Source organism: Coregonus clupeaformis, chromosome 9 (genome assembly GCF_020615455.1).
Source record: "Coregonus clupeaformis isolate EN_2021a chromosome 9, ASM2061545v1, whole genome shotgun sequence".
Classification (NCBI taxonomy): domain Eukaryota; kingdom Metazoa; phylum Chordata; class Actinopteri; order Salmoniformes; family Salmonidae; genus Coregonus; species Coregonus clupeaformis.
This window is the reverse complement of record NC_059200.1, coordinates 52,786,326-52,930,504: the sequence shown is the minus strand read 5'-3', so window position 1 is coordinate 52,930,504 and position 144,179 is coordinate 52,786,326. Positions and strand designations below refer to the sequence as shown.

At 43.9% G+C, this 144,179-nt stretch overlaps 2 protein-coding genes across 5 annotated transcripts; both read right to left on the bottom strand.

Annotated features, from left to right (window-relative positions):
* Nucleotides 1–45,581: 45,581 nt before the first annotated feature.
* On the bottom strand, nt 45,582–98,540 carry zzef1 (zinc finger, ZZ-type with EF hand domain 1). 3 transcript variants are annotated; one of them, XM_041886676.2, is made up of 56 exons: nt 98,020–98,540; nt 96,979–97,123; nt 96,560–96,754; nt 96,116–96,299; nt 95,180–95,379; nt 94,320–94,530; nt 93,753–93,869; nt 92,615–92,793; nt 91,913–92,014; nt 91,705–91,796; nt 91,390–91,535; nt 91,046–91,151; nt 90,467–90,694; nt 87,400–87,491; nt 86,868–87,115; nt 86,540–86,673; nt 86,344–86,414; nt 86,096–86,210; nt 84,088–84,256; nt 83,152–83,273; nt 82,768–82,890; nt 79,787–79,956; nt 79,392–79,473; nt 77,831–78,032; nt 77,510–77,628; nt 77,078–77,327; nt 75,343–75,422; nt 74,318–74,408; nt 73,608–74,172; nt 73,236–73,400; nt 72,947–73,066; nt 72,592–72,753; nt 72,110–72,242; nt 71,360–71,498; nt 71,017–71,182; nt 70,650–70,783; nt 70,367–70,495; nt 69,705–69,874; nt 69,313–69,502; nt 68,798–68,991; nt 68,222–68,508; nt 67,390–67,564; nt 61,860–61,992; nt 61,423–61,670; nt 60,819–61,133; nt 60,463–60,563; nt 60,081–60,216; nt 59,806–59,991; nt 59,358–59,531; nt 59,042–59,185; nt 58,425–58,593; nt 57,906–58,004; nt 57,223–57,388; nt 56,115–56,265; nt 50,646–50,717; nt 45,582–47,378 (listed from the first exon to the last, which is right to left on the bottom strand). In XM_041886676.2, exons 1-56 carry the CDS (start codon nt 98,431–98,433, stop codon nt 47,298–47,300), a joined length of 9,291 nt encoding a protein of 3,096 aa, XP_041742610.1. In that variant the 5' UTR covers nt 98,434–98,540; the 3' UTR covers nt 45,582–47,297. The 3 variants fall into 3 exon arrangements, with proteins under 3 accessions (XP_041742610.1, XP_041742611.1, XP_041742612.1); XM_041886677.2 differs by having other exon boundaries at nt 87,400–87,470; XM_041886678.2 differs by having other exon boundaries at nt 87,400–87,470; nt 90,476–90,694.
* Nucleotides 98,541–102,533: 3,993 nt separating this feature from the next.
* On the bottom strand, nt 102,534–141,735 carry LOC121574084 (rabankyrin-5). Of its 2 annotated transcripts, XM_041886673.2 has the most exons (25): nt 141,568–141,732; nt 138,797–139,013; nt 137,989–138,107; nt 137,572–137,707; nt 137,185–137,308; nt 132,933–133,082; nt 131,477–131,642; nt 130,971–131,175; nt 130,666–130,734; nt 130,217–130,422; nt 129,923–130,020; nt 129,482–129,689; nt 129,252–129,350; nt 127,930–128,083; nt 127,467–127,635; nt 127,075–127,193; nt 124,030–124,186; nt 123,350–123,550; nt 119,774–119,950; nt 119,137–119,284; nt 116,830–116,920; nt 113,671–113,795; nt 109,444–109,590; nt 105,904–105,994; nt 102,534–105,469 (listed from the first exon to the last, which is right to left on the bottom strand). In XM_041886673.2, the coding sequence occupies exons 1-25, from the start codon at nt 141,575–141,577 to the stop codon at nt 105,337–105,339; spliced, it is 3,519 nt and encodes a 1,172-aa protein (XP_041742607.1). In that variant the 5' UTR covers nt 141,578–141,732; the 3' UTR covers nt 102,534–105,336. The 2 variants fall into 2 exon arrangements, with proteins under 2 accessions (XP_041742607.1, XP_041742609.1); XM_041886675.2 differs by lacking the exon at nt 109,444–109,590 and having other exon boundaries at nt 141,568–141,735.
* Between the last annotated feature and the right edge of the window lie 2,444 nt (nt 141,736–144,179).

Genomic DNA, 144,179 nt, shown 5'->3' with positions numbered 1-144,179 from the left:
AACTTGCACAATTGATGGCTGACTAAATACTTTTTTCCCCCACTGTACATATATATACATACATATATACAGTGGGGGAAAAAAGTATTTAGTCAGCCACCAATTGTGCAAGTTCTCCCACTTAAAAAGATGAGAGAGGCCTGTAATTTTCATCATAGGTACACGTCAACTATGACAGACAAAATGAGAAGAAAAAAATCCAGAAAATCACATTGTAGGATTTGTAATGAATTTATTTGCAAATTATGGTGGAAAATAAGTATTTGGTCAATAACAAAAGTTTCTCAATACTTTGTTATATACCCTTTGTTGGCAATGACACAGGTCAAACGTTTTCTGTAAGTCTTCACAAGGTTTTCACACACTGTTGCTGGTATTTTGGCCCATTCCTCCATGCAGATCTCCTCTAGAGCAGTGATGTTTTGGGGCTGTCGCTGGGCAACACAGACTTTCAACTCCCTCCAAAGATTTTCTATGGGGTTGAGATCTGGAGACTGGCTAGGCCACTCCAGGACCTTGAAATGCTTCTTACGAAGCCACTCCTTCGTTGCCCGGGCGGTGTGTTTGGGATCATTGTCATGCTGAAAGACCCAGCCACGTTTCATCTTTAATGCCCTTGCTGATGGAAGGAGGTTTTCACTCAAAATCTCACGACATATGGCCCCATTCATTATTTCCTTTACACGGATCAGTCGTCCTGGTCCCTTTGCAGAAAAACAGCCCCAAAGCATGATGTTTCCACCCCCATGCTTCACAGTAGGTATGGTGTTCTTTGGATGCAACTCAGCATTCTTTGTCCTCCAAACACGACGAGTTGAGTTTTTACCAAAAAGTTCTATTTTGGTTTCATCTGACCATATGACATTCTCCCAATCCTCTTCTGGATCATCCAAATGCACTCTAGCAAACTTCAGACGGGCCTGGACATGTACTGGCTTAAGCAGGGGGACACGTCTTGCACTGCAGGATTTGAGTCCCTGGCGGCATAGTGTGTTACTGATGGTAGGCTTTGTTACTTTGGTCCCAGCTCTCTGCAGGTCATTCACTAGGTCCCCCCGTGTGGTTCTGGGATTTTTGCTCACCGTTCTTGTGATCATTTTGACCCCACGGGGTGAGATCTTGCGTGGAGCCCCAGATCGAGGGAGATTATCAGTGGTCTTGTATGTCTTCCATTTCCTAATAATTGCTCCCACAGTTGATTTCTTCAAACCAAGCTTCTTACCTATTGCAGATTCAGTCTTCCCAGCCTGGTGCAGGTCTACAATTTTGTTTCTGGTGTCCTTTGACAGCTCTTTGGTCTTGGCCATAGTGGAGTTTGGAGTGTGACTGTTTGAGGTTGTGGACAGGTGTCTTTTATACTGATAACAAGTTCAAACAGGTGCCATTAATACAGGTAACGAGTGGAGGACAGAGGAGCCTCTTAAAGAAGAAGTTACAGGTCTGTGAGAGCCAGAAATCTTGCTTGTTTGTAGGTGACCAAATACTTATTTTCCACCATAATTTGCAAATAAATTCATTAAAAATCCTACAATGTGATTTTCTGGATTTTTTTTCTCATTTTGTCTGTCATAGTTGACGTGTACCTATGATGAAAATTACAGGCCTCTCTCATCTTTTTAAGTGGGAGAACTTGCACAATTGGTGGCTGACTAAATACTTTTTTCCCCCACTGTATATGTTTGTAAATTTACCCATAAAAAATACCATAGTGATTGAGTGTCCATATAGATGTACCATGATATTTGCATTGCTACTAAGTAACCCTCCAATTGTTCTCCACTAATTCCCCCGCTAAAGCCCCTCCCCATCCCAAGTTGGGCCGTCATCCCAGTGATCGGCATACCACCCCCGTCCCTCTGGATCCCTAGGTCCCCGAGAGGCCAGGACCCATCCATCGAAAACAGCACACTATGCCACCCACTCCAATATATTAAAGTATTATCTGAGTTGGCAATACAGTACAAACAGATCTGGGAGCAGGCTATGTCCGGACCGGTGACCCCTTCATCCTTGTGTCATAAACACTTGTGGATCTCCATCTAGACTAAAGAGATCAGTGTAAAGCAGTGTAGTACAGTCTGGCGTTAATTAATGTTGGTGTCAGAAAGCATGCAGGGTTCTGAATGGACTCCAGTCTCACCGTCATTACTCTCTCTGTGGTTGACATAGTGTGTATGTTACGGCGAGGACAAGTCAAGTAAACACCTCTGTACCCGACCGACGCACCAACCCTCTGTCATACAGTACCATTAGTGCACTATGTTCCCCTGCCAGACAACAGCTTACAGGTATAAGAAATAAACAGTCTTTATTGCACTGCATTTGAGAGTGCAATTGTTGAAACCCTTGAGAGATTGTATACAAGAAGAACAGTGGTATGGACGTTGGTTATGTAAGAATTGTCTTTTCAAAAATGAAAATGAATGTAGTTTTACAATATATTGTACATCTAAATGAACAGGCACAAACGAAGGCATTGAAACAGTCATCCTCTAGTCTACAATCATGAATACAAATAGGACACACACAAAAAGTCACACATCTAACACACACACACACACACACAAACACACAAAAACATTCCCCTGAGCACCGTCCACCACACACGCTACAGATGTAGGATCTTTATTTGAGCCAGTTTGCTACAGCAGGAAAATAATCCTGCAGCAACAGGAATGTGAATTATTATATTTGTAGGGGTTGATACATTTTTCATAAGGGAAAATCAAGTCTGAAATGTCAAGGTGGAAATTACAAACTTCGGAAGCCTTTTAAAACCTTAATACACTACAAGTTGTCCTGCAAAAGGGTGATCAAATTAAGATCCTACATCTGTACAGGAACAGTCTGAGCCCGCATCTTGTTTGTGGGTGGGTCCAGATGAGTGAGCAGAGCTGAGCTGGGTTTAGGTTTGACTCACGGCTCTCTGGTAGCACTGTGGGATGGGAACAGCTAGACAGGTGTCTCCTCTTCTCTTTTTTTCTCCTCTCCCAGCTCTAATACAGCTCACACTTACACCCAGAGTTATGCAGAATGAGCTCTGAGAGAGAGGGAATAGAATAGAGAGAAATAGTCATGGCGTCTTTTTGTAGGCACTAACTCCGCCATGGTTCATTGGACAAAGCCTATGGGGAAATGAATAGTGTTAACTGACAGATATTATCTCATAGAAGAAAATGTATAAGATCTCCTAAACCTGTGTTAACCTCAGACCTTATTTTTGTCTTTTATCCCAAAAACCTAATCTTTCCCCATTAATTTTCCCCATAGGAATGGCTGAACGAACCAGGGGTAACTCATTTCCGGTTTTTAGGACTACAAGCTGGCGAGCTCTATAATAATGTTGTTTCCTTTATCTCAGCTAGACAGAGATCCTCAGACAGTAACTGTCATGGGAGAGTCTGAATGACATTCATAGACACAGTTGAGGGCCTGCATACAGTACCAACACACGGCAGCCCGCAAACATAAAGGCTTTATAATACTACAGCTACATTGCATTCGGAAAGTATTCAGACCACTTGACACACAATACCCCATAATGAAAAAGCAAAAACAGGTTTTTAGACATTTTAGCAAAGTTATTAACAATAAAAAGCTGAAATATAACATTTACATAAGTATTCAGACCCTTTACTCAGTACTTTGTTGAAACACCTTTGGCAGCGATTACAGCCTCGTGTCTTCTTGGGTATGACGCTACAAGCTTGGCACACCTGTATATGGGGAGTTTCTCCCATTCTTCTCTGCAGATCTTCTCAAGCTCTGTCGTTGGATGGGGAGTGTCGCTGACAGCTATTTTCAGGTCTCTCCAGAGATGTTCGATCGGGTTCAATTCCGGGCTCTGGCTGGGACATTCAAGGACATTCAGAGACTTGTCCCGAAGCCACTCCTGCGTTGTCTTGGCTGTGTGCTTATGGTCGTTGTCCTGTTGGAAGGTGACCTTCGCCCCAGTCTGAGGTCCTCAGCGCTCTGGAGCAGGTTTTCATCAAGGATCTCTTTGTACTTTACTCCGTTCATCTTTCCCTCGATCCTGACTAGCATTCAGGCCATTGAGTTCAATCTTGGTTTCATCAGACCAGATAATCTTGTTTCTCATGGTCTGAGAGTCTTTTGGTGCCTTTTGGCAAACTCCAAGCAGGCTGTCATGTGCCTTTACTGAGGAGTGGCTTCCGTCTGGCCACTCTACCATAAAGGCCTGATTGGTGGAGTGCTGCAGAGATGGTTGTCCTTCTGGAAGATTCTCCCATCTACACATCGGGAACTCTGGAGCTCCTTCAGAGTGACCATTGGGTTCTTGGCCACCTCCCTGACCAAGGCCCTTCTCCCCAGATTGCTCAGTTTGGCTGGGTGGCCAGCTCTAGGAAGAGTCTTGGTGGTTCCAAAATTCTTCCACTGTGTTCTTGGGGACCTTCAATGCTGCAGACATTTTTCAGAAAAACATTTTTCGCTTTGTCATTATAGGTTATTGTGTGTAGATTGAGGAGATAAAATATTTAATCAATTTTAGAATAAGGCTGTATCACAACAAATGTGGAAAAAGTGAAGGGGTCTGAATACTTTCCGAATGTACTGTATGTGTATATATGGTAACAATCTCTTCTTGTGTATTTGCGACTAGCTCTTTGGAAACTTTGTGGTATATATTTTTTAATGTATTTTTTTTTGCATTATTAGCTCAGAAAGTGTTTTGTATCATCACATACAGCCGGGAAAAACTATTGGATATCAGAGCGTCGGTAACTCACCAGCATTATGACCAGGAATAAGACTTTCCCGAAGCAGATCCTTTGTTTGCTCTCCCCAGGGCAATTTAACTGATTCCAGCGGCCGACCCAAAACATCGTCGGCGGAGGAGAGGCACTCGGAACGGGCTGCTGGTTCGACTTAGGGGCCGTGCACACCACCCACCGCTTCCAAGAATATTACTCGCTAATGTTCAGTCTTTGGATAACAAAGTTGACGAGCTCAGGGCAAGGATTTCTTTCCAGAGAGACATCAGGGCCTGTAACATACTTTGTTTCACGGAATCATGGCTCTCTCAGGATATTCTGTCGAAATCGGTCCAGCCAGATGGGTTCTCAGTTCATCGCGCAGACAGAAATAAATATCTCTCCGGGAAGCAGAAGAGAGGAGGTGTGTGTTTAATGATTAACGACTCATGGTGTAATTGTAGTAACATACAGGAACTCAAGTCCCTTTGTTCACCCGACCTAGAATACCTCACAATCAAATGCCGAACTTATTATCTCCCAAGATAAGTTTCTTCGGTTATAGTCACAGCCGTGTATATCCTCCCTCAAGCCGATACCACGACGGCCCTCAAAGAACTTCACTGGACTTTATGCAAACTGGAAACCACATATCCTGAGGCTGCGTTTATTGTACCTGGGGATTTTAACAAAGCAAATTTGAAGACTAGGCTGCCGAAGTTCTATCAACATATCGACTGTTGTACTCGGGCTACTAAAATTCTCAACCATTGCTATTCGAACTTCCGGGATGGTTATAAGGCCCTACCCCGCCCTCCTTTCGGCAAATCTGACCATGACTCCATTTTACTCCTCGCTTCCTATAGGCAGAAACTCAAACAGGAAGTACCCGTGCTAAGGACTATTCAACGCTGGTCTGACCAATCGGAATCCACACTTCAAGATTGTTTTGATCACGTGGACTGGGATATGTTCCGGGTAGCTTAGACGAATACACTGAAACGGTGACTGAGTGTATCAGGAAGTGTATAGGAGATGTTGTGCCCACTGTGACTAGTAAAACCTACCCTAACCAGAAACCATGGATAGATGGCAGCATTCGCGCAAAACTGAAAGTGCAAACCACCGCATTTAACCATGGCAAGGTGACTGGGAATATGGCAGAATACAAACAGTGTAGGTACTCACTCAGCATGGCAATTAAAAAGGCAAAACATCAGTATAGAGACAAAATGGAGTCGCAATTCAACGGCTCAGACACGAGACGTATGTGGAAAGGTCTACAGACTATCACGGACTACAAAAGGAAAACCAGCCATGTCGCCGACACCGACGTCTTGCTTCCGGACAAGCTAAACACCTTCTTCGCCCACTTTGAGGATAACACAGTGCCATCGACGTGGCCCACTACCAAGGACTGTGGACTCCTTCTCCATTTAAGCATGTCTTACTGACTTACATCCCTAGCCGCATCCTCAGAGCATGCGCAGACCAGCTGGCTGGTGTGTTTACGGACATATTCTCCCTATCCTCGTCTGCTGTCCCGACATGCTTCAAGATGGCCACGATTGTTCCTGTCCCCGTAGCACTCATCTCTGTCATCATTAAGTGCTTTGAGAGACTAGTCAAGGATCATATCACCTCTACCTTACCTGTCACCCTAGACCCACTTCAATTTGCTTACCGCCCCAATAGATCCACAGACGATGCAATCGCCATCACACTGCACAATTCCATCTGGACAAGAGGAGTACCTATGTAAGAATGCTGTTAATTGACTATAGCTCAGCATTCAACACCATAGTACCCTCCAAGCTCGTCATTAAGCTCAAGGCCCTGGGTCTGAACCCTGCCCTGTGCAACTGGGTCCTGGACTTCCTGACGGGCCACCCCCAGGTGGTGAATGTAGGAAACAATCTCCACTTCGCTGATCCTCAACACTGGGGCCCCACAACGGTGCGTGCTCAGCCCCCTCCTGTACTCCCTGTTCACCCATGACTGCGTGGCCAAGCACGCCTCCAACTCAATCATCAAGTTTGCAGACAACACAACAGTAGTAGGCTTGATTATCAACAGTGATGAGACAGCCTACAGGGAGGAGGTGAGGGCTCTGGGAGTGTGGTGCCAGGAAAATAACCTCTCACTCAACGTCAACAAAACAAAGGAGATGATCGTGGACTTCAGGAAACAGCAGAGGGTGCACCCCCCTATCCACATTGATGTGACCGCAGTGGAGAAGGTGGAAAGCTTCAAGTTCCTTGGCGTACACATCATTGACAAACTGAAATGGTCCACCCACGCAGACAGTGTGGTGAAGAAGGCGCAACAGAGCCTCTTCAACCTCAGGAAGCTGAAGAAATTTGGCTTGGCACTTAAAACCCTCACAAACTTTTAGAGATGCACAATTGAGAGCATCCTGTCAGCTTGGAAAATTCCAGAAAATGATGTCATGGCTTTAGAAGCTTCTGATAGGCTAATTGACATCATTTGTGTCAATTGGAGGTGTACCTGTGGATGTATTTCAAGGCCTACCTTCAAACTCAGTGCCTCTTTGCTTGACATCATGGGAAAATCAAAATAAATCAGCCAAGATCTCAGAAAATAAATTGTAGACCTCCACAAGTCTGGTTCATCTTTGGGAGCAATTTCCAAATGCCTGAAGGTACCACGTTCATCTGTACAAACAATAGTACGCAAGTATAAACACCATGGGACCATGCAGCCGTCATAACGCTCAGGAAGGAGACGCATTCTGTCTCCTAGAGATGAACGTACTTGGTGCGAAAAGTGCAAATCAATCCCAGAACAACAGCAAAGGACATTGTGAAGATGCTGGAGGAAACAGGTACAAAAATATCTATATCCACAGTAAAAATGAGTCCTATATCGACATAACCTGAAAGGCCGCTCAGCAAGGAAGAAGCCACTGCTCCAAAACCGCTACAAAAAAGCTAGACTACGGTTTGCAACTGCACATGGGGACAAAGATTTTACTTTTTGTAGAAATGTCTTCTGGTCTGATGAAACAAAAATAGAACTGTTTGACCATAATAACCATCGTTATGTTTGGAGGAAAAAGGGGGTAACTTGCAAGACAAAGAACACCATCCCAACCGTGAAGCACAGGGGTGGCAGCATCATGCTGTGGGGGTGCTTTGCTGCAGGAGGGACTGGTGCACTTCACAAAATAGATGGCATCATGAGGAAGGAAAATTATGTGGATATATTGAAGCAACATCTCAAGACATCAGTCAGGAAGTTAAAGCTTGGTTGAAAATGGGTCTTGCAAATGGACTATGACTCCAAGCATACTTCCAAAGTTGTGGCAAAATGGCTTAAGGACAACAAAGTCAAGATACTGGAGTGGCCATCACAAAGCCCTGACCTCAATCCTATAGAAAGTCTGTGGGCAGAACAGAAAAAGCATGTGCGAGCAAGGAGGCCTACAAACCTGACTCAGTTACACCAGCTTTGTCAGGAGGAATGGACCAAAATTCACCCAACTTATTGTGGGAAGCTTGTAGAAGGCTACCCAAAACGTTTGACCCAAGTTAAACAATTTAATGGCAATGCTACCAAATACTAATTGAGTGTATGTAAACTTCTGACCCACTGGGAATGTGATGAAATAAATAAAAGCTGAAATAAATCATTCTCTCTACTATTATTCTGACATTTCACATTCTTAAAATAAAGTGGTGATCCTAACTGACCTAAGACAGGGAATGTTTACTAGGATTAAATGTCAGGAATTGTGAAAAACTGAGTTTAAATGTATTTGGCTAAGGTGTATGTAAACTTCCGACTTCAACTGTATATACTGTATTCTATAATATTCCACTGTATCTTAGTCCACGCCACTCTGTCATTGCTCGTCCATATATGTATATATTCTTAATTCCATTCCTTACTTAGATTTGTGTGTATTGGGTATATGTTGTGAAATTGTTAGATATTACTTGTTAGATATTACTACACTGTCGGAGCTAGAAACACAAGCATTTCGCTACACCCGCAATATCTGCTAAACACGTGTATGTGACAAATACAATTTGATTTGATTTGATTTACATAGTATGGGTGGATAGGTACGTTACTGTTTCTATTGTAATGCAAAGGACATAAGTATTTAATATATATATATATATATATATATATATATACACATGTTATGTATGGGAACAGAAGGGACTAGATTATGGATAAAAAGCTAGGAACAGTGATACATTTCTGACACAGTACCTCACAACTTTTCAAGACAGCAGAGAGAATAATCTAATTTGAACATTAGTCTTGGAGAATACAAGTATGTTGCCAGAGGCGAGCAAGTTGTTTAGGTACACCTAACACAGTCCAAGTGGATATCATGTTCAACACAAGAGCTCAGTCAATTATTCAACACAGTGTCCCCTGCACACAACCTGAGGGATCACTGCCTATGCGGATGTCTCCCTACACAAACAGGATTCTTTATGGAAAGGCAAACAAAACACAGCATGCAAAGTAGCCTAGCCTCAGACGGCCTACCTAACCTGTGCTCTTTCGTATCTTTCTGTCACCAGGCTCATCTTTTTTGCACACAGATACACACACACACACACACCCAGTAGGTAAAATTGTCTGCAATTACTTTATTTTGGTTATGAGGTCATAGTCAGATGGCAAACAGGTTGTACAATTTTTTTTTTTAGGGTTGTTTTCAATTACTGCCATGCAGAGGGAGGAATTTGCAGCAATGTTCAAGCAAGGTCTTATCCAATGCCGACAAGTACAGTTGAAGTCGGAAGTTTACATACACCTTAGCCAAATACATTTAAACTTAGTTTTTCACAATTCCTGACATTTAATCCTAGTAAAAATTCCCTGTCTTAGGTCAGTTAGGATCACCACTTTATTTTAAGAATGTGAAATGTCAGAATAATAGTAGAGAGAATGGTTTATTTCAGCTTTTATTTCTTTCATCACATTCCCAGTGGGTCAGAAGTTTACATACACTCAATTAGTATTTGGTAGCATTGCCTTTAAATTGTTTAACTTGGGTCAAACATTTCGGGTAGCCTTCCACAAGCTTCCCACAATAAGTTGGGTGAATTTTGGCCCATTCCTCCTGACAGAGCTGGTGTAACTGAGTCAGGTTGGTAGGCCTCCTTGCTCGCACATGCTTTTTCTGTTCTGCCCAAAAAAATTATATAGGATTGAGGTCAGGGCTTTGTGATGGCAAAGCAACCCCACAACATCCTGCAGCAAAGCACCCCCACAACATGATGCTGCCACCCCCGTGCTTCAACGGTTGGGATGGTGTTCTTTGGCTTGCAAGTTACCCCCTTTTTCCTCCAAACATAACGATGGTTATTATGGCCAAACAGTTCTATTTTTGTTTCATCAGACCAGAGGACATTTCTCCAAAAAGTAAGATATTCATCCCCATGTGCAGTTGCAAACCGTAGTCTAGCTTTTTATGGCGGTTTTGGAGCAGTGGCTTCTTCCTTGCTGAGCGGCTTTTCAGGTTATGTCGATATAGGACTGGTTTTACTGTGGATATAGATACTTTTGTACCTGTTTCCTCCAGCATCTTCACAAGGTCCTTTGCTGTTGTTCTGGGATTGATTTGCACTTTTCGCACCAAAGTACGTTAATCTCTAGGAGACAGAATGCGTCTCCTTCCTGAGCATTATGACAGCTGTGTGGTCCCATGATGATTATACTTGCGTACTATTTGTTTGTACAGATGAACGTGGTACCTTCAGGCATTTGGAAATTGCTCCCAAGGATGAACCAGACTTGTGGAGGTCTACATTTTCTTTTCTGAGGTCTTGGCTGATTTCTTTTGATTTTCCCATGATGTCAAGCAAAGAGGCACTGAGTTTGAAGATAGGCCTTGAAATACATCCACAGGTACACCTCAAATTGACTCAAATGATGTCAATTATCCTATCAGAAGCTTCTAAAGCCATGACATAATTTTCTGGAATTTTCCAAGCTGTTTAAAGGCACAGTCAACTTAGTGTATGTAAACTTCTAACCCACTGGAATTGTGATACAGTGAATTATAAGTGAAATAATCTGTCTGTAAACAATTGTTGGAAAAATTACTTGTGTCATGCACAAAGTAGATGTCCTAACCGACTTGCCAAAACTATAGTTTGTTAACTAGAAATTTGTGGAGTGGTTGAAAAACAAGTTTTAATGACTCCAACCTAAGTGTATGTAAACTTCCAACTTCAACTGTATGCAACAGTTCACCAATGACCAAGAAGAGGATAATGTTGCTGGAATTTCTCCAAAGGCGGTTGGTTGATTGGTTTATAAAAATCCAGTTGGAGGGAGGGTGGCTGCTGACAGACTTTTGACATGTTGACACGTTGGCTGGTTCTCTGTTGATGTGTTGGAGAGCAGAGGCTGGTTCTGTGGTTCTAACTGTGATACATATATTTTTGCAAAAGCATAAAGAAGTTACAAATAAACTGATACCAGGCTGGCTCTGGAGCGTTATAGAGAGGGCTGTTGACACTCTTGAGGGGAAGTACAGCAGGAAGCAATCAGGTGTCTGATTAACTGGAGCTCAGTGATACTCAGGGTTGATCTACTCATCAGAGCTCATCAGGGGTCCTGACAGTCCGCTGGTACAGGCCAAGGCCAGTTATTATACTGCAATATGACAACTGCATTGACATCCAACTACAATAGTTTCTGATCACAAAGCTTTCACATCAGAAGATCATCTTTCAAGTCCGAAGTCCAACACCCACGGGATGGCTGTGTTCGCTGGTGATTAGGTTGGACCATTAGTTGAACTGTTGATTGGATCAATGGAAAGACTTGCAGAGAGAAAATCTTGTGAAAAGCAGAAACCCAAGGATCTTGTCCTTTTCCACCACAATGTGTAGTACACTGACACACAGACATTATACATGTGACGCAACAGAGTGCTGGCTGGAGGCAATCCCATCTCAGAGAAGTGGATTATGAGACAAATTAATGTTCTCCATCTCTTCATGATGCGTCCCACAGTTATCAAGACACTACCTCCTTCAGGCTCTTTCTGTTGTGTGAAGGCAGGGCCTGTAACTTACAACACACACAAACACACACAGTTGCAAAACCTGCCTAAAATGCCAATCTATCTCCATTATCAAATCATCCTGCCAGAGCCCCTCTTCTTTTTCGTCCAGTCCTCCCTTACACATCCCTACCTTGCTCCATCACTCCCTCCATTCCGCCATCCTTCCCTCAAAGACTCTATCACATCCCTCCCTCCCTCCACCTGTGCATAGTGTCTGGCGGGGATCTCTGGGGTTGTTTTGTGTTGTTGTTTTACAGTGGCTAGGTGGGTGGGCCTTCCCTCTCTTCTGGAGGGTCCATTATCGATTAGGGGCCAGTGATTCACAGAGCTGCCAGCATCACACAGATAGCACACACACACACACACACACACACACACACACACACACACACACACACACACACAAACGCGCATGTATGCACACATGCATGAGCACACATCCATACTTGCACACACATTCACACATACTCACAAGCTATGAGCACATTAACAAATAAAGTCACTGACTCTGTACACACCCACAAATATTTACTCCAACACGTTTTCATAACTGCATTTATATGCAAACATAGACAAAGTACAGTAGATGTCTTTCTCTTTATTCAACCCCAAATCACTCAGGATATTCAGGCTACAGCTCAGGCAAGGATAGCAGCTCACTGCTCTTTCCCTCTCTTCCTTTCTCTTTCCTTCTCTCTCTTTTTCACTCAGGCACACGCACAGTCATCTGACAGTAGGCAGGGTGATGCTGATATGATGAGTAAAGGGTTTTGCAGTAACAGTTAGTAATCGTACAGGATGCCTGAGTAGGTTTTTATCCAAGAGTCAGCCAAAACGACAGCTTGGGAGAGGAGGACAGACTGTTTACCTACGTGCTGCTGAGATGTTTATGTATGTAATGGTTATGAAACCAATATATGTATGAGATCTAAATATGGATCATAACTGATCTGGCCATGCTACTATACTAAAGGGGTTGGAGTGAATGGCACTGAATGTTTTGATGAAACACGAAAAGAGATCGTAAACTATGATCATTCTGTGGTGGAGAAATAAAGATGCAGAAACACTGAAAAGCAAAGCAACGCAAATCCCAGCCCTGAACACAACAGCTCTGATTACATCAGGCCCAAAGTTAGCAGAGAGAAAAGGGCTGAGGTGGTGAAAGTGCTCAGTGAGTTTTATAAGGTCTCTGTCGTCACCTCTATAAGGGCTGTGCAGTGAAGCCTTGAAGCCCCAAAGGACTGCCGCCCACGATAGGAGACTTTAAATAAAGCACTGGCCTGATTACAGTCTTACAGACACACGCACACACAAACACACACGCAGGCACTACAGGCAGGCTGGCCTGAATTCACCACAGCCCAGCTATCCACAGGTGCTCTAGCTAGCACAACGCGGAGAGGGAGACAGAGAGAGGGTAATATAAAGGTTGTGGTGGTGGTAATGGTTGTTCATGTGGGCTGGGGGTTGTGGTGGGAGTAGGGTGGCTGGTATTGTTATAATCATGTTATATGTAATCAGGGTAAGAAGGACCAAAGTCTCACCTTTGCTCGTTGAACAGACTCTTGTAGCTCTACATCAACAGGTGACCTTTCTATGACCTTGCTTGGTTGGTGGTTAAAAAACAACAACAACACTGCTGTTGGCAATCACCTTGACAGCCAACCTGTGAGAATAAGAGCAAACAACCTGGTCTCAGAACATTTCGTATTATTCTGTACGTAAATCCGAGAGACTCTGTTTAGTATGATATGTTACGTTTTGTATGGTATGTTACGTTTCATATGGTATGTATTCATTTGTGGATGTCCGTCACCAATTTCATATTATATGTTACAAATTTACAAAATGTATGATATGTTATGGATGTTAGCTAGGTGCCTAACTTTATCTAGCTGGCTAATGTTAGCTAGGTTAGGGTTAGGTTAAAAGGGTTAGGGGAAGGGTTAGCTGAAAGGGTTAAGGTTAGGGTTAGGGGACGGGTTAAGTTTAGAGGAATGGTTAGCTAACATGCTAAGTCGTTGCAAAGTAGCTAATAAGTAGTAAGTAGTTAAAAAGTTGCTAATTAGCTCAAATGCTAAAGTTGTCCATGATGAGATTCAAACTAGCAACCTTTGGGTTTGCCTTAAGTAACCATCTGTCTTATTTAACCATACCAAACATAACATATCATACTAATTTGAGTTTCCCAGATGTACATTTACTATGTAAATGAGTATGTCTATGAGACCAGGCTGGAGCAAAGGGTGAATCATCATTCTAGAGCAGACTGACTGCCTGGGTAACAGGGGGTGAGGGGAAGGTTGACTTGTCAGATCGATGCATAATATTTGCCTGGCAAACGATGGCAGACTGGGAGGGCCATGCAAAAGAGGAGAGGGAGCAATGAGAGTGGTTGGTGAAAGGTTGCCTGGAACCCAAAGTGAATATTGCTCCATTTCACTAATGTGTGCTAGGACCAACCTCTCCCTGCCAGAGATAAGACAGGAGGCACTAGCCACTAATAATGCAGAGAGAGAGAGAGAGAGAGAGAGAGAGAGAGAGAGAGAGAGAGAGAGAGAGAGAGAGAGAGAGAGAGAGAGAGAGAGAGAGAGAGAGAGAGAGAGTGTGTGTGGAAGGTCAAGAAGGTTAACTCATCTAACAGCTAACTGTACATCTTTGTTGTCTCAATACAGAAAAGCAGAACAAATACACCCTCAGATCCTACATTGAGGCAAAGCAGTGCCAATTGTTACTGAGTGGACTATCATGGTTAAATAAATAACATAAAAAAGGCTATCTGTCTTGTATTCAAGAGCATGGCCAAGTTAATGATATACAGTAACTAATTACTTTGATTATGTGATTAGCACCAAATTGTAAGGCAGAGGTATTGACGTTTGGCCACTTGCTATTGTCTGTCAGAGATAATTCTTCTTGGCAAAAGACCACTAGTTATTATAGCAGGCACTTTCATCTTTGCTCTCTCCATAGACAAGATTCATCTTTCCCATTATGGAGAGTCCATAACAGGGATTCTGTAGGTACAGGGAATGAAAGGATTCAGAGCTCTCTGTGTGTGTGTCTGACTCCTTTCCTTCCCTGTGTGTGTGTGTGTGTGTGTGTGTGTGTGTGTGTGTGTGTGTGTGTGTGTGTGTGTGTGTGTGTGTGGGACAGCAGACCCTTGAGCAGAGGGATAGACTAGCTGTCTGTGACAGCGCATTAACCAGTTAAATGTAACTAAATGTAATTGAAAATCGAATCTACATAATCCCCAAAAGTAATTATTTATCATGAGAGGGCCATAAACATTAACTAGTAATGCTGCTACTCCAAGAAAGGTTAAAATCTCACCTTTCTGGTAAAAATAGTTATACATTGCTGAGTTCTAGTCACTTTTGAGGACACAAGCTCAAGTACAGTACAGATATGATACAAATATGAAAATATGAAATATTTTATATTATGTATTTCCTATTCAACAAAACTGTATGAATAAGGCTTGAAATGACTTATATGCTTTCCAAATATAGTAAAATCAAATTATAAAATGACAAACTATAAGGTTTCACCTTCCTTATAACTGTAAAATATATATTTGTATGTTTAGTGTTAGAGAACATTTGCATATTTTCCAAAGGTCTCTCTTGATCAAAACATCTGCCCCATCCCTGTGAACACACAGCTCTAGCATGGCTTCCTGAACTCTTTAGGAACTCGCCTTTCATCTCATATTAATCTTGTTAGTCTATGACACTGTTTTTTGTTTAAAATATATGAATTATTTTAGATGAATGGCTATAAATTGATCTCTGAATGTGCTATAGGGGTGAAACCACTCTCTCCTGCTGCGCTACAATGTAAGGATTGCAGGCATGTGCTTTGTCAGTGGCTGTGACATAGGGTTCAGCCAGGAGTTGATAGACAGTCGGAAGAGCGAATGAAATGGTAGGAGGGACATCCCAGCTTCAAGTGGTTTCAGATTTCACATCCTATGTCACACAGGCTCAGAAAATAGACTACTGTGTCCATGGAAACCAGGGCTATCACTCAATACAAGCCATTTCGATCTACAGTGTCCACAGATCGATTTATAAGCTAAAATGGTCAGAACCAGTACCAGAACCATGCAAGTCCCCTAAACAGGAGACTTTACATCTAAGAGGTTTTAAGCAGAAAGCTGCCATCCACATCCGCTAACACCCCTTCGACTAGACTCGTCTTTTTTTGGTTTTACACATTCATGTGCATAAACACACACAGCTTTCACATGTGAAATTACCACGTTTTTCATGTAACATTTTGTTTCACATGTGACATTTCAAATGTGAAATCATGTGAAACCATGTGGTTTTGGAACATTTCACATGTGATGATATTTCACATAAAGTTTCACATGTGGATAAAATATTTCACGGGAATATTTTTCACATGAGATTTCCCTGCAAACAAAAATGAGTTGTTAGGATGTCAACTTACATTTTTGACATACATGATTACATTGTGTATGTTTATTTATACAGTAATTATTATTCAACATGTCCTCACCTGGGATTTGAACTCACAACCTCTTGGTTCACAGCATTCCGATCTTCCTGCTATGCCACCGTGTCTGTGTCAATGACTGATTTCACCTGTATTCCTACACTTTGGATTTCAAAGTAAATCTCAGTTTTGTTAAAAATACATTCAAGAAAAATTATTATATTTATCATAGTGATTCAGGAGTAACATTAAAACAGAATAATATGCCCCATCAACATTAGACAACTATACAGAAAATCCTCAAATTACTGAAATAAGTACATTAAATCAATAAGAGAATAGTCAGATTAAATGATAACTAAAATAGCAGCGAAGATGCTACTCTTTTGTACATAGAGGTATTATAGGTAATGAATGTGTAGAGGACTTCTGAGAATGCTACAGACTTTGTAGCACAGCAGAAAGATCAGCATATTCCAAATCCAGAGGGTGTGAGTTCAAATCCCAGTTGTTCATGTTGAAAAGTCAGTACTAAGTGATTATATAAAAAGTAATCATATTGTCATTGATTAAAGATTTTTACACTATTTTAGCTGAACAGCGTACCACTTACCGTAAAACCCCCATACCATTTAATTACGTCCCTTACAAAAAAAACACGTGAAATGTGCAGTTTCACATGTGAAATAGCTTTTTTCACATGTTCAGCTGAAATGTTCATGTGAAAACAAGAGACACATGAGGTCAGTTGTTCACATTTAGAGTTCACATGTTACTACCTTTTCACATGTGAGGAGAATAACATGTTTTCACCTCACATGTGAGTTGCAGATTCACATGTGAAATGTGCAGATTCACAGTTGAAATGTGCAGTTTCACATGTGAAAATGCAAATTCGACTGCAAATTTCACCTGAGTCTGCACATTTCACATGTGAAAACCTAACTCTCATGTGGAATTGCATTTTCACATGTGAAAATGCATTTTGCAGTTTTACTTTCAAATGTTGACAGAGGTGTAGTTTCATGGAATCACATGTTGACATTTTGCATCCCCATGTTGTCACATTTATTTCGCATGAGATCATGTTTTCACATGTGCTCAAATGTTTTTACATGTGCTCAAATGTTTTCACATGTGTAGTTTCATGTTATCAAATGTTGCTTTTACATGTTATCACATTAACTTCACATAAGATTACTTGTGATCACGTAAGACTTGTGTGTTTTTTCCGTAAGGGACATGCACACACGCACACACACACAACCACGGAACCATGCATGAGAGCACCAGCTGTTCCGGATGACTGTGTGACCACGCTCTTCGTAGCCGATGTGAGTAAGACCTTTAAACAGGTTAACATTCACAAGGCCGCAGGGCCAGACGGATTACCAGGACATGTACTCAGAGCATGCTCTGACCAGCTGGTAAGTGTATTCACTGACATATTCAATCTCTCCCTGACCCAGTCTGTAATACCTACATGTCTCAAGCAGACCACCATAGTCCCTGTGGCCAAGAACTCCTAAGTAACCTGTCTAAATGACTATCGCCATGCAGCACTCACATCTGTAGCCATGAAATGCTTTGAAAGGCTGGACAGGGCACACATCAACACCATCATCCCAGACACCCTAGACCCACTCCAATTCGCATACCGCCCTAACAAATCCACAGATGACAATCTCTATTGCACTCCACACTGCCCTTTCCTGTTTATTATCTATCCTGTTGCCTAGTAACTTTATCCCTACCTATATGTACATGCTCCCTCAATTACCTCGTACCCCTGCACATCGACTCAGTACTGATACTTCATGTGTATATAGTCAAGTTATCGTTACTCATTGTGTATTTATTCAGAGTGTTATAATTTTTCTATTATTTATATTTTTCTCTCTGCATTGTTGGGATAGGCCCGTAAGCAAGCATTTCCCTGTTATTCTACACCTGTTGTTTATGAAGCATGTGACAAATCAAATTTGGTTTGATTTTGACTTCATTGACTACAGCTCAGCGTTCAACACCATAGTCAGTGGTGCAAAGTACTTAAGTAAAAATACTTTAAAGTACTACTTAAGTCGTTTTTTTGGGTATCTATACTTTACTATTTATATTTTTGACTACTTTTACTTCACTACATTCCTAAAGAAAATAATGTACTTTTTACTCCATACATTTTCCCTGATACCCAAAAGTACTCGTTACATTTTGACAGGAAAATGGTCCAATTCACGTACTTATCAAGAGAACATCCCTGGTCATCCCTACCGAGTCTGATCTGGTAGACTCACTAAACACACATGCTTCATTTGTATATTATGTCTAAGTGTTGGAGTGTGCCCTTGGCTATCCGTAAATAAAAACAAAACAAGAAAATGGTGCCGTCTGGTTTGCTTAATATAAGGAATTTGAAATGATTTATACTTTTACTTTTGATACTTAAGTATATTTTAGCAATTACATTTACTTTTGATACTTAAGTATATTTAAAACCAAATACTTTTAGACTTTTACTCAGGTAGTATTTTACTGGGTGACACTTGGGTCCTTTTTCCACCACTGAGCCATTAAGGGTCATTAAGTATTAACCAGCTCCAGTTCAACAGTGTAACAGCTGCATTGTCTCCCAAGTCCTGATGAATGAAAACAACACTGATAGCTGTACGGCCTGGAAAAAATACCAAATTAAAATCTCTGTGTCGTCTTTCCTCCAGCTTCTTGTTTCCAGTGGCCTGACCTTGTCCATCATATTGTGTGTATTTGGTCTGTCTGTTGTCTGTCTGTGGTATGTACCAAGAAAGACTATTAGATGACTATACTACAGCACAGACACAGAGCCACAAGCTGACATCTGATATTGTTACAATGTGTCTGAAATGGCACCCTATTCCCTATAGAGTACACCATTTTTGACCAGGGCCCATATACCCTATTCCCTATATAGTGCACTACAGGGCACTATAGGGCTCTGGTCAAAAGCAGTGAACTATATAGGGAATAGGGTGCCATCTGATAGAGTTACACTGTGTCTCATGACGATAAAGTATATTTCTCTAGCTACGTACCTCCATGATAAAGTATTGTACAGCACCGCTGCTCTGCAGCACATTTCTGTTCTGCTCAGCCAAGTGTGACCTGAATCCAGCGAGGGAATGTAGAACAAGTGGAAAGGGAGATTAGAAAGAAGAAGACAAATCACCCACAGCAGTTCAGCCTTGTAGTCATGTTTTATGGAATGACTATTGAAAAATGTTTTTAAAAATATATATATATTTTCTGTGACAAACCGCATCCATGATATTCAAGATAACAATACTGCAATATGGACATCTACACTGAGTGTACGAAACATTAAGAACACCTGCTCTTGCCATTACAGACTGACGAGGTGAATCCAGGTGAAAGCTATGAACCCTTATTGATGTCACTTGTTAAGATTGTTACAGTAAAAAGCTAAATCCTTCACACTCCAACACGCTTCAATAACAGATAGATACAATTTTTTACAATTTAAATAAAAAGCCTACAAACAGACAGCTTATTATGACTGAATGGCCACAGACGGTGAATGGGCAAGACAAAAGATTGAAGTGCCTTTGAACGGGGTATGGTAGTAGGTGCCAGATTCGCCAGATTCATACAGTCACAGTGCCGATATCAGATGGGGGAAACTTAAATGAAGTAAAGCATCTGTATCTGCAGTTTCCAGCTTTATACTGTGATTCCCCTGCAATGCAGCTCTCGGCTGCGGTCATACAGACCGACAGAGACAGTCTATGTTTTTATTAAATTTTTAATTTTCCCTTTATTTAACTAGACAAGTCAATGAAGAACAAATTATTATTTACAGTGCATTCGGAAAGTATTCAGACCCCTTGACTTTTTCCACATTTTGTTACGTTACCGCCTTATTATTGTTTTTTTCCCTCATCAATCTACACACAATACCCCATAATGACAAAGCAAAAACATTTTTGGTTTGTTTGTTTGATTATACTGAAATATCACATTGACATATGTATTCAGACCCTTTACTCAGTACTTTGTTGAAGAACCTTTGGCAGCGATTACAGCCTTGAGTCTTTTTGGGTATGATGCTACAAGTTTGGAACACCTCTATTTGGGGAGTTTCTCCCATTCTTCTCTGCAGATCCTCTCAAGCTCTGTCAGGTTGGATGGGAGCGTCGCTGCACAGCTATTTTCAGGTCTCTCCAGAGATGTTCGATCGGGTTCAAGTCCGGGCTCTGGCTGGGCCACTCAAGGACATTCAGAGACTTGTCCCGAAGCTACTCCTGCGTTGTCTTGGCTGTGTGCTTAGGGTCATTGTCCTGTTGGAAGGTGAACCTTCACCCAAGTCTGAGGTCCTGAGTGCTCTGGAGCAGGTTTTCATCAAGGATCTCTCTGTACTTTGCTCCGTTCATCTTTCCCTCGATCCTGACTAGTCTCCCAGTCCCTGCCACTGAAAAACATCCCCGCAGCATAATGCTGCCACCACCATGCTTCACCGTAGGGATGGTGCCAGGTTTCCTCCAGACGTGATGCTTCGCATTCAGGCCAAAGAGTTCAATCTTGGTTTCATCAGACCAGATAATCTTGTTTCTCATGGTCTGAGAGTCTTTAGGTGCCTTTGGCAAACTCCAAGCGGGCTGTCATGTGCCTTTTACTGAGGAATGGCTTTAGTCTGGCCACTCTACTATAAAGGCCTGATTGGTGGAGTGCTGCAGAGATGGTTGTCCTTCTGGAAGGTTCTCCCATCTCCACAGAGGAACTCTGGAGCTCTCTCAGAGTGACCATAGGGTTCTTGGTCACCTCCCTGACCAAGGCCCTTCTCCCCCGATTGCTCAGTTTGGCCGGGCGGCCAGCTCTAGGAAGAGTCTTGGTGGTTCCAAACTTCCTCCATTTAAGAATGATGGAGGCCACTGTGTTCTTAGAATAAGGCTTTAACGTAACAACATGTAGAAAAAGTCAAGTCTGAATACTTTCAGAATGCACTGTATGTATGACAGTCTGTTGTGTGTCTGTGGTACGTATGACGACAGCACAGAGCCGAGACACAGTCAAGGTCAGGGATGCCACCAAGCACAACCAATTACCCTAATTAGAATCATGACTTGTACTCTAAGTTGCACATCCTAACACTAGGAAGGTCTTACGCAACCTCCATATCTAGTTGGCCAAAATTAAATCTCAAAAGAGATTTTATCTTTGGAATTTTTTTAAATAAAATGCTGCATCTTTATCTGTGCCTGTCTTTGTCACTCTTTTCCTCTCCTCCCTCTCTTTCTCTCCAACTGTGCCATAGGAGCTTAGTGTTGGAGGTGTGCATTTCTTTGTAGTCTCTTTCACTTTGCAGTCTTTCAATCCATCTCTGTCCCTCCTCGCTCTACCTCTGGTATCTCTACCTCTGGTATCTCTACCTCTGGTATCTCTACCTCTGGTATCTCTACCTCTGGTATCTCTACCTCTGGTATCTCTACCTCTGGTATCTCTACCTCTGGTATCTCTATCTCTGGTATCTCTACCTCTGCCAATGGAGTTCACTGTTGGAGCTGTGTGTATGTGTGCGTGCGTGCCTGCATGTATGCGTTCGTGTGTAGTCTCTCAGTCAGGTGTTGGCATAGGGACCTGACTGCAGTAGTTCCTGTATTCAGAACAGAACAGCGGTAACCTTGCAGGTCCGACGCTTTCCTGGCCGGGATGGGACAATGCATCACGCATCATGCGTATTCCTCTCATCCATCCCCCTTTCATCACCTGTCTCCTTTTCTCCCCTCTTCACTACCTCTTTGTTTCTACTCTCCTCCTCTCTGTCTTATCTTCATCCTGATAAGGGCCGGTGCATGGTGTGTGGTTGGTTAGTTGGTGGGCTCTCAGCCAAACCCCTGTGTCTCTGACGAACACACCCCTAATTGAGGGATTTCTCCCTGAGAGAATCCTGACATTTAACTCCCCCTCCCACCCCTCTCCCCCAATCTCTCTCTCGCCCTCCCTCTTTCCAAATCATCATGAGTTCTGTTCACATAGGCCCCATCCCACAACCCAGCGATGGTCCAGTAATTGTAAAATAGAGGACATGGTGCAGCTGGGCAGCATAATGTCATTTATGGAGGTGTGCGTATTCGGACCATAATGAATTAAGGCACTTAAACTAGGCTCACATTATTACACCATTTGACTCATAAATGTTCACTTGATGTCCCTCTTTAACTCCTGCATCTCCCCAGTAAGATCGATAATCCTATCATGTCCTAGACCTAGATTGTGTGTGTGTGTGTGCATGCATGCATGCGTGTGTGCAGATATGTGTGTGTTCATAGTACATGTGTGTGGCCTACAATAGAATCCTTATTCATCCTGATTAGGTATGATTAGGACACACAGTAGGAGCGCATAGCTAGTAATGTAATAAGACTGAGATAAATAGACAAATTGATTTAATAAGACACCTATGACCTTATTCAAGCTAAACCACTAAGCAGCCGGGCCTCGTCTGAACACAGAATTAAATCAAATGTTTTTTTTCCCATCACTTATCTTATGCAACCTTATCTGCTGGTTCATCTGGTGGCGGCTGTTCAGAGATTAAAGAGACAGAAAAAGGGTAAAAGAGGGAAAGAGAAAAAGAAGCGAGGGAAGGGAAGAGATAGAAAGAGAGAGAAAAAAGAGGGGGGAGAGCGAAAGAGAACTAAAGAGAAGAGGGAGAATGGGAAAAAAGAGAGAAAGGAGAGAAAGAGGAATACAGAAAGAGAAAGAAAGGAAAACAATTTCAGAAAAAGAGAGAGAGGGGAAGAGAGAGTAGGATCCTCCAGGCTCACCTGCAGCCCCAGTCCATTAGTGACCCGTGGGCAGCTGGAGCGGCAGCAGTGAGGGGAGAGGAGAGCCACAGACTGAGCCACGCAGCTGGGACTGATGGGAGTTTTACGACTTCTCTCTCGCTTCGCCTGTCTCCTGGCTCCCGTCTGCCTCCTACAAGAAAAAGCAACACAACACAGACTCCCTCCCTGCGCCCCGGAAGACAGGATAAATCAAAAGAGAGAGAGGGATAGGGAGGGATGGAAAAGAGAGAAGGAGTGGGAGAGACTCGCTGCCTGAGGATAGGAGGAAGAGAAGAGAATAGAAAAACCTCTACCTCTCTTTTAACCTTGGCTGAGTTTGAACCAAACGCTGCCTATAGATGTTTTCCACGACCAACATCAACTTGAGTAAGGAGGATGCATAATAAAAGTATGAAATAAAGTAAACTTTGTTGAAATTCAAGATAATTATCTGTCTATTGCCTCAGTAGGCTACACCATCATTAGCATTGAGTGCAAACAAAAAGGAATCAATCTCAGAAAATGTCCTGCTGATCATAGCTTGCAGCATTTATCTGCCACCAAAACACCCCTCAAATTCAAATCTGGACCTCGAAGCCAGTTCCACTATTCTTTTTAATAGACCTGGGACACCAGGTGGGTGCAATTAATTATCAGGTAAAACAGAAAAACAGCAGTGTAACGGAAGATTTCAATTCCCCTGCCCTACAGACTACCTCATGTCTAGTATCTAATATCTGTCACAGAAAAGCCTACAGTAACCCTCACATATCTGTCACAGAGAAGCCTAACCCACATCCATTTCCTGTCAATGACACGGCTCTATGGAGAACAGTCTTGGCCCTGACTCAATATCTCTATGTCCTATTCTGAAGTGAAAGCCAGCCAGCCCTGTTTTATCTCTATGGGGCCAGCCAGATGCGGTCTGTGCAGTCTGAAGTGAGAAAAGAGAAAGAGAAGAGAGAGAGAAGAACGAGAAAAGAGATGGAGAGAGAGAGAGAGAGAGACAGAGACAGAGAGAGAGAGAGAGAGAGAGAGAGAGAGAGAGAGAGAGAGAGAGAGAGAGAGAGAGAGAGAGAGAGCTGTCAGTGCTCAGTGTTGCCACACTCCCAAGTCTTGTTCATCACTGGGCTGTGAGAAGGAAGCCTGGAATCGAGGCTAGCCTCGACCTGATACCACAGGTGGGTCCTGCTGGTCTGGCAGAAAAGTCTCTAGCCTAGAATGAAATGAGAGAAGAGAAATTACATCAAAAACATGGCCTGTTTCTCTCCCCATGCAATCAGAGACAATAGCTGGTGGTGTGATCTGAAGTAGCAGCTAAATATGGGTGGGGTGATATCTCTATGGGTCGAGTTCAATATGTGTGTCTGATTCCTGCCAGGTTATTTAAAATACTCAATTACACACGATGCTGGTGGGAGGTGACCCACCACTGCCCTTCCTGTCTCCAGTGGGCACCATGAAGTAGGTCTCATTATGACGACCAATCAGGCTGCCTGGGAACGGAGGAAGAAGTTGTGGAGGCAAGGGCAGCGGAGACAATGACATCACATCATCCTACCACAGGCTTGACCATCTGTTTCTTATAGATGCTGCAAAGCCCTGTGTTATTAGCCTGGTCTTAGATCTGTTTGTGCTGTCTTGCCAACTCTTATGGTCATTGTCATGCCAACAATGATCATAGGAGTTAGCAAGAGAGCACAAACAGATCTGGGACCAGGCTATTGCTAGATGCCATAAACTTTGACTGGGTCAAAGTACAAGTGCTTGTCGTGAAGACTTGAAAACATGAGCATAGATTCTGTTGAGACAGCATAATAAAGGATTCCATGGCATCAGCCCAGTTACTTATTTTTCATCCAATGAACCGAAAAACAAACACACGCACCCGAAATACTGAAAGAGAGGGAGAACTGTAAACTTATACTGTATATAGGCCACTGACATTTCATGGTATGTTTTCGAAATGATACAACTATAACTATGGCATACATCTGCATAGTTTGAGTTGGGAATAGCACCACAATAAATAAAGAAATAGAGCGGGAGATGAATCCAGCTTTGATGATGCCAATTTAGTGACCTTTATAAATTGAGTCAGTTTGATCTAATAGAAAGTCACACAAAAACATGGCTTGTGACACAAGTAATGTTTCAATGGGGGTTTACGAAGGGAGGGTGGCAGTGGCATACTTCCAGTGACGTCACTGAAGGAGCCACTAATCTTCAGCATTGGACAAGATTGCTCATTCCTCAGATGTATGCGTTTGTAATGTGATACTCTTACACACAGTCTAAAGAAGTAACATTATGTCTACACTACCAGTCAAAAGTTTGGACACACCTACTCATTCAAGGGTTTTTCTTTATTTTTACTATTTTCTACATTGTAGAATAATAGTGAAGACATCAAAACTATGAAATAATACATATGGAATCATGTAGTAACCAAAAAAATGTTAAACAAATCAATTATATATTTAATATTTGAGATTCTTCAAAGTAGCCACCCTTTGCCTTGATGACAGCTTTGCACACTCTCGGCATTCTCAAAAACCCTTGAATGAGTAGGTGTGTCCAAACTTTTGACTGGTACTGTATATGGGCCAACATAGTTCTGTAAGATCTTGGAAAGACAACAAAGTCCTGGAAAGTGCATGTGGGGTTATAAAATCAAATTTCCCCAAATTGAATTAAAGCTAATCGCATTTAGTGGGAGTCCCACCATACAAGATTGAATTGGATCTCTCCCAGTGATGTCATGCCAACTGTGAACTGGCATCCAGCTCAGACCAGCCAGACCAGGTAGGTAGACCATGGCTTGATTGTTCCTGGAAAATAATATTAAGCCCTCAATCTTCTCTGCAGCCCCCTCTTCTCTTCTTACCTCAGTCTAAATGAACCATTGTTCTAGTGTTTTCACGGTGGTGCGGTGCTGATATCTGGCGTGCGTAGTCATCTGTAATGGGCTATTTATATGCCCACAGACGGCAGGATGTGTCCCCATGTGATGACATCACCATCATCTCTCTCCCCCTATTCTCCTTCCTAAATCTCTCTCTTGGACGAACAGTGGGTGAGAGGGTTGGGATGAGGAGGAGGGAGATGGAGGCAGAGCACTGATTCACCCCAGTGTGGGGGCTATATTGTGTGTGTGTTTTGCAAAAGGGCAGTGAATCACCCCTCTGGAACCATTATTGAATATTTCCTCCATTTGATGTCATTATCACCCGGACGATCAGCATTCCCATCATCACCGGTGTCCCTGAGATTGGGAATCCTGCAGACAGAAGCGAAAGAGAGGCAGAGAGAGGAAGAGAGAGAGAGGTAGAGGAAGGGAGAGAGAGGTAGAGAGATATATAGAAAGAGAGAGAGAGAGAGAGAGAGAGAGAGAGAGAGAGAGAGAGAGAGAGAGAGAGAGGGGAGCAGCTAAGGTAATACTGAACTAGGTAATGACCTTCTTCCTTCACTTCACAGGCTGAGAAATTAGTTGAATTAATGTTAGGAAGCTGCATGTCCTGCCAAGACAGAAAGAAAATGGACAGCAGATTTATATAATAATAATAATAATATGCCATTTAGCAGACGCTTTTATCCAAAGCGACTTACTTATAGAAATGGAATGGCAAGATAGGGCTCCAGATTCCAGAAACAATCAAATAAAGAATGGTCATGCTTTTTCAATTTCAGTCAGGGGGAGGGTTTAGTATTTTTTTAATCTAGTCCAGGGGAGGGTCACGTACAGTGGGGAAAAAAGTATTTAGTCAGCCACCAATTGTGCAAGTTCTCCCACTTAAAAAGATGAGAGAGGCCTGTAATTTTCATCATAGGTATTTTTTTTCTCCAGAAAATCACATTGTAGGATTTTTAATGAATTTATTTGCAAATTATGTTGGAAAATAAGTATTTGGTCAATAACAAAAGTTTCTCAATACTTTGTTATATACCCTTTGTTGGCAATGACACAGGTCAAACGTTTTCTGTAAGTCTTCACAAGGTTTTCACACACTGTTGCTGGTATTTTGGCCCATTCCTCCATGCAGATCTCCTCTAGAGCAGTGATGTTTTGGGGCTGTCGCTGGGCAACACGGACTTTCAACTCCCTCCAAAGATTTTCTATGGGGTTGAGATCTGGAGACTGGCTAGGCCACTCCAGGACCTTGAAATGCTTCTTACAAAGCCACTCCTTCGTTGCCCGGGCGGTGTGTTTGGGATCATTGTCATGCTGAAAGACCCAGCCACGTTTCATCTTCAATGCCCTTGCTGATGGAAGGAGGTTTTCACTCAAAATCTCACGATACATGGCCCCATTCATTCTTTCCTTTACACGGATCAGTCGTCCTGGTCCCTTTGCAGAAAAACAGCCCCAAAGCATGATGTTTCCACCCCCATGCTTCACAGTAGGTATGGTGTTCTTTGGATTCTTTGTTCTCCAAACACGACGAGTTGGTTTCATCTGACCATATGACATTCTCCCAATCCTCTTCTGGATCATCCAAATGCACTCTAGCAAACTTCAGACGGGCCTGGACATGTACTGGCTTAAGCAGGGGGACACGTCTGGCACTGCAGGATTTGAGTCCCTGGCGGCGTAGTGTGTTACTGATGGTAGGCTTTGTTACTTTGGTCCCAGCTCTCTACAGGTCATTCACTAGGTCCCCCCGTGTGGTTCTGGGATTTTTGCTCACCGTTCTTGTGATCATTTTGACCCCACGGGGTGAGATCTTGCGTGGAGCCCCAGATCGAGGGAGATTATCAGTGGTCTTGTATGTCTTCCATTTCCTAATAATTGCTCCCACAGTTGATTTCTTCAAACCAAGCTGCTTAACTATTGCAGATTCAGTCTTCCCAGCCTGGTGCAGGTCTACAATTTTGTTTCTGGTGTCCTTTGACAGCTCTTTGGTCTTGGCCATAGTGGAGTTTGGAGTGTGACTGTTTGAGGTTGTGGACAGGTGTCTTTTATACTGATAACAAGTTCAAACAGGTGCCATTAATACAGGTAACGAGTGGAGGACAGAGGAGCCTCTTAAAGAAGAAGTTACAGGTCTGTGAGAGCCAGAAATCTTGCTTGTTTGTAGGTGACCAAATACTTATTTTCCACCATAATTTGCAAATAAATTCATTAAAAATCCTACAATGTGATTTTCTGGAAAGAAAATTCTCAATTTGTCTGTCATAGTTGATGTGTATCTATGATGAAAATTACAGGCCTCTCTCATCTTTTTAAGTGGGAGAACTTGCACAATTGGTGGCTGACTAAATACTTTTTTCCCCCACTCTAATTTGTAAATGATGAAATATATATATTTATCAGTGTTTTAGAATTAGTTGCTTATTAGGCTATATATCGATGTGTGCCTGATGCCACCACTCATCTCTGATTCTCCGCTGGGTGCGCAATATCAGGTGCGCCTATAGGCTATTTAGTGTGGTTTCAATCCAATGATCCATAGCCTATAGGCTATAGGCTACAAAGTGCATGCTCGGAGAAGCACAGAGCAAAGTTATATTCTAAGATTGCTAATTGGATGGTGTAAATAAAACTAGGCTGCATTACACACTGCAATGGATATTCCAACCCTGAGCCACAGCCTGTTCTGCTCTTGCTGATCAAAAAAAAATGTGTGTGCTGCCTAACCAATGGCTGTGCTGTGTAGGCCTACGGTGGCAGATCAGGAGGAGAGTCAAATGTTGCGCGGACTAGCCTATAGCCTATGTTCTGTTAAGTTTGAGAAGGAGAGTGCGAAGATGAGAAGGGGGACCGGAGGTCAACTTTGATAGCTTGCTACTACTATGCTTCTTGCCCATGATGTATTTATCAGAGTTATTGGCCTCACAATAAGCCAGATTCGAGTAACTTACATTGTGGTGCTGAAACTTGAAGCAGCAGCTGCGGCACAATCAATTGGAAATGGACAGCTCATGGTGCAAATTCGAGTAGACATAATTCATTTAAACCGTCTTCATTTTAATTAGACTTTAACAACAAGAGGGCGTTGTGTTGGAGCCTATTTCTTCCTATTTAAGAAATAAGAGGTAGGTCTACCTGTTTGACTGACGGAATTAGGCTATAGGCTGCTATCCATAGATTTGTCGGTCAATTCCTCCACCCACCATGCACCCTTTAAATAGCCTACCTCTGTGTCAGTGAAGGGCGGTTAAGTTAAAACCAAGACTAGAATTGAGGGGGTATGAGAGGATATGCCATAGGCCTACATTTTATTAAAGAAAATGGGAAAAAGCACAGGCCTACCCCTTGTTAGCTTAAGAGTGAAGAAAATAAAATGGATCCGATCATATAAAGTGATCTATAACAGTGCTTTGGTCTGCTTTATACTAGAAACAAGCTGTAAAATACTTGGGAAAGACTCCGATGCAAATGGGGATATCATTGTTTCGTTACTTAAACATTCAGAGGCTGAGCTACAACCTTCTATAGCCGAGGAGGCCAAAAATGTACTTTGCTTGGTAAGTCATCTAATTATGTCACTATCAATTGATTGAGCTATTCACTTTCTGTACAATAGAATATGTTTAAACCCAGACAGCTTTTAGAGAAACACTTGTGACCATCTCTTGTTGGGTTAAGCCACGAAAGAAGAGTAGCCAGCAGTTAATGTTTAAATTTTTCTGCATTGGTAGGCCTACTCTGTCTGGGGTGGAAAGTACCATGCTCAGAAATGTTCATTGCAAACAAGACACACTTATTTGACATTGGAGAAATATGATAGGCCTATTTTGCTGAAGGGAGGGCCATCCATTTTCATTTCAGAGCGGTACGATTTTCTTAGTGGACAATGACCATTGTAGTTGGCAAGACAGCACAGACATTTCTGGGGCGTTTATAAGGGGGGTTGAGCAAGAATAGCACAAGAACTATGCAGTAACGTAATGCAGCATCCGACCTGACTGACCCTTATTTGAACAGCCTCCATCATATCTTATCCAAAAATAATACTCATCCGAATGTATCCGTCAATTTACAATTGTTAAGCACATTTTAGGGGACAATGTTTTCATATTAAAGCGTTTATCTTATCTAGTTTTGATCTTGAATGTTTAATGTTGAATATTTGTATTAGGCCTATATCATAGCGATTGCAATACATATGAAACATATGGAGTATCCAATACTTTACCTTGAATTCGGTACAAATCACATTTTTGTGGAACCACCCCCTTTAAGTGTATGAATTAGGCTGTTTGAGAAGGTTTTAATCCTAAACAACCTGCCTACACATAGTTTGAAGTACATTACCAACAAAGCTACTGTAGTAGGTCAAAGCTGTGTGCTGGAAAACCTTGGTAGCGCATGGGTGAAGTAGGCATTTTGGTGCTAGTGAATTTCCTTTCTTTTTCGGCTTCAGACCAATGCCTATTCTCACATAAAACATAGTTTTTTGTTTTTAATTGTATATACAGTGCATTCTGAAAGTATTCAGACCCCTTGACTTTTTCCACATTTAGTTACATTACAGACTTATTCTAAAATATAATAAGTATTTTTCCCTCATCAATCTACACACAATACCCATAATGACAAAGCAAAAACAGGTTCGTAATTTTTGCAAGTTTATTAAAAATATAAAAAACGGAAATATTCCATTTACATAACTATTCACACCCTTTACTCAGTACTTTGTTGAAGCGCCTTTGGCAGCAATTACAGTCTCAAGTCGTTTTGGGCTTGAAGCTACAAGCTTGGCACACCTGTATTTGCGGCGTTTCTCCCATTCTTCTCTGCAGATCCTCTCAAGCTCTGTCAGGTTGGATGGGGAGCGTTGCTGCACAACTATTTTCAGGTCTCTCCAGAGATGTTCGATCGGGTTCAAGTCTGGGCTCTGGCTTGGCCACTCAAGGACATTCAGAGTCTTGTCCCGAAGCCACTTATGCGTTGTCTTTGCTATGTGCTTAGGGTTATTGTCCTGTTGGAAGGTGAACCTTCGCTCTGGAGCAGGTTTTCATCAAGGATATCTCTGTACTTTACTCTGTTCATCTTTGCTTTGATCCTGACTAGTCTCCCAGTCCCTGCTGCTGAAAAACACCCCCACAGCATGATGCTGCCACCACCATGATTCACAGTAGGGATGGTGCCAGGTTTCCTCCAGACGTGATGCTTGGCATTCAGGCCAAAGAGTTTAATCTTGGTTTCATCAGACCATAGAATATTGTTTCTCATGATCTGAGAGTCTTTAGGTGCCTTTTGGCAAACACCAAGTGGGCTGTCATGTGCCTTTTATTGAGGAGTGGCTTCTGTCTGGGCACTCTACGATAAAGGCCTGATTGGTGGAGTGCTGCAGAGATGGTTGTCCTTCTGGAAGGTTCTCCCATCTCAACAGTGGAACTCTGGAGCTCTGTTAGGGTGACCATCGAGTTCTTGGTCACCTCCCTGACCAAGGCCCTTCTCCCCCGATTGCTCAGTTTGGCCGGGCGGCCAGCTCTAGGAAGAGTCTTGGTGGTTCCAAACTTCTTCCATTTAAGAATAATGGAGGCCACTGTGTTCTTGGGGACCTTCAATGCTGCAGAAATGTTTTGGTACCCTTCACCAGATCTGTGCCTCGACACAATCCTGTCTCGGAGCTCTACGGACAATTCCTTTTGACCTCATGGCTTGGTTTTTGCTCTGACATGCACTGTCAACTGTGGGACCTTATATAGACAGGTGTGTTCCTTTCCAAATCATGTCCAATCAATTGAATATACCACAGGTGGACTCCAATCAAGTTGTAGAAACATCTCAAGGATGATCAATGGAAACAGGATGCACCTGAGCTCAATTTCGAGTCTTATAGCAAAGCGTCTGAATACTTATGTAAATAAGGTATTTCTTTTTTTTATATATATATACATTTGCTAAATTCTGTAAAAACCTGTTTTCGCATTGTCATTATGGGGATTTTTTTTCAAAATCCAGTTTAGAATAAGGCTTTAACATAAAAAAATGTGGAAAAAGTCAAGGGGTCTGAATACTTTCCGAAGGCACTGTATGTAGGTCTATTTGGATTGCAGGGCTGGGCATTCAATCTGGCCCGTGGGAGGTTTGAGCGAAAAAAATGTATAAAGAAAATGTTGAGGAGGAAATTGTCACGCCCTGGCTCTAGGGACTCTTTTATGTTGAGCCAGGGTGTGTAGAGTCTATGTTTTGTGTTCATTGTTTCAGTTTCTAGTTCATGTGTTTCTATGTTGGCCGTGGTGGTTCTCAATCAGAGGCAACGTGAATCAGCTGTTGCTTGTTGTCTCTGATTGGGAACCATACTTAGGCAGCCGTTTGGCACTTGTGTTTTGTGGGATCTTGTTCCGTGTTGGTTTGTGTATGTACCCAAGGACTTCACGTATCGTTTTGTTGTTTTTGTTCGTGTGGTAAAATAATAATAAAAGATGTTCGCATTCCACGCTGCGCATTGGTCCACTCCTTTTGACGATCGTGACAGAAGATACCAACATAACAGGACCAAGCAGCGTGTCCAGGAGCAGACAGCCTGGACTTGGGAGGAGATATTGGACGGGAAAGGGTCCTGGACTTGGGAGGAGATCCAGGCTGGTATGGATCGCCGTCCGTGGGAGGAGACGGTGGAGGCGCGCCGTAGAGAGGAGCAGCGGCGCCAACCGGGCCGACGTCGGACACGCAAGAGGCAACCCCAAGAAATGTTTAGGGGGGGGGGGGGCACACGGCATGGACGACGGGGCTGCTGGAGGCAGCTACAGGGCGAGTTTGGGGATTAGGAGAGGAGGCCACCGGGTTTGGGGGGCCGGAAGGGAGGTTTGGCGGCGCCTAGAGGTAGAGCAGAGCCAACTCCCCGTACTCAGGCTAGGCAGCGTGAGACTGGGCAGGTTCCGAGATATGCGGAGCTGCGTACTGTGCCGCGAGTGGTCCGGCACAGTCCGGTACGTCCTGTGCGAGCACCACGCACGTGTCGTGCTAAGGTGGGCATGCAGCCAGGACGGAGTGTGCCGGCTCAACGCTCGTGGCCTCCAGTACCCCTCCTCAGTCCCGGATATCCTGCGCCAGTGTCACGTGCTGTTGTGCCAGTACGTGTACACAGCCCTGTACGTCCTGTGCTGATGCCTCACACAGAGTGTGTTAAGATAGGCATTCAGCCAGGACGGGTTGTGTCAGCTCTTCGCTCCAGACCTCCAGTCAGTCTCCACAGCCCGGTCCGGCCTGTTCCTGCCCCTCGCACCAAGCCAATGGTGCGCGTCGCCAGCCCGGTCCAGCCTGTTCCTGCCCCTCGCACCAAGCCATTGGTGTGCGTCGCCAGCCCGGCCCGGCCTGTTCCTGCTCCCCGCACCAAGCCAATGGTGCGCGTTGCCAGCCCGGCCCGGCCTGTTCCTGCCCCTCGCACCAAGCCAATGGTGCGCATCGCCAGCCCAGTCCGGCCTGTTCCTGCCCCTTGCACCAAGCCAATGGTGCGCGTCGCCAGCCCGGCCTGTTCCTGCTCCCCGCACCAAGCCAATGGTGCGCGTTGCCAGGCCGGCCCGGCCTGTTCCTGCCCCTCGCACCAAGCCTATGGTGCGTGTTGCCAGCCCGGTCCGGCCTGTTCCTGCTCCCCGCACCAAGCCTATGGTGTGCGTCGCCAGCCCGGCCCGGCCCGTTCCTGCTCCCCGCACCAAGCCAGTGGTGCGCTTCGTCAGCCCGGCCCGGCCCGTTCCTGCTCCCCGCACCAAGCCTGTGGTGCGCATCGTCAGCCCGGCCGGCCCGTTCCTGCTCCCCGCACCAAGCCAGGGGTACGCGTCGTCAGCCCGGTCCGGCCCATTCCTGCTCCCCGCACCAACCCTGTGGTGTGCGTCGTCAGTCCGGCACAGCCCGTGCCCGTTTCACCGGTGCCTGGTAAGGTACCGGTCAGTTGCTCCACACCGGAGCCTAAGCAATCCGCTCCACCGATGTCCAGTCCAGCTCCAGCCAGCGGGACCAGACCAGGGGCACTACGGGGGGGTTATTAGAGGGTGGTGGTCACGCCCGGAGCCGGATCCGCCTCCGAGGAAGAATGCCCACCCGGCCCTCCCCTGTTCGGTTTATGTTGGCGCAGTCGCAGTCCGCACCTTTGGGGGAGGGTACTGTCACGCCCTGGCTCTAGGGACTCTTTTATGTTGAGCCAGGGTGTGTAGAGTCTATGTTTTGTGTTCATTTTTTCAGTTTCTAGTTCATGTGTTTCTATGTTGGCCGGGGTGGTTCTCAATCAGAGGCAACGTGAATCAGCTGTTGCTTGTTGTCTCTGATTGGGAACCATACTTAGGCAGCCGTTTGGCACTTGTGTTTTGTGGGATCTTGTTCCGTGTTGGTTTGTGTATGTACCCAAGGACTTCACGTATCGTTTTATTGTTTTTGTTCGTGTGGTAAAATAATAATAAAAGATGTTCGCATTCCACGCTGCGCATTGGTCCACTCCTTTTGACGATCGTGACAGAAATTATTATTTTGGGTTAAAAAACCCTCCAGGCCACCCTTGAACTTCTAAAACTAGATAGAAAGAATATAAAAAATGATAATGGGCGTTAATACGTTTTATAATACATTTTCAAATAACTGCCTGGCCCGCAAATTGCTTTGATAAAAATAAATTGGTCCGAAAATTTGTCTGTGCGGCCCTCCACTGAATTTTGAAATCCCTAACCAAAATCCTCAAACCAAAATTATTGCCCACATCTTGTATATTATATGTATTTCATCAATTTAATTGTCTGTAAACTGCCTTTAGAGAGCCCAGTCTTGCCTGAGCTGTGCATTTGTTTGCCCATCTGATGAGGACCACAATGGAAGTAATTCTGTTGACTTTGTTTTTTTACCCTTTTAATGTTTTTGCAATTTGCCAAATAAATAAACAAATTAGGCCAATTCCTTAATTCAGGTGGAGACGACACTTCATTTTGGGATAACGTAGGTTTTCCACCACTTCCGAATTCGCAAGATGAAGTGCCGCCCCCATTCAATTTCAACGGCAATGCGCAGGGGATTGTGGGAAGGTGAGTGGTGCGAACCCTGCTAGTGGAGCGATAGAAAAAGTTAAGCTCTGCTCTACTTCATGCAAATTGCACACAGCCACCGCTGCCATTATCCAATCAGTTGAAGAGCAGACATTTGCTTGAAAATCTTCCTTTCATGAAACATAGTTCTGCCTGTCATTAGTTCTGGGCAAGCATAACCAAAAGAGATGGAGGAAAGCCAATCATCGCTGTGTCTGATTTTCCAATTCTATATGATTTAGCTTTGCTAGAATACAGAGACAAAATCATAAGGTCAATCTCATGGAGGAGGATTACAGAGATTGTTGGTGGGTGAAGAGAGATTTGCACAACAATGTTTAATTGTGCTGCTAGCCAGCTCTGAACATCAAGCAACCTAAACCTCAAAACTGTGATCAAAGCCGCCATTTTTGTGAGTTTAGCTATTCTCTGCTTCAGATGTACAATGACAAGATGGCGTCGACGGAGATGGCTGCCTCACGACTAGCTCTTAGGAAACTTTGCGGTATGTTTTTATATGTATTATTTTGTACATTATTAGCTCAGGAAATATTTTGTGTCATTACATACAGCCGGGAAGAACTATTGGATATCAGAGCGGCGGTAACTCACCAGAACTACCAGCATCACGACCAGGAATACGACTTCCCCGAAGCAGATCCTTTGTTCACTCTCCCCAGAGCAATTTAACTGATTCCAGAGGCCGACCCAAAACATCGCCGGTGGAGGAGAGGCACTGGAGGCGGCCTGCTGGTTCGAACGCACACCACCCAAAGCTTCCGAGTATATTACTCGCTAATGTTCAGTCTTTGGATAACAAAGTTGATGAGCTCAGGGCAAGGATTTCTTTCCAGAGAGACATCAGGGCCTGTAACATACTTTGTTTCACGGAAACATGGCTCTCTCGGGATACTCTGTCGGAATCGGTCCAGCCAGAGGGATTCTCAGTTCATCGCGCAGATAGGAATAAATATCTCTCCGGGAAGCAGATGGGCGGAGGTGTGTGTTTCATGATTAACGACTTATGGTGTAATTGTAGTAACATACAGGAACTCAAGTCCTTTTGTTCACCCGACCTAGAATACATTACAATCAAATGCCGACCGTATTATCTCCCAAGAGAATGTTCCTCTGTTATAGCCATGGCCATTTATATCATTGAACTGATGCAAAAACAAAGTTGATTCAACCAGTGTGGGCCCAGTGGGTTATGACTAAAAAGGCTTCATGCATAGCTTACATTTTTTGCCGTAGGAGTAAAATGTATCTAATTCTCAGCACTAGCGACCAATTTTGTACTCTGAGACGCTTTATGGATATACGGACCAAGCTCTCGTCCAAGAGCTCCAGACAGGGGTCTATGACACCACCAAGCTCCGGCTCAAGGGCACCGACCTGGCCGGCTACGTCAAGCGATCCGTGGTGGAATGCACCAAGGGACCTGGCCTGGGTCTGTCTGAAAATTACCACTCTTGTAATTTAGATTGAACAGACAGACAGACAGACAAGAGGAGTTAGACGGGACAGAGGAAGAGCAGTGGGGATGGGATTCAAGAACACACAAACACAGACAAAGATGTGTAGTGGCATCCGTGGTGACTTCTAGACCAACATCTAGACCACCTGTAGCCCAAAAGATAACCTCTACATTGGAATCAGCAATGTTTCCAATAAGAGGCAGTACTACCAGAGAAAGGAGGAGATAGGAATCCCATTGGGCAATGAAACGTATAATGCCCCACTCAGCAGACTGCCGACCAATTGCGTTTACGTTTTCACGCTGCGCCACGCGGTTGGTTAAGATAATCGTCACGTAATCCCTTCTCAAAGTCAGGGTATGAGTCGAGAAACCTGCCTATTTTTCTCTAAGGTACGTAATGTCACGATTCCAAAGCAATACGATATTACAGAGAACATAGTTCATTATCTCACATCTCAGAAAATATTTGTAATGTTGTTTTTCTTGTTCACGAAATTCATGCTAATTTTGGGTTTTTAAGCTAGTGCCAAATTCACTCCAATTCACTCCTTGAAGAAGAGCTCGCCTTGTTCCAGAATGCAATGTGCGGCACATTGATGACACATGGGCAACGTACATAATGTACACAATGGCCGTTAATACGATTCCAATGGAGTTTCCCCATTTCCTCAAAAGTATCTCTGGTACTACTAGGAGGCAGTAGTATTTGATGTAGAACCATCAAATTCAACTGTGTAGAGCAAGTCCTCAAATCCACAGAAACACCTGTAGTTCTTTAATAAAATAATAAATCCAAATAACTCCAAAAATGCTTTGTCAAATTTGTTGATAGTGAAAATTAGAGGAAATTCAATCATAAGAAACAAGGGAATGTATTTGTCAAATTTGAATATAAAGGGTATTCTGTGTTTTCATAGGGAATGTAAAAGTAAAAAAATATATACACTACAAAAGTTTTAGAACACCTTCTCATTCAAGGGTTTTTCTTTATTTTTACTATTTTCCACATTGTAGAATAATAGTGAAGACATCAAAACTATGAAATAACACATATGGAATCATGTAGTAACCAAAAAAGTGTTAAACAAATCAAAATATATTTATATTTGAGATTCTTCAAATAGCCACCCTTTGCCTTGATGACAGCTTTGCACACTCTTGGCATTCTCTCAACCAGCTTCACCTGGAATGCTTTTCCAACAGTTTTGAAGCACTTCCCACATATGCTGAGCACTTGTTGGCTGCTTTTCCTTCACTCTGCGGTCCGACTCATCCCACACCATCTCAATTTGGTTAAGGTCGGGGGATTGTGGAGGCCAGGTCATCTGATGCAGCACTCCATCACTCTCCTTCTTGGTAAAATAGCCCTTACACAGCCTGGAATTGTGTTGGGTCATTGTCCTGTAGAAAAACAAATGATATTCCCACTAAGCCCAAACCAGATGGGATGGCGTATCGCTGCAGAATGCTGTGGTAGCCATGCTGGTTAAGTGTGCCTTGAATTCTAAATAAATCACAGACAGTGTCACCAGCAAAGCACCCCAACACCATAACACCTCCTCCTCCATGCTTTACGGTGGGAAATACACATGCAGAAATCATCCATTCACCCACAACGCGTCTCACAAAGACATGGCGGTTGGAACCAAAAATCTCAAATTTGGACTCCAGACCAAAGGACAAATTTTCACTGGTCTAAAGTCGTGGTCAAAAGTTTTGAGAATGACACAAGTATTGGTCTTCACAAAGTTAGCTGCTTCAGTGTTATGATATATTTTTATCAGATGTTACTATGGTAAACTGAAGTATAATTACAAGCATTCCATAAGTGTCAAAGGCTTTTATTGACAATTACATTAAGTTTATGCAAAGAGTTAATATTTGCAGTGTTGACCCTTCTCTTTCAAGACCTCTGCAATCCGCCCTGGCATGCTGTCAATTAACTTCTGTGCCACATCCTGACTGATGGCAGCCCATTCTTGCAAACTGTTCTTGGATGGTTGGGAGAAGTTGCTCTCGGAGGATGTGTTGGTACCATTCTTTATTCATGGCTGTGTTCTTAGGCAAAATTGTGAGTGAGCCCACTCCCTTGGCTGAGAAGCAACCCCACACATGAATGGTCTCAGGATGCTTTACTGTTGGCATGACACAGGACTGATGGTAGCGCTCACCTTTTCTTCTCCGGAAAAGGTGTTTTCCGGATGCCCCAAACAATCGGAAAGGAGATTCATCAGATAAAATGACTTTACCCCAGTCCTCAGCAGTCCAATCCCTGTAAATTTTGCAGATGTTTTTCCTGGAGAGAAGTGGCTTCTTTGCTGCCCTTCTTGACACCAGGCCATCCTCTAAAAGTCTTCGCCTCACTGTGCGTGCAGATGCACTCACACCTGCCTGCTGACATTCCTGAGCAAGCTCTGCACTGATGGTGCCCCGATCCCGCAGCGTAATCAACTTTAGGAGACGGTCCTGGCGCTTGCTGGACTTTCTTGGGCGCCCTGATGCCTTCTTCACAACAATTGAACCTCCTTGAAGTTCTCGATGATGCGATAAATGGTTGATTTAGGTTCAATCTTACTTGCAGCAATATCCTTGCCTGTGAAGCCCTTTTTGTGCAAAGCAATGATGACGGCACATGTTTCCTTGCAGGTAACCATGGTTAACAGAGGAAGAACAATGATTTCAAGCACCACCCTCCTTTTAAGGCTTCCAGTCTGTTATTCTAACTCAATCAGCATGACAGAGTGATCTCCAGCCTTGTCCTCGTCAACACTCTCACCTGTGTTAACGAGAGAATCACTAACACGATGGCAGCTGGTCCTTTTGTGGCAGGGCTGAAATGCAGTGGAAATGTTTTTGGGGGATTAAGTCCATTTTCATTGCAAAGAGGGACTTTGCAATTAATCTGATCACTCTTCATGTTCTGGAGTATATGCCATCATCAAAACTGAGGCAGCAGACTTTGAAAATTAGTATTTGTGTCATTCTCAAAACTTTTGACCACGACTGTAATGTCCATTGCTCGTGTTTCTTGGCCCAAGCAAGTCTCTTCTTCTTATTGGTGTCCTTTAGTAGTGTTTTTTTTGCACCAATTCGACCATGAAGGCCTGATTCACAGTCTCCGTTGAACAGTTGATGTTGAGATGTGTCTGTTACTTGAACTCTGTGAAGCATTTATTTGGGCTGCAATTTCTGAGGCTGGTAACTCTAATGAACTTATCTTCTGCAGCAGAGGTAACTCTGGGTCTTCCATTCCTGTGGCGGTCCTCATAACAGCCAGTTTCATCATAGCACTTGATGGTTTTTGCGACTGCACTTGAAGAAACTTTCAAAGTTCTTGAAATGTTCCGTATTGACTGACCTTTATGTCTTAAAGTAATGATGGACTGTCATTTCTATTTGAACTGTTCTTGCCATAATATGGACTTGGTATTTTACCAAATAGGGCTATCTTCTGTATACCCCCCTACCTTGTCACAACACAACTGATTAGCTCAAACACATTAAGAAGGAAAGAAATTCCACAAATTAACTTTTAAGAAGGCACACCTGTCAATTGAAATGAAGCTGGTTGAGAGAATGCCAAGTGTGTGCAAAGCTGTCATCAAGGCAAAGGGTGGATATTTGAAGAATCTCAAATCTCAAATATATTTTTATTTGTTTAACACTTTTCTGGTTACTACATGATGCCATATGTGTTATTTCATAGTTTTGATGTCTTCACTATTATTCTACAATGTAGAAAATAGTAAAAATAAAGAAAAATCCTTGAATGAGTAGGTGTTCTAAAACCTTTCACCGGTACTGTATATAGATTAATAAAATAATATAAACGAAAAAAATCTAATTAAGTTTATGGTCCAAAGTCTCATACTAAGTACTAGCGACCCTTCTGTATATGTAACACTGGCCAAAAGGGGGTTACTAAACTCTAGGGAGCTGCATCAAGGAACATTTTAGCTTTACTGAAAGTGCTTAATCTTGAAAATGTACTGTTGACATGCACAATTTCCTCCGCGGCATATCCCTAATGAAAAAGTCCAATAGATTGCATTGGATTCGTCACAATCCACTGAATGCACCGCTTAGTTCATAGAACTGCGGTTAAGTGAGTAACCTTCAATATTTGCTAGCGTTTGGGACAAACGGAGCAGTTCCTATTTTCTTCCTACAAATTTGACTCTAGCTTTTGAACGGTTGGAGATAATGCACCGAAAAGTGTTTTAAATAATAAAGCGATTGCCTAGCTGGTCACTGGTACAAAAAAAGCTGTTATAGAGGACATCTCCAGTTCAAGAACACTGTTGCAAGATGTTTTGAAGAATGTATCATTTAAAATAGATGAGTTTAAGACATGTAAAAAGACCCATACAACATGTAATAGACATGACCATTGAACAACACACGTGAAATGTAGACAACCACTATTTTCATGTTTTAAAGAGGTAGACTCAGCTAAATGACTTTGCCACGAGCAGCACCGCAGATATTGAGATGAGCAAGATGCAAGACTTTGCTCTCATAGTATCTGCGCATGTGCATGGGTTTGCTTCACGTGGTTCACAGCATGGTAGCCAGGCCACCAAACAGCGGAGAAGTTGAGCCTCGTGCTTCAACGCTGACCCACTATGCTGTTTAATTTCTGCATGTATGTCAAAGAGTCTACCTTTAAGTATTTTTTTTCACAATTACTTGCGATTGAAAAATGTATGCATTTTCAATTCCAGTGAAACGAAGGCTGTAATAATGTAGCACGACAGCTCCAATTTAAAGCTGCCGAGTCTGACTTGTCTCAGAAAATATTGCAAAGTTTAGTTTCAAAATAAGTCCCTAATGAGCACATCTAAAAGACAGAAAAAAATAAAGTTAACAGAGACAAACACGTCCCGCATCAAAATTGTGTTTTAATTAAAAACGGAACACAATTCAACCCAAGCAGTACTCCCCCCCCAACCCCCCCCTTCTCCAATGTGCCACTCATACAAAATCAAAAGAAGTGTCTAGTCTTTTGAGAACAATACAATATATGAATATTATTCTTTGTATGGCGGTTGATATGAAAGACTTTCCTCTTTTTCCCCTGCATTATTATTACTATGTGCAATTAACAATATTCACAACTATGTACATTCAAACCTAAGTCAGTTTAAAATAAACTTCATTCACCAAAAAAAAAGAGAATACTTTAAAAGTAAAAAGATAGAAAAAAGCTCAAATTAAACAATATATTTATCTTTAAAAATAGAATTGATGAAGACATTTACAATAATATGAGGGATAAATTATGATTCCTTTATGGGATTTTTTTACCGTAGGCACATTATAGTGACACTCCCCTACATATGTATTTGGACATTGAAGCTAAAACGTTTAATTTGGCTATATACTCCAGCATTTTGGATTTGAGATAACATTTTTATAAGAGGCTACATGTCACCTTTTATTTGAGAGTATTTTCCTACGTATCTGTTTTACAGTTTATAAATGAAAGCACTTTATGTATCCAGTCCCCCCATTTGAAGATGACATAAGCCTCTGGACAAATTCACTTATACTGTACTCTTTATCTGACAGCCGCTTTGCACTGTTTTACTATGGCTGTATTCATCAATCTAGCAAGAAGGCCCAGAAAGCTATGGTCTTTGGCTTTCACCTGGAATTGTTTATTCAGGTCTGAGAAGAAAAATAAAAAAAGTTTCAATCCATATGATCTAGTAGTACATAATAAAAGTATAATAAGCCATATACAAATATGATGATATCATAGTAAATTCATGACATGTGAATGAATAATCATTTTCATACTTTATAATGCGTCTATATATAGTTACAATCAGTTTTAGGAACATCTACCCGAAATATTTCACCTTCTTTATTGCATTTGTGATTTGTGAACGTCTTATCAACATTTTGGCCATTCAAACGGCATGCGTCCTCCATATCAACAAGGGGAGATGCTCTGCAAAAAGGCCTTTTTATTGGTTCTACTGATATGCTTTGGTGTCGATCTTCGACGTAAAAATAGTTGAATTCCACACAAAATGTTTTACTCATTTTTGGTTTAAGGAAGTGTGTAGGTCGCATTCTTTATCATACAGCTATATATTTAGAACCGTCTGCTTGATAGGAATCCAGCCATGTTTGTGTCATGTCTGTGTCGTGAGCAAGTCAACATAGAGAGCTGCTTTTCTTAGGACCACCCCTTTGACGTGACGTGGCAAAGAGCTGACAAAATAGATCGTAAAGACACAACCGACCACTGGATGGAGGCAGAGACACATTTCTTAGACATAAAAGCCTCAGTGTCTTAGAACTGTCTAGTTTTTTTGTGTTCTGGCTTACACTACATGACCATAAGTATGTGCTCCTCGAAGATCTCATTCCAAAATCATGGGCATTAATATGGAGTTGGTCCCCCCTTTGCTGCTATAACAGCCTTGACTCTTCTGGGAAGGCTTTACAGTAGATGTTGGAACATTGCTGCGGGGACTTGCTTCCATTCAGCCACAAGAGCATTAGTGAGGTCGGGCACTGATGTTGGGCTTGGGTCGCAGTCGGCGTTCCCATTCATCCCAAAGGTGTTCGATGGGGTTGAGGTTAGGGCTTTGTGCAGGCCAGTCAAGTTCTTCCACACCGATCTCGACAAACTATTTCTGTACGGACATCGCTTTGTGAACGGGGGCATTGTCATGCTGAAACAGGAAAGGGCCTTCCCTAAAAAGTTACAAGCACAGAATCATCTAGAATGTCATTGTATGCTGTAGCATTAAGATTTCCCTTCAGTGGAACTAAGGGGCCTAGCCCGAACCATGAAAAACAGCCCCAGACCATTATTCCTCCTCCACCAAAAATTACAGTTGGCACTATGCATTCGGGCAGGTATTGTTCTCCTGGCATCCGCCAAACCCAGACTGCCAGATGGTGAAGCGTGATTCATCACTCCAGAGAACGCATTTCCACTGCTTCAGAGTCCAATGGCGGCGAGCTTTACACCACTCCAGCCGACGCTTGGCATTGCACATGGTGATCTTAGGCTTGTGTGCAACTACTTGGCCATGGAAACCCATTTCATGACGCTCCTGACGACCAGTTCTTGTGCTGACGTTGCTTCCAGAGGAAGTTTGGAACTCAGATGATTTTTACACGCTACACTCTTCAGCACTCAGCGGTCCAGTTCTGTGAGTTTGTGTGGCCTACCACTTCGTGGCTGAGCCGTTGTTGCTCCTACACGTTTCCACTTCACAATAACAGCACATACAGTTGCTCTAGCAGGGCAGAGATTTGACGAACTGACTTGTTGGAAAGGTGGCATTACATTTTAGTCATTTAGCAGACGCTCTTATCCAGAGCGACTTACAGTTAGTGAGTGCATACATTAATTTTTTATTTTTTCATACTAGCCCCCCGTGGGTGCCACGTTGAAAGTCACTGAGCTCTTCAGTAAGGCCATTCTACTGCCAATGTTTGTCTATGGAGATTGCATGGCTGTGTGCTCAATTTTATACACCTGTCACCAACGGGTTTAGCTGAAATAGCCCAATCCACTAATTTGATGCGGTGTCCACATACTTTTTTATTTATAGTGTATAAAACGGTGGGAAATTAATAAAATAAGTCATGTTAACGTATTGGTCCCATATTACTAGCATGCAATGACTACATCAAGCTAGTGATTACAAACTTGTTGGATGCATTTGCAGTTTGTTTTGGTTGTGTTTCAGATAAGGTTGAGGCCAATAGAAATGAATGTAAATAATGAATTGTGTCATTTTGGAGTCACTTTTATTGCAAATAAGAATATAATATGTTTCCGAACACTTCTACATTAATGTGAATGCTACCATGATTACGGATAATCATAAATGAATCATTAATAATGATGAGTGAGAAAGTTACAGAGGAACAAAGATCATACCCCCAAAACATGCTAACCTCTCACCATTACCAATAACATGGGAGTTAGGATTTTTTGGGGGGTATAATATTGATGCCTCTAACTTTCTCACTCCTCATTATTCACGATTCATTCATGATTATCTGTAATCATGGTAGCATCCACATTAGTGTGTTCAGAAACATATTCTTCTTCTTACTTACAATTAAAATGACAATTCATTATTTACCATTAATTTCAGAAACAACCTAAACAAACTGTAAATGCATCCAACAAGCTTGTAGAGTCACAAGCTTGATGTAGTCATTGAGTGCTAGGAATATGGGACCAATGTACTAAACTTTGGACTACTTTAATACACTAAGTGCATTTGGCCAAATTCGTATGACACCTTCAAATGGGGGACTAGACACAAAGTGCTTTCATTTCTAAACGGTAAAACAGATATGTATGAAAATACCCTCAAATAAAAGGTGATATTATGTACTGTCGCCTCATAAAACATTTGATCTCAAATCCAAAATTCTGGAATATAGAGCCAAATTAAACTTTTAGCTTCCCTGTCCAAGACGTAGGGGCGCTGCTGAACTGGATTCTCTGGGAGGGAAGAGACGCCCATGTTGGCGGTCATCTTGGTGACCATGTGGCGGCCATTTTTAGATGCTCAACACTGGCTGACGCATGTAAACAAAAACGTAGGAGACCCAACAGCCTGTGTCATCATCAGCTAGAACCCAGCTAACCCTCTCTAACCTGTCCTCAATAACAGTACAGGACCTCCAAAATAAAAAATCTCAGTTTTCCTTCCTTTCCCCTATTTCCACACAATACAGAGCAGCTATGTGACAACACATCCTTAGGAGGCTCCATAAAGTGCTCTGGTTGGAAGAGATATTACAGACACATTTCATGTTTTGACAAAAAGGGTATTCTTTGGCATACATACACCACCGTCCGTCGTCTTTCCTATTAAATTATGCCACACACAAAACTTCAACAAAAATAGAACTCTGAACATTGCAATGAATCCCAATCACCATACTAAATAACACTGCAATATAATCATCGATCCAATTAATCTCAAGGAAGCTGTTTTAAAATAAAGGGCTTTTGTCTTTTAATCTATTTGATCAGGACAATTTATCAAAGGAAAAAAATGAATAAAACCAAAAGAATAAAAACTAAGATCTAAAGAACTAAAACAAAAACGATTTAATTCTAAATGTGATCATGAAACATAAGGTGTTCACATGTTTCTGATAAGAACCAAATCACACTCCAGAAAGCTCACACACCTATCTGACCACAACCAATCACGTCACCTCATCAATATCTCAATCTGGCATGTCATTCAGGTCAAATATCCATAGTTCTGATTTGTGGAAGTAATACTCATTATTGAATCGTGAGATCCACATACTGTATGTGCTGTAGCCAATTCTCAAGTATTGTCAAGCCACGTATGTTGTTTTTGGCATGACAATGAAGGAACACAAGCTAGAGGTTGGCTATGGCACATTAAGCATGGACCGCCAGGCTACTATAATAAACTAGCCACATTATACGGTGCGTGTGTGTGTTCTGTACAATGGGCTTCATCTCACACAGCTGACTGACCCTGTTCTCCTATAGCTTTGAACAGAAATGGCAGGAAAACACTTTTCCCTGATGTCCTTATAATCTACAGTACAGTATATAGCCAGAGTGTGAAGATCTACTATAAACCCCATCAATACATTGCCACTGTCATGCAGACAACTCTACAGTGGTGCGTGGTGTTCGAGCATTTCACTCGTGGCATAATTAGCCGACACCAGTGACTGTGGACAAAAGTGAGTTTACCTGTTAACCATTGGTGCCGTGTCCATGCCCTACGACAATTTACCATGTCAACGGGTGCATATACCTATAGTCTGTGTGAATATACTGAAATCCAATATATAGGGGAACCTAGATTACAACTTCTCCCATTCTGTTGCTGAGCGGATGAGACTAGGAAGTATGACAACGTGAGACTGTTTCCAGAGTAACCCCATACGACCCTCTAAATGAAGTACTGTGATACAGACAGACCACACTGGGGCCAAAAACAGTTGTCCTCCATGTTCACAAAAAGGAGGAAGCTGTGGAGAAAACACAGCCGAGATGTTAGGTCAGAGCTGAGCTTTCTCTCCCCGTGGTGACATATTTGAGGCTCAGGAGCCTCCACAGCAATGTTCTCTCCGGTTCTGGGCTGTAGCTGTATTTTTAGTTCTGCTCTACACTGTCCACAGAGAGACAGGGATTCGGGGAGCTAGGTAAGGTGACCCGCTTTCTCCATGAACGACCGATTGTCTAAAACCAAGGTGGCTTTTGTCTAAGAAATAAAATAAACCGGAAATAAACGTCTATTTCTCCACAGAAAGGTGGCAAATTTGGCACACTTAATTTTCTTTAGCACAGGGGCTTCTGCAGCATCTTCAACCTAAACATAAAGCCACACAGCTAGGCTATCTATCTTCCTTCTCTGAAACCCACACGATGCTGATACATTGTATTCACCTAAGGCAAAAGGATTGTGATAGAGTGATGTGTTGTTGTCGAGTTAGCCCCCCCCTTCTCCCCCGTCAGTAAAAATAGTACAAAGAGATGGAGAGGGAAAACAGGGGGATGGAGAGAGGATAGAAATTGGGTTTGAGAGAGAATAGAAGCAGGGAAGGAAGGAGTGAATCCCTTTTACAGTTCTGCCATTGCGGGAAGACATTCAGAAGGTATTTCTTTCTTTCTTTCTTTCTTTCTTTCTTTCTTTCTTTCTTTCTCTTTCCCCTTCATCCCAGAGACAGGATATGAGGATATCCACCCCTCCAAGTCGCTCGCTTTCTTTTTCTCTTCCTCTCTCTCCATCGTTCCGTCTCTCTCTCCATTCTCAGGGGGATGTATTGAGCAGCTTGGTGGATTTATTGGGGTAATTGATAGCCAGACTGATGGCTGCGATGTTCTTCAGAGCCTGCATGATAAAAAAAAGAGAGGAAAGTGAGTGAATGAGTAAGTGAGTGAGAGAGGAGGGGATGTGGGAGAGAGAGAGAGAGAGAGAGAGAGAGAGAGAGAAAGAAAGAAAGGTGGGGAGGAGGGAGTGTGTGAGAGTGGAGGAGTTGAGCAAGGAGAGGAGTTACAGTGCATTCAGAAAGTATTCAGACCCCTTGACTTTTTCCACATTTTGTTACGTTACAGCCTTATTCTAAAATTCATTAAATTACATTTTTTCCTCATCAATCTACACACAATACCCCATAATGACAAAGCGAAAACAGGTTTTTAGAAATGTTTGCTATTCTATAAAAAATAAAAAACAGAAATACCTTATTTACATAAGTATTCAGACCCTTTGCTATGAGACTCAAAATTGAGCTCAGGTGCATCCTGTTTCCATTGATCATCCTTGAGATTTCTACAACTTGATTGGAGTCCACCTGTGGTAAATTCAATTGATTGGACATGATTTGGAAAGGCACACACCTGTCTACATAAGGTCCCACAGTTGACAGTGCATGTCAGAGCAAAAACCAAGCCATGAGGTCGAAGGAATTGTCCATAGAGCTCCGAGACGTAGGCCACTCTGTCCCCAAGAACAGAGTGGCCTACATTATTCTTAAATTGAAGAAGTTTGGAACCACCAAGACACTTCCTAGAGCTGGCCACTCGGCCAAACAATCGGGGGAAAAGGGCCTTGGTCAGAGAGGTGACCAAGAACCTGATGGTCACTCTGATAGAGCTCCATAGTTCATATGTGGAAATGGGAGAACCTTCCAGAAGGACAACCATCTCTGCAGCACTCCACCAACCAGGCATTTATGGTAGAGTGGCCAGACAGAAGCCACTCCTCAGTAAAAGGCACATGACAGCCCGCTTGGTGTTTGCCAAAAGGCACCTAGACTCTCAAACCATGAGAAATAAGATTCTCTGGTCTGATGAAACCTTGCACCATCCCTACGGTGAAGCATTGTGGTGGCAGAATCATGCTGTGGGGATGTTATTCAATGGCAGGGACTGGGAGACTAGTTAGGATCGAAGGAAAGATGAATGGAAAAAAGTACAGAGAGATCCTTGATGAAAACCTGCTCCAGAGTGCTCAGGACCTCAGACTGGGGCAAAGATTCACCTTCCAACAGGACAATGACCCTAAGCACACAGCCAACAATGCAGGAGTGGCTTCGGGACAAGTCTCTGAATGTCCTTGAGTGGCCCAGCCAGAGCCCGGACTTGAACCCGATCGATCATCTCTAGAGAGACTTGAAAATAGCTGTACAGCGACGCTCCCCATCCAACCTGACAGAGCTTGAGAGGATCTGCAGAGAAGAATGGGAGAAACTCCCCAAATACAGTTGTGCCAAGCTTGTAGCGTCATACCCAAGAAGACGAGGCTGTAATCACTGCCAAAGGTGCTTCAACAAAGTACAGAGTAAAGGGTCTGAATACTTATGTAAATGTGATATTCCCGTTTTATATATTTTTAATAAACTTGCAAACATTTCTAAAAATCTGTTTTTGCTTTGTCATTATAGGTATTGTGAGTAGATAGATAAGGGATAAATACTTATTATATTTTAGAATAAGTCTGTAATGTAACTAAATGTGGAAAAAGTCTAAATACTTTCCGAATGCACTGTATATACACAATTAAAAACGAAAAACTATGTTAAGTGAGAATAGGCATTGGTCTGAAGCCGAAAAATAAAGGAAATTCACATGAGCACCAAAATGCCTATTTCACCCATGCTCTACCAAGGTTTTCCAGCACACAGCTTTGACCTACAGTAGCGTTGTTGGTATTGTACTTCAAACTATGTGTAGGCAGGTTTCTTAGGATTAAAACCTTCTCAAACTTTATGGACGCTATAGTCTCGTTTTAATCCGATGTCTAGAATGAGCTAGGTAGGCGCAATACATACTTTTTTTAAATGAATTGCTAATGACCCTGTTAAAAAATCTGGTTTGTGGTTCTCGGTAAAGGCCGGACGGCTCATGACGAGAGGCGGGAAGTGTGTTGTGTACCTCCAATTAAGTTGATTTGCAAGTTTTCATCGAGATTGGTGTCATACTGTCTTAGATATGATGGTAGGGAGATTTGAATTGAACACTGAGCTTCAACCAATGCCTATAATAGATGAAGATCAATGAGGTTTTAGACATCTTTATAAAATACAGTCTTTTACATATTGTTGAATGTAAAGGAGAACTTCTCCCTCAAAATCTAATATGTGTACACTGATGACATCACTCATGTTCTTAGCAGCCTGGCCAGGTAAACATAGACAGAACAAACAATTAAATAAACCCATAATAGAACATTGACTTGAATGGGAATGTCCGTTCTAGTAATTCTATTTCTATGCAGATAAACCCTTCTCCGCTCTGACAATCAGACATTATAATTTAATCGTGCATCTCACACCCCGGAATCTCCCCTCCCACACCCAATCCCCTCCACTCCCACCACCCCTGGATTCCCTCCTCCCTCCACACTGCTTGGCTGCTGGCCCCTTGCCCCTCTGTTCGGGATCACAGCATAGCGGAGCAGAGATGACGTTCACTAAGCCACGCATGATAATGAAAAGTAATTACCAAATACATTAGTACAGAATGGAGGGTGTGTGTGTGTGTGTGTGTGTGTGTGTGTGTGTGTGTGTGGAGTCCGCTGTGTGTCACTAGCATTATGATTCACCATTAGAGGAGGAAATGAGGAACAGCTGAATATCATAACTAAAGACTACCGGTATTCTCACTCTGGGGCTCATCAAACCCTGATTGACAAATGGGAAAACAACAGTCTTAAAAGTGGTATATCAATGTCATTTGTACAGCATGGATGGAGAATGTTTTGGAATATTATGGAGATCTGGGTCTGGAAGCACAGTGAGAACGTTATCTAGCCTATATGTTTGAGCCCACATTCCAAAACGCATCATTCATGATATTGATAACCATCTAGGTCAAAGAGTAGTCCTAGGCAAAGTCTAAGTACTTAGAAGATGTTTGAAAGAATAGTTTCTAAGCATTCCCATCCTGAGTGAGTTGAATAAGAAAACGTTGAGTAGTTAAAGCTTTAAATCTTTATATGAGATTTAAAAAAGTGTCACTTTCAACATTGCTAGTCAATCCCTGTCTTCAACATTACCAGGTACAAAGTGGTGCAAGTCCATACAACTATCATGTGTCTGCTGGCCAACACATTATCAGGTGCTGTATATGAAGAGGTCTAACTGTAAGCTCTTACCAGTGCTGTGCGGGCGAGGAGCTGTTCATTGGTGGTCAGGGCTAATAGGTAGTCCTGGAGAATGCCTTCCTCCTGGAAAACAAAGACAATGGTTTGTAGTCCTTCTCAATAAGACCTTGCTCATCCCTCCTCACATGCTTGCTGCACTGTGACTCCCACTCACAGAGCATACATTGAGCAATACATCTCAGGTACAAACACTCATTTACAACCCATACTCTTGACCCTGTCATTCCCGGAGTGAATATGCCATGGCTTTCAAATCATCGATTTCTGCCAAAAGTGCCCATACTACCTACAGTACACATTCACTGGAAAGAGTTATGAAACATTCTAGAGACAAACTCTCCTAGTGACAAGTGAGATTCTCTGACCACTTACCTCAGAGTACTGAGAACAGCTTTCTGTGGTATGTAGAACTTAGCGTAGGAAAATCCTTCAAAATTACTAACAAATAAAATAGAGCTTTCAGCAGCAGAAGCCAATTCTGAGAAAAAAATAACTGTCATGCAGACCTGGGTTCAAATAGTATTCGTTTTCTGTCAGATACTTCAGCTGTGCTTAATTGAGCATGTCTGGCGCAATGGAACTAATGGAATAGTCCCAAGAAGTGCAACTCCAAACCTCGCCCACTTGGCACTCCAGACAGGCTCAACCAAACTCTGGAATTAGACAAAAAACGAATCCTATTTGAACACAGGCAGTTCTGGTGTTACTGTTGTTATATAACCGTGGAGAGAGAGAAGAGTTCTAGAACATAGATAAGACTAAATAGAGTCTAAATGGGCTGTGACTTCACATGACTGGCCAAATGGAGCTTTTATGGTGTAGCTAGTAGGAGAGGGAAACACAATCCAGATCCTCATACCTCCATCCCTCAGTCTTGCAAGCTGCTAAATGGCACCCTATTCCCTATTTAGTGCACTACTTTTGACCAGGGTCCATAAGGCTCTGGTCAAAAGTAGTGCACTATATAGGGAATAGGGTGCCATTTGGGACGTATCCTCACTCTCCCTATCCCAGCCTGCTGTTTATACCAAGGTAACATCCTTGAACTATTTGTACAGCTGACAGTGCATGACAATCCCTGACATGTATACAGCAGGAGATATAGGCTAATATAACTAACGGATCACTTTGATGATGTTGGAAACGCCTTTATACAAGAGTCACTTCCTGTCTGAAGTACATTATGTGTGCGTCCCAAATAGCACCCTATTCACTACATAGTGTACTGCTTTTGAAAAGCAAAAGTAGTACACTATATAGGGAATAGGGTGCTATTTGGGATGCAGCCTATGTCTTAGAAAGGAAATAGGGTGCTATTTGGAATGCACCCTATGTCTTAGAAAGGAAATAGGGTGCTATTTGGAATGCACCCTGTCTTAGAAAGGAAATAGGGTGCTATTTGGAATGCACCCTATGTCTTAGAAAGGAAATAGGGTGCTATTTGGAATGCACCCTATGTCTTAGAAAGGAAATAGGGTGCTATTTGGAATGCACCCTATGTCTTAGAAAGGAAATAGGGTGCTATTTGGAATGCATCCTATGTCTTAGAAAGGAAATAGGGTGCTATTTGGAATGCATCCTATGTCTTAGAAAGGAAATAGGGTGCTATTTGGAATGCATCCTATGTCTTAGAAGTTAACATCTTCCCAGGGTGCTCTCATGCACATAGAACAAACATTTCGGAAGTTGGGAACCCAGACCCAAATCTCCCATTCATGCTGGCCAGCTCCGTCACGAGACACTACATAAAACACTGTTTGGGGAATCAGCAGAAGTGACTGTATATTAACCACTGAGCCTTTGCAGTTCATACAGTATGTCTACTTGTTCTGGATGATAAAGTCCTGAACCAGATAGACCAGACAGGCTACAGTTGACAACTAGCCAGCGGGCTTTATTTGGCACATTAACAGAAATGTTGATTCATGTCTATTGTCCCTGTCAAATTCACCTCAAATATGAAGGAGTGCCTTGGTCCTCCTTGTTTGTTTTCTTGAAAACCTAATAAAGTGAAGTAAAGCAAACCTGACGTGTCAACTTGTCCAACAGCACGCCATGCTCGCTGCCGCATCACTGTCAACATGGAACTGTGAACTACGCTGTATGTCATCACCTTACTGTGAACTGCCCCATTCGTCAACACACTGACAAAGCAGATTCAACGCTCATACTTATTTTTAGGACAAAGGTGATGACGCATCTGTTACACCTTCACGTTTAACTTACTCCTGTAGTCTGGTCTGAGCATAGACATCTGTATAATATATCGTCAAGGTGTGTGTGTCGATCTCGCTCTTTGTGTGCGTGTGTCTCTCTCTGTGTGTGTGTGTAACATAGTAGGACAGAGTTCATGAAGTCCATAGTCATAATGTCTAAACACAGACTAGTGCACGCTACAAGCTACAGTCAGTGTTTCCCTAGGATTTTTTTCAGTAGTGGTGACAAGGGTAGCGGGGGGGGGGGGCTGCTTTGTCTGAGGTGCTGGAGAGCCAACCTGTGCCAGCCATGTTGTGGTTCTGGCAAGGGCAGGCAGCCTGACATCACAGTTCACCAGAGCCAGCATCCCTTCAGCTCTTCCAAAGACATAATGCATCCCAAATGGTACCTTTGGACAAAAGTAGTACACTATATAGGCAATAGTGGGTCATTTGGGACACACAAATAGTGTGCAATATGTGTGACAAGGCCCTGCACACCTCTGGTATGCCCCTCCTCCTCTGTTCATTCTCAGAACACAACACTTCACTGCCCACCAGTTCAAAGATGGAGGGTGAGTCAGCACTAAATAGGCTTCGCAGCAAACAAACACATTTAGGTGTTTGTGAGAGTGTTTGTAAAAAAGTCATTTTCTGGCGGATGATTATACAGAGAAATGGATTATATATATATATATATACATACACTACCGTTCAAAAGTTTGGGGTCACTTAGAAATGTCCTTGTTTTCGAATAGAAAAGCAATTTTTTTGTCCATTAAAATAAATTGATCAGAAATACAGTGTAGACATTGTTAATGTTGTAAATGGCTATTGTAGCTGGAAGCGACTGATTTTTAATGTAATATCTACATGGGCGTACAGAGGCCCATTATCAGCAACCATCAGTCCTGTGTTCCAATGGCCCGTTGTGTTTGCTAATCCAAGTTTATCATTTTAAAAGGCTAATTGATCATTAGAAAACCCTTTTGCAATTATGTTAGCAAAGCTGAGAAATGTTGTGCTGATTAAAGAAGCAATAAAACTGGCCTTCTTGAGACTAGTTGAGTATCTGGAGAATTAGCAATTGTGGGTTTGATTACAGACTCAAAATGGCCAGAAACAAATAACTTTCTTCTGAAACTCGTCAGTCTATTCTTGTTCTGAGAAATGAAGGCTATTCCATGCGAGAAATTGCCAAGAAACTGAAGATCTCGTACAACGCTGTGTACTACTCCCTTCACAGAACAGCGCAAACTGGCTCTAACCAGAATAGAAAGAGGAGTGGGAGGCCCCGGTGCACAACTGAGCAAGAGGACAAATACATTAGAGTGTCTAGTTTGAGAAACAGAAGCCTCACAGGTCCTCAACTGGCAGCTTCATTAAATACTACCCGCAAAACACCAACGTCAACAGTGAAGAGGCGACTCTGGGATGCTGACCTTCTAGGCAGAGTTGCAAAGAAAAAGCCATATCTCAGACTGCCCATCTTCATCTTTTCTTTTTATTGGCCAGTCTGCTAGCTAGAAGGTCAGCATCCCGGAGTCGCCTCTTCACTGTTGATGTTGAGACTGGTGTTTTGACCCCAAACTTTTGAACGGTAGTGTATATACACACAGTATATCCAACAAGTCTGGTGGTCAAATGTCTGCCCTGCTAGAGCTGCCCCGGTCAACTGGAAGTGCTGTTATTGTGAAGTGGAAACGTTTAGGCGCAACAACGGCTCAGCCGCGAAATGGTAGGTCACACAAGCTCACGAAACCATAAAAATCGTCAGCCCTCGGTTGCGATGTTTGACGAGCAGGTGTGCACATACTTTTGGTCATGTAGTGTATATAGTTAGATAGATATATGGATAAATGGATAGATAGACAGATGGATAGATAGACACTGATTCACCTAAGAGGAACGTGTGTGTGTGAACTGCGTGTCGATCTCAGGCCATCCTATCACTATGGTACCCAGTGTGACTGTGTGCGCACTAGTGAGAACTACTACTGCCCCCTGCTGGTAGAACCACACACAACACTCCCACAGGAAAACAACAACACATCAGCCTTATCTCAGACTCATCAGCCCCCCCCACACACACACACGCTCAACAACAACAAAAACAACACATCCACCATAGGTATTAGCCCAGACCAGACAGACAGACACCCAGACAGATTAATTTCCTCTCATCTCCCCTGCAGCCAGCGGTGGAGATCCATCTCTGTGACAAGTCAACAGATCATTAATTTCAGTACTTTCACTGTTGGACTGGCAGCTTGAGGCTCATTCATTCAGTGGGGAGTGGGAACTGGTATAGTCGAGAGCTTTTATAGCCAGTCAGGTTGAATGGGTATCTATCTACCTTTAAATAAGTAGACGTGATATTGTCTCACGCTGGATAGTGTGATGGCTCCGTCTGCACTAGTTCATTTGCGACACACACAAAAAATGTCTCCACCTGTCAGAAGACAATGTAGACGTGACTGGCTCAAGTTAAGGGACTCTAAGCTGGACGCATCGTTTCCTGCTGGACTGCACAACACATGCACTCCTTTAGCCTTTCCTGAATTCAGAATTCAAGACAGATTAAAGGGCAGCTGGTCACTATTGAAGTTTCAGTTGGGCAGCCCTCTCGCTCTTCCTCACTCTCTTTTTCTCCTCGCTATCTCTCCTCTGGCTCTTCCCCCCTCTCCCACGTTCTCCCTCTCTTTTCATCCCCTCTCCCTCCCCCTCTCCTTCTTTCTCTCCCCCTCCCAGGCTCCATCCCTCTCTCGCCACCATCAAGCTAGAGAGATAATAAATAGTAGTGTGCCAGCCAGGTGGCAGGTGTCAGGGGCTGTGCTGGGTGACAGATGGCAGACCTGCTGCTCTATGCCTTGGGCCTGGACTGGGCCCAGCAGGTGAACAGGTGGGCTGGATAACACACTTAGGGGTCAGGGCTATGTGACAGTGCTATTTTAACCTTCCTAGGTGGAAACAGGCAGGGTTGTTGACAATACAGATTACCACACGTTATCACACACACATATCAAAGTGCATTAACACATCTCGAGTGCCAGCACTATCCATAGACGGGTAACTGGTTCTGCACATTGACATGTCTGCCTATATCAAAGGATGAGCTCCTTGGGTATTGGTAAACTAAGTATGACACTGTACAACCTTATACTTACTACCCTTCAGTCATAGAATGGTATGTCCTATAATTGGATTACAGCAAGTGTGTCTGTGTGTGTATGCTGTGTGTGTATGCTGTGTGTGTGGTTCTCACCATGGCCCTTGCTTCAGCGATGAAGAAGAGCTCAGTGAGTGCTCTGTGTAGGGGCAGTAGTACAGTGATGCTGGTGGGGTCCTGACTCAGACCACTCTCCATTGTCATGAACAGCTGCCATAGAGGCCTCAGCAGGGTCAGCTCACAGCCCCTACACACACACAGAGAGAGAAAGAGAGAGATAGAAGCGTTAGAGACTAGCACACCCGGACACACTCAAACACGCACGAGTGTGAACACACACACACAAAGACACTGTTGTTTACTTGTTAAGTGTTTTTTTTCAGTCAGATGTGACCCTGCAAGGTGGGTCATGTTAAGCTCCATTAGTTCTTACCATTAGACAACATTAGACATCTGTAGGATAGTGGGTTCAATTCCCGGAATTACCCGTACGTAAAATGTATGCACACGTCTGTATGTCGCTTTGGATAAAAGCGTCTACTAAATCACATAATTATTATTATTATAACACATTGTGTATTCTATTTAGTCAGGGTGATGATGTCACTACGGCAGATGGGGCCATCGGCATGGAAAATATGCAAATCCTCCAATAGATATGTGACCTCATCTCCATGGCAACTATCAGGACATTAGGTTTCTCTGGAATACTCCAAGTAAAAACTGTTTTCGCTAGCTCTAGGGGGAAAGAGACACACTAAGGACATAGACATGTTTGTAATCTTCATATTGAGCCTTCGAAATTGGGTACAAAAGGTCCCCAGAATATCATCCTAGGAAACTATAAAATGGTTTCAGTTGCTAATCAATAGGTTTTACCAAAGTTTTAAGTATAATAGTGTAGCCCAATATTTGTGACAAGTTTGCCTTACGGTTCTATTAGGCAGAGAGCGAGGTTGAGTGTGTTTGGGAGTGTGAATCCAGCTTGTAACTTTAGGTACCTGATTCTAAACTAGACCAGCTAGAGCCTGAAGCCTTGAGCAGGTGACAGAATGAGGTGTGTGTGTACTTACCTGTGTGTGTGTGTGTGGGTGTGTATACTGTGTGGATATACAGTGTGTGTGTGTGTGTGTGTGTGTGTGTGTGTGTACAAGCGTGCGTTCAAGGTGGATGCGAGGGACAGGGACATTGGGAAGAGCCTCACTTCTGTGATTGACACTGCAGGAGGCGGAGCAACAGGTGGATGGCCTTCAGTCTTTGGTTCCCGGTCTGGCGGCAGGCCACGCCCACCTGCCACTCCCAGATGTCAGCCAATGGGAGGTGGCTGAGCACTTGGTCGTCAGCCAACATTTGTTTCAGGATCTCAAAACCTGTTTGAGGAAGAGACAGAGAGAGAAAGAGAGAGCGAGTCAGAAGAGGTGTGAGAAAAATACTTCACACGTTTTGAGGGTTGGTTGACTAGTACACGTCTACACGGCTGGTTGCTTTTCTATTGAGTGAATAATAGTTTCCCAAGACAGCTGCGTTCCTATGATAGAGAATTGATGTGAAGTGAATATGTTCCCTGAGATTTAGACTTCGAACATTAAAGGATAGTTTCTATTTCCCTCTATGATCAGACCCAGTAGCTCTTCTTCTTGTGTGTGTGTGTGTGTGTGTGTGTGTGTGTGTGTGTGAGTGTGTGTGTGTGTGTGTTCAGTCAGCTGCATTAGACTCCCATTATAAAAGCTTAACCACATGTGACAGGTCCTCAGCTGATGCCAACCCTGGCCCACGTCGTTCATCAGTCTCACTCTCCCAATGCCGCTGCAGTGTGTGTGTGTATGTGAGTGTGCGCGTGTGTGTACATGCATGTGTGTGTACGTGAATGTGTGTGTGTAGACTGACCTGTCTGGAAGCGGCCCCTGTGTCCCCCGGTGACAGTGAATTTGTATCCCCACTCTGTGTTGCTCATGTCTGAGATGAACCTGTAGTGCAGAGTATCCCCTGTGGAGAAAACACACAGCACACTCAGACACGTTGTCAAACTATGTAGATTAAAACCACGTTGTGGAAACATCTTCAATACCAACCCCGAAGCAATTCACTTACTTGGGTGGCATACTTACTCCGAGTCCCCTCTCCCAGACCCCTCTCCCCCAGCCCCCTTTCTCTCTCCCTGCCCTTGTCCCTGTCCCAGCCCCCTCTCTCCCTGCCCCTCTCCCAGCCCCCTCTCTCCATACCCCTGCCCCCTCTCTTCCTGCCCCTGTCCCTCTCCCAGACCGTTCCTCTCCCAGCCGCCTCTCTCCATGCCCCTGTCCCCTCTCTCCCAGACCGTCCCTCTCCCAGCCCCCTCTCTCCATGCCCCTGTCCCTGCTCTTCCTGCCCCTGTCCCTCTCCCAGCACCCTCTCTCCCTGTCCCCTCACCAGGGATTTCGAAGTCAGTCCATTTCTGTGGGGAGCCGCTGAAGTTGTGCAGGTCCTGGAGGAAGTCAGAGCTGCTGCCCATGATAAGCTCATCACAGCCCTCCTCAGTGTAACAGCGGGAGTCAAACTTCACGGATAGGTAGATGGCCCCCGGGATGTGCACCTTGTCCTAGAGAGAGAGAGAGAGAGCGAGAGAGAGAGAGCGCGAGAGCGCGAGAGAGAGAGAGAGAGAGAGAGAGAGAGAGAGAGAGAGAGAGAGAGAGAGAGAGAGAGAGAGAGAGAGAGAGAGAGAGAGAGAGACAGAGAGAGAGGAAGCTTTACAACATCATTGTTCGGCTGTAGAACAGTCAGTCCAATGCAAGCTTCCTCCAGTAGGTCACACAGGAAGGCCACAGTACATATCTGGCGTGGTATTATCTTAATATCAAAAGAATGAAAAACACTGCCACATGCTTATATTTGAAGTTATGTATCATTTTCTTGCAAATGATCATTAATACTGATAGATATCCTTTTAGTTGCCTATATTGGGAACCTTGTAGACTTCCTAGTGTGCCTGTAGACCGTTAGATGTGGTAAGACCTCTCAGTGGGGAATTAGATATAGGTGGTACCCACCTCAAAGTTGGTGTTGTTGTCGTAGGGGTGTTTGGACTCCCTGACTTGCACGGCCATGCCAGGCTCCTCCATGAACTGACACGCTGTCAGAGACAAACTACCCAGCATGCTCTGGCTGCAGCCAACCAGCACTTTCTGTAGAATCTGGTGACCAGAGGAATGAGTTAACCCACATCAACATGTAGACACCCCACACACTTCCATACCACTCACTCACACACACAAATTTGTGCACCCCCTCTCACCCGTTTCCAGAGTGGAAGCTCAATAACTCCCTGTGTGAAACATCACACACACACCACTACCACACACTTACCCTCTCCCAGAGTGGTCTCTCCTCCAGCTGCATCAGCATGTCCAGGATGTAGGCCATGTGTGATGCTCCGCTCAGCTCCAGAGCCTCCTCACTCAGTGGCGCCCCCTGGGGCCAGTCAGCCAGCAGCGACGCCAGCACGTGACGGGCATACAGGGTGGCGATGGCTTGGTTCACCTGAACATAATGATGTCATCATATCATTTAGCAGACCATTTTATCCAAAGCCACTTACAGTACAGTGACTGCGTACATCTTTGAGTAGGTACAGATTAAAACAAGTCCTGGCCTAAAAAAGCATGTTCAATGGCTTAATATGTGTCCGGGAAACAAGCCCGTTTAGTATACGTGATCCTTGCGGGAATCGAACCCATAACACTGGCATTGCTAGCTAGTGCCATGCTCTTCTAGTACCAACTGAGCGACAGACAGAACCTCCACCTCCACCTACCTTGACTAGGTACTGTCTGACAGAGCGGTTGCTGCGTGCGTCCAGCTCCTTGTGCAGCAGGGCGGAGGACTTGGTGCGGCGCTGCTTGGCGTAACTCAGCTGGAGGTCAGTCTCTGTGTTGGTGATCAGCTTCTGAGTCACCACCGTGGTCTCCTCTGTCGCCTTCTCACAGTGACTGGGCTTGGACTGGGGGAGGAAGGGTGGGAGTGGGTTGTTCATCAGCTGACACCAATTCTTCAAACTATGTCAAAATGTAAATGCAATGCAGTGCTCACCACACAGGGCACAACGATCATGTCAGTGTCCACAGCCTTGGTGCTCCTCTCCTCAGAGCGAGGTCTCTTGGTGGGCTGCCACTTCTGAGCCAGCGTCCTAATCGCCTCGTCCGTCTTTATCACGTCTCCATCAAACCTACGGGTCGTCAACCAAGTCAGGCATGAATACCACCATGCAATGTCATAGCAGAACATTGTCTGTGATGGATGAAAGCTACACAAGTCAGGTATGAAAATGACACGGTGCAATGGTATTCGAAACACATTATGAAGGATGTACTATTTTCTGTGAAGTGTGTTGTGACTGTTAAATGCACTTTCAATAAATTGTGATTTGATTTGTATGAAGGAATGTATGACAGGAGTGTGATCTAATTCTTACCTCTTCTGCACCTCCAGAAAGAAGGAGTCCGTTCTCTTCATCTGCAGCTCGTACATGGCCCGCAGGATGTGCAGGGGCGCGTTTAAGGCATCATGGGTAATCTGAAACAGACACAATTCAAAGAGATTGTTACAATTCAGAGAGAGAGAGAGAGAGAGAGAGAGAGAGAGAGAGATCGTTCCATTCTCGTCCAAGTCGTTTAGAGCTATTGGAGCAGTGGTTAACAAATGTGCCTACGGGCTGGAAACCCGGGATCGACCCCAGAGATCCAAGGGGTTGTCGCCCTTCGATACATTAGTTTCAGAAGTGGGATTTTTAAAAAACGGTATAATGAGGATGTGGGCATCCCTGCTGACCTGGAAACAAATCTTGGTCTCTTCGTCGAGCCCCTCCAGTGGGTCAGGCCGGTTGGGGTCGGGGTCGTCGGCACAACAACTAGAGTGGTCCGAGTCATGCTCCTTGTCTTGCTCCTTCTCCTCCTTCTCCCCGTCCTGGCCCTGGGCCATGCTGTGGATCTCTCTCTTGGAGGAGTAGAGCATTATGGAGAGGATCTCCAGGTCTCGGAGCAGCCACAGCTTACTGAAGCCTGTCCCCTTACTGCACTTCCTCACCAGGAGCTGGGTCAGACCGGACTGTTGGATGGCCTCCTGGGCCTCAGTAACACCGTGCTTCTACAGGGAAGGAACACGACAGGAAATGTTAGACAAAGTCTTCAACTCACAGTCCAACCACAGTCCTACCATAGTGCATGATATGAAGTACATATAAAACGGGAATAAATGAAAAAGATATTCAGCCACTAGAAGACGGAAATGGACATTCAATAAAAAGTCTACCAGGAAAAATCTACAGGAAAAACACATAAATAATAACATAATGTCATATTGAAAAGAGAGAGAAAAGGACATTCTGTAGTAGTTGAGTGATGATAACCAAAAGGTGGCTTCGTTTCCGAGGTACCTTGAGTGTGTTGTAGAGGCCCTTGAGGGCCAGTGAGACGACCCAGGAGGCCTCCACAGCGTCGGGGGTGCTGCTGTCCTGACTGCTCTGCAGCAGGTGGCTGATGATGGAGGTGAAGTTACTGAGGTAGTGGGTTAGCTGGGCCTGGGGGGGTCCCTGACCCTGACCTACACCCTGGACCTGGGACCCTGGGCTGTGGGAGCCTGTAGCACTGGAGTCCTGCAGCTGGATCAGCTGGTAGTCCTTCACTGTAAGGACAGGAGAGGGGCAGCATACAGATTCAGAACATCTTTATTGCCCCATTGCTGGGCAATTTTGTTGCATTAGTATAAAAACATCAAACATACACGCAAATGTGTGAGGGTTTAACACAGCTCTACTATGAGCACCATGAGCAAAATGTATGAAAATAACTTTGCGACAGTCCGTCCTCTAACCCGTCTTTCTCTTGCGGGTCTTGACATCCACCACAGCCGCATGGTTCTTCTCAGTGAAGTGCTTGAGTAGGATCATATGATGCTGCTCGTTGGCATTGTCTATGAACACTGACTGGGTGCCCATACACAGCACCTAGGATAGCAGAAAGAGACAAGGGGTCAGACAGAGGGCAGGACAGAAGGTCTACAAGCCAGTTGAACGGTGGACTACTGGAGGAGACAGCAGCAGGACGAGGACTCCAGCACCATCATCAAGTTTGCTGATGACACAACCGTGGTAGGCCTGATCACTGACTTTGATGAGACAGCCTATAGGGAGGAGGTCAGAGACCTAGCAGTGTGGTGCCAGGACAACAACCTCTACCTCAATGTCAGCAAGACAATCGCGCTGATTGAGGACTACAGGAAACGGAGGTCCGAGCACGCCCCCATTCATATCGACGGGGCTGTCGTGGAGCAGGTCGAGAGCTTCAAGTTCCTCGGCATCCACATCACTAAGGATCTATAGTATCATGGTCCAAACACACCAACACAGTCGTGAGGATGCCTCTTCTCCCTCAGGAGGATGAAAAGATTTGGCATGGGCCCTCAGATCCATAAAAAGTTATACAGTTGCACCATTGAGAGCATCTTGACTGGCTGCATCACCGCTTGGTATGGCAACTGCTTGGCATCTGACCACAAGGCACTACAGAGGGTATTGCGTACGGCCCAGTACATCACTGGGGCCGAGCTCCCTGCCATCCAGGACCTCTAGAAGAACGCCCTAAAAACTGTCAAAGACTCCATTCACCCAAGTCATAGACTGTTCTCTCTGCCACCGCACGGCAAGCAGTACCGATGCACTAAGTCTGGAACCAACAGGACCCTGAACAGCTTCTACCCCCAAGCCATACGTCTGCTAAATAGTTTACAGATACTATCTGCATTTACTCTTTTTGCACTAACTTTTTTGACTCATCACATACAGTGCATTTGGAAAGTATTCAGACCCCTTGATTTTGTTACGTTACAGCCTTATTATAAAATTGATTAAATTGTTTTTTTTTTCTTCCCATCAATCTACAGACAATACCCCAAAATAACAAAGCAAAAACAGTTTTTTTATACATTGTATATGCAAATGTATAAAAAACAACAACGGACATATGACATTTACATTAGTATTCAGACCCTTTAATCAGTACTTTGTTGAAGCACCTTTGACAGCGATTACAGCCTTGAGTCTTCTTGGGTATGACAATGCAAGCTTGGCACAACTGTATTTGGGGAGTTTCTCCCATTCTTCTCTGCAGATTGGGTTCAAGTCCGGGCTCTGGCTGGCCACATTCAGAGACTTGTCCCGAAGCCACTCCTGCATTGTCTTGGCTGTGTGCTTAGGGTCGTTGTCCTGTTGAAAGGTGAACCTTCGCCCCAGTCTGAGGTCCGGAGCACTCTGGAGCAGGTTTTCATCAAGGATCTCTCTGTACTTTGCTCCGTTCATCTTTCCCTCGATCCTGACTAGTCTCCCAGTCCCTGCCGCTGAAGAACATCCCCACAGCATGATGCTGCCACCACCATGCTTCACCGTAGGGATGGTGCCAGGTTTCCTCCAGACGTGACACTTGGCATTCAGGCCAAAGAGTTCAATCTTGGTTTCATCAAACCAGATAATCTTGTTTCTCATGGTCAGAGTCCTTTAGGTGCCTTTTGGCAAACCCCAGCGGGCTGTCATGTGCCTTTTACTGAGGAGTGGCTTCCGTCTGGCCACTCTACCATAAAGGCCTGATTGGTGGAGTGCTGCTGAGATGGTTGTCCTTCTGGAAGGTACTCCCGTCTCCACAGAGGAACTCTGGAGCTCTGTCAGCTTGACTATTGGGTTCTTGGTCACCTCCCTGACCAAGGCCCTTCTCCCCCGATTGCTTAGTCTTGGTTGTTCCAAACTTCTTCCATTTAAAAATGATGGAGGCCACTGTGTTCTTGGGGACCTTCAATACTGCAGAAAGGTTTTGGTACCCTTCCCCAGATCTGTGCCTCGACACAATCCTGTCTCGGAGCTCTATGGACAATTCCTCCGACCTCATGGCTTGGGTTTTGCTCCGACGTGCACTGTCAACTGTGGGACCTTACATACACAGGTGTGTGCCTTTCCAAATCATGTCCAATAAATGTAATTTACCACAGGTGGACTCCAATCAAGTTGTAGAAACATCTCAAGGATGACCAATGGAAACAGGATGCACCTGAGCTCAATTTCGAGTATTATAATAAGTTATTTCAGTTTTGTATTTTTAAGAAATGTCCAAACATTTCTAAAAACCTGTTTTCACTGTCATTATGGGGTATTGTGTGTAGATTGATGAGGAAAATTTTTTATTTAATCAATTTTAGAATAAGTCTAATGTAACTAAATGTGGAAATACTTTCCGAATACACTGTATGCTGCTGCTACTGTTTATTATAGATCCTATTGCCTAGTCACTCTATTCCTAGTTATATGTACATATCTACCTCAATTACCTCGTACCCCTGCACATCGACTCGGTACTGGTACCCTGTGTATATAGCCAAGTTATTGTTACTCAGTGTATTTGTTATTACTTTTCTATAATTTCTCTATTTCTCTGCATTGTTGGGAATGGCCAGTAAGTAAGCATTTCACTGTTAGTCTACACCTGTTGTTTACGAAGCATACAAGGAATAAAATTAGATTTTAGATTTTGAGTTTCAGTCGATATTAGTCAATAGAAAATAGGTATATAGCAGTGGATGCTCCCAAGTGGCGCAGTGGTCTAAGGCACTGCATCGCAGTGCTAGCTGTGCCACTAGAGATCCTGGTTTGAATCCAGGCTCTGTCGTAGCCGGCCGCGACTGGGAGACCCATGGGGCGGCGCACAATTGGCTCAGCGTCGTCCAGGGTAGGGGAGGGAATGGCCGGCAGGGATGTAGCTCAGTTGGTAGAGCATGGCGTTTGCAATGCCAGGGTTGTGGGTTCGTTTCCCACGGGGGGCCAGTATAAAAAATTAAATAATGTATGCACTCACTAACTGTAAGTCGCACTGGATAAGAGCGTCTGCTAACTGACTAAAATGTAAAACATGTAAATGTAGAGGAGGAAGGGGAGGACCAGCCTCTTCAGTGAATTTCATAAAAATAGTGAAACATTAAAAAAGTTATCATTTTTAGATAAAACTATACTAAATATATTCAAGCCACCAAATAATTGATTGAAACACACTGTTTTGCAATGAAGGTCTACAGTAGCTTCAACAGCACTCTGTAAGGTAGCACCATGGTGTAGCCAGAGGACAGCTAGCTTCCGTCCTCCTCTTGGTACACTGACTTAAATACAAAACCTAGGAGGCTCGTGATTCTCACCCCCTTCTATAGACTTACACAGTAATTATGACAACTTTCGGAGGACGTTCTCCAACCTATCAGAGCTCTTGCAGCATGAACTGACATGTTGCCCACCCAATTAAAGGATCAGAGAATGAATCTAGTACTGAAAGCATGAGCTACAGTCTACAGCTAGCACTGCAGTGCATAAAATGTGGTGAGTAATTGACTCAGAGAGACAAAGATAATAGTTGAACAGTTTTGAACAAATTAAATTCTTCAAAAATGAAGGAGACGCAAGAGAGAGAGCTAGATGTATTTTGTTGTACATTTTTTTCAAATGCAGCGAGCTAGTTTAGCCTACTCAAACACCCGACTCAAACAGAGAGGAATGTTATGTTAGTTAGCAGGCTATGGCTATCCAACACTGGAACTCTTCAAGTCAAGGTAAGCTTTTGGTTTTATTAATTTTTTGCCACCGGTGTCCCCTGGTGTAACTTTTAAACTGCTTGCTGCTGACTGTACATTGTACTGCATGATTGTAGCGGGTTTGCTAACGCGTTAGTTGACTATGTTGACTATGACTGTAATAGGGTGACAACGATGTAGGCTGTGTGTAGCGGTTAGCGGTTATGATAAAGGTTTGGCTTGGAAAGGTATTTTCGCCTGGTCACAGACAGCTGATGTGTTGTGCACTGAAGTCCACAAGTGAAGGGAAAAGGTGAGGGGAGGAGAGCGCGTAGGTGTGAGAAGGAATTATACAACGATCAAAGGGATCATGCTGTTTGTATGTGGCTGCTATAAAAGTGAACTGTGTTTGTGTCTGATCAGGGGTGTATTCATTCCGCCGATTCTGTTGAAAAACGTTTCTTAAAACAGAAGCAAACGGAACGAAACGGGGATAAACATACCTGAATTTGTCCAATAGAAACTTGTTTGCAACTATTGGACTAATGATTACACCCTAGATCAGCTAGATGCAGGCAAGAGTGTTCAAGGCGGTATTGAATGTGTCAATGTCTGTCACCTTGATTACTCAAATTTCACTCGACCTGTGCACCTACGTTGTAAACTTTCATTCTTAGGCTAGGTTGTAGCAACCTCATGATCGGTATGGGGGAAAATTATAGTATCATGTAGTATCCTAAACCTATCGATGTTACATTGAGCTGGGTGAACGGAATATGAATAACAGTCATCCAATATGCTGTAATAGAAATAAGGCCATGCTCCAAAACATTGTCCTCCCTCAGTGTCTCCTGAGTGGCGCAGTGGTCTAAGGCACTGCATCGCAGTGCTAGCTGTGCCACTAGAGATCCTGGTTCGAATCCAGGCTCTGTCGCAGCCGGCCGTGACCGGGAGACCCATGGGCAGCGCACAATTGGCCTAGCGTCGTCCAGGGTAGGGGAGGGAATGGCCGGCAGGGATGTTGCTCAAATGATGCTCAGTTGATAGAGCATGGCGTTTGCAACGCCAGGGTTGTGGGTTCGATTCCCACGGGGGACCAGTATGAAAAAAAATATATATATATATATGTATTCACTAACTATAAGTCGCTCTGGATAAGAGCGTCTGCTAAATGACTAAAATGTAAAATGTAAATGTATTTGAGGGGATTTTCTGTTTAGCATTTAGAAATGTATAGTGTATTAAATGAAGTAGTATTTGGTCCCATATTCCTTTCACGCAATGACTACATCAAGCTTGTGACTACAAACTCGTTGGATGCATTTGCAGTTTGTTTTGGGCTATGTTTTCCCAAAGGTGTTACGAAACCGATTAACTAGCCTGCTAATATTTGTGCACTTGCTAAGTCTAGTTAACTGGTCTATAACCTGAATAAATGTGTGAATTCATGTGAGAAATCAGCGTTTGAGGACCGTGTTGGATGCACATATGCCCAGGGAGACAGCAACCTTACCTTAGGTCCAGGGCCAGCTTTGTCTTGACTCTTTTGGTTCGGCGAGCCCAAGTGGATTATTATGTTCAGATGGTGACGGAAACAAATATATACAAAAAGGAAAACTACAAAACAGGAATGCATTAACTAAAGATAAAAAAATCTAACAGAAGGCCTCACTGACTGAAGATAAGCACCTGATGTGCTTATCAACCAGGCTCAGCACCTAGACAAGGTTGCTGCTGCCCCCTGTGGGAATGGTCTAAACTACCTAACCTATTCCATAAAAATAGTAACGGAGTTAGTCAGTACCTCAGGGAAGCCGACCAGCACCAGCAGGGTGAAGAGGTTGGTGCGTTTGAGCACGTGTGGTAGTTGCCGGACACAGTGGTCGGTGAAGGTTGCTATGACAACACTCCACTGGGGACAGGCGTTCAGGCTCCGCAGGATATCAGCCACCGAACACGCCCAGTCCAGACCTATACGACTATATTTCAAAAGACAGAGAGAAAATATATCCAGTGGCTTCATCATAACAACAACTGTCAAGCAACCTCTTTAGATTTAGATGTGTCCTATATGACAACAAAGAAGAGAGAAGGAGAAGAGATGTCTTACAACAATGGTGTTAGAATAATAGTCAAGCAACACAGTCAAATCTAAGGTGAGTTCAACATGGGTTTTGTTTGCGGCAAACTTAGGAACAATATCAGTTGAACGATTTGAATGAAAAATCCAAAATGTTACTGTGAAGCCGCAAAATAGCTATTTTTTGTAAGGATTACTGTGCCTTTTTAGTGGCAATATTCTAACTGAAAAGGACTTTGCCATTCCTACTACATGTAATAGACAGCCTACATGGACACCTGATTATTTGTAGCGTTGGTTTCGACCTGAAATAAACATTTACATTCGCCACACACTACATTCTATACTGTTAGCTAACATTAGCGAATGTTCACGGGTAGCACAAAACAAACAGAATATGTTAGCCAACATTAGCTAACGTTCGCAAACTATTTCTCTAATTGAACACACCTCTAGATCTACTGTATGTCCTGTTCCACTCTCCAGTTTACTGTGGTTTACAACTCATATATAAACACAAACAGTGAATATGCATGACTATGGTGCCGTGGTTTACCTGTCCAGACAGACAGCCCCCAGACTGAAAAGTAGCTGGGTGGTCTTCCAGCCCTGTGTGTCAGCCCCGGCGGCAGCCCCCTCTCCTGGGGTGAGCAGCTCGTACTTATCGGCTAGGGCCTCTCTGACGGCCGCATCCGCCTCCAGGGGGGGTATCCTCAGCAGCAGCTGCCCCAGCAGACCCAGGGTCAGGTGGTAGGTCTCGTTCAGACACCCGGCGTTGGAGATGACCACCCTGAAGAGCTGGGGCAGGATGGGGCTCAGGCTGGACAGAGCCAGGGTGGTGCCCTGGGGGGATGCAAGAGGTCAGAGGTAAATTGATAGATAGTTACAGCGGTAACTACACAGTATTAACTGAAGTAACAATATTGCATTAACATGTAGTTGCATAGTAACCGTTGTTAGTTATTACTGTGTAGTTACATAAGGCAACTTAAGTGTTACCGATAAAACGTAAAGAATGGTGTATTGACTCTGAGCCCCCTTGGCTATTCGGAACAATCCAACAGAAGGCACTTCATAGACTCAGTATGGACTTCCTAGCTTCTTCTGCTATCTGGTAGTACAATCATCTTACCGGTTTGGCTGGAGGCAGCATGGCAGCTAGCAGCCCCAGGATCCTCTCTCTCGAGCACTCTGCAAACACATGCTCCTGGATGGGCACCTTGGCCATCCTCTCCATCTTCTCATCCCTCTCCTTCATCATCTCTTTCATCTCCTCTATGTCCTCTGGCGTTGGAGAGGTGATGGTCTCTGAGCCCGACTCTGGAGCTGGGGGATACACGGAAACAGGCAAAGGTTAACTTAGCTTCATCTCCAGACTAGACTAGGCGCAACACTCATTGACAAAGATGGATGGATGATGTGATACCAACTGACACACTCACTCAAACAGGTCGGTGGCCAGGATGACTTAACCAACATTCACTTCAGCTATAAGATAGGCGCAACAGTCTTTTACCATTTCACCAATTGGTGATTAAAGCTAACAATGGTCTGACACACATTCAATTGAATTGAATTCAAAGTGACTTTATTAATTCCAGACGGGGAGCGATTAGAAAAGCACATGGCTGGTCCCTCCCGCCTCACCTCTGACCACAGGAGACAGTGTTCCCTCGCTGGACAGAGAGGGGGTCTGGCTGAGGCTGGACCAGTCCAGGGTGTCCTGTTTCACCAGCTTCTTCCCCTTCTCCTGTCCTCCTTCTCTCTCTGACGTGGAGCACACCTCCAGGGCAGCAGGGGGAGACTCCACATCCTTCTCCTTCCCCTGGGCTTTACTCTGATGGACAAACAGAAGAAGGATCATCAGTGTGTGGTGGTTATCCATGAATGCCATTGTATTGGAGCAGTAGAAGTGAATAGCTGCAGGGGGAAATTGGTTCTGAAGCAGAATCATATCGATAAAAACAGACATTTTACAAAGAGTAGGGACACAATATTGAAGTCAAGGCCTGGCTCGAGGCCAGGGTGTAGTAACTCACCTTGTCCCTAGAGGGCAGTGGTGAGCAGATAGCAGCGGTGGAGCCAGGCAGAGAGGAGGTGTCTTCTGTGGTGGTGTTGATGCTGAGCTCCTGGGAGGGTGACTCAGGACACAGCTCACTCTCTGACTCATTAGAGGCCAGCAGGGACAGCAGGGCAGAGGACCGCAGACCTGCACACACACAGGGATGGAATGATTCAACAGAAACCCTAACAAGTTGGGGGGGGTCAGGAACAATGGCTATATCAATGGAGTTTCAAGAAGTTCAGTCAGTAGTCTGATGGGACAGTAAAACTGAGCGACAAGAAATGTCCTCAATTTATAACACTGCTCTATTCCCATCTATTTGGAATGGATAAGTTGGTTTGGCTTGAGTTGAATGCTATCTAAATCAATAAAACCACCTTTACGATAGGGCTGGGAATTGCCAGGGACCTCACGATACGATGTTATCATGATACTTAGGTGCTGATACCATATGTATTGCGATTCTCACGATTCTACATGTATTGCGATTAGATATTGCGATTTGATGTTCCAAATATATTTCTCACTATACGTCTGCTGCAGAGAGACAAGAGAGAGCATGAGAAATGCATTTTGATCAGTCATGGAAATAAACATGCTGATAAGAACAAGGTATACAGTTGCTGTGAGGCCTACCTTTGCCAGTCTGTCCTTTGAGCAGGCACTCGGTAATGAGCTGTGAGCAGCGTGTCTGCAGGGCGGAGGCCTGGGTCAGGGTGTCTGGTCCCAGAGGCTCCCCCTCCTGCTGTCTCTCGCTGCTCAGGTCTGAGGTGTAAAGAAAAGAAACAAATACTTTTTAATGACAATTACAACTCCATCAAGTTGCTGGTCCCATTTTTCCATTGTTATGTGACTGACTATTGACTTGAAGCTCCCTTTCATTTTTTTATGCCAGAGGATAAGAGTTGAGCATGTTTACCTGAGGTGTACAGGGCCAAGGCAGCGAACAGCAGCCAGGAGTAGTTGTGGATGTAGGGCTGGATGAGGCGGTGGCGGTCACTGATCCTGATGGTCACCATGGGGCAGACGGTGATCCGATGGGTCGGGAGGTGACTAGAGGACGACGTGAAGGGAAAAACAAGAGACAGGGTGAGAGATGGTAAGCCGCTGCAGTACCTGTGCATTACCACCACACAGTCAATTCTACTGAGAAAGATATCAGCTTTAGCAGGTTTTAGACATTCGATAGAGAGACATAACATATATCAAGACATTATAAAGCCTCATTCATGCTTTTAGCATTATATCTAAAGTGTTTCCAAAACAAACATGGATTAATATATTACCTGTCAGGGTATTTCTTGGCATTGTAGCAGCCGAAGCAGAGGTCAAAGTCTTCACAGACATTACAGTTGATCCTGCTGCCCACGATGAGGCCCTGGCAGTGGTCACAGGCATACTCCATGTTCACCATCTCATGGTCGTCCTCGTGACCCTCCGGCTTGGCACCACCTAGACACACAGAGCCGGTTCAGTTAGTCTAGAGGAAAGATGTAACTGTTTTACGTTCTCGCGTTGAAGCTTAAACAAGACATTTCGGGGTATAAGTCCAGCTCTATACAGGTATACAGGTAGGGTGTGTGTGTGTGTGTATGTGTGCATGTGCAATGGGAGTGTGTGTGTACTCACTGAGGAAGCAGGTCTTGCACAGGTCCATGTCCATACACTGCAGACAGCGGTACCGGTGCCAGGGAGCCATCCTCTCACAGCCATCACAGGAGATCACCACGTTGAGCAGGTCACAGTAACGAGCTATGAACATGTGCATCTGAGGACAGGACAGGAAGGGGTTAACTACCTCAGCTTTTGGACAGTATCATGGACATGGTTGGGGTCAATTCCATTTCAATTAAAATTGTCCTCACTGCTTTTCAATGACAAAACAACACAAACACCTAAGATAATGTCAAAGATGGTCTAAGCTACAACATATGTGAAAATGAAAAAAAATCGAAGTTTACACGTTTTTCGATAATTGACGTTAGAAAAGTACAATAATTACAATTTATATTAACAAATAATAATAAAATAGTTTGACAACCCTGTTTGTAGGCTTTTAAATTATATCAAACTCACCCGTTGATATTTTCCAGTAATGAAGACATGGATGTCTCATGGTAGGGTGGGGTATGCAAAATAGGTCAACTTTGAACACCTCTATCCCCTAAATGTTTTGGCATTCAGTTCCAGAAAATCCCTTTCTGACCACATCTACCATTGCCAAAATGTATAAAAAGTTTTGTTCAAATCAAAAGGTCAAAAAGTGATTGAAATCAAATGGAACGACCCCCTATCCAATCCTCTCAGATCTACACAAGTGCCTAGGGGGTAGGGGCTAGGAATTGAGTATTTGGGATTTAGGGCCTGAGTCCGCTCTACCTTTCTCCTGTCCTCCATGGAACCCTCCTCGTCAATCTTGTCATACCACTTCTCAAACATCCCGTCCACACACTCGTCCATCCAGTCCCGGTTCTTCTTATAGTCTGCTATCTCATCCTCCTCCGTCCACTGACTGGGGACAACATCAGACAGGGTGGAAAATTAGATGGCCATTTTCTCACATTTAGGTAACATCCTACCTTCAGGTGATATCCTACCTTTTTTGTCTGGCTAATATCTAGCGTAGCATGGTCTTCAAATTAACACTGATAGTAGATATTTTCACAGGCCACAACACTCGCTCTTGTGGTGCATGAAGAAGGCTGTTGTGTCTAATGCTAAATATTAATGTTATGTGGCATACATTATTATGAAGATACAGTACGTGAACCCTTAGTGAAAAGCTACTATACAGCGCCACCACCACTCCACGCCACTAGTTGGCACCCTTCCTCTGTCCTCTGTCCCTCCTCAGACAGTACCTGATGGCGATGTCGTGTACGCTGATGTTCTCCTGGGACATGGTGAGGAGGAGGTCAGGTAGTTTGATCTGGAGGAACAGGGGGAGGTCCTGTACCTCCCAGCTCATGTCCAATAGATGCAGCAGGCAGGTCTGAACACAGGACAGGGCAGGCAGCAGGACCCTGGGGAGGGGAAGATACCAAATGAGTTATCAAATCAGGAGGAGAGAGCAGAATGGGTTTCACTTACTTTCTCTATGCTCCCAAATACACAATTCTTTATCATCCTTATAAATGTCTTATTACAAGCCTTATAACATGTTATGTCTCTCTATGTAGCACATGTTCAACTGAACAGGGATGAATTAATACATACTTCTCGTTGAGACTGCTGAAGCCTTGTACTGCCTCCACCAGCATGAGGACTAGTCGATGGTAGGACCTCCTCACCTTCTCTCTCAGCTCCTGCCCACTTCCAGACAACTGGGAGAAATAACTGCCCAGGGAAAACAAACAAACAAACCCTGAATGAGTGTCTTAACAGGAAAATTAGGTGGAAATAGATTATTATATCAATACATCTCAATCAGACCCTTATGTATGCAATCCTGAAGCCGTTATGGCAGCTACATTACACATATCAGTATTTATAGGGTCAGACGGACCTGGTGAAGTCTTTCTGGCAAGCCAGCAGTTCCTGTAGGAACAGAATGCAGGGGGCCTGGAAGAGGTGTGGTTTCCCCAGGGACAGTAAACACTGCTGCACCGTCTCCAGGACCTTACAAACACTCTGAGCCTGGGCCTTGTTCAAGGACAGCGTCTGCCGGACACTGCACAGGTAGATAAATACACATACAAAAACAAAGGCTTAGCAAAACATAAATCACAACATTGGAACTAGAGAGCAAGTTTGTTCAATCTAACAGTTTAAGAACGACAATATAATAACACATTTGTAAAAATCACTGCTTCCTAATCAACAAAGCCAAACAATGAACCCTTCCCGTGCCCAGTGTGTGGATGACAGTGACACATACCTGACAGTAGTCAGTGTCTGGTCCTTCATGAAGTTGATGATGTGTTTGAGGAGAGGGTAGCGTTCCTTGACAGAGGGGGCAGAGCGAGGCTCTTCCACGGAGCGCAAGGAGAGGAGGCGGAGGCGGCCCCGGCTGAAGGAGGGAGCCTTCCGGGGGAAGGTGGAGGGGGATGCAGGCTCCGCTGCCCCTGGCTGGTAGGACAGGCTCTCTGTGGAGCCCAGTAGGCCCTGGCTGGAGGGGCCCGGCCCTGGGTCAGAAACTGTCGAACCCTGGGGATGGACCCGGAAGGAATGAGGGTAGCCTGGTCCAGGTACTGGGCCTACAGCTCCAGATCCAGCCCTTGCCTCACAGCCCCCCACCTCGGAGCCTGCTGCATGGGAGGACTGGGCTCCCAACGAGGGGCTGGGCAGGAAGTCCCCCTCTGATATGGAGCTGGAGCGGAAGAGTGGAGGCTGTAAGACAGCACTGCCCTCTGCTGCCCTGGAGGAGTCAGTGTCCAAGTGAGAAGAAGCGCCACTAGGGGGGAATCTCAACAACAGATAGGCCTTCCCAAGAAGCATCTCAGCTAGAGGAGAAGGAAGGGGCAGGAGGGAGAGATTGAAACATAAAATATACATAGAGAAGCATTTGTCCATAAATATGCATGATTCTAGTTAAGAGATTCGTATCAGTACGTTTCAAATACAAATCAAAAGGGTTGTAGTGCTCACCGAGACCATCCATGGTTACTTCACCGTGGCCCTCCTCTTTGTCCTCAGAGACATTCATTTTGCCCACCAGATACCGCTGCTTCATCTCCAACTGAAAACAACAGAAGAAAACACAACACTCACACCACTGATAGGTCAAATCAAATCAAATTTTATTGGCCACATGCGCCGAATACAACAGGTGCAGACATTACAGTGAAATGCTTACTTACAGCCCTTAACCAACAGTGCATTTATTTTTAATAAAAAAAGTAGAATAAAACAAAAAAGTGTTCAGAAAATAAAGAGCAGAAGTAAAATAAAATAACAGTAGGGAGGCTATATATACAGGGGGGTACCGGTGCAGAGTCAATGTGCGGGGGCACCGGCTAGTTGAGGTAGTTGAGGTAATATGTACATGTGGGTAGAGTTAAAGTGACTATGCATAAATAATTAACAGAGTAGCAGCAGCGTAAAAAGATGGGGGTGGGGGGGGCAGTGCAAATAGTCCGGGTAGCCATGATTAGCTGTTCAGGAGTCTTATGGTTTGGGGGTAGAAGCTGTTGAGAAGTCTTTTGGACCTAGACTTGGCACTCCGGTACCGCTTTCCGTGCGGTAGCAGAGAGAACAGTCTATGACTAGGGTGTCTGGAGTATTTGACAATTGTTAGGGCCTTCCTCTGACACTGCCTGGTATAGAGGTCCTGGATGGCAGGAAGCTTGGCCCCAGTGATGTACTGGGCTGTATGCACTACCCTCTGTAGTGCCTTGCGGTCGGAAGCCAAGCAGTTGTCATACCAGGCGGTGATGCAACCAGTCAGGATGCTCTCGATGGCGCAGCTGTATAATTTTTTGAGGATCTGAGGACCCATGCCAAATCTTTTCAGTCTCCTGAGGGGGAATAGGCTTTGTCGTGCCCTCTTCACGACTGTCTTGGTGTGTTTGGTGCCTTTGATTGTGTGTTATTTGTGATTCTTTCTTTTGTCTTCTGTGTGGTATTAAATTGTATAGAAAATGAGTTTAATGACTCATTCAAAAGACACTCACCATCCATGTTTTGATGCTCTCAGCCAGTGAGAAGACCTGCAGAAAGTCTTCACTCAGACTCCCCTGACCACCCTGGCTGGCTACTCGTACAGAAAAGGGGGGAGTGGGAGAAATGGGAAGGAACATAAGTCAATTCACCATCCAAATTCAACATCTGTGAATCTAGTTAAAACAGTGGATATCAACAGTGCTCAGCACATAACAACCATGAGTGGGCTTAGCGTCCTGTTCTCACTGGCCACCAGTAAGCCTTTTCCCGTTTTCTAAACATCCATACAAGATCATAATACGGATGTGGTCCAGGAGGGGCCAGTTTTGTCCACAGGCGGTCCCAGAAGGCAGGCTGCAAAGCGGGCTGCAAAGCCCACATCCAGGGAGCATGGGCCTCCAAGTACCTGCTGAAGTTCTGGATGCCATTTTCTTTTGCCCCTTTTTCTCCCCAATTTCGTGATATCCAATTGGTAGTTCCAGTCTTATCTCATCGCTGCAACTCCCTTACCTACTCAGGAGAGGCGAAGGTCAAAAGCCATGCGTCCTCCGAAACACGACCCTGCCAAGCCGCACTGCTTCTTGCCACACTGCTCGCTTAACCCGGAAGCCAGCCACACCAATGTGTCGGAGGAAACACTGTCAGCATGCATGCGCCCGGCCCGCCACAGGAGTCACTAGAGCGCGATGGGACAAGGACATCCCGGCCGGCCAAACCCTCTCCTAACCCGGACGACGCTGGGCCAATTGTGCGCCACCTCATGGGTCTCCCGGTCGCGGCTGGCTGCGACACAGCCCAGAATCGAACCTGGGTCTGTAGGGACGCCTCAAGCACTGCGATGCAGTGCCTTAGACCGCTGCGCCACTCGGGAGGCCCACTATTTTCATTTTTGCACGTCATCTCCACCTCCCCATTAAGCTAAAAGATGACGTGGACATGACTATCCCCTGGCCGTTCTTCAGGGAGGTGAGATGGCTGAATGCAGAATCTTCAACGTTTATGATTAGATTACTTTCCAGCGTTAGGGTCTCTAATCTTTGCAGGCCAAAGAAACTATTCTCTGTAATCTGAGAGACCTTGTTAGTCATTAGGTTTAGGAATGTAGATCTTAAATGTAAAGTCCACAATAGTGATATCATTCCAACCGTTCCAGATTTATCCAGCAACCGAACTGCTCTGAGGGGATTTTTGCGATCTGACAGCGTCACAAGGAAAGTATTTTCAGCCATGTGACAGGACTCTTCTATGTGTCACAAAGCACATTTAACTCAGGGACAACATTGAAATCAGCAAGAACTATCATGTTGGTGAGATTCTTCAAATAATGTATCAAGCTCAGATTAATGGTCGCCTTAACACCAGTATAAAAGCTGATGTTGAGCACCTCAAGCCTTTGAGTATCTCATTGCAGATACTGCGTCGTTCCCAGAGTCATGGTTCTATAAATTAAGTTATGTGATAGTCTCAATACTGTTTCACAAACAGACTAAAAGGAAATGCTTTTCTCATTGAAAGAAACATAACGCAACTTGGAGACATTCGAATGCCACAGTACATTTCGCGTAAGGTTTTCGTGTAGCACATCCGGAGAAGATTATATGGACATTTAGAAAATGTGAAAAGGCGTCCTGCTTTAGAAAATGGGAAAAGGGGTGAGGCGAACAGGGCGCTAAAAGCCATTTTTGTAATTATCAAATAAATTCAATTAATCACTCAATCAATCCATCACCCTAATTATTTAATTACCATAGATCCTGAGAGCCTGGTTGAGGGCTGGCGTGTGGTAAATCATGGCTGAAAAGATGGCATTCACCGCCATGTCAGCCTTCCACCCCGCAACTATCTCGTTCCTAATTGGCTGCTTCTTGCAGGCCAGCATGAGGCTTTTCATCAACTCAGTCCTGCCGTCTAGTGGCTCCTCTGTCGGGTTCCAGTGACCAAAGTCATCACAGAATCTCATGAACCAATCAGAACAACCTGACTGGCATGTCTTCACCTGATTCACAGAGCAAGAGAGAACGTTAGAAAGTGTCGTAACCATACATATACAATAAAATACTTTTCCATTTCATTCTGTGGCTGCAATATGATGTGACCTGCATTTATGCATTGGCATTCAGCTATCGAGTGAAAGGTCTTTACAAATATAAACACTGACTCAGTGCTTGTACACCATACCTCATCTGTATGGACGTGGGGAGATTCAATGAGTCCGTGTCTGAAGACAGGCTTCCACAGAGGAGAGGACAGGACGTGGGCCATCTTCCCAGCAGGAAGCTCCTTCACACTGCGGATCTCTGATGACAACATATCACATATGATCAAAAACCACATATACTAGAGACTAGGGAGTAGTTTTCGGTGCAGGCCTTAGTTTGAATTAGGGGAAAGAACAAAAATGGGGAGATTTTTGTTCTTTGTCTCTCTCTCCATCGCTCTCTCGCCCCCTACCTCCTTCCCTCCCCCCTCAGAATCCCTCTCCCCATCCCTTCCTCTCACCGTGGGGTGATTTGAGGGCCATGGTCCTGGAGGCCAGGCGGCCCATGAGTCGGGCCACCAGGAGCTGCAGGTCTGACATCCAGGACACGGTGATATCAGGCAGGCCGTGGGCCGTCACTGTGAACTTATAGCCCCACTCGTTGTTGCTGCTGTCTGAGTGGAACAGGAACTGCAGCTGGGGCCCAGCCTCAAACGTCACCTTCTGTGGAGCAAACAACACGATGGAGAACTGTCATTACCACAGACAGGGGAGAAGATGCCTGTAATGTCTCGGGTAGCCGTGGTTACCTGCGCACACTGTTCCTGTTGCGCACAATCACAAAAACGGAAACAATTTCCGCATCCAAAAACCAACAAGCCAATCACCCTGAAGAGCCTGACTTACTGCGCCTCTGAAGGAGTCATATAGGCTATCCAGTGCCCTATAGATTGGGAAGACCACACGCGCACTGAGAACACGGATCACAGAACACAAAAGCTCTATTAGACGCAAGGATGACAACTACACTCTAGCAGTGTAGTTGCCGGGGCGGCAGGTAGCTTAGTGGTTAAGAGCGTTGTGCCAGTAACCGAAAGGTTGCTGGTTCTAATCCCCGAGCCAACTAGGTGAAAAATCTGTCGATGTGCCCTTGAGCAAGGCACTTAACCCTAATTGCTCCTGTAAGTCGCTCTGGATAAGAGCGTCTGCTAAATGACTAAAATGTAAATGTAAATGTTATCCTGCAACAACACACAGTCAATGAACTAAAGTTCTGGGCAATAGAGAAAATGCAGAGGAATGAGAGAGGGGGTGATTTTTACAGTTTCCTACTACAAAAATATACGGCCGATCCCCACGGACTAAACAAACTAGAACTAAACAGTTTTCTAGTATACCTAGACTGACTAGTATAGCCTCTTGTGTATTTTCCTTGTTTTTCTGAGTTTTTGATGATTGCTATAGTCTCTTTTTTATAATAATAATAATAATAATATGCCATTTAGCAGACGCTTTTATCCAAAGCGACTTACAGTCATGCGTGCATACATTTTTGTGTATGGGTGGTCCCGGGGATCGAACCCACTACCTTGGCGTTACAAGGGCCGTGCTCTACCAGCTGAGCTACAGAGGACCACATTTATAGAACGTGTTTTATGCACCAGTGCATATACTGTTCTTTACGCACACAACTAACTCAGATTATCCCTTTACACTCTTCCTTTGTATATATTCCTGTGTGTTATTTTTCATGTTGCCTCTATACACTGACGTGATAATGTTGTAAATATGTTTTGTATATAGTTTATTTTCCTGTCATGTGACATTTACTTGTCCCCGCTTCTATTTCTAGAGATACGTCAGCTTCCGTCCACAACGCTGCCAGAGGACGACTCTAGTAGTCGAAACACATTGCGGTTGTGCGTCCTCATGTACAATGCTGAGCTGCTCCTATATGTAGTCTTGTGTAAATATTTTCTGTTAATTGTTCACTAAAGTTTACTGCTCGTCTTTTTTTCTTGGATTACCTGCCATTTATGGGCATACCTTCCCACTGCCCTAATCTCAGCCGTGATTACCTACCTTTGGCCATTTCTCAGTCCCGACCTTCATGTCGTAACGGACCTTCCCTCCTCTGGCGTCTGTGAACTCTAGGTAGTCGTATCTGCCAGGATTCAAGAGAACGCTACATGAGGTAATGGAAATGTAAAGAGATTTCCTTCATCTCTTGATGATATTATGTCACATGAAGAGGAATTCAAATAATTACACGCATGCAAACAGTTGGTCTTCAGATATGCTAAGAATAAGTATCTGATAAGGCATACTCTTCAATGAAAAGAACAGAATAGAGAGAGAGGAAGAAAAGAGAGATAAAGAGAGGAGAGAGAGAAAAAGACAGAGAGAAAGAGAGGAGAGAGAGAGAAAAACAGAGAGAAAGAGAGAGAGACAGAATGGTGTGTGGATGATATGCTCACCTCTTCTCAGTCTCACTGCGTTCGTCAAACTCCACCTCGAAGGAAGTGGCCCCGGGGCAGGCGAAGATGGTGGTCTCGTGTCTGCTGTTCTCGTAGTTATGAGGAGACTCCATGTTCCAGGTCCTCAGGACCACCGGCTGCTGGGGCTGCTGGCAGCTCTCCAGGTCCACCTGGCAGGGACACAACACATCCCACATTAACATAACATCTAGGGTTGCAAATTTGCGGTAACTTTCCATAAATTCCTTGGTTTTCCAGAAATCCTGGTTGGAGGATTCCCAGATTTTCTCCATATTCTCTCATATTGGGACAGTTGCCGGAATGTTGCAACCGTAATCACATCAGACAAACACAGCACATGGGTTTATTCGGTTCCTTTAACCCAGGGGTGTCAAACGTACGGCCTGCGGGCCGGATCAGGCCCGCAAACGGGTTTAATCCGGCCCGCAAGATGATTTTTAAAAAAAAATAAAAAAATGAAAAAAAATTGTAAAGTATAAATATGCGCTGCAATTTTTCAATTATATAAACTGCTGTTCCAATTGTGTCCACTGGATGGAGCAATAGCAATTGTGTTAAGCAAGCAAACTGTTTATACCGGGGCAGAGCAAGTAGGTCAAGCACGTGCAGCCAATGAGCTACTTTGTTTTGCCCGCGATATTTATTACGGCTTCTACTTTTAACATTATGTGCTTTGGCACCCTCATTGCCCCAATATGTCTCTGTCAAAAAAGAGAAAAGTGGTCGCAGAGTGCAGAGTGTTCCAAGAAAAATGGTCATCCTATTTAATCACGGAATTGAATGGGAAAGCTGTATGTTTGGTGTGTTCAGAGCATGTTGCAGTGCTGAAAGAATATAACCTTCGTCGCCACTATGTGAGTCTTCATGCCGACAAATATGACAACTTTCAAGGACAGCGGAGATGAGAGAAGGTGAATGAACTGTTGGCGGGTCTGAAGAAACAGCAGTCTGTGTTTACTCACAGCCGAGACATCAGTGACGCTGCAGTGAAAGCTAGCTACCTCATTGCTAATGAAATCGCAGTGGCTTCAAAACCATTTAGTGAGGGTGAATTTGTAAAAACATGCATGATGAAGGCAGCGGAGATTGTGTGCCCTGAAAAGCGGCAGGCTTTTTGCAAATATCAGCCTGACAAGAAACACAGTTGCAGACAGGATTTCCGATCTTTCAGTGGATTTGGACAGCCAGTTGAAGCAAAAAGTAAAGTCATTTATTGCGTTTTCGGTTGCAATTGATGAAAGCACGGACATTACAGATGTTGCACAACTGGCCATTTTTTCATCCGCGGAGTTGATGACACATTGACCGTCACCGAGGAGTTCGTGGAGTTGGTGCCGATGACAGATACAACGACAGCAGCTGATATTTTTACCGCACTCGTCGGGCGCGCTGGACAGGGTCGGAGTGGACTGGTCCCGCGCTGTCAGCCTGGCTACAGATGGTGCGCCCTCAATGATCGGGAAAAAAGCAGGCGTTGTGACAAAGTTCAGAGAGAAAGTGCAATCTGCAAATGGAGGACGTGATTTTTTGACTTTTCACTGTATTTTGCACCAGGAGGCTTTGTGTTGCAAGTCATTAAAGATGGATAACGTCATGAAGGTGGTCATCCAAACTGTTAATTTCATCGATCCAGAAGCCTGAATCACCGTCAGTTTGACAGCCTTCTCAGAGAGAAAGACCACATCTATGGCCTGCCATACCACACTGAGGTAAGATGGTTAAGCCGAGGTGCTGTGCTGAGGCGTTTCTTTGATTTACGAGAAGAAATTGAACAGTTCATGGAAGAAAAGGGCAAACCAGTGTTAGAATTTCATTCCGCAGAATGGATGCCGGACCTTGCATTTATGGTGGATGTTACAGAGCACCTGAATAACTTGAACAAACAGCTGCAAGGGCGCAACAAAGTTGTCACGCAGTATTATGACAGCATACGTTCTTTCAAGTTGAAGCTGTCATTGTGGGAGACGCAACTTGCCGGTGGTGATGCAGCTCACTTCTCCTGTCTGAAAAATGTGTGCGCGACCCAACATGTGGCAGACATGAAGCGGTTCAAAGATAAAATAACGGGACTGTTACGGGAGTTTGAGCAACGCTTTCAGATTTATGTTTATATGTTTTTATGTTGATGTGCTATTGTTTTTAATTGTTTTTATTTTATTTGTATATTTAACCTATTCTTGACTCTGTGGTTCTTGCACTTGTTTGGGGAACAGGATTTCATTATTTTTATCTACATTTCTGCCTGAGAAATGACACCCTGATATAGTTCTGTGATCTGTGAAACAGTTCTGTTAATCACTGAGGCATTGTGTGTTTGTGTGTTCTTTGTCCTCAGAACTTTCAAATAACTTGAGGTGATTTATGATTAATAGTGATGTTGTGCTTTTGGACACTGTCCTCAGGCTCCAGCTTTATGTTTATATGTTTTTATGTTGATGTGCTATTGTTTTTAATTGATTTTATTTTATTTGTATATTTAACCTATTCTTGACTCTGTGGTTCTTGCACTTGTTTCGGGAACAGGATTTCATTATTTTTATCTACATTTCTGCCTGAGAAATGACACCCTGATATAGTTCTGTGATCTGTGAAACAGTTCTGTTAATCACTGAGGCATTGTGTGTTTGTGTGTTCTTTTTCTTTAGAATTTTCAAATAAACTTGACGTGTTTTATGATTAATAGTGATGTTGTGCTTGTACTATTTTGGACACACTGTCCTCAGGCTCCAGCTTTATGTTGTATGTTGATCGTATTAAAACAAAGAAAACAATCTGAAGTTGTTGTTTTTAAGTTATATATACCATGATTTTTCCGGTCCGGCCCACTTGGGAATAGATTTTCCTCCATGTGGCCCCTGAGCTAAAATGAGTTTGACACCCCTGCTTTAACCCAAACCATATAGTTCTTCATGACACCAAAACCGTCCAAGTGCTCTATGGTAGTATTAAGGTTGACTGACCTTCGAGAAGATGTCTCCCGTCTCACTGGAGAGGTTTTTAAGCAGCTCAACCAGAGAGGAGAAACTGGTGAGCAGAATACAGTGAGGGATGTCCAGGTAACACAGCTCCAAAAAGAAGATCATCTGACAGAGACAGACAGACACAGAGGGTTGGTATTAGCATTTAGCATTAACCTCTGATAGACGAGAAGGTTAGCATGAGCATTAAGCGTCTCTCTGGATCAGTGTGATGGTACAGTTAGCTAGTTCAATGCTGGATAACTGCTGGATAACTACTAAATATCCAGATTCGCAGAACTGACTATTGAATGAGTGACGTAGCACCCAGTAAGTGATAAGAGGCAGGGGAGTTTTTCCACAGTGATAGAAACAAAGAGAGTGTACCATCTGTCTGGTGGCCATGGCCAGGATGGATCCACTGAGTTTGTCAGTGATCTCAGCTCCACCGTATCTCTGCAGCAGGCCTCCCAGCACTGTCTTAGTGCTGCCCAGGAACTGATCCACATCTACAGGGACAGAGAAGAGACACACTCTTTATTCACTGTGGATCTCTGTAATTTAATTCATTTACAGATGCCCTTCAACCTCACAAAGTGTAATTAAAGGAGTGGTTCACTTTTTTTTCTCTCCCAAAATCCCTATTTTTTAAGGAAATGGCATGTTATAGACACTTTGGGGGAATTTACTTGGTTTTGAGTAACTTACTCTGCCGCAATAGACTTCCTCATTGCCCGTTCTGCAGTATGGGAGCTTCGGATAAACATGAACAAAGGTTCCAAAAATACCAAAATATGTCCCTTTTAGAAACCGCAAAGCTCTTAGCAGGTCATTAGATGTTGCACACATGAAATTGTGTCATTCCAAACTTTATCCGCATAGTTATATTCCGTTTTGTTGGACTTCAGCGTTACATGTGCGAGCATTTGCTGTTTCTAAACAGACTTATTTGGGTGTTTTTGGAGCCTTTGTTCATGTTTATCCATGGCTCCCATACTGCAGAACAAACAATGAGGAAGTCCATTGCAGGTGGGGTAAGTTTCCCCAAACCAAGTAAAATTGCACAAAAAAAGTGTTTGGACCCTACTATAACAAGCTATTTACATTAAAAAATAAAAAATAGTTAAAAAAAGTGAATCACTCCTTTAATTCAATGATCCACTCTACCATCCATCGACAGCATTGTCCTATGTAATAACAAATCAATGACATGCTGTTCATTTATTCCTCTTCAACTAACAAACTAACTAACTAACTAACTAAGGAGAGCCTGTACAAAGGGATATTAAAAGTACCGGTAAGACATATTGGTGAGACACTTACACTTGAGGAGGATATCCCTGGCCAGGTCTGCAGCGGTGGGGGCTGCAGCAGCCCCTCCTTTGAGTTGAAGGTAACACCAGGAGAGCAGGCTGCCCTGCAGAGCCCAGAACAGAGACAGTAGCACCTTCCTGCTAGCCCCACCACTCAGATCCACCATCATCACCTCACACTGACAGAGGGAGAGAGAGATAGACATACAGAAGAGATGACCTAAATTAACATGACATTTTGTCATTACAGTTTGGAATGAGGTGAAGGAAACTGCCCAAAACAGGTGCACTGTTGAGGCCATTTGCTCCACTAGGGGCTAAAAGGATTATGGTTAAGTAAGTAAAGTCATTATAGTTGGTGTATAGTGCCTTGCAAAAGTATTCATCCCCTTTGGCGTTTTTCCTATTTTGTTGCATTACAACCTGTAATTTAAATGGATTTTTATTTGGATTTTATGTAATGGACATACACAAAATAGTGTGAAATGAAAAGTGAAATGAAAAAAATAACTAAATAATGGAAAAGTGGTGCGTGCATATGTATTCACCCCATTTGCAATGAAACCCCTAAATAAGATCTGGTGCAACCAATTACCTTCAGAAGTCACATAATTAGTTAAATAAAGTCCACCTGTGTGCAATCTAAGTGTCACATGATCTATCACATGATCTCAGTATATATACACCTGTTCTGAAAGGCCCCAGAGTCTGCAACACCACTAAGCAAGGGGCACCACCAAGCAAGCGGCACCATGAAGACCAAGGAGCTCTCCAAACAGGTCAGGGACAAAGTTGTGGAGAAGTACAGATCAGGGTTGGGTTATAAAAAAAATATCAGAAACTTTGAACATCCCATGGAGCACCGTTAAATCCATTATTAAAAAATGGCCAAGAGAGGGCTGCCCACCAAAACTCACGGACCAGGCAAGGAGGGCATTAATCAGAGAGGCAACAAAGAGACCAAAGATAACCCTGAAGGAGCTGCAAAGCTCCACAGCAGAGATTGGAGTATCTGTCCATAGGACCACCTTAAGCCGTACACTCCACAGAGCAGGGCTTTATGGAAGTGGCCAGAAAAAAGCCATTGCTTCAAGAAATAAATAAGCAAACACGTTTGGTGTTCGCCAAAAGCCATGTGGGAGACTCCCCAAACATATGGAAGAAGGTACTCTGGTCAGATGAGACTAAAATTTAGCTTTTTGGCCATCAAGGAAAATTCTATGTCTTGCGCAAAACCAACACCTCTCATCACCCCGAGAACACCATCCCTACAGTGAAGCATGGTGGTGGCAGCATCATGCTGTGGGGATGTTTTTCATCGGCAGGGACTGGGAAACTTGTCAGAATTGAAGGAATGATGGATGGCACTAAATACAGGGAAATTCTTGAGGGAAACCTGTTTCAGTCTTCCAGAGATTTGAGACTGGGACTGAGGTTCACCTTCCAGCAGGACAATGACCCTAAGCATACTGCTAAAGCAACACTCGAGTGGTTTAAGGGGAAACATTTAAATGTCTTGGAATGGCCTAGTCAAAGCCCAGACCTCAATCCAATAGAGAATCTGTGGTATGACTTAAAGATTGCTGTACACCAGTGGAACCCATCCAACTTGAAGGAGCTGGGTCAGTTTTGCCTTGAAGAATGGGCAAAATTCCCAGTGGCTAGATGTGCCAAGCTTATAGAGACATACCCCAAGAAACTTGCAGCTGTAATTGCTGCAAAAGGTGGCTCTACAAAGTATTGACTTTGGGGGGGTGAATAGTTATGCATGCTCAAGTTCTGTTTTTTTGTCTTATTACTTGTTTGTTTCACAAGAAAAAAATATTTTGCATCTTCAAAGTGGTAGGCATGTTGTGTAAATCAAATGATACAAACCCCCCCAAAAATCCATTTTAATTCCAGGTTGTAAGGCTACAAAATAGGAAAAATGCCAAGTGGGGTGAATACTTTCGCAAGCCACTGTATAACTGTATGGGATGAAAGAAAAAGGGAAGTGGGGGGGGGGAATGACGACTCACTTCCCGAGTGGCCACCAGTAGCAGGGTCTCCATGACACTGAGGATGGGGCTGATGTCAAAGTCTGAAGGAGCTCCTTTAGGAGGAAGAAGGAGAAGGCCACTGGGATCCTGGTCACTGTAGTAGAGGAAGGGAAGACAACTGAGCACTAATTCACCTATTGTGTGTGTGTGTGTGTGTGTGTGTGTGTGTGTGTGTGTGTGTGTGTGTGTGTGTGTGTGTGTGTGTGTGTGTGTGTGTACATTATTACCTGAAGTAATTACAAAGCGATTCAAACGTCAGCTTCACAGACTCTGGCTGATCCTCCTCTGTGATGTTTTTCTGAAACAATTAAAAAGAGAATATCGTGCACAGCTGTTAACAACAACTTCAACAGAAACAGCACAAAGTTCACCCATTGCCAATGGTCTGTCAGCAGCAGATGGAGCTCTTTCCCAGTCACTCACCATCATGTGGAAGAGTTTGTCTCTTCTGCTGTGTTTGTCAGGGAAGAAGATGGCTGCTCCGTTCAGAATGGCTTTCACTGCCTCCTTCCTCAGGGCTTTGTCCACCGTCCCCTCAGCCTCTGGACCGTCCACTACTGCTCAACACAACAACACAATTACAACAACTTTAAACCTTCTCCACTTCCAATACTCTTAATACAAGTCTCCAGTAGCTTTTATATAGTCTTTTATATTTTACCTTGGCTTCCAAGAGCACATTGCATTTTACGAAAAGTAACACTGAAACACCGGTAACACTGTGTGTCTAATAGATGGACAAGGCCTTTACTTTGACAGAGGTGGGTGTAGAGCTCCCACACCGCCCTGGCAGAGTCTGGCTCGGTACCGCTGGATGTGGACGGGGATGCTGAGGCTGATGCTGAGGCTGATGCTGATGCTGAGGCTACTGCCTCCTCAGTTCCCCTGCTCTCCTCTAGGCCCCTGAATTCCAGCGAGCTGGGGCTGGGCAGCAGGGCGAAACAGTTCTGGAGCAGCTGGAGCACCAGCACTCTGCTCTTCATCACCTCCTCTCCCTCACTGGGAAGACAGAGAGACAGAAGGTTGGTTAGACAGATGTCATACACCGGCCATACTCTGTTATCACAGACCACAATAGCAGCAGTCCCATGTGTGACCATGTGATTAGACGTCTTCATCACTAACCACGAGTGGTCAAAGGCAACTGTGGCCTATTCACTGACCACACCATTTCAAACCAACACAAACATTCACTTTATCTATACAGGAAGGGCCATTGAGAGAATAGGTTATCATGACTCAAAGGCGTGTATCTAGTGTATAATATCTCTCTCTGTACTCACATCTCCCGGAGTTTGTTGTAGAAGCTCCAGAACAGGATGAGGTTGAGGCCACTGAAGTCCAGTAGAAACTTCTGCTTGAACAAGGACACATCCTACAGAGTTAGATACAGAGGAGATATATCATGTCTTTATCTAGATATTTGATGCATAGACAGTCAACATGATCATCAAATAACATAATTGTCAAAGCAATGTTATTCGACTAGACCATTTAAAATCTGAGAGCTAAAAACAAATACAACAGCTGTATTGAGAACTGACGGACCTAAATTCAGTTCAGTTTAGTTCACTTAATTGGCCTTATTCATTTGTCTCCCATCTTGATCTTGGACTTAAGACACAATCAAAGGGCCTCCCGAGTGGCGCAGCGGTCTAAGGCACTGCATCGCAGTGCTAGAGGCGTCACTACAGACCCAGGTTCAATCCCGGGCTGTATCACAACCGGCCGTGATCGGGAGTCCCATACGGCGGCGCACAATTGACCCAGCGTCGTCCGGGTTATGGGATGGTTTGGCCGGGGGGGGCTTTCCTTGGCTCATCGCGCTCTAGCGACTACTTGTGGCGGGCTGGGCGCCTGCAGGCTGACCTCGGTCGTCAGTTGAACGGTGTTTCCTCCGACACATTGACGCGGCTGGATTCCGGGTTAAGCGGGCGGGTGTTAAGAAGCGCGGTTTGGTGGGTCATGTTTCGGAGGATGCATGACTCGACCTTCACCTCCCGAGCCCGTTGGGGAGGTGAAGGTGAGCTACAGTCCCGTGTAGCTCAGTTGATAGAGCAAAAAATGTATGCACTCACTAACTGTAAGTCGCTCTGGATAAGAGTGTCTGCTAAATGACTAAAATGTAAAAAATGTAATAGAGTTCATTTCTTTGCCCCTTGTAGCTCAGTTGGTTGAGCATGGCGCTTGCAACGCCAGGGTTGTGGGTTCGATTCCCACGGGGGGCCAGTATGATATATATATTTTTTTAATGTATGCACTCACTAACTGTAAGTCGCTCTGGAGAAGAGCGTCTGCTAACTGACTACAATGTAAAATGTAAATGACACAAGATCGAAATTGGGGAGAAAAGGGGGTTAAAATACACTAAAGTAAATAAATAAAATAAAAGACAATCAACATGTACAGCCCACACTGACATACATAGTGTATAAATGTGCAGATATTATGATCATTTTATTTTGCTACAGCAAATAGTGTTTTATAAGCCCATGTAGGCTGGGCATCATTAAGACGCATGACAAGGGCTGTGGCGGTCATGACATTTTGTCATGCAATTAACTGCCGGTCTCACTGTAATTTTCCGCCATTAATTAACAAAAAACACATCTCCGGCTTCTCCGGCTTCCACGCATCGCCTACAAGCCACTGATGCAGACCTTTTGAACATGTACATTATAAAAGGTCTAATAAATCAATTTATTATAGCCTACAACATCACATTAAATCCATTATTTATTTAAGGCAGGTCTAAATAAATATTATGATATGAAGAAAATTCAGAAGAACATAATAGCATATTCTGAGTCATCCTTATGTTAGGCCCTGATCTGGCTATGCCATATGTCTGTGGGCTAGACTAGTTCATTTAGCAGGCAAGATTTGCTTATAATTCCAGTGGCATTAATTTATAGTAAGAACAATACAATTGAACATAGCTGAATAAAATAGAAAGGATATTTTTTTCCAAACATGCGGCTATTCTGTGTTGAGCGGTTAACAAAGAAACAGTTACTCCTACATGCCGAATTTAGAGTTATTAATGTAACTTTAGTTGTTCTACAAAAGGTTCGGCTATATGTTTCGATTTTTAATACATTCTAAGCCTGCATGATGATTTGAATAAAGTTGCATGGCATGAGCTCTGCTCTGTTTCTTGCGCAAGCTGCACACACTTCATCAGTCTCTCATTCACAATTTGACAAGCACTTGATAATACTTTCACCCATCAGACTAGTCTCAATTTAATCTGGTCTTTACAGATACTAAATAATATACACTGAGTGTACAAAACATCAGGAACACCTTCCTAATATTGAGTTGGAACCCCTTTTGCCCTCAGAACAGCCTCAACTCATCGGGGCATGGGACTCTACAAGATGTCAAAAGTGTTCCCATGTTGACTAATGCTTCCCACAGTTGTGTCAAGTTGGCTGGATGTCCTTTGGGTGGTGGACCATTCTTGATACACATGGGAAACTGTTGAGCGTGAAAAACCCAGCAGCATTGCAGTTCTTGACACACTCAAACCAGTGCGCCTGGCACCTACTACAATACCTGGTTCAAAGGCACTTAAATATTTTGTCTTGCCCATTCACCTGGTCAGCCTATGTCATGGAAAGAGCAGGTGTACCGAATGTTTTGTCCACTCAGTGTATGTGTGACATTAGTTTTGATTTAGAATGGGCCATTATCATGCACTGTCGTAACAGGAACAAGGTAAAAAAAAAAAAGACATGTAATCCGTATGCACTAGAATGGCGAATGGAGGACGCTTTTCCTATGGTTAATTTTCACACCAGCCAGATAGGCTACTCCGAAGTTGAGAAATAAATATAGTAAGCCTATAGAAAGCTGATGGGATCATCCTCTTTTTAATAGAGGCCATCAAAACTCTGTTTTCTCACACAATTGCATAGCCTAGTCTTTCGAAATGTTGCGCAACATGAGCTTATAGGAACACTTATTTCATTCCATGCATCAACCAGCTATGAGGAGCTGTTTCTCGCTGCGCAACAGGTGATCATATTCCGGTCAAACTCTGAATGCCAGGGCTCTCATGAAGTGTTTGATTAGATTTTCGATTGCATTTGCATTGATGTCAGAATGATAAGAGGGACAATAGAGCGCTAGCTGTTAGCACGTTTGGTAGGCTACTAATGACCATCAGCGGCATCACAGTTTTGGAGAAGCCTAGTTACCTTGACTCAACGGTCACATGTAATTTGACTGCGGTCATGACTTGTGACTGCCGGTGTGGCGGTAATACGGTCAACGTAACAGCCCTACGCATGACACTTTTATAATAAAATAAATCAAAACAGTAAAATGACTGAGGGTACTACTGACAGTGGGTACCATGTCTCGCGTAAGCTGCTGGATGAAGAAGAGGGTCTTCTTCAGCAGGGTGAGTCCAGTGACCATGTCCCCCTCTGAGCCATCTCCTTGTGGGCTCAGGTCGTCCAGATCATCCAGCCTCTCGGCCCCGGGACACAGGTACCCACTAAAGGACAGGGACTGGACCCCCAGACGCTCTGCACTGTCCTGCCGCGCACACAGGAACTTCACCATCAGGAACTACGGGGGGGCGGAAAGAGAGTCACTTCACAGTTATCAGCATGAGTGTTATAGAAATGTGGATGGTGGGACTATTCTTATACTGTTAATTGATTGATTCTCACAACTAACATTTCACATTAGGACACATAGTAATATCTGATTTCTGCAGATAGATACTCTTATTAGAGGTGGAGGAGAGGGAGGAGCAGGGGAGTGAGGGTTGTTGAGTGTCAGAGAGAGAAAGTATTGAAGAGTGGTTGAATGAGAGAGGAGGAGAAACTGAGGGAGAAACAATCATATGTACGAGGCAGAGAGTGAGTAACACTTGAAATAAACGCGCGATAGAGAGCGCGAAAGAGCGTCGAGTACCTTTGCAACACGACACGTCTGCAGTTTGATCTCCACGTCGTTCCAGTCATCCTCCAGCTCAAACCAGCCAATGGGCTCATCCTCCGCCTGCAGTGGAATCCTCAGACTGCAGGGTAGGTCACATGACAAACCAGGGGTCAGACATTCATATGGAACAGGTCACTATACTGACTGTAGTTCAAGGTCTCGTTTTACACCAGACCTTCCGAGCATGGCTATGATGCCTGGTGCATGAGACTACTGTTCTACTGACTACTTTACTACCGAGTTACATCCAGAAGAAAATAAATAGGCAGTTCATCAGGGTTCAATAGGCACAGGTACCACTCCGGGGAGGTCCTTACTTGTCTTGTACAAACTCCTTGTAGTCCTTGTAGTCCCAGGAGTCATAGTTTTTAAACCTCTTGAAGTGTTTTTCTGCATCAAAGGTGTCTCCTTCGCTGTAGGCAAACACCAGGCCACACTTTGCTCCAATGGCTCCTTTACGGACCTGTTGAAAAACACAGGTAGTATGGCGCAAACAGCGAATGGTATGGAGCAAACATAGAATATGCCACAAATACACTGATAAAGGATGCTTAATGCTCCATGAGAACCCCATTGCTGTGAACACCAATACACTATTGAAAGATATGAACACCACACAGACAGACACTCACTTTAATCTTCATCTGAGTGACCTGGAAGTTGCTCTGGTCTTCTGTAGACAGGATCACGCTAGCTCTCTTCTTACCACTTTCTGTGAGAAACCCTGTAACGAACATTAGAACAACTGATTAAGCATGCAAACTCAAAACATGCAAATACTTGGAGAGGGTGAAAGAGAGAGAAAGAGTGACAGAGAGAGAGAGACTGTAGTAACTATACCGTCTCCAGTGGCGGCGGATTCAGTCAGCATGTTCTCTGGTCCCGACTTCTCCTCTTTGCCCTTCACATCACAGGCCTGCAGGTGCAACTGAAGGGTCTTCCCTAGAGCAGGGCAAAATACACACTATCACTTCAGAACAGCCATATCTAAAGGCGATGGTCCCAAACCATTTGTAATGTAACTTGGGTTGCAAAATTCTGGTACATTTCCCAAAGTTCACAGGTTTTCCAGAAATCCTGGTTGGAAGATTCCCGGAATCAGGAGGGAATAAACAGAAAATCCAGAATCCTCCAACCAGGATTTCTGGGAAAAACTGGGAATATTTGGGAAATTACTCAAATTTTGCAACCCTAAAGTTTTATTGTGTCCCACAAATAAGTTTATATCCAGGAACTAGTGTCTACACGCGATTCAAAAGGAATCAGGCTTGATCCTGGCCCACCATTTTGGAAACACTGTTCTAAAGCATTATCACAGCACCATAGCCAGAATCGTCTGGTCAGCAGCCCATTGCCTCAACTACTACAGCCATACTGCTTCTACTCCTAATGGTATGGTTTAAAACGACCACGTAACACCTGCATGAGGGACATAGTAGATAAGGTAAGTGGGGTTGGCTGAAGACTGAGGAAAGGATACTGTAAGTGGGGTTGGCTGAAGACTGAGGAAAGGATACTGTAAGTGGGGTTGGTTGAGGTTACCGTTGCGGTAGAGCAGGCGCAGTCTGACCGAGGCCATGGAGGAGATGAGGGAGGAGGCTCTGTACTCTGCCTCCAGGTGCTCACTGATACCAGACAGGGACTGGAGGATCTTAGCCACACTGCCCCGGGCCAGGGCAAAGGCCAACAGGGTCAGTTCTGCATCAGGGGTCACACAGCAACTACAGGGGGTCGAAGAGAGAGAGAGGAAATGGTGTGAGGTTGAGAGTGAGTGAGTGAGTGAGTGTAAGACAGACAGAAAGGTGGTGAGTGGGTGTGAGATATACGTAAGATAGTGTGCAAGAGAAAGAGAGAGAGAGAGATAGCAAGCAGGTGTGAGATAGTGTGTGTGAGAGCGAGAGAAGAGCGAGAGGGTGTGTGTGTGTGTGTGTGTGTGTGCATGTCTACATGCGAGAAATAGATAGTGAGAGAGTATATACAAAGAGATATTTAAGCAATAAGGCACGAGGGGGTTTGTGGTATATGGCCAATATACCACGGCTAAGGGCTGTTCTTAAGCACGACGCAACGCAGAGTTTACTAACGTAATTAGAACAGTAAAAAAAAAATTCTCATTCCGTGGTATATGGTCTCATATACCCCGGCTTTCAGCCAATCAGCATTCAGGGCTCGAATCACCCAGTTTATAACACAGAGAATAGCACCACTCAATCAATGTGCTGATATCTGCCTGTTGAGGTCAGGGACACAGGCATACACATGCTAACACACACACTCTACACACACGTACACGTGGATTTCATATAGTAGATACAGTATGTGATAGTAGAGTAATGGCCTGAGGGAACACACTTAATGTGATGTGAAAAGTGTTATGAAATGTAATGTCATGTAATATTTGTAATTGTATATAACTGCCTTGATGTTGCTGGACCCCAGGAAGAGTAGCTGCTGCCTTGGCAACAGCTTATAGGGATCCTTAATAAATCAAATACAAAATGTCACCATAATGATGTCAGCATAGTAGTCTCTCTGGGCTCCGAGATTATCAGCATAGTGATGTCAGTGTAATGACGTAATCACAGGATCTTTGCATTATTCTGCTATTCTCATTTCAATGTTTTTATTGTCAGTTACACTCATTATATAGTTATATTATATAGTACTACTATAGACTTACTCTGCTATTCTGAGCAGGAACCCGTCCACCTCCTCAAGGATGTTCATGGAGAAGAACTTGGGGAACTCAGTGGACGACGGTGTTAAGGACAGTGGTGGCATGTGCTTTAAGGCTTTTCTACGAGAAGGAAACAGAAGATACAAAGCTCTGACACAGTACCACAACAAAACATCAAGTCAAAGCATTCAATTACTGTTGACAAAAGTGAAATACTGTACAACAACGTCATAATCATGACGACTAGGAGTTGTTCCTGGTTAGGTCAAGTGGTCAGAAAGAAACTCCTGGCCCTAATGATGATCCCTTCATATGCATGCAATAAGACCCATTCATAACCACGACATCAGGGCCCGTATCCACAAAGCCTCTCAGAGTAGGAGTGCTTATCTAGGATCAGTTTCACCTTTTATATCATAATGAATCAGACTATATACGGACAGGTGGGGCCATGATCCTAGATCAGCACACCTACTCTTGAGACACTGTGGCTACGGGCCCAGACCCCTAAATAAGCATGACATAGCACCCTTCCATAACCCCATAACCCTGTCTCTAGTCGGTACTCACTGTGTGCTCTGCAGGACAGTCTGTGCCAGGACAGGGTTGGTCTCCATTGAGGCTGTGACCAGGGATGTGAGGAGGGACAGGTACCAGATAGCTGAGGCATCAGACACAGACACCTCTTTACTCTTAGTGATCTGGTAGCCCAGGGTCTTCAGCCCGTGGATCCGCGTGTCACAACCATCACTCAGGCACCGCTTGATGTTGATCTGGATGTCTGGAGGCCACAGAGCGGAATGATTTGAATGGCGTAGGATAGGATATGATCGGATAGGAATGGATAGAAATACTTTCTTAATCCCAGAGGGTACATGTCATTAGTTGGCACACTGAAAAAAAATATATTAAACTAAAAACTCTGTCACTAATCGGTCACCAGGGGTGGTCAAACTACGGCCTGATGGATTTAGTAATAAAATAAATAAACTCATCTAAAACTAGATAGAAAGTATGCAGAAATTATAATGGATATATGTTTTGAAATAACTGCTCTCTTTCGCCACTGAATTTCAAAATCCCGATGTGGCCCTCGAGCCAAAAAGTTTGCCGACCCCTGATCTATACTGTATATAAATTCCTGGGAGAATCAATTTCAAACAGAAGCTTAACCAGAGAAGCAGACTTCTTGCCTCCCCAAAAGACTAACTAGATGAATTGAGTAGTATGTAATACAGTAGGAGCTTTCACATTAGAGACTTATGATCCGGATGGATTGCACCCACATCAATTTGCATCATTCTTTTCTAGTGTGAAAGGCCCCTAGAGACTGACTCACAGAGGTGAAAAGAGAGGTCCAGACAGACAAGCAGACAGACAGACAGACAGGCAGAGAGGACATGCAGGCAGGCAGACAGCGACTGACTCACAGGGTTGAGTGATGTTGGCGTTCTCCAGCAGGGCCACGTAACCCGTGACGTTGGAGGGGATGCGGACATCCTTGATCTCCTGCAGCGAGCGCCGGTTCTTGCCCACGGCCACCGACACCAGCTGGGGCATGTAGCTGTGGTCGTTGGACGCCACCGCGATGGCCAGGCGACGCAGCACCACGTCCGGCTTCATCTTCAACCTGAAAACACGACGATAAGGTAACATGAAAAGTAGGGCCCTGAGTTTAACCTGGTAACATGAAAAGTAGGGCCCTGAGTTTAACCTGGTAACATGAAAAGTAGGGCCCTGAGTTTAACCTGGTAACATGAAAAGTAGGGCCCTGAGTTTAACCTGGTAACATGAAAAGTAGGGCCCTGAGTTTAACTTGGTAACATGAAAAGTAGGGCCCTGAGTTTAACCTGGTAACATGAAAAGTAGGGCCCTGAGTTTAACCTGAGAATGTGACTTGGCCAGGTCAAACTCATTGCCCTAAACATGACACTTTTAATCAAACGACACTTGAACTCAAAGATAATAGTGTACTGGTCATGCAAATCAAACATTGCACAGAAGCTGGATAAAAAAAGGAGCCAAACAAAGAAGGACAAAGTTACATATCAGATTACTGTTTACTGCTTCAAAAAAAAGTTGTTTTCAATTACAGAGGTACATTACATTTACATTTTAGTCATTTAGCAGATGCTCTTATCCAGAGCGACTTTACAGTTAGTGAGTGCATACATTTTTTTTCTCCATACTGGCCCCCCGTGGGAAACGAACCCACAACCCTGACGTTGCAAGCGCCATGCTCTACCAACTGAGCAACACGGGGACGTATACATTAGAAATCAACCACACTTCCCTTTCAAACTGGACGTGAACGCTTGGATCTAACCCTGACTAAAAAGCCATGCTTGTTAGCTGTAGTCTCTCACCTTATCCAGTGTGAGCGTGCGCTGCCGTCTGACTGCCAGAAGGTCACAGTCTCTCCGTTGGTCATCTTGTGGATGTCCGCAGCATTGGATGAAGCTTCTATGAAGTTGTAGCACTGTGTGACCACCTTCACTTTATCCACCTCCGGGTCCCGGTTCAACTCTGCCCTGTACTGGATGTCTAAGTCTGGGAGGAGGGAGAGATGAGAGGGAGAACCAGAGAGGCTCAATGAGACAGACTGAGGTGTTGTTTCTTAGTGAATAAAGAGTAAAACTAGTATTACATGACATTCATGATCTGAAGATGTGCAATACTTGTGTCATTGACGTGTCATAATTGGTTGTTAGTACAAGATAATCTGCTTGTGCTAATTTAACAAATGAAATGTAACAACATTCATGTTTCCAGAGGGTATTCTATCACTATTTTATAATAATTGTGCTTACCTTTCTCCTTCTGAAGGAGGAACTCTAGGAAGTCCTGCACCACGGTAGACCTCATGGTACAAATGCTGTTGTATCCCTCTAGAACAGGGAAAGGGATGGTACTGCTGGGAATACGGTTCCTGTGGAGGAACTTCAGGATTTTTGAGGCATGCGCTCCCAACCGGTCTTTGGACTTGGAGAATATGTCAACAAATCCTAAAATAAAGAGAGATAAGATAAACGTATCAGATTTCTCATGCTTTGAGTGAACACAGAAATCCCTATCCCTCTCTCCTCTACGCCCCCACTCCCTCTGCCACTATCCTTTCCCCAATCTTCCTGTCGCAACTCTCCACAATGTACAGAATACCCACCACAATCTAGCTAAACTCCCCATTAACCTATAACATATATCAGTATCACATTGGGTCTGTTCCTACCTGGGGTTAGGGTGCACGCCTGGAGTTGTCTGATCACGTGACTCAGCTCTCCCTGTAGATTGGCCCCGTTGGAGTTCTTCAGAGACATCAGCATGTTCTCAACGTCCACCACTCCATCTCCCTCCGCGTCAAACTGACCAAAGGCCTAGAGCAGGGAGAAAAACACTCAATAAATTCAACTAGGGATAGGGACACAGACGTTCAACTACGTAGGTTTTTCGGCTCTGTTTCAGTCTACACTAGGACGTCACCTGGGTGACGGGGTTAGGAGAGAAGCAAATACATTTGACACACTGACCTGAGGTGGACACATTGCCAATGCCTTGACCCCCCCTGGCCTTTACAACAAACCTCCTAGGAAAGGCCTAGGACAGTACACAGGAGTGTCAACTGTCAGCTCTGGATAAAAGTGGCACAGACATAGACCCTAGAACCAAAACATTGAGCTATTTGATATCTGCCTGCTGATAAACTGTTATTAGATTACACTATAATTTGTTGTCTGTCAAACCAGACAGGTATACTGTTTCTATGGATTGTGGATGTTACTGTGAGTCAGGATTCCATAGCATTCTGAAGCATGCCTACCCTGCCATAGGCACACAATGTCCTAATACCTTGACAGAGATAAAGGCAAAGCTATTCGAACGTGTTCATTCATTACAGAGCAGGTCCTATTCATCCATCAACTCGTGACAGAAATTGTAGCTAAAAGGTTTACAAAAAGTACAACGCAGCTTGTTGTAGATAGAGCAGAAAAGAGGGAGGTTTGGCACCAACATATCAATGATAACTGACAAACGTAAGGGGCTGACAGCACATAATTTCCACTTATGGCTCGAGGTGTGGTGACACACTTATTGCCTGGCATGGGTTAGACAGGGAACATGTAGCCAGGACTACAATGTAAACAAACCACATTCAGCCACTCCTATGTGAATCACATAAATGATGGACACTTGCTCTATGTTTGATAACATTCTGAGGTATAAGCAATATTGTGGGCTTTATATTATGGTAGTTCTCGCGGAAATAATGTACCTCTTCGCACTCATCTCGCGGAGCGTCTCGGCTCTCGAGCATCTCGCAAAATTGTTCCACATTTACAGATTCCTCTCCCCGGCTCAACCGGTCCTCGAGCCACCGCACCAGGACGCCCTCATTCCCGGCCAGGACCGACTCAGGAATGGCGACCCCCGAGTCGCTAATGCGGGCCGCCGCCTCCCTCAGTTTGACTTGCTCTAAAAGGACACCGGGAGTAGGTGGTCCGCAGCCCGGAACTGGAGGGTTATTCGATCCCCTTCCGCTCCTTCCAGAACCAGAGCCTCCACTGTTTGCAACGCCGACGCCCGTGGCCGCAGAGGCCGGACTGCCTTCCGCGAACCCGGGGCTCTCGGCTTCGACATCCTCCTCGTCCCCACTACCACCTACGCAGCCGCTCTCTGCGTTTCCCATGTTGTATAGCGGCCTCTGGCTTTCCTAAAATTCGTAGAGGTCCGGTTGGAGATAGTTTTGTAAACGGGCTTGAAAAATCCACAGCCCTTTCCAAGCTGTGTTCTTCCGTTTCGTTCCACTACCGCATTGACGTTCAGTACGTGCCCTACTAGATCGCTCGCTACGTCATCAGAAGCTTTGGACCCAATGGGCGGAGGTGTACATTCTAGGCCCGGATCATGAAATAGCGTAGATGCATATAGAAAACAATATTTGATGAAGGCCTATTCTAAAATAAAACTATTCATGACAAAGCTACAGTACAAAAATCTCAGATTCACTATTATAACGTGCAATGCTGAATGTGCGGACACCAATCCAAACCAGGGAGCTATTTAACCAGATGATTTGTAAATCTGCACTGATGTGAGCATGCGCTGTGGATTAAACGCATACCCGGAAATAATATACAGAAACGGCGATTATCTTTAAAAATGTTTAATTAATTGACAAAATGTAACTGCACATGACAAGGAATAGCTGCAAAGGCTTCGACATAATGCTAGGGTTTATAATTTGATTTCGTTTTGTTTAGTGGCAATACTAATACTGCATCAGGACTGGGCCCACATTACTGACGATGCAGCTCCATCGTTAGTGTTATCTCTGTACAGCGGAGAGGAGGACAGCAAGGGCCTTTACCATGTGTTCGATGTAGAAAAAGGGATGAAACACTATGGACCTGGCGGTGGTTATAATTTATTTGCAGGTGATTTTCTCTACCTAGCTAGCTAACTTAGTTGACTGCCTTAGCTAGCCAAAAAGGACTCCATTTGAAAGTTGGATCATCTTATCCTTTGAGGCTTTAAAAGTGTTCTTACACTGATTTTTTAAACATTCAAAGCAACTGGGACACATCCATGCATTGTTGTCCTTTGAATGTTCAAAAATCTGTGTAAGAACACTTCTGAGCGATAGGAAGCCTGAGTAGCACCACTAATCAGTCTACACTATATAGTCCCGTGTAGCTCAGTTGGTAGAGCATGGCGTTTGCAACGCCAGGGTTGTGGGTTCAATTTCCACGGGGGGCCAGTATGAAAAAATTTATGCACTTACTAACTGTTAATCACTCTGGATAAGAGTGTCTGCTAAATGACTAAAATGTACACCACTGAGCACACACCCGTTGTTACTATGACAACTATGTAAGCAAATGGCTACAGTCTGAACACATGCAAATCCGATTTGTCACTTGTCTCTTGCTGTTTGGACAGTCAGCATTCCAAAACGGATAAAAAAATATATATATACTGATTTGAGCATTAAGGCCTACAGTGAGAACAAGCATTACATGTACATAAAAACATGTACAAGATTATATAGCAAAATACACTTCAAAAGATACACACAGATTTTGTCAGACTTGTAAATGCATTTTATGCTGCTTTCTCTTTCCCCTTAAGGTAAAGATACATCTCTGGCCTTTGTCACTGTGGACTTTACAGATACCAGTCTGTCCTCTGCTCAGGTGGTGGCCCTGGCTGACCTTCTATCACAAGGACTACAAGCCTGTGGGTGCGTATCAATGCCTGTAGGCCAGGGTATCTTCATGTGAGGGTCCCATGCGTGGTCCATTTGACAGAGGAACTTTTGTCATTGATACTAGCACAGTTGATATTATTGAACTCAATACTAGCCTGGGCACCAGTCTGTTAATGCAGTCTTGCCAACTCCTTATGGAATCGTCATGCATTTGCAAGCAGTGGAGTGGAATGATACTTAGTAAACAGACTGGGACCCAGGCTAGTTCATTACATACATGAAAATAATGGTCAAATGTGTTTATTTTTATAAAGGCCCTCGCAGACTAAACAGGAAAACCCTGTGTTAGCCCACAGGACAAGAATATACAGAGAATCCATTGACATTATGAAGGCAAGCCCATTTGTGAGATTCAAGTTCCCCCTCTGTGATATGCTGCAGGCAGACTGGTGGGGGCGGATCTACAGTGATGGTGGAGAGCCCACAGAGGCCCTGCTGCAGGCGGAGGCAGCCCTGGAGGACGGGCAGAGACTCAAGGCCCAAGCCCATGCTGAGAAGTAACACCTCCCAGCTTGCAACTCAGAGTGGAGCGCTGCCAGTAGAGGACAGGTCTGGGACTCCCCCAAGAGGTACTGACATCATGGTGCACAGAGAAACTTTGGGCTTGTTTAACATTGCAGTCGTCAGTGCAGGCGACTGCCGACTGATTGATCTACAAATCACCCTGAATCATAAGTAACTACTACTCTTTTATTTGTAGATCAGTCAGTAACGATCAACAATATACCATGGATTTGATGCTCTTGACCACGGCCATTGTATTTACTAGCCTAAGGTTGATGGTGGCGCAATAATGTGTACGGCCCTAACATTCCCATGCTGAAGGATATCATACACTAGGGGGCGCTAACTCAAGCCTAAATAACATTAATTGTTGCCTCCTATCTCCTAGAATGGATAGAAGCATTCACAGCCATTATAGAGATCAGTCTATAATGGCTGTGAAGCATTACTAGGGAAGTGTGTTTTTAAACATGTAGCTCTGATTTGACTGTTCTTTTCTCTCCTCAGTGGTGTAGTGCAGAGACTGTGCCGGCGTATCTTGGAAGCTGTTCTCTCCTGGCTCGGGCAGCTCTCGCCGTGTGTCCAGAACTCCTCCACAGTGGGAAACCCTAACATCCAGGATTGAGGGCTGCCCCCTCACGCTGAGTCATGTCAGAGTGTAGCGGGTGAGGTTAGGCAAAAGGGGGCTCTGTGAAGGCTGGGCCACCTCACACAAGGACTATCTACAAGGGCCTATAAACTGTTATCTAAAACTTCCCAAGAGTTCTGAATTAGAATTACTGGGTATCTGATTGTCAGTTTGAAAATAACTTCAGTTGAATGGTTTCTGTTCTTTATGCATGTACATTTTAGTTCTGTTGAATTAATATGCAATATGTCAACTAATTGCAAATGGCCAAATACTGGACACTCAATAATTAGGAATAGAAGGGAAATGTTTAATACTACACTGAACCAAAATATAAATGCAACATGTAGAGTGTTAGTCCATGTTTCCTGAGCTGTAATATAAGAGCCCAGAAATGTTCTATGCACAAAGTGTATTTCTCTCATTTTGTGCAAAAATTTGTATTTAATCCCTGTTAGTGAACATTTTTCCTTTGCCAAGATAATCCATCCACCTGACAGGTGTGGCATATCAAGAAGCTGATTAAACAGCATGATCATTACACAGGTGCACCTTGTGCTGGGGACAATAAAAGGCCACTAATGTGCAGTTTTGTCACAACACAATGCCACAGATGTCTCAGGTTTTGAGGGATCATGCAATTGGCACGCTGACTGCATGAAGAATGTTATTTCTCTACCATAAGCCACCTCCAACGTCTTTTTAAAGAATTTGGCAGTACGTCCAACCGGCCTCATAACCGCAGACCACGTGTATGGCGTCATGTGGGCGAGTGGTTTGCGGATGTCAATGTTGTGAACAGAGTGCCCCATGGCGGCGTAGGGTTATGGTATGGGCAGGCATTAGCTACGGACAAGGAACACAATTACATTTTATCAATGGCAATTTGAATGCACAGAGATACCGTGACGAGATCCTGAGGCCCATTGTCGTGCCATTCATCCGCCGCCATCACCTCATATTTCAGCATGATAATGCACGGCCCCATGTCGCAAGGATCTGTACACAATTCCTGGAAGGTGATAATGTCCCAGTTTTTCCATGCCCTGCATACTCACCAGACATGTCACCCATTGAGCATGTTTGGGATGCTCTGGATCAATAGTGTGTTCCAGTTCCCGCCAATATCCAGCAACTTCACACATACATTGAAGAAGAGTGGGACAACATTCCACAAGCAACAGCCTGATCAACTCTATGCAAAGGAGATGTTGCACTGCATGAGGCAAATGGTGGTCACACCAGACACTGACTGGTTTCCTGAGCCACGCCCCTCTGAACAACAGACGCATTTCTGTATTCCCAGTCATGTGAAATCCATAGATTACGGGCTAATTTATTTATTTCAATTTACTGATTTCCTTATATGAACTGTAACTCAGTAAAATATTTTAAATTGTCACGTTGTTTATATTTTTCTTCAGTACACACAAAAATAAACAGATGTGGTTAAGACAAAGGACAGGAGCAAACATGTGCCATAAAGTTGCACTAAAACATGTCTTGGACTAGCTGCTTTTAGCAACACAGGTATATTTACATACAATTGGGAGCAACGCTAGTGTATTGGTTTGCACAAAAACAGTTCCCGGGAAGCTAGAAGTTAAATACAATTCCATTTAAACTTACTGCACCGGTGGACAGGAAAGTTGGTCATTATTTTGAGACAATAGCTAAAGGATCGTATTATTAAACAGACTTTCCAAATGTGGGTCTGTTGTAGACCCACTTCCTCTCAGTTTACCTCATGTCAAAAGAAAAGTCCCCCAAAATGAAATCCTTTTTTGTCCACATGGCACATGTGCATGACTTTTATTTTGACATTATGTAAGCAGAATGGAAGTGGGTCTACAACAGACCCACGTTTGGAAAGTCCTTTTAATAATACGATCCTTTAGATATTTTCTCAAATTCCCCCCCCCCCATTATAATGACCAACCATCCTGCCCACCGGCACAGTAAGTTGAAATGGAATTGTATTTAACTTCTGGCTTCCCGCTAACTGTTTTTGTGCAACCCAATACAATTGAGAGAAATGCTAGTGTATGCTAAATACACTCGCTTTGCTAAAAGCAGCTAGTCTTGGACATGTTTTTTGTATGAAAATTAGAGCAAAAAACAAGATCCTGTTCTTATTTTGATTACCTTTATGTAAAGTCATCATCATGTAAAGTCGTCCTCCCTTTTGCAAGGAAGAAACAGGCTAGATATCTGAGCATACAGATACAATACAATGTGCATATAAGATTAACAGAAGAAAATATTTCAGTTTTGTCACGATGACAAAAAAAAAGCACAAACTGCATTAAGTACAAAACAGTTGTAGTGGTCAAAAATATTATACATTTATCTGTACAATTTAACAATACCTAGAGTGGACCACTGACAGACCCGTGGCCACCACCAACTCCTCTCATTCTCTCCCCTTATGATCAGAAATGTCATGTAAATCTTGATAAAGTGCACCTGTTAGGTTTTGAAATCAAGAAGCATTAAAACGGATATGCATGTTTTCTGGACACAGATTAATACACCTAGTTATTGACTAGAAGGCATTCATATTTTCATTGAAAGTGCTTTTTAGTCCAGGACTCAGTTTAATCTGGTTCGGGGAAACCTGACTTGAGGCAATACCATATAATAACAAATCCCCAACAAGAAGACCTTACTATAGGCCCGGATTAAATGGAATGTACACTTTGGTGATCTGGGTGACAAACATAATTCATGATGATTATGATATAATAATAAAAATGTATAGGCTACAAATTAAATGACATGCATAGACAGGCATTTTATCATAAGTATCATTTCATAGCGATGATTATTTTGCATTTGGGACTAACAAAACCTAAAATGGTAAAGGTTCTCACCCTGTCCAGTTCTGATAGAAAATACATTGATTACACTTAATAGTTGAGTGCGTAATCCCATTTACCGATGAAGTTATACATCTTTTGACCGTGTGGTCTATAAATGCTTATGGAGGTTGTTTTATGCAGTTAAATTTAAATCACGTGAATATAAATCACCTTTTTTTTTTTTTAAGAAGCAGAGCTCACTTCTTTAACCAGTAACATAGTTAAAATGCAGGAGAGTTTTTTAACCCAGTTAGTGTTTCATGAACATTTTAATCATTGAATCAAAAATGTAATGTTGAAGCACTGATTAAAAAATATGTATTATTTTGTGTGTGTAAAAACTGTAGTCCCTACAAAAAACATGATCTGCTTCATAGTAACTCAACTCTATTCCCTTAAAATCCAACCCACCGGTCTCTTGTCCTTATTAGAACCAGCCACACAGCCAACAGTAAAAAGTAGAGGCCAAAACAACATAAGTGATCATCTTAAATTGACGGAAGTAGAACAGAAATGAACACCTGTAAACACTACAACGGTCAAGGAGTAAGGTCCTTTTTACCCAGAGGGGGTAAACCCAGCCCTGCATCCCAATAATTTGACATTTCTACCAGGTGCATTTTTTTATAGCAGTCCATTCTTTTAAATCCATGAAGGGAAGTTAATAAGTGCACATGTCAGGAGAAATTACAGATTGTGATGCAGGGCAGGTCTTGGAGGGCAGCAGGTGTGCTGCTTTGTCTCAGCAGCGAGTGGCTACTGCTGGAGAAATGCTTTCTGTTTGTTCTACAGCTCCCAACAGAGACCAGGGTCTAACCGCTCCTGCAATCTGACACCATTACATGTTCATCACTGATTCTCATGATTCCTTCAAACACTTGATGAATGATATCTGGGGTCAAAACCATGACAACATGATCATTGTTCCTACTAAGACAATCTGAATAACAGCTCCCTGTCCCCTCAACTAGCCCAGTCCTGGAGTCACTGAGCCAGCAAGCGAGCGTTTCATTGCATCCAATTACACATCATGATTACTTTGATCAAAAAAACATTATGTTTTATAAAATCTACTTCATAAGTCCTGCTAGAACTTTAACATATTTGTATAGACTGGAATGAATAGTACAGAGGTTGTGGTCCGTCCGTAACTCTGTCCAATAACTTTCCACAAAGTTAGACCTGGCTGCTACTGCCATGCCGCCACCTTGCCTGGTGTTGCCCAGCCCATAGTGCCAGGGTGGTGAGCCAGGCACGGCTGGCGGCCCATAACAGGAAGATGAAGGGAGGGAGGGTTGGATGGATGGAGGGGCATGCTGTACGGTGCTGTTAGGACACCCCACCCAGAGTCAGCACGTCGAAGCAGATATCACAGACCCTCACAGGCTTGTTCAGGTCAAACTTAATGATGGGGATTTCCTTTATGGAACACTTGTGGCAGAGCAAGCGGCCGCAGTGACGGCTGGGTGGAGACAGGAGAGGAGGAGGGGGAGGGAGAAAAGGGCAGAGGGTGAGGAAGAAGAGCAGAGTGGGGGAGACAGTTTGGTGATTAAGGTCAACAGGACATTCTTGGAACTACCAATTTCACTTCAAGGGGCAATCAGCAGTTCAAACGATATAGCAGCACCCCACCACCGTTTTGGTAAAAATAATAACAATTGGGATGGGGCTGGAAAAATGTAAAAAATGTAATATTTGACAAAAACAATCATTTCAAACCAAATACTTTGGAATAGATTTCCAAAATATAAAATCAATATATACTGTTATATTACTCAAGAATCAATGGCTATACTATTAATTTATTTATACGTAAAATTATGTAGCAACTGCAGATTTCCCCTTTAAAAGGACTGAAGCCGTCTTCATTAGGAAACAGTTTTTCCCGGTTCTTACCAGTGATGTTTTCTTGTGGTGACTCCAAACTTGGCAGCACATTCATAACAGTTTGATCCATCACACCACGGGGGCTCTTTGGACAACATATCTAAAACACACAAAACGTAAGGTTACTTGCCTAACCCTGGTTATGTGCTAATATGAGTGAGATGTATCACGTGGAGTTTGCTAGGACCGCCTACTCTATTGGAAGTACCTATCAAAAGCTTCTCTGTTGTAGACAGACAGGTAGCGGCGAATGAGGCGAGACCCTCACTTCCATAAAAGGAACCACTCTCCCGCCCTCTGGTTATTCGCAAGCATGCTTCTCTTTCTCACGCTCTTGCGAACAGGGGAATGCTTGATACAGCTCACTCATTATTAAAGAACTGGGGTTACGCAAGTAACCGTATGGGTGCCTGCCTCCCTCAAGTGCGTCTACTCCATTTTCTCATATGAGCACGGTCACAAAAGTGAGCTTCTGCACAGAGATTTGTTTTTCTTTTTCTTAACGCAGCCCTGCCTTCCCACTGCTGCGAAACTCTGAGAGGGGAAGGAGTAGCAACCGTTAAACCCAGAGAGAGAGAGGGTAGGGCAGAAAGCCGTAGACCCTGCACACTAGCTTCCTCAGCCGCAAGGGCTGCGCCCTAGGTTGGTCGACCCTTACTTTCCTTAGGAGGGTAAGAGGGCCGGATCCTTAATGCGGCTGCAGTGTAAGACTGCTTCCCTACAGGTTTGACTTGGTTCAGGGGCCTAGCCTGAGTTTTGGCAAACTGCTGCATTGCCAAGGACCTCAGTCCCCCAAGGCCAGCTCTTTGCACCCTGCCAGCTGTGAGCGAGATGCAGGAACCAAAAGGCTACCACGGGGCCCGGGTCTGCGGGGCAGCAGAAGTTGAAGGCTTCGCCGCCTTTCTTGCGCATTTCACACTTCTGCCACACGGCTTTGAAAAATAGAACCCAGTAGAAAATTGGTGATTTCATAGCGAACTGATGCTTATACCCCCCTGTATATATAGCCTCCCTACTGTCACTTTATTTTACTTCTGCTCTTTTTTTTCTCAACACTTTTTGTTGTTTTATTTTTACTTTTTTTGTTTAAAATAAATGCACTGTTGGTTAAGGGCTGTAAGTAAGCATTTCACTGTAATGTCTGCACCTGTTGTATTCGGCGCATGTGACCAATAAAATTTGATTTGATTTGATTTGATTTAATAGTAGATAGCCCTTGGGAAGTAACTGCGAATCCGCATCAATTATCCGCTATGAGAAAGAGCTGTCCACAACTGTGGTGGCACCCCCCGGTTGCGTCAAAGAGAGTCACTTATCGAAATAACACAGCCCTGTGCTCCTGTAGGGGACAGATATGTATTTTTGGAGGCACAGTGCTGTTAGGCACGGAGTGGGGAAAGTGCTTGTTGGCGACTGACATTTAACTCACTCAGCCTCGGTTTAAACCTCAAAAAGGTGCAGAGGGGAGAGCTTTAACTTGGAGGGCACTTGGTTAAGTAATCACAAAAACAACTGAACGTTATGTGAACCATGCCCGAGAGCCAAGTGGTAAAGCCAGCTTTGCCGCGTTAGCTAGCCTGTTTCAAGCCATCTCGAGGACCGAATCACCACCTAGCAGGGCCGGCTCAGTAAGCACAACGCACTCAATGCTAGGCGAACTAAATACCAGAGCTAAGCTAGCAATAGCCAGACTGGTTAGCTAGCTGGTGTTAGCAGTGAGGACTAGTAGCGTGGCCTAGCACAGGCCGGTACTCGGTAAAACCTCACTCGCATTACTTGTTAGAGAGCTGAATGAGCATGTTAGTTTCCCATTGCAGGGGCCATAACTCTGGGGGGGAAAGCATTGCTTAACCGGGTTATGCGTGCTAGTTGACGCTTAGCCGTGAGGTTTTTAGTGTTAGCTAGCTAGTGTTCACCTAGCTGGTGAATGGCCAAGCTAGCCAGCACCATGTTAGCCAAAGACAACCGTGTAAATAGCGTTGTTTCTTCGGGTTTGAGAGTCTCTTTTTACCTTAGCACCGTAAGGTGTAGCTGGTCAGTTTAGCCAATGAAAAAGAGTGAACATTGGGTGTACTAAAACGAGAGAAGCAAGCTTTTCAGCACTGCTGCAAATTAGCCTTGACAGGCGTGAACTAGTTCATTTGATGCCTCGCGGCTAATGGCTAGCTGAAGTGAGCACTGTGTATGAATGCTATAGCCGTGAGGCTATTGTAGGTGTTAGCTAGCTAGCAGACTCCTCGTGAGGCTAAGGGTAAGCTGTAGCTAGCACAGTGCTAGCCGAAAGGAACAGCATGGGTGCATTGTTCGAATTCGGGCTGAAAATCTCCCACGAACATAGGTTGTACTGAATGAGAGAAGGGAGCTAGCAATACTACCGTCTGGGCAGGTAGGGAACTTGTTTCTGCGTAATCTAGCCATGACAATGCAACCGTATGTGCAGGTAGGAATGCTAGTGTAGGTAGCTTGCTTTCCAGCGAGCTAGCCACCGTAAGCTAGCTAGTTAGAAGCCTCATGGCTAATGCTAGCTAGGGTGAGCATAGTAATGCGTATGCTAGCTAGCAGCTACCTCGTGGCTAAGGAACGCTGTAGCTAGCATAGTGCTAGCCGAAGGGAACCGCATGGGGACAGTTCAACTTTGGGTAGGTATTCTCCCACGACTGCAGAGTCGTGAGGCTAGCCAGTCGGTCTAGTTAGCACAAACAAATAAAAATAGGTTAAACTAGACGAGAGCAGGGAGCTAGTAATATTACTGTGTTGTAGGTAGTAATGCTGGTGTGGTTAGCTTGCCTGGGGCGTTAGCTAATTAGCAGCTACGTCGTGGTGAAGGTCTGCCGTGGCGAGCTCAGTGATGGCTGAAGGAAACCGCGTGTGGGCAGAGTTGGCCTTCAGATAGTTCTCCCGCGACCGATGGAGCCGTGAGGCTGAGACAGTCGGTCTAGTTAACACAACGGGTAAATGTAGGTTAAACTAGACAAGAGAAGGGAGCTAGCAATGCCATCATGTTGCAGGTAGGGTATGCTAGTGAGGTTAGCTTACCTCTCAGCGAGCTAGCCAAGTTAGCCTTGCAGCGTGGGCTAACCGAGTCTCAATAGCAAGCCGTGAGACAGAAGTAGAAAATGAATTTCTACACAAAAAAACAACAACTTCAGATTAGTACTCAACCTTCACGGTACACACGGTATCCAGTCGATATGAGGAGAGCTAGAGTAGTGAGGGAGAGAAGCGAGAAAGAGAGTGGCTCTTTTTGATAGGTATTTCCGAGAGAGTAGGCGGTCCTAGCGAAGCCCACGTGATATATTGAAACAAGTATTTGAAAGAGAACATAGTGAGAATTGTTCCCCTTCCTCTTAGAAATACCTATTTAAAATGTACCGACCGTAACGATAATGATTTTTGCAAGGATCAAAAGATCCTTAACTGATATATAACTAATGTAAACTACATGCTGTATTCTTATGAACTGTACTCTATGCTGAACTACTGTACAACAAACCAATTGCAGTGAACAGCATATCTATTCAAGGAGTACACCAGGACCAAGTGTCTCACCTAGAAGGCGGAAGAGCAGCTGCTTGGTGGCTACTTGGTAGTTGAAGATGTTGATTCCCTGGTTGTTGTTGAGGCCCATACGAGCCCCAGACCTCACAATTGCACGACACAGGTTAGCATTGCCCTTCACGTAGGCCAGCAACAGAACTGAGGAACAAAAATGTTTGATGTTATTCTTTAGAACAGAGGTGTCAAACATATGGCCAGCGGGGCAGATCCCGCGGGTGGTTTGCGTAAAACATTTATTTTTGTAGATTTCTTATTTTCTTCTGCCATTGAAATGACTTAAATCAAATTGAAACTGTAGAAATGATAATAGATCTACCTACATTTATAGTCTTCACTCTGTCCAAATTGCTAACATTTATCGACCATGAGGAAATATAATAAATTTTATGTTTGAAACCACTGTTCTAAAGAATAATCTTGACGTCAGTAAAACCAAGGAGCTGATCGTGGACTACAGGAGGAGAGAGCACGCCCCCATCCACATCAACGGGGCTGTAGTGGAGCTGGTCGAGAGATTCAAGTTCCTTGCCGTCCACATCACTAAGGACTTAACATGGTCCACACACACCTGCACAGTCGTGAAGAGGGCATGACAGCGCCTCTTCCCCCACAGGAGGCTAAAAAGATTTGGCATGGGCCCTCAGATCCTCAAGAAGTTCTACAACTGCACCATCGAGAGAAACTGGCTGCATCACCGCTTGGTATGGCAAATGCACCACCCTCGACCACAAAGTGCTGCAGAGGGTGGTGCGGACAGCCTATTACATCACTGGGGCAGAGCTCCCTGCCATCCAGGACCTCTATATCAGGCGGTCTCAGAGGAAGATCCGAAAAATTGCCAAAGACTCCAGATATCCAAGCCATACACTGTTCACTTTGCTACCGTCCGGCAAACGGTACCGGAGCATCAGCTCTCAGACCAACAGGCTCCGAGACAGCTTCCATCACCAAGCCATATGACTACTAAATAATTAAAATGTGCAGAAATCGCTAAGCAATTTTCTGGTTGCTAAAATTCTAATAGTTAACCTAATTTCAGTTTATGCGACAAAACAAGCAGTCGTGTAGAGATTGTACCATCTAAACCGCTGTGAAATATATTTCCATCACCAAAAATATTATATTTTCAGCGGTTTGAAGCTGGTGTACAAAACCGAAAATAAGATGCAAAAATTAAAACTTAAGCACGAGAAGCATAGAAATAGCGCACATAGAACAGATCTACTGCTTCTTAGACTTGCATTCAAAGAGAATGACAGATCTATAAATCACATTTATATGTGAATATGGTTGGGTCGCCCAAAAAGTTACATATTGCAGCTTTGATTAATGGTTACCCGGACTATCTACACTGACCATATCTAGCAGTGACTACGCACACTCAAGACTATATACAGTGCCTTCAGAATGTATTCACACCCGTTGAGTTTTTCCACATTTGTTGTGTTACAGCATGTATTTAAAACCGATTAAACTGTGTCACTGATCGACATACAATACCTCATAACGTCAAAGTGGAATTTTGTTTGTAGACATTTTTGGAAATTAATAACAAATGTAAAGCTTAAATGGCTTGAGACATTAAGTATTCAACCACTTTGTTATGGCAAGCCTAAATAACTTCAGGAGTAAATATATGCTTAACAAATCACATTATAAGGTGCAAGCGACTGTACAGATAATTGTAAGGTCCCTCAATCAAGTAGTGAATTTCAAGCACAGATTTAAGCACAAAGACCAGGGAGGTTTCTCAATGCCTTACAAAGAATGACACATATTGGTATATGTGATTTTTTTTATTTTAAATAAGCTGACGCTGAGCATTGTGAAGTTATTAATTAGGCTTTGGATGGTGTATCAATACACCCAGTCACTACAAAGATAAAGGCGTCCTTCCTAACTCAGTTGCTGGAGAGGAAGGAAACTGCTTAGGGATTTCAACATAAGGCCAATGGTGATTTTAAAACAGTTAGAGTTTAATAGTTGTGATAGGAGAAAACTGAGGATGGATCAACAACATTGTAGCTACTCCACAATACTAACCTAAATGACAGAGAAAAGGAAGCTTGTATAGAATACAAATATTCCAAAACATGTTGTTTGCAACAAGGCACTTCAGTAATACTGCAAAAAATGTGGCAAAGAAATTAACTTTTTGTCCTGAATACAAAATGTTATGTTTGGGGACAAATCCAACATCACTGAGTACCACTTCATATTTTCAAGCATGGCGGTGGCTGCATCATGTTATGGGTATGCTTGTCATTGGCAAAGACTAGGGAGTTTTTTAGGATAAAAATAAACAATATAGCTATAAGCACAGCTCAAACCCTAGAGGAAAACCTGGTTCAGTCTGCTCTCCAACAGACACTGGGAGACAAATTCATCTTTCAGCAGGACAATAACCTAAAACACGAGGCCAAATCTACACTGGAGTTGCATACCAAGATGACATTGAATGTTCCTTAGTGGCCTAGTTACAGTTTTGACTTAAATCAGCATGAAAATATATGGCAAGACTTGAAAATGGCTGTCTAGCAATGCTCAACAATCAACTTGACAGAGCTTGAAGAATTTTAAAAATAATAAATGGGCAAATATTGTACAATCCAGGTGTGCAAAGTTCTTAGAGACTTACCCAAAAAGACTCAAAGCTGTAATCGGCGCCAAAGGTGCTTCTACAAAGTATTGTCTCAGGGGTGTGTATATTTGTGTACATAAGATATCTGTATTTCATTTGAAATAGTTTTGCAAAAAATTATTAAAAAACATGTTATCACTATGGGGTATTGTGTGTAGATGGGTGAGAAAAAAAATCTGTCATAATTTTTCAATTCAGGCTGTAAAAACAAAAAGAGGAATAAGGGGTATGAATACTTTCTGAAGGCACTGTAAACGTCATTAAAATTGCTTATACAAGTCAGAGGCAGCTGTTAGTAAGGACTGAAATGCTCAACCCAAAGGGCCTTGATCCAGCCAGTTAGATAAAGATTACAGCAGCACCCAGCTCTCCTTCCTACCTGTGTTCAGGGCTGGGCGAGATATGTCCTGAATATCATATCTCGATTTTTTCTAACTTATGGGTGATTCATGATATACATCTCGATTTGAAATCTTTTCACTAAATAAGCTTTGTTGTACAAGTAAAGGTCAAATACAATGCATTGCAAACAGTCAGCAATAATTTAATAAATTCAGGGCTTGTAAAATTATACCTAGGCTAAATATAAGCCTTGCACAACCAAAAGACCCACTAATAATATATTATTTTATCAAAATAGTTTTACCTGCTTTTTTGTAATAATCACTGATATGGCTTTGAAATCTGTCTATGAAAATACCCTTTTGGTTAAACATTTCAACCGGAAACATGCATAATGCACATTCACTAATAATGACTAACTTCTTATAACACAGGTCTCATAAACAATCTCTCAAACACAAGCCCACATGCTAGTGAGTAGCCAGCTAATCTTTATAATTTTAAGTTTAGCCAACTTGGATCTATTTGCTAGCTAACAAAGTAGATCAGCTGAATTGTTATGAAAACACATTTTTGCTTGTAAAGCATGCTACCGTGTCCACTTCAGATGTTGAAATCAACCTTTTTCTCAGAATGAGTTGCTAATTCCTTAAATAAAAACAGTGTTTTATGCTTATGGCACATTTATAAAACAAACTAGACAGCTAGTATAACAGTCTTTGGGTAAAATGCTGCCAGCGGTACGTGACACTGCAATGCCGCTTGCGACAAACTGAGCATTAATTTTCCAGAATCAATGTTAATTAATATTCCTGTTTTAGTAATGTCTGCTCTGCGCAATTTGAAGAGTTGATATATAAAAAGGGTATCATTAGAAAGGTTAACTTCTCCTCCACTACAGTAAAATAATGTCTCAATGTCTTTTGGTGTCCATATGACCGATTCTGTTGGACCAAACCTGAAACGCAAATAGTGAGTTGAAACGCTCGTCAGAGGAAGAAGTGTTCTCTCATCTTTGTTATTGTGAGTGGCAGGGGGAGGGGCTTGGTATGTGTGTCTAAACGGGAAGGTGCACAGTCACAGCAGAAGGAATGAGACCAAAAAGACAACATGAGAACAAGTGGACATAAACGCTCATAAAAACAAACAAAAACGTGATTCTTGCGATACAGGTATTTGGAATATCTCGCTAAAACATTCATTTGAATTAAATTTGATATATTGCTCAACCCTACCTGTGTTCCCTTCATTGTCCGGTTTGTCCAGAGGGTACTCAGGCATACACTCCAAGAACAGTTCAAAGATGGCCGCCGCATTCTCTTTCCCATATTGCCCCAGAACGTGCATCGGTGACTGGCCCCTACAAAACAAACAATAGCTCAGTGTACAAACACATTAAACCTTTCCCTTTGTCCTTCAATTGTATGTATGTATGTATGTATGTATGTACGTACATACATACATACATACATGCATACATACATACATACATACACACACACTACCGTTCAAAAGTTTGGGGTCACTTAGAAATGTCCTTGTTTTCGAAAGAAAAGCAATTTTTTTGTCGATTAAAATAACAAATTGATCAGAAATACAGTGTAGACATTGTTAATGTTGTAAATGGCTATTGTAGCTGGAAACTGCAGATTTACAAAAGTATCTATATCCACAGTAAAACGAGTCCTATATCGACATAACCTGAAATGCCGCTCAGCAAGGAAGAAGCCACTGCTCCAAAACCGGCATAAAACAGCCAGACTACGGTTTGCAACTGCACATGGGGACAAAGATCGTACTTTTTGGAGAAATGTCCTCTGGTCTGATGAAACCAAAATATAACTGTTTGGCCATAATGACCATTGTTATGTTTGGAGGAAAAAGGGGGTGCTTGCAAGCCGAAGAACACCAACCGTGAAGCACGGGGGTGGCAGCATCATGCTGTGGGGGTGTTTTGCTGCATGAGGGACTGGTGCACTTCACAAAATAGATGGCATCACGAGGAAGGAAAATTATGTGGATATATTGAAGCAACATCTCAAGACATCAGTCAGGAAGTTAAAGCTTGGTCGCAAATGGGTCTTCCAAATGGACAATGACCCCAAGCATACTTCCAAAGTTGTGGCAAAATGGCTTAAGGACAACAAAGTCAAGGTATTGGAGTGGCCATCACAAAGCCCTGACCTCAATCCTATAGAACATTTGTGGGCAGAACTGAAAAAGCGTGTGCGAGCAAGGAGGCCTACAAACCTGACTCAGTTACACCAGCTCTGTCAGGAGGAATGGGCCAAAATTCACCCAACTTATTGTGGGAAGCTTGTGGAAGGCTACCCCAAACGTTTGACCCAAGTTAAACAATTTAAAGGCAATGCTACCAAATACTATTTGAGTGTATGTAAACTTCTGACCCACTGGGAATGTGATGAAAGAAATAAAAGCTTAAATAAATCATTCTCTACTATTATTCTTACATTTCACATTCTTAAAATAAAGTGGTGACCCTAACTGACCTAAGACAGGGAATTTTACTAGGATTAAATGTCAGGAATTGTGAAAAACTGAGTTTAAATGTGTTTGGCTAAGGTGTATGTAAACTTCCGACTTCAACTGTACATATACATACACACATATACAGCTGTGGAAAAAATTAAGAGACCACTGCAAATATTTCTTAAATCAGCATATCATGTACGACAGCCATTCCATTCCAGTGTCTGTTGAATTCCAACACAGGCACACCTCATTCTACTGAATTAGGTACTGATTAGGTGATCACCTGAACCAAATCTTATTTAACGAGGAAAAGTATAAAAACCACTGCTGTGGTCATCACTATCCTCTTGCAATAGGACTAGCTGGATGGCAAAAACAGTGCTAATAGTACCTCAAAAGTAATATTAATCAAAAAATAACTATTGACCATGCCAAAAGAGTTGAAAAGGAAAGTTTTGAATGAGGAAAAGATAGGTTCAATTCTAGCTTTACTGGCAGAGGGATACAGTGAGCGTCAGGTTGCTTCCATCCTTAAAATGTAAAGGACGGCAGCAGACATTGGGACAACAAAGCTACAGACCGGCAGAGGGCGAAAACAACTCTCTACTGACTGGGATGACCGCCAACTCATTCGAATGTCACTCAACAACCGTAGGATGACATCAAGTGACCTACAAAAATAATGGCAAACGGCAGCTGGGGTGAAGTGCACAGCGAGGACGGTTCGAAACAGTCTCCTAGGGGCAGTGCTGAAGTCGTGCAAAGCTAGAAAAAAGCCCTTCATCAATTGAGAAGCAAAGATGAGCCAGGCTGAGGTTTGCAAAACACCATAAGGATTGGTCCTCCGTAGAGGACTGGAGTAAGGTAATCTTCTCTGATGAGTCAAATTTTCAGCTTTGCCCAACACCTGGTCGTCTAATGGTTAGACGGAGACCTGGAGACGCCTACAAGCCAGTGTCTCGCACCCACTGTGAAATTTGGTGGAGGATCGGTGATGATCTGGGGGTGCTTCAGCAAGGCTGGAATCGGGCAGATTTGTCTTTGCGAAGGATGCATGAATCAAGTCACATACAATGTTGTCCTGGAAGAAAACTTGCTTCCTTTTGCTCTGACATTGTTCCCCAACTCTGAGGATTGGTTTTTCCAGCAGGACAATGCGCCATGCCACACAGCCAGGTCAATCAAGGTGTGGATGGAGGACCACCAGATCAAGACCCTGTCATTGCCAGCCCAATCTCCAGACCTGAACCCCATTGAAAACTTCTGGAATGTGATCAAGAGGAAGATGGATGGTCACAAGCCATCAAACAAAGCCGAGCTGCTTGAATTTTTGCACCAGGAGTGGCATTAAATCACCCAACATCAATGTGAAAGACTGGTGGAGAGCATGCCAAGACACATGAAAGCTGTGATTGAAAATCAGGGTTATTCCACCAAATATTGATTTCTGAACTCTTCCTAAGTTAAAACATTACTATTGTGTTGTTTAAAAATGAACATGAACTTATTTTCTTTGCATTATTCGAGGTCTGACAACACTGCATCATTTTTTGTTATTTTGACCAGTTGTCATTTTCTGCAAATAAATTCTCTAAATGACAATATTTTTATTTGGAATTTGGGAGAAATGTCAGTAGTTTATAGAATAAAACCAAAAATGTTATTTTTACCCAAACACATACCTATAAATAGTAAAACCAGAGAAACTGATAATTTTGCAATGGTCTCGTAATTGTTTCCGCAGCTGTATACACACACACACACACACACATTTGTCCTGATCTTACTTTCTGTTAATGTAAGAGCTTCAGCGAGAAAGATTTCCAATGTATTTATTACATTAAGCAAATCAATTTGAACTGTAAACCGGAACTGAACTACTGTTGAGAGAGGGAGTGTACCTGAGATTGAAGGCCTCCGCGTCAATGTTGGACTCTGTGAGAAGGGCTCGCACGTTATTAAGGCGACCCTGCATTACGGCCAGGTGCAGTGCTGAGGACAGAAAAGACAGAAGACAACCTGAGTATTAGAACGAGCTAAACTGAGATGAGGGACAAAGAAACAGTGAGTGCAGGGTACTGCATAGCAGAATTTCAAACTAATTCAATTACAGGAGTTGGAAATGTAATCTAAGCTGAAACAGCCCCATCAATACAGGACTAAGATCGAATCGTACTACACCGGCTCCGACGCTCGTCGGATGTGGCAGGGCTTGCAAACTATTACAGACTATAAAGGGAAGCACAGCCGCGAGCTGCCCAGTGACACGAGCCTACCAGATGAGCTAAATTCCTTCTATGCTCGCTTCGAAGCAAGTAACACTGAAACATGCATGAGAGCATCAGCTGTTCCGGATGACTGTGTGATCACGCTCTCCGTAGCCGATGTGAGCAAGACCTTTAAAAACAGGTCAACATTCACAAGGCCGCAGGGCCAGACGGATTACCAAGATGTGTACTCCGAGCATGTCCTGACCAACTGGCAAGTGTCTTCAGACACTTTCAACCTCTCCCTGTCTGAGTCTGTAATACCAACAAGTTTCAAGCAGACCACCATAGTCCCTGTGCCCAAGAACACTAAGATAACCTGCCTAAATGACTACCAACCCGTAGCACTCAAGTCTGTAGCCATGAAGTGCTTTGAAAGGCTGGTTATGGCTCACACAACACCATTATCCCAGAAACCCTAGACCCACTCTAATTTGCATACCGCCCCAACAGAGCCACAGATGATGCAATCTCTATTGCACTCCACACTGCCCTTTCACACCTGGACAAAAGGAACACCTACGTGAGAATGCTATTCATTGACTATGCTCAGCGTTCAACACCATAGTGCCCTCAAAGCTCATCACCAAGCTAAGGACCCTGGGACTAAACACCTCCCTCTGCAACTGGATCCTGGACTTCCTGACGGGCCGCCACCAGGTGGTAAGGGTAGGTAACAACACATCCGCCATGCTGATCCTCAACACGGGGGCCCCTCATGGGTGCGTGCTCAGTCCCCTCCTGTACTCCCTGTTCACTCATGACTGCATGGCCAGGCACGACTCAAACACCATCATTAAGTTTGCCAAAGACAATAGTGGTAGGCCTGATCACCGACAACGACGAGACAGCCTATAGGGAGGAGGTCAGAGACCTGGCCGTGTGGTGCCAAGACAACAACTTCTCCCTCAACGTGATCAAGACAAAGGAGATGGTGGACTACAGGAAAAAGAAGAGGACCGAGCATGCCCCCATTCTCATCGACGGGGCTGTAGTGGAGCAGGTTGAGAGCTTCAAGCTCCTTGGTGTCCACATCACCAACAAACTAACATGGTCCAATCACACCAAGACGGTCGTGAAGAGGGCACGACAAAACCTATTCCCCCTCAGGAGACTGAAAAGATTTGGCATGGGTCCTCAGATCCTCAAAAGGTTCTACAGCTGCACCATCGAGAGCATCCTGACTGGTTCCATCACTGCCTGGTATAGCAACTGCTCGACCTCCGACTGCAAGGCACTACAGAGGGTAGTGCGTACAGCCCTGTACATCACTGGGGCAAAGCTTCCTGCCATCCAGGATATCGATACCAGGCGGTGTGAGAGGAAGGCCCTAAAAATTGTCAAAGACTCCAGCCACCCTAGTCATAGACTGTTCTCTCTGCTACCGCACGGCAAGCGGTACCGGAGCGCCAAGTCTAGGTCCAAGAGGCTTCTAAACAGCTTCTACCCCCAAGCCATAAGACTCCTGAACATCTAATCAAATGGCTACCCAGACTATTTGCATTGCACGCCCCCCCCCCTTTTGCGCTGCTGCTGCTACTACTACTCTGTTTCCTATCTATGCATAGTCACTTTAATAACTCTACCTACATGTATATATTGCCTCGCCTGGCCAGTGCCCACGCACATTGACTCTGTACCGGTGCCCCCTGTATATAGCCTCGCTATTGTTATTTTACTGCTGCTCTTTATACACACACACATTTTTTTTTGGGGGGGGGGGTATTCTTTCTTAAAACTGCATTGTTGGTTAACATTTCACTGTAAGGTCTACACCTGTTGTATTCGGCGCATGTGACAAATAACATTTTATTTGATCTCATCTATGGTTGAGTCCCAAATGGCACCCTATTCTCCAATTCCCTGGTCAAAAGTAGTGCACTATACATGGGGAATAGGGTGCCATTTGGGACACAGCCTACATTACTGCTCAGTCGGTACCGTTGTTGCCATTCTCGTCCACAGCGGTGAAGTCCACTCCGTTCTCCAGCAGCACAGAGCAGATAGTAGCCAGGTCCTGCTGGGACGCTAGGTGTAGAGCTGTCTGTCTGTGTTTGGTCAGCTCATTCACTTTGGCCCCTGCCAGCAGCTGCAATGGACATAAGAGTCAGATAGGAGTCGAAATCAGACACACAAGCATCTCAGACACACAGAGACGTTGGTTGCATTCAAGGTTGTCTCTTTTACATTTGAGTTCCGTATCTCAGAACAGCATATTCATGTGGTTCCTGACATATTAAACACGTCACAATCTGGTAATCTGCACACCATGACGAAACATCCTAGATAGACAACACTTGGGGCTCCATTTTCTTGGGTTTGGTTAATACCACCACACCGTGACAGTATAAAGCCATGGAGCATGTTGATTGCATCAAAACCCAGCCCTTTCGTGCCACGGCCAGCTACTGCGCCATTGATTCCCACTGTGCTATAGTGCCACGCAAGAGCGCCAAGATCAACTTAGGTTTGTTAAAATAGAGCCCACATACACAGCTATTCAGACAGAATAACAGCTTCTCACACTGGTGAGAAAGCCGTTTAGCTCCAGGTGAGGAGGTAGGATAGGTATCATTACTAGGTTGCGGACGATGATCTCCGAGCCAGCCTGAACAGCCAGGTGTAGAGGAGTCTGCTTGGCAGCGTCCTGCACCCGGGAGTTCACGTTGGCCTCGACACTGATCAGGAACAGAACACTTTCGATGTCAGAGTTCTGCACCGCCACATGCAGGAAGTTACGCCCTTTGTTATCCACCTGAGAGGAAAGAGAATGATTGTGGGTTAGACTTCATCATACACAATGTGTTTGGCGTTACTAACAAAGGAGGGATGGGCACGGTTATTTAAATAGCTGAACGGACGTTAGTATGCGGCCTATTTTAACTCTTTACACTCGTACCCGTATACGGGTTCAAAATAACAGATTTGAAAACTGATAAGCACCTAAATTGGAACACGGTAGCAGTATAGTAACACGTTATACATGATGTCAGAGCTCAAGGTCTCCGCTTCACAGCGCAGTATTGTTTTGACTGACAGTGGTTCTTAACTTGAACAACGCCTGAAAAGAAGTTACTCCCATCACTCCCGCTAATTGGGCACCTTTTGCAAATGTTTTGTTGTCTGAGTGAGGAAACTGATGTAAATAATGAGGACTCGATGTACACTGCTCAAAAAAATAAAGGGAACATTAAAATAACACATCCTAGATCTGAATGAATGAAGTAATCTTATTAAATACTTTTTTCTTTACATAGTTGAATGCGCTGACAACAAAATCACACAAAAATGATCAATGGAAATCAAATTTATCAACCCATGGAGGTCTGGATTTGGAGTCACCCTCAAAATTTAAGTGGAAAACCACACTACAGGCTGATCCAATTTTGATGTAATGTCCTTAAAACAAGTCAAAATGAGGCTCAGTAGTGAGTGTGGCCTCCACGTGCCTGTATGACCTCCCTACAACGCCTGGGCATGCTCCTGATGAGGTGGCGGATGGTCTCCTGAGGGATCTCCTCCCAGACCTGGACTAAAGCATCCGCCAACTCCTGGACAGTCTGTGGTGCAACGTGGCGTTGGTGGATGGAGCGAGACATGATGTCCCAGATGTGCTCAATTGGATTCAGGTCTGGGGAACGGGCGGGCCAGTCCATAGCATCAATGCCTTCCTCTTGCAGGAACTGCTGACACACTCCAGCCACATGAGGTCTAGCATTGTCTTGCATTAGGAGGAACCTAGGGCCAACCGCACCAGCATATGGTCTCACAAGGGGTCTGAGGATCTCATCTCGGTACCTAATGGCAGTCAGGCTACCTCTGGCGAGCACATGGAAGGCTGTGCGGCCCCCCAAAGAAATGCCACCCCACACCATGACTGACCCACCGCCAAACCGGTCATGCTGGAGGATGTTGCAGGCAGCAGAACGTTCTCCACGGCGTCTCCAGACTCTGTCACGTGCTCAGTGTGAACCTGCTTTCATCTGTGAAGAGCACAGGGCACCAGTGGCGAATTTGCCAATCTTGGTGTTCTCTGGCAAATGCCAAACGTCTTGCACGGTGTTGGGCTGTAAGCACAACCCCCACCTGTGGACGTCGGGCCCTCATACCACCCTCATGGAGTCTGTTTCTGACCGTTTGAGCAGACACATGCACATGTGGCCTGCTGGAGGTCATTTTGCAGGGCTCTGGCAGTGCTCCTCCTGCTCCTCCTTGCACAAAGGCGGAGGTAGCAGTCCTGCTGCTGGGTTGTTGCCCTCCTACGGCCTCCTCCACGTCTCCTGATGTACTGGCCTGTCTCCTGGTAGCGCCTCCATGCTCTGGACACTACGCTGACAGACACAGCAAACCTGTTGTCTATTCCATTTGCACAACAGCATGTGAAATGTATTGTCAATCAGTGTTGCTTCCTAAGTGGACAGTTTGATTTCACAGAAGTGTGATTGACTTGGAGTTACATTGTGTTGTTTAAGTGTTCCCTTTATTTTTTTGAGCAGTGTATTTTGAAAGAGGAGACGTTGAAGATTATAATAAATACAGCTTTGATGTCATACAAGCAATCCAAAACACCCATTATTTGGAAATGTGAAGTGCACATTTGGACTCATAAAACTCATGTCATATACAGTGTCAACGTTTATGATCACTATGCTTGATGTAAAGTCACAAGATGACATAGCATCATACCTTAGGATCATTCTGTTCAGAAAAAGCTGTTTGTTGTATTGTGAAGAAATTTGACAGGGAACACGCACTTGAATGAACCGGACTATTGTAGGCGCACCAAAATTACAATCGTATTTTGTAACTTAGCTAGCCATGTTGGCAACAGAACACGCTTTCAAATTATGGCTCTATCCTGAGTCGCGCGAACAAGTCTCCATTTAAGCTGAAACTATATAAAGTACCAGTCAAGAGTTGACACACCTACTCACTCAAGGGTTTCTTTATTTTTTTACTACTTTCTACATTGTAGAATAATATTCATATTATGGCAAGAACAGCTCAAATAAGCAAAGAGAAATGACAGTCCATCATTGCTTTAAGACATGAAGGTCAGTCAATACGGAACATTTCAAGAACTTTTAACGTTTCTTCAAGCGCAGTCGCAAAAACCATCAAGCACTATGATGAAACTGGCTTACCTCTGCTGCAGAGGATAAGTTCATTAGAGTTAACTGCACCTCAGATTGCAGCCCAAATAAATGCTTCACAGAATTCAAGTAACAGACACATCTCAACATCAACTGTCTGCGTGAATCAGGCTTTCATGGTTGAATTGCTGCAAAGAAACCACTACTAAAGGACACCAATAAGAAGAAGAGACTTGCTTGGGCCAAGAAACACGAGCAATGGACATTAGACTGGTGGAAATCTGTCCTTTGGTCTGATGAGTCCAAATTTGAGATGTATGGTTACAACCGCTGTGTCTTTGTGAGACGCAGAGTAAGTGAACGGATGATCTCTGCATGTGTGGCTCCAACCGTGAAGCATGGAGGAGGTGGTGTGATGGTGTGGGTGTGCTTTGCTGGTGACACTGTTTGTGGTTTATTTAGAATTCAAGGCACACTTAACCAGCATGGCTACTACAGCATTCTGCAACGATACACCATCCCATCTGGTTTGGGCTTAGTGGGACTGTCATTTGTTTTTCAACAGGACAATGACCCAACACACCTCCAGGCTGTGTAAGGGCTGCATCAGATGACCTGGCCTCCACAATCCCCCAATCTCAACCCAATTGAGATGGTTTGGGATGAGTCGGACCTCAGAGTGAAGGAAAAGCAGCCAACAAGTGCTCAGCATATGTGGGAACTCCTTCAAGACTGTTGGAAAAGCATTCCTCATGAAGCTGATTGAGGGAATGCCAAGAGTGTGCAAAGCTGTCATCAAGGCAAAGGTTGGTTATTTGAAGAACACCTTTTTGGTTACTACATGATTCCATGTGTTATTTCATAGTTTTGATGTCTTCACTATTATTCTACAATGTAGAAAATAGTAAAAATAAAGAAAAACCATTGAATGAGTAGGTGTGTCCAAACTTTTGACTGATTTCAAATGCCCATCACTATAACAAAGGTAAAGTAACGGGGTAGTATGTGACAAAATAAACAGGGAGAAGTGATGTGTGTGTGTTTGTGTGAGTCTCTCTCACCTGTTCGGCAGCCCCGGGCTCTCTCTTGAGGATGGCCTCTGCAGCCTTGTTGTTCTTGTGTGTCATGGCGCAGGCGAAGGGGGTCATGCCCAGGCGATCACGCGCGTTCAGACGTATGTCCGGGTGGGATATGAGCAGCTGGATGATGACATTGTGCTGGCTGCTAATGGCAACGTGAATTGGAGCCCGGCCCTCTGAGTCCTGGGTAGACATAGCTCATATTAGCCACAATCAATGGACTTGGATGGGACAGACGCGAGATACTCATTTACATTTTTTTTTACATTTACGTCATTTAGCAGACGCTTTTATCCAGAGCGACTTACAGGAGCAATTAGGGTTAAGTGCCTTGCTCAAGGGCACATCGACATATTTGTCACCTAGTCGGCTCGGGGATTAGAACCAGCGCCCTTTCGGTTACTGGCACAACGCTCTTCACCACTAAGCTACCTGCCGCCCACTCACTCTCACTCATTAAGCATGCTTTTAGATCATGACTCTCAAAGTGGAGGAATCTATTAAAAGTGAGGAGTGGGAGATTCCTGTGCTTAGAGGAGTGACTGCCTGGTGAGACTGACCTGTGGATTGACAGTCAGTGAGACTGCATATGCTGAAAAGCTGTTGTAGATGGCCTAGGCTCCATGAGGAGTAAAAGGCCTAAGTAAGTAAGTAAGACGTACCTGTGTGTTGACATTGGCCCCAAACTCCAGAAGGCACTGCACCACCTCCTCCAGCCCCCAGCTGGCTGCCAGGTGGAGGGGTGACTGTCCGTCCCTGGCCTCCTCATCCCCCTCTCCGCTAGGACCCGGACGCCGCGGGCTGTTCACATCACAACCACTAGAGGAGAGACAGGATTAGACACATTTCAGCTGGCACTATACCAACAGGTTACAGTAAGAAACTAGAGCGTTGGAAGCCATTGACAGAGCAGCGTACACTCGACTAGAAAACACTGTAGATAGATCACTATCTGATATAGATCCTGTAAATAAAACTCAATTTCAAAGCGCTAAGTGTCTTTACCCTTTCATTCCTCTGTTAAACCAACATTAGAAATACACCCAGTTACCCCATGAACGAGTTGGCATGATAAAGTGGCTCTGTCGACAAGACAGATCACCTGAGGTAATTACAGAGCTACAGTAAGCCTGTTGGCTGGGACAGATTTGTATGGGCTGTGTGTGAGTTTACACAGTCATAAGGCATGGATCACACTGATTAACCATGAAACTACATCCTCTTGCTGACTCATTCAGAACCAAGATGGATTCCTCAACTATACTGAATAGAAATATATAAACGCAACATGCAACAATTTCAAATATTTTACTGAGTTACAGTTCATAAGGAAATCAGGTCAATTGAAATAAATTCAATAGGCCCCAATCTATGGATTTCACAAGACTGGGCAGGGGTGCAGCCATGGGTGGTGCGCCTTGGAGGGCATAGGCCCACCCACTGGGGAGCCAGGCCCAGCCAATCAGAATAACTTTATCCCCACAAAAGGGCTTTATTACAGACAGAAATACTACCACTTGAATTAGCAGCCAAACAACAATAAGTGTGAGCTTGATCATCACCCAGACCCAGGCTCTGCTAAACAGTAAAACCAACCCCCCCAAAAAAACACTGGCTTAACCCGGGTTGAAAATGGCAGAGTTGGGCACTAATTAGTGCCTAAATTGGAACATAGTGGCTGTACACCAACGTGCTATACATGACGTCAGAGCTCTGGCTCTGCCCTTCACAGCACTGTATGGGTTTTGACTGACAGCGGTTCTGAACGAGCACCTTGCCCACATCCCTCCCGGTAATTGGGCAACATTTGCAAATGTTTTGTTGTCCGAGTTAGGGAAATGCTGTAAATTAAGTTGACTCAATGTATTTAGAAAGATGAGGCGTTGAGGATTATAAAATCATTAATTGAGAGAAGGTAGTGATCACACAGGAAGATGATCTGTTCGCACCTCTCTTTTCTGCTGAAATTGGAGATATACTCTGCTTCTGCGCACTTTGTCAGACCCCCTCATGACTTTCCATGCACACCAAAATTACAATCTGTTTCTCTGAATTGCCTTGTGAAAGCTTAACACTGTAAGACCATATTTTATCATTTATAATCATGCCCACCTTACCCAATATACCGGTATTGATGCAAGGACCAGTTTGGGTTTTTACTTTACCTTCTAACAGTATTTGAATGTTGGGTTTGTTAAAATGTGATATGCCGTGTGTAACGTACATTTTTATAGTTTACACCGCTACTTGAGTCATCCCTCTCCACGCCACGTCACTCAAGGAGCGCATTTGTTGTTGCTTGACCAGGAGGGACTTGTGTTCAGTCTGCATGGTCAATGCAGCACATGCAACAATGTTGATGACAACGATGTTTCCACTTTGCTTCTTAATATAAATCCACATGCGTTCTATAATTGCACTATTAGTTTGTGTTTCTTACATCTGCAAACAGCTAGTTTGTCTTTTCTTAGCAAGTTATTTTTTTTTGGGGGGGTAGATCAGCTTAATATTGCTGATAGATTGTAACTTCCATCAATGTAATTGTCTGCATCACTTCCAGTCCCCCATGTTTTTTTTATATATATACTCCCTTTTATTACTTTTCAACCCCGCCATCCTTTCCAGACTTGGGGTAAATGAGTGAACAACAATTCTTAGCATGTTCTTGCTAAATAGTGTTAGCTAGCTAGCTAATAAATGTACTGAGTCAGAGCAAACGTAGCTAGCTGTCCAGCCTGGTACCAGTGATGGTGTAGGCCTAAATCAGCATATTGATTGTGCAACAATATCTTCTATGTCAAAGAGGAATAGGCAAAGCATGAATATGTTGGCTACATGAAGAATAAACATTTAAGGTAGCCAAAGATTATGGGGTCCCCTAGAAAACACTGACCAACACTTTGGTTCCTACCCGGTCACAATAACTCCTCCCTGGCATTTTCATTAGTTGTCATGTCAAACAACACTGTATTCAAAGTGCCCACTATTATATTCTAACTATGGAATTAGAATAATCATTCAATTTCCATGATTCCAACAGTTCACCCAAGTGTTTTGATCTAAAATGGTCAAATAGCAATTGCAACATTTGGTTAAAAATAAGGCCTTGATTTTTTGCCCATATCGTACAGCCCTACGTGGCAGTGTGGAAATGATCTCAAATGAGTGCAGGAAATGCAGAAATTGATGAAAATACTGGAAATTATTTTTGGTTGAAGTTGAACAGTATAAAACAATCAGAAAGGAGAAAGACCCATTGAAATCACGAAATCATGTATGTGTTGCCGCCGTAGGGTCACGCACTACTCATACAGCAAATGTAGAAGTTTTATTATTCAAAAACATAAAATACTGTCAAAGATTACAAAAATAGTGATTTGAAAACTATTGTGATATTATATTTTAGCCATATCGCCCAGCCCTATCCAGAGTATTTTCAGATTTAGTTATCAACAAATGCCGCAAAAAGGATTATGGGCACATTGATGGATAAGGGCATTAGAAGGTGAGGTGCCACTCTCTCGGATATAAAAAGCAGTTTATATATTTGTTATAAAAGAGGGATGAGTATCATTTGCTGTGAGACCATAGTAAAGGATGAGTGCAGCCACCCATTGAGGCGGGTCGGCAACACTCTCCATTCTACAAATATGTTAATTTGATCAAGAGGAATGAGTGCGTTGTGAGGGATGAGTGATCAGACAGACCTGCGGATGAGGAAGCAGGCGGTGACCTCGTTGTTCTCATCCACAGCCCTGTGGAGGAGGGTCTGCTGACAGCCTGAGGGACCAGAGCTCCAACTGGTGGCGTCACAACCGTGTCGGACCTACAGTAGCAGAGACCAGCAGACATATTCACATACCAATCCCACTCAAAACTAGGACCGGCCAGGAGTTTTTTTTCCTGACCTGGATGACTCCTCGCCCTACTTATGACATGCACGTTATAGACTAGCATACTGAGTTGAGGCTCTCACATACAACCATCATGGGATTCCATGGTCACTTATTTGCATTCATCTGTGAGCTCCCATTTCCACAACCACCACACTTCCTCCCCCTTCGCCGCCTTCTTTACCCCCCTCTTCCTCAGGTCTCACCAGTGTGGAGGCGATGTCCTCTAGGCCGTTCTCCAGGGCCAGCCACAGAGGGGGGTGTCCCCTCTCGTCCACCACGGACATGTCGGCCCCCCGTGTGCAGATTGCGTCCACCACCAGGGGGAGCTGGTTACTGATGGCCAGCTGCAGCGCAGTCTCACCCTCCTGGGTTCTGCGGGGATGGAGACATGTCGGTCTTTTACACCTACTTACATAAACACCTCACAGGGATACACAGCCAATGTGCAACACTACAGATCATATCATCTATGGCTTGTGCTACCATACATCTTTGCATTGTTGTATAAAATGGGAGACTGCTCCATTGTTTTTGTATGATACGTTGTCTGACTTTTAAGAAGGCAAATTAAATTCCCCTCGAGGGGAAATAAAGAATTGAGAAATGCAACTGCTGGTTTATGAAGCTCCTGATCTGTGACTTATTGTCCCCATCCTGTCCTCCTACTTGACATTGATGTCAGCCTGGTGCTCCAGGAGGAATAGGGCACTCTTGCTGTCCTGTCTGTGGATGGCCATGTGCAGCAGGGTCTGACCATTGGACATGGTGTCGTTGATGGACGCCCCAGAGCCCAGGAGTTGGGCTGCTATGGTGTGTATACCTGAGGGACAGACGAGAGACACAGGCAGACTGAATGCTGTGGATCCCGAACAGCAGTGAGGTTGAACACATGATCTGATGCAGAACATTGTTCCGTGAGACCAAACTACCCTTTTAAAATCCTATTTAAAATCCTGTCAATTGCACCTCTCCACTGTTGATTTGTTCTGTATCTTGATCGAACAGTGCGAAAAGTCCAAAAGAAGGTGCAAAGCACAGGCAAAGCAGTGGCGCACACGGCAGGAGCAGGACCTCAATCTGGGACAATCTGTAAGGGGAGCTACTGCTAGACTACAGTGGGGACTACGTCTATAGCAGCGGTTCCCAACCTTCTCCGTTCCGGGGACCACCAAATCAGTCAAAAGCACGAGGACCACCATTCGCGGAGTCACAAATAATTTAAAAAAATTATCTTGGTGGTCAAATTTAGTCCATTTTAGCAGTGAATGTTACAAGTTAAAGGCCTACTATTCTTATTAACAATTTGCATTGTGAAAAGTACATGTAAAAATAGCTTAAAATACTATTAATACTCCCAAGTGTTATTAATTTTGGAAGAAAATTAATCTATAATTTTTTTACGTTTAAAATGTGCGGACCCACAGGTTGAAAACCACCGGTCTATGGACTATGTTTTAGGTTGGACTATCATGACTAGAAACGTTTGGCTGCACATACCTCCGTTTGTCTCGCTATCCATGGCATGCGAGACTGGAAAAGGAGGAGGAAGTGTGAAGGAGTGAGCCCTACAAGGACATGAAGCTACTCAGTCTGTTTTTAAAAGGATACTCCGCGATTCTGGCAATTAAGTTGTTTTTCTACTTACCCAGAGTCAGATGAATTTGTGGAGTACCTGTAGACTTCCAATGACTGGAAGTCTAAAGGTACATTAGCATATGCTAGCCTACCTGTAGACTTCCAGTCATTGCGCTAACGCTTGTTAGCGTTGGCTCACAAAACTACCTCTAATTTCCTTCATACTGCACACAGAGATAAAAATGATATCCACAAGTTAATCTGACTCTGTTTATGTAGACAAACTCCATAATCTCACAGTATCCCTTTAAATGCATTTTAATTGATAGAGCGTCGGCCAGCTCTTTCACACTGACATAGCTAGTAGCTACCCATCTGGTGAGTGTAGTGTTTTTGTTGTTAGTGAAGCTTACCTGTCCAGAGGGCTAGGCCCAACACCGTCTGGTCCATGGAGTCTTTGAGGCTGAAGTCTGGGATGATTTGTAGGTTGTTGGTGGCGTGAAGAGCATTGGCTGGAAACACCAGGAAATGACATTGTCGGTATGCCGGTAACAAATTCAATATTCCCTCTGGGTGTCAATCATGTTCATTCATCTCCTGGGCTGATTGACGTGGAGCTGCTGCCCACTGTCCACTAACCTACCTTTCTGTTCCAGGATGACTGACACCACGTCGGGGTGGTTGTGTACGATGGCCATGTGGAGGGGGCTCTGCAGGGACACCCCCTGGGCCAGGGCCTCATCGGGGAGGGCCTTCTGGGTCTGCAGGTTAGGGTTAGCCCCCTGCTGGAGCAGCTCTGCCGTCAGGCCAGCCAGACCACAGCGACACGCCGTGTGGAGAGGGGTCTCACCCTATGGGCGAGGAGGAGGAGACATACATACACAGAGAGTCAGACATACAAACAGACAGGATAGAGTGTGTTTTTTTTTTATAGCTTGTATGACGCAGTAGTTTGTGATGCAGTGCAGTTTGAAGCAGCAGAACTTAAGATTCACTATTGCACTGTAGTGTCTGAAGTAGTCATTTGTGATGAACTGACAGGGGTGTGATGTATCGTGTGATTCTGCAGTACATAATTTCATACCCATTTGTTGGCATGGTTGACCTTTGCCCCATGTGTGGCCAGGAAGAGGGCGGCAGCCTCACTGCCTACACCTGCTGCCCTCTGCATGAGACAGTTCTCTGAGGAGGGATGGATGGAGGGAAGGAAGGAAGAAGTGAGAGAAGGAGAAAAAGAGTAAGATTCAACAACATAATAGTGCACTGACTTCCATATCGTTTCATACTTCATTTATTTTATTATTATTTCATTCAAGTTACAAATCATACATAAACATGTATACATTTTCGCATGTTCCCTTCAAATCAGACATTTTACCTGTGGCTGTGTCTGGTGCGTCTGGGTTACTGCCTCTCTGGATGAGCTGGGCAGCAAAGCTGTTTTCATCAAACAATGTTCCATTCTCCACCACCGGAGCGTCGTCCTCGAAGGGGTTAACGTTGGGGTCAGAGGACACGGTGATGTACTGCAGGGCCAGCCACAGAGCTGTGCTCCCCTCATGGTCCTTCAGGTCCAGGTCCAGCCTGAGGAGAGAGGCACAGGAGGAAAGAGGGGAGGAAAGAGGGGGGGGGGGGGCGAGAGGAAAGGGGCAAAGAGAGGAGGGAATAGGAGAGGAAAGGAGGAAAGAGAGGAATGGGGAAAGAGAGAAGGAAATATGACAGTAATACAGCAGGAAATAGAGGCTACACCTCAGGATGTTTTCAATAAGGTCAATGGGGACTAGGACATGTGGTTGGTTTAGTAAAAGGTTTTCTGTTTTAACTCACTGTTTACACTGTAGGAGCTGGTTGAACACAGGCTCGTTCCCCGACACCACCGCTTCATGTAGGGAAGTTCTGTGAAACAAAAACCAAAAACGTATAGCATCACAGTATTGGGATCATGAAGAAAAAAAACTCACACAAACAGATCAAAGCATTAGAAGCAATGGCAGATTGTGTCTATAAAGTTCAGATGCTGATTTGAAGTCAGAACAATCAGTCTAAATCAAGCTCCAACTCGAATAGACCGTTGCTATATCACACCAGATGGGCTCAATGGATCAGAGTGATTGCTGTATAGTATTACCCACCTTCCCTTGCTGTTCTGCATGTTGGGGTTGGCCCCTATCTTGAGTAGGGCCTCTGCGATGCGGGCCATGCCACTCATCACCTCCCCAGAGTGCTTCTTGGGGCTAAAAGAACACACCAGGTGCAGGGGGGTCTCCACCGCCCCGACCGTGGCCGCGTTCACCTGGGCCGAGTGGCGGATCAGGAAGGTGGAGGCGAACTCATCACCTGCGGGGGCAGAGGAAGAGAAGAAAGGGTGAGGGAATCAAGACGCACGTCTCCATTCTCCACACTTTCCCATTCCATGACTGGCTGTGTGTGCGGGTGCTGTAGTAGTGCGCACATCAGGAGACGTGTGGAGAAGTAGGACACACAATGGGGTGTGTCTTTACCCTTAGTATTCAACACGGTTAATCTCTAGCCCAGCATTGAGCTTACATGGGGAGGGTTGTTGTTGATAATGCAATGTACCTGAAGCCATATATATTACGTGACATACTGTAGAGAAAGAATGTGCGACACCCACTACCTCTTTGGATGGCTTTGTGAAGGAGGCTCCAGCCACTCTGGTCCACCATGTCCACGTCTGCTTTGTTGTTGACCAGCGTGGTGGCGATACTCTCCAGTTTACGAGACAGAGCCAGGTCCAGGGCCAAGTCGCCATTGTTGTCCAGTTCATTCAGCTTCCCAGGCAACTGGAGATGTGGAGAATACAACATGTATACATTTTTTTATAAAAACGGTCTAGTTGGCTTCTCAACACTGCTCTGTAAACGGATCCTTTCTCAGCACTCCAGCTGAGACTCCTTGTGAATACGGGGCTGGGTGATAAATCAAATGAATCTTTTAGCACGATGTTCCAAATGCCTGTATCGCAATACCTTTTCAGTCTCTTCTTCATCGCTCCTTGTGTGCTGTGTGTACCATGCACCTTCCCACTCGCACAAACACCAAGCCCCTCCCCCCGCCACTCGACAAAAGATCCCTTCTTCCTCTGTGACAACAAGCAGTTTCAACTCGCTATTTGCATTTGAGGTTTGGTCCAACAGAAATCGGTTGATTCCCCTTCTAATGATACCCTTTTATCTCGACTTCCAACATTTAGAACATAGCAGATCCTACTGAAACGGGAGAATTCATTTGGTTTTTTTATTCAACTAGGCAAGTCAGTGAAGAACTAATTCTTATTTACAATGACGGCCTACACCGGCCAAACCCGGACGACGCTGGGCCAATTGCGTGCCACTCAACGGGACTCCCAATCACGGCCGGTTGTGATACAGCCTGGAATCGAACCAGGGGGTCTGTAGTGACGCCTCAAGCACTGAGATGCAGTGCCTTAGACCGGTGCACCACACGGGAGCCCAATGAACATGATTGTGGAAAATTATGCTCAGTTTGTCACGCACTGCTTGCAGCATAACACATATTTATATAAGGAATTGGCATAGCAACTTGAGAAATGCTTATCTTCTTACCCAGGTAGGCCACTTGATTTCAACATCTAAACAAAGTGAACAGGCTGTTGTTCTAACAGTTGGAGGTTGGAGACATACAGGAGGGTGTGTTCATAACAATTCAACTGTTCTACTTTGTTAGCTAGCAAATAGATCCAAGTTGGCTAAACTCGAAATATAAAGATTAGCTGGCTACTCACTAGCATGTGGGCTTGTGCTTCAGAGATTGTTTATGAGACCTGTGTTAATGTTCTAGAATGCCTGCTACCAGAAGTTGGTCATTATTAATGTGCACTGCATTTTGCATGGTTTTGGTTATAGTAACAAAAATGGCATTTTCATAGACAGACTTGAAAGTCAGATCAGTGATTTTTGCAAAAAAAGCAGGTTAAACTGTTTTGATAAAATAATGAAATTATTAGTGAGTCTTTTGGTTGTGCAAGGCTTATATTTAGCCTAGGTATAATTTTACAAGCCCTGAAACTACTTGGGGGGTCTCCGAGGCAAACCTGTGAAGCTTTCACTCACCTGCGAGTCCATCTCAATGAGGTAGAGGAAGACCACGTCTTCCCTCTCGACTTTGATGGCTTTGTGAAGTGGGAAATCTGTTTTAGACTTGATCATCTTGTAGAGCAGCGGAGCACTCATAGTGCTGAAGTCCTCTTTCCTCAGGTCATCCTGTTGAGACAAAGGAGTTTATTTTATTTTTTAATATGAAAAATGCTCTGTCATCTGGGTCACAGAAATATAATTACTAGAACAGACATTCCCATTCAAGGTGGTCTTGAGGGGCTTTGTCCCTTCTAGAAATTCTATGATCTAAGTGGTGTTACAGTAAGACAGGAGGATGCGTGTCTTCAATATTTAATTTCTTTCCAGTTTCTTTTGTCTTTTTCCTCAGTCCAAACCTCTAATCAAAGCCTACGCCAGAGTAATACAAGTATAATGAAACAGCAGATTGAGGCTTCAGGAGCCACAGCAGTCAGTCACACAGCGTCAGCAGCAGCACTAACAGCAGTCAGCTGAAGAAAAATGACAAGTCATTTCCTCGGTCCTAGTCATTAACAGGACCTTGAGAATCACAGGATTCTGGCCGCCGAGCATGGGATTTATGAGGTTATAAGACGATGGGCTCCTTGACACAGAGAGAGAGAGATATAACTCAGGTCTGGGCTCAGGACTTAAAAGACATGGGATACACCCCACAGACTGGACACATGGAGACAGTCCAGGCGACCAGTTTCAGTGTTTCCCCTAGGATTTTTTTCAGCAGCGGTGGGCATGACCAATGGTGTGGTCGCCGACCAAACATTTGAGTCTGTCCTTAGACAAAATGTTGCTGTTTTAAAGCAAATGTTCTGTTCTACACATTTTGCCATAGGCAGAAAGAAAAGTTTACAGTTTTAAAGCAAGTTCGCTGCAATACGACATTTTGCCATTGCTTATGCCGTGTTCTTATGCTATCGGAATCACTTAAACAGAACAACAAAATCAATGGGGGCCCCATGCCATGACATTTTTGGAATTTTAGATTCTCCCTGACTGTCTAGTTAATTTTGGTGATCGTTAGTGCTCAAAGATGATCTTATTTAAATATATATTGCTCCATTATCTTTTCTATATACTTCCTATCCTGGTTTTAGTCGTTTAAGTTTACACTGAAAACATTTTACCATCCCAAATAAATAAATAAAAACACACACAGTGAAAAGTTTTAGAACACCTTCTCATTCAAGGGTTTTTCTTTATTTTTACTATTTTCTACATTGTAGAATAATAGTGAAGACATCAAAACTATGAAATAACATATGGAATCATGTAGTAACCAAAAACAAGTGTTAAAACAAATCAAAATATATTTTATATTTGAGATTCTTCAAATAGCCACCCTTTGCCTTGATGACAGCTTTGCACACTCTTGGCATTCTCATGAGGACCGCCACAGGAATGGAAGACCCAGAGTTACCTCTGCTGCAGAGGATAAGTTCATTAGAGTTACCAGCCTCAGAAATTACAGCCCAAATAAATGCATCACAGAGTTCAAGTAACAGACACATCTCAACATCAACTGTTCAGAGACTGTGTGAATCAGGCCTTCATGGTCTAATTGCTGCAAATAAACCACTACTAATGGACACTAATAAGAAGAGACTTGCTTGGGCCAAAAACACAAGCAATGGACATTAGACTGGTGGAAATCTGTCCTTTGGTCTGGAGTCCAAATTGGAGATTTTTGGTTTCAACCACTGTGTCTTTGTGAGACGCAGTGTGGGTGAACTGATGATCTCTGCATGTGTATTTCCCTCCGTAAAACATGGAGGTGGTATTATGGTGTGGAGGTGCTTTGCTGGTGACACTGTCTGATTTATTTAGAATTCAAGGCACACTTAACCAACATGGCTACCACAGCATTCTGCAGTGATACGCCATCCCATCTGGTTTGGGCTTCGTGGGACTATCATTTGTTTTTAAACAGGACAATGACCCAACACACCTTCAGTGCTACATCAGATGACCTGGCCTACACAATCACCCGACCTCAACCAAATTGAGATGGTTTGGGATGAGTCGGACCGCAGAGTGAAGGAAAAACAGCCAACAAGTGCTCAGCATATGTTGGAACTCCTTAAAGACTGTTGGAAAAGCATTCCAGGAGAAGCTGGTTGAGAGAATGCCAAGAGTGTGCAAAGCTGTCATCAAGGCAAAGGGTGGCTATTTGAAGAATCTCAAATATAAAATATTTTGATTTGTTTAACAGTTTTTTGGTTACTACATGATTCCATATGTGTTATTTTATAGTGTTGATGTCTTCACTATTATTCTACAATGTAGAAAATAGTAAAAATAAAGAAAAACCCTTGAATGAGTAGGTGTTCTAAAACTTTTGACCGGTAGTGTATATATATATATTTAAACAATTTTTTGAGAGAGAACATTTTTCATACAGTATCTTTTGTAGCGGCAGCAACGATTTGCTAAATAAATATAGGGGAATCACTGTGGTTGCTACGGGAAACTAAGTAGTGATACCATAGAGATTGAGCTGTTGAGTACAACTTGGCTGCTAGATTATTGACTGGATTCATTTTCATTTAAAAAGGACAGGTTACACATTATATTTCCGCAAATCTAACAAAGTAGAGAGATGATATTCCATCTAAAATCGGTCTTTAGGCAAAAGTTTATGAACAACAAATATTACACAGTTCTATTTTCGCAATTTGAATTACATTTATCAAAAACTCATACCAACAATACCTTGCGGCTTTGACGTCAAGAGAGGAACGGCCTGGTGGTGGCGGCAGTGCACCGTTTACTGGCATGCATGTTTGGTCGAAATGCGAGAAAAAAGTTGTACCGCTTCAGGCAGACTGGGTCAGGGGAACCCCTGGCCCTTCAGTCATAGTCGGGGCTCACTTTGCCCCAAACGTTTATGACGGCTTCCAACAGTGGAAGAGTGGATTCACCATGAAGCGGAGGCTAAAAACTGGTTCTGTGCCCACAGTATATGTAGGTTCCAAGTCCACTGACACCAACGGTGTTACAGCACCACAGGGCGGCTTCGGTGATGGCGCTGAATCGGGTAAGTAGGTACTAAAGTGCGCAAAATAGTTTTGTCATGTCATGTTGCTAGTAGATTATAAAAAAGTTAGATATACAGTTATCCAAGTGCACTGGGCCATGCAAAATTAATTGGCCCACTCACACGGATCTAGCATGGTGTTTGGTGATAGAATAAGCTAGCTAGCAAGCTAGCTACAACAACTACAACAACAGAATACTGCATGTTTTGCAGAAATGAATGGTCAAATACCAATCTGATTAATGTAATTGTTTATGTCTTTATTTTCGATGAACTGCTTGGTCATTATAGGCCGACATAACATGCAGGATATCATGGAAGGCGATGTTTGTTTTAGCAACTATACCTGGATTTACTACTGCTAGTGGTAGCACTTAGGTTAGCATGTGGCTAGCTATAGCTACCATCGGCCAACAGAGTTTTAGCCAGTTTGGTTATAAACGTTCAATGTCTACTATGACGGTAAAGGTTTATCTTGATTTTGTGTAACAGTACGAGAAATGTTGATGTGCTGAACTGCTAATAAGTGATGCGTTTATTGGATGCTAGTGGTTAGCTAGTAGGGGTAAGCTAGCAGGGGTGTAAAAGGGGCTATGCTAAAAGCCTGCACGCTGTATAAGCAAAAATTATTTTGCAATACAGAATAATTAAACTAGAGGATATGGTCAATGATAAATTGCCATTTTTCAATGTGCAAAGAATAGGACTCGTTCTTTACCGTCTTATGTGGACAGTGGCTTGCTTCACTCCTGCTCGTGTAGTGCTCCTCTTTACGTCACTTTACCGACATGACTTCGGTCAAATATAACTTTCTCCCAAAATACAAATGTAAAGTGATATGTCGCATTGGGACTTTTAGTTGGAAGGATGAAACAAATCAGAATGTTTTAACAGCAACCTAATTCTGCAATCTTCCCTTTAAGGTATTTCGAAACATATTTTTAGATGAGGTTAAGGAGAGTGAAGTATGTAACAGATCATCCAGATGGGAGCTAGAGAATAATCAATAGCACTGTAAATTGAGATGACAGTATAATGAGTGATGCATGATCAGGCCGAGCACTACTGGACATCATCTGAGATATGAAATGAACTGTGTATTGATTCAAGCCCCTTCAATCCCAGCCAGGACTTTCCGATAAACATGGAGACAGTCCTGTCCACAGTTGGACAGTCAGTGGAACAGTGGAGACTCACCCAGTGGCTGGCGATAATCTCTCCGCAGTAGTTCATGAGGGTGGTGGCGTCCAGCTCCTCAGCCGTCTGGTAGAACCGGATACAGTTCCTCACATTCACAGATGACATCACCCCTTTCTCACACCTGTTCCAAGAGAACAAAAGCAGTGTTTGAGAACACTGATGTCAATCAGAAATATTGGACAATGCATTTATAGCCACCCTAGAGGAAAGGAAAACACAAAGAGTACATGTGCCCTTAGGCAGTAAACACACACTTGGCTTTAGAACACCTTATAGCCCCCAGAGTGTGTGTATGTGAGTTTGAGATGACAGTCGGTAACCGATCCGTGACTAAGCAGAATTGATGCTCTCAAACACAGCCAATGTGTTTCAGCCCCTGCCTACCTTTCTCGGAGCAGCTGCAGCTGGAAGCGGTTGGCCAGCTTCATCAGGTCGATGAGGAAGGCATCGTTCTCACTGAGCTCCAGATCGTCTGTGTAGGCCCAGCGCAACATCGCCATGGCAACCTCCGGCTTGGCATCTGGAACACCCAGCATGGGAGAGACGGTTTTAACTACCCAGAGTGGAACGAAAGATAACTTAACTGAACTAAAGCTACACTATCAATGAACCGCTTTTAAATGCAGTTGTTGGAAGAAACCAAAACTGTGAACACAATGGACTCGAGGGTGGAGTCTTTGTTTTTGCTCAGCAAGTTCATGGCGTAACAAACCAAAATATGTGAGATTTTACTTCTGGGTTAACAGAGATTAAATTCTGGATTATAGTGACGTGAGTGTGACAGAAGGGAGGGTAGCTCACCAGACAGGTCCAGTTCGGAGGTGGAGGCCAGGTTGGCCAGGCTCCAGGCATCACTGCGAGCAGCCAGGACAAACTTGTGAGCGTTGAGCGTCGTCTCTCCAACAGTCACCTTCAGATCACTACAAACATGGCAACAACCACAACATAAGTGAGAAAGAATATATTCATAGCTAAAGTAACTAGGTAGGTATTGCGTAATTTCTCAGGATTTCTGTAGATATCTGTGAATCATAGAATCTAAGACCGGTTTGGTATAATCGATGGGGAAAAATGTATCCTTGGTGTCATTGACCAATGATATCACATCAAGTGCAATTATTTTCTTGTTCTCCACCTCAAGAAAACGAAGGAGCAAAAGCACAGTAGGTCTGAGTGGCGCAGTGGTCTAAGGCACTGCATCGCAACTAGAGATCCTGGTTCGAATCCAGGCTCTGTCGCAGCCGGCCGCGACCGGGAGACTCATGGGTGGCGCACAATTGGCCCAGCGTCGTCCAGGGTAGGGGAGGGAATGGCCGGCAGGGATGTAGCTCAGTTGATAGAGCATGGCGTTTGCAACGCCAGGGTTGTGGGTTTGATTCCCACGGGGGGCCAGTATAAAAAAAAAATATATATATATGTATTCACTAACTGTAAGTCGCTCTGGATAAGAGCGTCTGCTAAATGACTAAAATGTAAAATGTAAATGTCTTCTTACCTGGTGTGACCATGGGAGTATGTCACTGCATACATCACACACTACATGCCACCCCCCCCACTCACACACACACACACACAAATACACACCTCCCCTCCACACCACTACCCTCACCTGTACTGGTCCTGCTGGTAGAGCTCGGACACGATGTCCAGCAGGCGGCTGATGAAGGTGTCTTCTGACCCGGCTACGGAGGCCTTGGTGGAGCCCTGGCCAGAGGCCTGAGCAGCCAGCACGGCACAGCGCCTCTCTGTGTCAGCCAGCTTCTGCTGCATCTTCACATACTCCTGCCTCAGCAGGGCTAGGTGCTTCTGCAGCTTGGCCACCTCCTCTGTCCCAGAGAGAGTAAAGAGATAACTGCATGCTTTCCCGACGAGGCATAGTGGGAGGACCACACACCATGTCATTGCGTGACTACAAGTTTATTTCGATATGACGGTTATTATATCAATATTTGCGCATAAAGGAGTTTCCGTCACCATTTCTCCCATAATGAGCTGGGATGATAAATATAAAATTATTGATATCGATCAAACCAATAATTTATCAGACATTTTACTGATATCGATGCACACTGTATACTTATTGTTCAATTTATAGTTATTGTGAAATTTCAGTCGATTTATTGGGATATGGATTTATGTCCATATCACCTAGCTCTAGTCTATAGGCTCTGACATGAGGTTGGAATGAAATATTTCTGGGGATTACAGTTCCCTGTAGCTCAGTTGGTAGAGCATGGTGCTTGCAACACCAGGGTTGTGGGTTCGTTTCCCACGGGGGGCCAGTATGAAACTGTATGCACTCACTAACTGGATAAGAGTGTCTGCTAAATGACTAAAATGTAAATGTAAAATAATACATTATACAGACAAAAACATCTCACCATGTCGACCAAACAAATTATCTGTCGGCATTTATTTTAAAAAATTGCAAAACCTCCTGTTTCCATCACAGCGGTTGTGATTTATTTTATATGGTATGACATTACTCGCATAATAACTGGATGGAGACTTGGGTATTTTTTTCTTGCCAAAGTAACCCTAATCGAGGTTGTATTGTTTAAAGGAGGCCTAGTATTTTGCAAGGCAGCTTCCTGTCTGGATATAGGCTATGGATATTTCACATTAGGGCTTACTACGCATCTGAGCCCACTCAGCCCAGGATTGCACTTAACTTCCCTCTCCCATTTCCTTCCCTTTTCGCCCTAAATTTTGAGTGAAGACAGAATGCTGAGGCAGCACATAACTTTTCCCTCCCATGGGTCAGAGGGTAAGGCTAACTCTAGCTTACTGGCTATAGTCATGGGCGGCTGCCAGTACCACCTGATCAACGACCACAGGAAAGGCTCACTGATGCAATAGCAAGATAGGCTGAGCTGTTTAACAAAAAAACGTTTCAGAGCCACAATCTGAATGCATGCATTACCCCAGTGCTACTCATACTTGTCACACTTCATTCATAATGTTCCATTCGTTTTGAAAAGAGGATATGAATGCCATTTTTTGTTGCATGTTTTAAGCTTATTACCTTCAACTCAGCCCTTTTAGACATCTTTAGAATAAGCTTTACAGGAGCAATACAACTATAGCCTTCTCCAAGTGTACACAGCACTTGGGACTTCAATGGACGAGAGACAAGCTTATGAAATCTAACGTTAGCTGGTGAAAAATGATTGGTGGCTTAGCATGACAAAAAAAGAAATACTGAACAAAATCAATCCATGCAACAGTTGTAGGCAGCACAAACACTAGCAGAGTTTACTCAACTCCACGACATGGAAGATATCCATATAACAGGGATCTCTAAACTAGAGATACACAAACACCTGCTAGTGTAGCATTATAATTGATTTAGAGTAGTTAGTTAGCATGTACTGTAGGCCTACTGTATATGCACTCTCAGGCTGCCACACAGCAGAATGAGCAAAAAATAAATAAACTGGCGGTAGTCACATTAATCAAAACATGACCACTGTACTGACACCGCTGTGTCAAAGCAGGTAAATTAGTTACATTTATCTTCAGTCGAGATTAATTGGCATGTATCCCACAAACTCATAAAATCTAGGCAGCTACCCTTTCAGCTAACTAGCTACAATAAAAACAAAAGCGTTCAATAATGCAACACCAATTTTGCATTTGGTTACAATGTTTAATTTAGCTGAGTAACTAACCTTACCTAGCCCGCTAGTTAGCTACATTGTAACGTTATTCTCGACATAAAATGACTCCTCCTAAGAGGTCGATTTGCACAGTTAGTTTTAACTACAATATCGACAAAAAAGCTAACGTTTTCTTACTGATAGCAAATTAAGAAGTGTATAATCACTTTCCTTATGCATTCTGCGTCAGCACATTCGGCTTTCTTTAGCTATATACCAATCCAGTTAATTACGTTCAAGCACCCTGCGAATTAAAGAAGTGTCTAGCTAAACTAGTATAGATGGATAGCTGCCTTCTCCGCCCAACCCACACCAGACCACCTTACAAGCTAGCTAAGGTTTCCACTAGATAGTACAACCACAAAGTCAAAATTGGCTATATCGTAAAAATTCATGAAAACTAAATGTAGTTTTTTGGTCTTCATTTAGGGTTAGGCATAAGGTTAGCAGTGAGGTGAAATTTAAAATAGCATTTTAAGAAGATACATTGTAGAAAAGGGCGGGGTGTATGACTTTGTGGCTGTAGTAACTAGTGACGACCCACTAGCTAGCTGCAAGTTAAAATTAGCCGCTAACTACACAAGATGAAAAAGAGACAGTCGTTTATCTTTTATAACATTGCAAATTAAATCAAATCTCGTATAGTCATTCAGCGATTCCTGTAATACATTTAATCCGCATCTAACTAGCTAATAAAGAAAGGGCGTAAACATACACATACCTTCCGCCATGTTGGTTCCGTGGCTTTTGGTTTTCTGGTTTTCTGGTTTTCTGGTTTTCTAGTTTCTTCTTCTTCTTCTTCTTCTTTGGTATAATGGGGTTCGCAACAAGTATATGTGCATTCCGCCACTTACTGTGCGGGTGGATAATAAAGATCCCCAAAATTAAATCATGCAGTTGGTTTTCTATCGCGAGATGACAAAGCAGAAAGTGGGCGGTGAAAGTAAATTCTCACTCAACATTTTCTTCTTCTTACAATGTGTATTGGAGGATCGAAACCGTTAGGGGTGTACACCGCCACCTACTGTACTGGAGTGTGAAGCCTGTTACTTCCCCCCTATTCATCCATTTATTTTTTCTTTTACACCCCCTTTTTCTCCCCAATTTCGATATTGTCTCATCACTCCAACGGGCTCGGGAGGTGAAGGTCGAGTCATGCGTCCACCGAAACATGACTCGCCAAACCGCGCTTCTTAACACCCGCCTGCTTAACCCGGAAGCCAGCCACACCAATGTGTCACAGGAAACACCGTTCAACTGACGACCGACGTCAGCCTGCAGGTGCTAGGCCCTCCACAAGGACCCAGCTAGCAATGAGGAATCGGCCCTCTTTCGGGGGGCCAGAACTGATTGAATCGGCCCGGAATCAGGTGTCGGACTCGGCCCGGAAACAAAATTAATGACTGCCCAGAATGGGCCCAAGTACATCGGGCCGTTTCCGTCTACCAGAATTCAGCCGACTTTGCTGGCATCTTACCAGAATCCCCCCAGAAGCGTCCCGATGCAATTTTTAATAAATGTATACAGAATTACCCGATTTAGTCATTTTAAATATTACTATTATACATACAAATTATACCCATCAACAAAGTTTTGAATGCTGATCAATTGCCTTGCACAAAGTATCAAAATACTAAAATACTACTTAAACAGCAAAGACTCTTCAACATTTTTATTTAAATGTTAATTTTATTTCTTGATCACAGAAACAATGAGAAGTAGTTGATTTTGTCTATTTAAGCTTTCTTTCTATTTAAGCTCTGGTAGGCATTCACTTTTCTCCATCACTCCTCCAAGGTCTGGTCACTTCTCACTCGCTCTCTCTTTTTTCTCCCTCCATCTCTGTCAGGGGCTAGCTGCATCCATCGTTTTATGTATCTTTCTATCTCCACATCAGGAACTTCAGAATAGCTGCAACGCACAGCACCTTTGTAAATATCAGAAAGAGAGAAAATAGAACACTTATTGAAATACTCCCTGAAATGTGTGTGCATTGGGTATATGTTCTGAAATTGTTAGATATTACTTGTTAGATATTACTGCACTGTCGGAGCTAGCACAAGCATTTCGCTACACCCGCAATAACATCTGCTAAACACGTGTATGTGACAAATAAAATTTGATTTGATTTGGAATATGACTCATAGTTTCTGCAACTCCCCTATCCATACAAAATAGTTTTATCAATGGCTTTTTGTTAAATATTTCCAGTTCATTATATTCTTCCTGCCTTGAAAACTGTGTTGTAATAATGAACTTCTCTGCTGACAATCAAATCGACATGCTGGCCTGTTTTATTTAATTAATCACTTCTGTGACATTATGCCTCTCTGTCCCATGCAGTGGCCTTGAAAGCAAACTTACCCATAACAACACTTTTTAAGGCAAGAGGTTCAAAAGCCTGTTTCCCATTGGCCCCTCTCCAATTCATTTTCATGGCCAGGCCACTTGTAAGGAGTTTTGAGAGGATTCTCCACACATTCTCCTTGGTGGTCATCCCTCCAGACAGTCCCAAATATATGGTCTGAAAAACAAAAACTTGTATATGATGAATATAATACTAATTTGAAGAAAGCTGGAATGGTACTCTGGGTCAGATTATGGCTTGGTTGATTACTTTTCAGCAATACATGTAATGATATAATGATATTTTGTCACATCAGGTTTTTTTTAAAGTCTTGATCTTAAAGTTGGCCCTCAATTCTCCTCAAGTCTTCCAGCGAGGACATTGGAAGTCGAAGGTCTGTCAAATCTGGAACCTCATCCAGGGTTGATCTGTTCGCCTGGAGCTTTTGCAGCTGCAGCAAAATCAGCTTTTGCTGTTGCTTAATTATTTCTATGGAGGTTAAGTTCTCACAAAGAATTGCTGCAAAAATACAAAACAGAACACAGTTGTGTTTTATCCCTCACATTCTTTCAGTATTTAAAGTTATAAAGGATAATAAAGATAAATGTAAACAACATAATCAACGCAATCACATTATAGATCAGGGGTGAGCAACTTTGATGTTGGTGGGGGCCACAATATGTACCTTACATGTAACATTTATGATAACACACTGGCTGCTGCTGTTGTTGAATGTTTGGCTCAATCCTTGTTGGCCTATCAGAATTCCCAGGTGTCTCTCTTCTGTCTTCTGGAGGTCTGATAACTGGTGCAGGTGGCAAACCCTTAGAGGAGTTTGACTGGCCCTTGCGTGGAAACTTTTCCTTTGGCTCCTCATCCTCACTTTCAGTGGCACTGAATATTTGCGTATTTGTGCCCCTGATGTTAAAAATATAAGGTTATTGAACTCATAAGAACGACCAGTGAAACTGGCCTCGAAACATGTT

Coding starts and splice junctions, on each gene's coding strand:
- zzef1 (XM_041886676.2), bottom strand. CDS start 98,433: ATGGGAAACGCAGAGAGCGGCTGCGTAGGTGGTAGTGGGGACGAGGAG. Junction 91,152..91,389: donor AAGGAGTTTGTACAAGACAA/GTAAGGACCTCC, acceptor CCTACCCTGCAG/TCTGAGGATTCCACTGCAGG. Junction 60,564..60,818: donor AGACCAAGATTTGTTTCCAG/GTCAGCAGGGAT, acceptor TGTCTGTTTCAG/ATTACCCATGATGCCTTAAA.
- LOC121574084 (XM_041886673.2), bottom strand. Junction 137,309..137,571: donor CTGCAGCTGCTCCGAGAAAG/GTAGGCAGGGGC, acceptor CTCTTGGAACAG/GTGTGAGAAAGGGGTGATGT. Junction 130,021..130,216: donor CGCACCAGACACAGCCACAG/GTAAAATGTCTG, acceptor ATCCCTCCTCAG/AGAACTGTCTCATGCAGAGG.